The sequence below is a fragment of the Lissotriton helveticus genome, chromosome 1_2 (assembly GCF_964261635.1).
Source record: "Lissotriton helveticus chromosome 1_2, aLisHel1.1, whole genome shotgun sequence".
Classification (NCBI taxonomy): Eukaryota; Metazoa; Chordata; class Amphibia; order Caudata; family Salamandridae; genus Lissotriton; species Lissotriton helveticus.
In genome coordinates, this window is record NC_136058.1 from 405,693,769 (window position 1) to 405,837,947 (window position 144,179).

The 144,179-nt window shown below is 45.6% G+C and overlaps 1 protein-coding gene across 1 annotated transcript; it reads left to right on the forward strand.

Moving 5' to 3' along the window:
- Window positions 1-28,316: 28,316 nt before the first annotated feature.
- On the forward strand, window positions 28,317-93,224 carry LOC144804601 (uncharacterized). The gene is given in 5 exon segments (XM_078671919.1): window positions 28,317-28,365; window positions 38,094-39,857; window positions 92,197-92,286; window positions 92,288-92,894; window positions 92,998-93,224. Coding segments are annotated over 4 exon segments (2,073 nt in total). The 5' UTR covers window positions 28,317-28,365; window positions 38,094-38,708.
- The last annotated feature ends 50,955 nt before the right edge of the window (window positions 93,225-144,179 follow it).

Sequence of the window (144,179 nt, forward strand, 5' to 3'; positions counted from 1 at the left end):
GAGGACGAAATGGCAGAAAAGAAAAAGGCTCTCAAGGAGAAAGTTATCTGGGCTCAGGTGAAGCTCGCAGAACAGCAGGAAAAGCAGTTGAGTAACCTGGTCAAAAATACTAAGAACGAAGGTCCTGGGGGAGGGGGAGGAGGCAAGCCCCGGCCCAAAATGAGCAGGGAAGAGGCTATGAAGAAATTTCCTTGTCATCAGTGCGGCGAAATTGGACACTGGCGTAACGAGTGTCCTTACTTGCCGGATGATAACCCCAAAACACCTGATTTAACTCCACAGACGCAGAAAGAAAGACCAAGAAAGACTCAACCACAGGTAAAAACAGTTCAGGTGCCCCGAGCACCAAAGCAAGTATACAGGGGAAAACAGGCAGAGGGAGATGAGATAGAAGTCTGGGAAAGCAATGAGAACAGGAATGCAGCAACTTCGCAGTATCTTTTAAATTATACCTTCCTTTGTGATGACCAGTACTGACGGGGCCTGAGAGGGGAGGACGAGGAGTGCGTGCTTGGCGCCTCCTTGCCGGTAGACCAGTCCGGACCATACATTGAAGGAAAGGTTGACGGAAATGATGTCACCTTCCTGTTGGACACTGGCGCTACCCGTTCTACTGTGAGAACAGTGGACGTTCCAAACCTACCCCTCTCGGGAGAAGCAATCCAAGTAGTGGGTGTATCTAATCAATTGATTAGTACTCCTGTTACCAAGCCCATGGAAATATCAATTGGAAACTTTAAGGAAATGCATAGATTTGTCGTTTGCGACACCAGTCCAGTGAACTTGCTGGGACGTGATTTGCTGTGCAAAATGAACTGTACCATCTTTTGCACACCAAAGGGTGTTGAAATTCAGACCCCAGATGAAGACGGCATTTATAAATTAATGTTAGTCCGCCCTGACTCGGAAATTAAACGAATGACCATGCAGGATTTACCCAAAGAACTCCAAGAAGCAGTGAAGCCAGAGGTGTGGGACTTTACTGGGAAAGATGTAGGGTTAATGAAAAATGTGGACCCCATACAGATAGCAATAAAGGACAATGCAGTATACCCCAATACTAAACCCTACAGAATGAATGCAGAAGTGAAAGCTGGTGTTACTCTGGAAATACAGAAATTGCTAGAAGGAAACATCATACAGGAGGTAATGAGTAGCCCATGTAACTCCCCGATTATGGGCATCAAGAAGCCTAGTGGCAAGTACAGAGTAGTGCAGGACCTACGAAAAGTCAACAAGATAGTAGTTCCCTGTTGCCCGATTGTCCCGAACCCAGCAGTGATTCTGTATCAGATTCCCTGGGATGCGGAGTGGTTCACTGTGATAGACCTGTGTCATGCATTCTTTTCCATTCCCTTGCATCCAGATAGCAAATTTCTTTTCTCATTTGCCTTCAATGGTCACGTGTATTGCTGGAACCGGGTCCCTCGAGGGTATACAGAGAGCCCCTCTATCTTTAATCAGATCTTGAAAAAATGTTTGGAAACTTTGGTCTTACCTGGGAACTCTGTCCTAGTGCAATACATAGACGACCTCTTGGTGGCGTCTAAAAGTCATAAGGATTGTGTGATTGACACCATTGCCCTACTGAATCACCTGTGTGAAAAGGGACATAAAGTGGCCCCTGACAAGTTACAGTTCTGTGCAAAATCGGTGAAATATCTGGGGCACCAGATAGAGAAAGGTGTCAGAAAAGTGACATCGGAAAGAGTGAGAATAATTCAAAAGATGCAGTTGCCCCGTACTCAGAAAGAGATCAGAATGTTCCTGGGTGTGATAGGATACTGCAGGCAGTGGATTCTGGGATTTGCAGTCCTAGCTAGGCCCTTGATAAAAATGACCACGAGAGGAACACCCGATGTTGTAGAATGGAATGATGAAAGCTTAACAGCCTTCACCAAACTGCGAGATTGTCTGTGTACAGCCCCTGCATTGGGAATGCCAGACTATTCTAAAGAATTTTCCCTATTCTGTGACACTCGCGATAATTGCGCATTGTCTGTCCTAACTCAAGAACATGGCACAACCAGAAGGCCTGTGGCATATTTCTCTGCCACCCTGGATCCAGTGGCTGCTGGATTACCAGGTTGTCTGAAAGCAGTAGCTGCTACCTGTGCCAGTTTAGAGCAGAGTGAGTCAATTGTCATGGGACATCCGGTAACTGTGTATGTTCCACATGGAGTGGTAATTTTGTTGACCAGAACAAAAACTCAGTATCTCACCCCTAGTCGGCTGACTAAATACGAGAGGATTCTTGTGGGTGCTGCAAATGTAAACATTGTTCGGTGCAGTATTCTGAACCCAGCCACCTTACTGCCCGACCCAAAGGACATGGAAGGGGGGGTGGATGATGAGCATGATTGTATTGATCTAACAGAATTCAACACCAAGCCACGTCCAGACATTAAAGAAACACCATTGCCCGAGCATGACAAGGAATTATTCGTGGATGGTTCATGCTTAAGACATGAACTAGGAGGCCTGAGTGCTGCCTATGCGGTAGTTTCCTTAGAGAAAATTGAAGAAGCAGGTTACCTGTATCACATAAAGTCTGCACAAGTAGCCGAATTGATTGCTATGATAAAAGCTTGCCAAATTGGGAAGAACTTACGCATAACAGTGTATACTGACAGTCAGTACTGTTATGGGGTTGTGCATGACTTTGGCCAATTGTGGCTACAAAGGGAGTTCCTGACTTCATCAGGTACCCCTATTCGAAATGGAAACGTTGTTCAAGACCTTTTAGAGGCAATCCAGTTACCAAAGGAACTGGCAGTGGTAAAATGTGTTGCCCATAAAAAGGGCATTGACCTTGTATCACTGGGAAATGATTTTGCTGATCGAGTGGCCCAATGGTGCACCAGAGATCGGTATATTGTAAATCCAAAACGAGGGGGGCCAGGAACCAGCTGCCAACTTCAGGTGTTTGAAGAAGTGCCTACATGGGATGAAGTGAAAGAGTGGCAGCAGGCGGCACCTTGGCAAGAAAGAGAGAAGTGGAAGGACGATGGGTGTAGACCAAGACGTGTGGATGGTGTCATTTTGGGCCCAACTGGTATGCCTGTGTTACCTAGACACTTACTCAGCACAATGGCGAGGTTGATACATGAAGGATCACCCATTGGTAGGGACGCCATGATTCTAGTGTTCCAACAGACATGGTACAGTAAAAAGTTCAGGAAAGTAGCAGAATCCCTCTGCCAGAGGTGCCTGTCATGTCAAAAGATGAACCCAGGAAAGAAAACTGTGGTCGAACTGGGAAAAATTGGGAGGTCAGGGGGTCCCTTTGTGAGAATACAGGTTGATTTCATCACCATGCCCCGTTGTGAAGGGAAGCGATACGTCCTTGTCATGGTCTGCTTATTTTCCAAGTGGGTGGAAGCTTTCCCTACTCCCCAAAATGACGCAAAAACAGTAGCTAAGTGTTTGTTAAAAGAACTGATACCTAGGTTCGGGGTTCCAGTCACTATTGAATCAGATCAAGGCTCACATTTTCAGAATGCAGTGATCGACGAACTCTGTAAGGCCTTTGGAATTTCCCAAAAGCTTCACTGTGCCTACCGTCCAGAGGCTTCTGGAGTAGTGGAACAAATAAATGGAACTATCAAAAACAGACTAGCAAAACTGTGTGACGCATCTAAATTGACCTGGGTGAAGGCCCTGCCCCTGGTCCTGATGGGACTGAGAAGTGTTCCTGATCGTAAGACAGGCCTAAGTCCCCATGAAATCATAATGGGAAGAGTGATGAGACAAGCATGGGTACCAGGAAGCAAACTGTTGAGTATTACTGATGATTTGGTGCTTGAATACTGCAAGAGATTGGGTGACCAAGTGCGTTCTATCTCTCGCCAGATCGGAGAAGACGCCATCCTCAATCCAACGACTCCTCTCCACAAACTGGTCCCAGGGGACTGGGTGAAGATAAAGAAGCATACTCGGAAGAGCTGCCTGGAGCCAAGGTGGGGAGAAAAACGTCAGGTGATCCTGGTAACTACCACAGCAGTAAAGTGTGCAGGAGTTCCACGCTGGGTACACGCCAGCCACACCCAGAAGGTATTACCAGACGAGGTGCCTGAAGCAGAAGGACGTCCAGCAGAGGACTCTGCAGGAGCCAGACCGGAAGTAGTTGACAACGTACAGCCCAGTACCAGTCGAGCTGCAGAATCAGCAGACGTTGGCCCAAGAATAGTTGATGACGAACTACCAAGAGTCCAGCCTGCTAAAGGGGTCCAAGAAGCTGAGCCAGAAGTAGCTGAAGACGAGCTGCCAAGCATATGGCCAGAAGAGTGGATTCCATTGATTGACCTCACTGAAGACCCTATTCGAACAAGTGAGAGACTTTGGGAAGGTAGAGAGTGGACTAGTCAGGAAAAGCAAGGCACAGGCGAAGAACCTCAGAATCTTGAGATTCACATCAAAACTGAGGAAGGAGAAGGTCAGACAGGGACAGAGCACGTGATTAATACAGAACAAGTGAATAATACTGAACAAGTGCCCGATACTGAACAAGTGAAGGATACAGAGCCAGCGTTTGATACTCCTCCGCTGACTCCTGATATCGGGAAGGGTCAGACTAGACATAGTGTAATAGTTCGAGCAGAAGAAAGTCCAGAGATCGAAGTGCTTGAACAGGATCAGATAGAACTAGAAGAACGTGTTCAGGAACAAGAAACAGAGACATTTGAAAAGCAAACACCAAATTTACCTGAACAAGGCCAGAGTAGTACCCAGGCAGAAGAAATAGATACGAGTCCTGGAATTAGTAAGATAGAAGAAGAAGAAACTGAAACAGAATTGCCAATAGCGAATGAAAACAAAAGGGCAAGAGAAGGTAACGAAGTCCAAGTACCAACCAAAAGACTTAAGAAAAGAAAACATCTTGAGCCCAGGTTCGTAAAGAAATTGAGACTGAGGATAAAAACGGTGGAAGAGAAACGTGCAGAAGAAAGGAGAAGTGCAAGCATAGCTAAGCAACAAGAAGATACCTCCAACCGAAGGAGTGATCGAATAAAGAAACAAAACAAAAAGTACAAGTCACCTGAATGGACACTTGTGTTGGAAGAACTTGAAGATCTTGATATAACTGACGTAAGCGACGGAGAGCCCGTCCCTGAGTACTCTAACGAAGAGGAAGAAGAGCCACCGTGAATTTGCACAAAGTAAGATACTGGTGTAAAGACACAAAGAGGGGTCGAGAAACTTCTTTTGAAGCCGAAATGTCTGATTCAAACGTGAATGGTAGCCCTAGTTGCAGTCGTTTCAAAACATGCTGCAAGGTATGTGTCTGTAGTGTAGTTGTCCTGATATTACTTTGGATAGGACTAACAATTTTCATTCCCTTTGCTGTGAGTAAAGATACTAACATTGTCCCTACTGAAATTGTAAATACTGACAGTGAGGAGCTGACAACACAGAGTGTAGCAAGACATGAGAGAGCACTGAGACAAACAAAACAAGACTTAGAAGCATCAGATGAGGGAGGACTACATTATCATGGAGTTAAGAACAAGACACACTTAAATGTTTTCGCAAATTTGTTAATACACTATGTAGAGACTATGGAAATTGAAGATTGCTATGTCTGCATGAGCTACCTACCTCTGTAGCTGAAGGCGTGACATACCATCACTTGCCGCTGACATATGGAATCTCCTGTAGCATTTTAGCTAGTTTATTTTACAAAAGAGGACCGTTACAGTACTATTACTCTAACAATGACGTGATCTTTTCTGAACTTCCTATACGTGGGAACTTGAATCCTGTACATACCAAAAGTGACACCATAAGATATATGGGAGACTACTTTCTGACTATAGGTAACATTGACATAGCGGACGCACACAGAGATAACTTGACTTGTTCTTTGCGTGAGCAGGAAAAGATGTTCCTGAACATGGCAGAGAAAAGGAGAATTAAAATACAAAAGAAGGCTAATGACGAAAGTCAGAAAAGACCAAGGTGGGCAGAGAACATGGAAGGCACCTCAACTGGTGGGGCGGGTCCTGCTCTGTTGCTGGATTTTGAAAAGAAAGGCAAGCTATGTCTTCACCGCGAGAAGACTAGCTATTATAATAACATTTTCATTGGTTCCAGTGAATGCGAACATAATTACAAGGTAATTGGAGGTTGGGGTTTCAAAAATGGGTCAGAGCCTGTGTTTCCTGGAATTTATTATATTTGTGGGGACAAGGCTTATTTCAAATTGCCGGATCACTGGTATGGAAGCTGCTATTTTGGCATTGTCTTCCCGAAAATATACCATGTGAATGGAAATGCTGGAAGCAGTGAAAATACTAATGGCTTAGTGCGTAGTAAAAGAGAAAGTATAGGTGAAATTATGGGTAGTATTTTCAGTGCACTGATACCTGGAGTGCGAGTGGTTCTGAACACTCACAGAATTTGTAAACTATCCACTATAGTGGATGTATTGTCTACTGAGACAGCTCATGGATTTCTGCTGGTCAATACCGAAATGGTTGCGATTAGATCAATGGTTTTGCAGAACAGACTTGCTCTTGACACCTTATTAGCGAAAGAGGGCGGAGTCTGCCGGATGTTGAGGGCGCAACATTGTTGCACTTATATTCCGGATAAAAGTGTACAGATCAAAAGATATGTGAAAAACATTACTAATTTGGCAAAGGAACTCAAACCACTCGAGGTTGATAGTGCCTGGAAGAGACTGGTAGATGGTCTCTCAAATGTAGGTCATTGGTTTGCTAGCTTAGGTAAAGGCTTATTGTTCAAGGTACTGATGCCAATTGGAATTATAGGTCTCATCCTATTTTTCAAATTTGTCTGCTGCAAGTGTCGTAAGCACACAAAGAAGTATGAAGTAAATGCAAGAGAAATGAATGCAAGAGGAGTGAAACGGAGTGTGGATGAGCTCGAATTAGAAGAGGTCAATAATCAAATCTATAAAAAGGTGAAGAATTCTCACCTTACCAAAACTGAAAGAGAAAAACTGGAGCAATTGCTGGAAGAGATAGAGCTGTATAAAGTGTGAAAGAAAGTTGGCATCTGGTTCCATTATATTTTGTGATGATAGTAAATATCATCAAAGAGGGGATTGATGAAGCAAAGCTTCGCATATTTTGCGACTTGCTGTATTCATGAACCTCGTTTATGTGTAACAAGGTAATAAGTGTACGTCTTACTAACGTTTATATTAAGTTTGAATAAGGATTAAGAAGCTTGCCTATGTGTATTACTAATGCATTTAATTAGTGTCTGTAAAATATGGCCGTCGCTTGTATTTAGTTACTGCGCATGCGTCAGCCACACTCACGTGTCCTGACGGGTCTGCAGAAGTGGAGGGAAATTTATGCGCATGCGTAATACATAGCTTTGCCAATCATGTGGTACTGCTCGTGCCACTGCTCTTGTGACTGTTGCTATGTAGCTAACATTTAAACTGCATAAGTATATTTCCTAGTGATAAGTTGAAAGTGTGAACCCTGTGATGTGTTTTCATACTGTTATTTCCCTGTATTAATTTGTTTTCGCTTACTTTTCATGTACCGCGGGGAATGGGGGTCTGTCGGTACCGAAAGCCATCTTGGAGGTCCCTTCTGCGCATATGCGACTTTCCGGGGACCTGACAACCTTGGCTGATGGAACTTAGCCAGCTGGCAGTGATGGGCAAGATGCTCCTGAGAACTGACCTGCAAACTCGGCTGAACGGAGTCACATGTCCCTGCTATGCTACATTGTTAAATTGCCATTGTATTTCCTTGCAGTTTCTCATGGGAACCCCAATCTTGCTAGGCGGTACCCAGATATGTAAATGAAGCATCCAAATAGTGTGTTATGATTGGTGTGTTACCCAAATCCTATCTTAGGACCAATCCAAATTGAGGGATTCTGACACTTTGCAACATTAGGGGGTGGTACACTGTCCCAAAACAGTATATCTACCCTAGGTTCACCTAGGGAATTGTCCGACTTGTCTGGTTTAGCTGACCTGTCACTGACCCATCGTACTCAATAGGTGACTGAAGACACAGAGAGCTGCGGAGCACTCTGTCCGAAATTGACCATAGACTAAGGTTCTACTGAACCTTAAAGTGCTGGCGAAGCACTTTGCTGGGAGTTCGCTGATCCAATCGGGGTCTTGATCGATAGCTGCAGAGAGGGTGGAGCGCAGGCGTTGCTTCCAAACTGCGGGTGCGGTCCTGTCCTGAGCGGTCCTGTCCTGAGGGTTTGCTGTCCTGTCCTGAGGGTCCTGTCCTGATTCCTAATCTGAGGGTATCCTGTCCTGTCTGGGTGTCCATTCTGCACCTGCTGTCATTTGAGGGGTATCCTTCCTTGAGGGTTTCCTGTCCTTAACTGACCCGTGGCCAGGGTTTGGTTTCCACACCAGTCTAGGTAAATACTGCTCTAAGTTCTTTAAACTTGCACCTTTCTATTTTTTCTGTCTTTTGCTTTAATAAAGAGACACCTTTGCATATGTTGATTTTTCCATACTTTTGCCGCAACTATTGAAACGAAAAGTCATTTGCATATTTCTTAATATGTTCTCATGTTACCCTATCTTTTAGAACTCATATTTTGCATTGCATTTTGTCATTTCCTGATATGGTCTAGAACGGCCTTACTTAAACTATCTAAAGAATCTTTGCCCTGAATGCATAGCGTTACCTGTTACCTCTCATATTAGCATTTTCATGATTACCCTGACTTTATTTCTCTATAGTTATGTACTTTTCATTATCTTAGTTATTGATTGCCTTATTCTTGTAAGTTTAATGCTTGATGAAAACGAACTTTAGATAAAGCTTTTAAAACTTCCAGTTGTCCGTGGTCATTTACAACAGTATTAAATGTCATTTGAATTTGCATTAGCTGCCTTTCCTTTTACAGCTAGGCCCCTGATCCATTGAGGTCATAGGTACCCGTATCGGTGGATGGTAAGTCGGGTACTCTGAGTAATAACGGTAGGGACACACACAATTGGTAGCAGCCCCTGAAGTCGCCCGGTCAATGAGTAGTGTGAATTGAAAGTATATGGGCCCTGAAGCCGGAAACGGCGAAATCATTGGCTGGGTGACCTCGCGCGCTCTATCACTAGTGATTCAAGAGTCCACCAATACAGGTAAAATGGAGGAGTACATGGAACGCTTGCTCACCACTCCTTTTGAAACTGACGCTTTCTCTCCACTGTTGGTGGCGGAAAGGGCTCATCGCTTGCTGATGGCCCGTCCTCCTTCAGGCACCACCCCATGGCCCATTGTGGCTAGATTTTTAAATGATCCTGACTCAGCCTTCCGTCTAGCCAAGGAGTGGCGCACACTCACTTTTGAAGGCAACACAATAACCATAAACCCTGACTTTACTATGGCAGTCCAGGAAGCCCGAAAAAAGTTCTTCCCGGTCAAAAAAAAACTTCAACAAGCCAACATCACTTATGCAATGCCATACCCTGCTTGCCTTGAAATTACCCACCAGGGGAAGCAGCATTTTGTCACCAACTCACAGCATGTCACAGATTTCTTACGACCTATTCCTTGCAATTCGCCTCCAACCACATTGGAGTTGCCTTGGATCAGATCCGCATCCCCTATGTCAGAACCAGGTCAAGCTGCTTCCCCTTTGAAGATAAACTATGGCCTGGCAGGGGGGGGGGGGGCGAATTGGCAGACCACACACCAGATTAAACGCTTAAGACATCATCTACTTAATTAGCCCTGAATCATTGCTTCTGCATGGACATATCGTTAGATAACTTTATTTCGGCCTCAAAGGACCATAAAAGCGCATAGAAATGTGTACAATACAAATATTAAGACAATAAATATGAAATGCTTCTAAAATACATTAAGTATACAATAGAATCAACACATAGTAAAATAAGATTAAACTATATTTCACTATCGAACTTACATTTGATTGTGGCAGGAGTACATACTGGGCGCTAATCAATTTCCTACGCCGATGCCACATTGCATTCAGAAAACGCGACACAGCAAAGACAATAGGGGGGTGGGTGTCGTATTTTAGGACTCTCATTGCGCGTGAGCACTGGCGAAATCCCAAGTTTCTACAAATAGGGATTAGCCAGTACTTGCGTGCGCCCTGATACCCTGGCCAAAAGAAAAAGACATGTATGTCATTTTCAAAGGAATATCCACAAACGGGGCATTCTTTCTGGTTGCTTTTGTCCTATTTACTGGAGAAAAATCTAAGAGGCAAAGTGCCCAATCTGAATTGCATATAGAATTTTCTTGCTGGTGCAGGGAATACCACGTCCAAGAATTCTCTTTTATATTCTGCCTTGACCTCAAGGAACTCTGTGGGCAGTCTTCCCACTCCAGAGCGCGCCTAAAGGGTGGCTAGATTGCAGTTCTTATAATGGCAACATCCGGGGTCTCCCAAAGCTCAGGTAAGCCTATCCTACTACTAATGTACTTTATATAAGACAGCTACCTAATGTTCTTGTGACTCAAGGCATCCCATATATCCCTGAATTCATTTCTATAGGACACAAGTTCCAGGACAGACCATATTCTTTTCCAAAATGTTAGAGGCGTGATGACATAACCTCTTCAATGGGGGCAACCCTAGGTCCGGACGCAGTGGGACAAGTGGAGTGCTCACAGGGAGGCCCAATATTTCCTTAGAAAGGTGTGTTCAACCTTCGTTAAACTGGGGGAGTTTTGATGCCCCCAGAGTTCGGCCCCATAAAGGGCTGCTGCTCTGACCTGCACACTATAAATTTATATGACTGGGCCCGCCGGTTTGAACTCAGACTCTCTGTGGAGCTTCTGCATCCCCCCCACCACTCTTGTTAGTTTAAGTGTAGCTTTGGCCAACTGCGGATCCCACTGGAAGTGTTCACCCAGGGTAATGCCTAAATATTCAAAGATTTTAACTCTCTCTAGAGGAGTTCCTCCCAACAGCGGGTTCGGGCGTGTCTGCCTCGGTGGATTGAAGATCATAAACTTGGTTTTGTCCAGGTTTATCTCCAATCCCCGCGAGACACAAAAGTTCGCGAAGCCATCCAAGATGTGCTGGATGGCCGTCGATGTCTTGGACAACAGCAAAGTGTCGTCCGCGAACATCAAAGCGGGCACCCTGCCTGTGACTAGCCTCGGGGCATCTATGTTTCCGATCCCAAGCAGGTTATTGACCAGGCCGTTGATGTACAGGCAAAAAAGGGTGGGCGCCAGTACACAGCCCTGGCGGACCCCTTGCCTGACTGGGAAACGTGGAGACAGTTCACCCTGCCTTCCGCACCTCACCTGGGCGAAGTTATCAGTGTGGAGCCTAGCTAGAACATTGAGGAGGTAACCTGGTAAACCCAACTCATGTAACACCTTCCAAAGTTTAGCTCTGGGCACCAGGTCAAACGCTGACCGTAAGTCTACAAAGATCATGTAGACGCTGCCACCCTCTACAGTCACTGTTCTCCAGTATAGAACCTGGAGTCTAAATAACTGGTCCACAGTTGATGTTCCCTGCCTGAAACCAGCCTGATAGGTAGACAAGACCTCATGTTCCTCCATCCAAGTCTGTATTCTGCCCAGGATGATGCGTCCCATCAGTTTTTGGGTGACGTCTATAAGGCTGATTGGCAGCACTCAAATTGACCCAACACTCGGGGGGCATTATGAAACTCTTGGCAAACAACAAATCCTCAATAAGGCCCATTGGCCCTCCAGTACAGATATACAAATCTCAGGCCAAGGGGGCCGTTATCTATGGATCTGAACTTTGGGGTCACACTAATACATCAATGCTCTTGAAGGTGGAAAATAAATTCATCGTAACCTAGTTGGGCTACCACCGAGCACTCCCCTTGTCCCCCTCAGGATGGACCTAGGCCTATGTCCGCTTGATGAGGATTTGGCCCTACGCCCACTGGCCTTCTGGCGTAGACTATGGACAACTCCGGAACTGGCCAGCTACAGAGAAGGACTTCAGGAGGTCCTTGCAATCCCAGGCGCTGGAAAAATTAAATGGCTTAACTCCATCAAACTTGAATTGGAGGCCTTGGGCCTTTCAACAATGTGGTCTGATCCTTTGAATACGTGCCATCTCCTCTCCAAAAAGGAACTAGCCAAGTCTTACCGTGATAGCAAGCTGTCCTTGCTACTTAAACAGCAAAATCTCGGGACTCTGACAGTTTCCTTTTTGTCCTATAAGGCCAACTATAACATGGAACCAACCTTGGATAAAATGTATCCCTCTATATTGAGGAAACTATACCTGCAGTGGAGACATGGGTCTCTCCCCATTAGAACTCTTACTTCCAAATGGAGTGATGATGCAAGCAGCACTTGTCCAGCATGCAGAACTATGGATGAAACTGAACTCCACATCCTTTTTGTCTGCCCTGCTTACCGAGAGATCCGAAGGTACTGGATTGCTCCCCTATGCAGGAATCTGGGACTCGCGAAGTGTCTGGTCGCCTTCAGAGTCTTAAAAACTGATCTCTCGGACCATATTGTGTTTGCCATGGCCAAGTACTTGGGCGCTCTCTGGTCCACTAGAAGGAAATGTCTCAAGGCCCTGACTTGACTTTCAGTATATTGGGATCTTCCTAAGAAATCTTTTTATAAATTTTACACTTTGCTGTATAAATCATTTTATATGAACTACTTTTTAATGTGTATGACAAACGTCTTTTATGGTAAAGTTTTACCGAAATAAAGATATTTTGAATTGAATTGATTGGCCTATAGTTGGACGGTTTCGAAGGGCAACCTTTTTTATAAATAGGGACGATTTCGGCACCCCGCCATGAGTCCGGAGGATCCATGCCTTTTAGAATGGCATTATATAAAATACAGAGATAGGGGGCCCATATGTTCGGCTCCGAGCGGTACAGGTCACCCGGTAGCTTGTCAAAGCCAGGGGCTTTATTTGGGGAGAGGTTCAGAATGGCAGACTCAACCTCCGCAGGTGTGATCTCCCAGACCCCATCCAGTCGATACTCGTGGGGGGGGCATGGGAGAGGGGTCTCTAGTTCGTCATTGCTCGGGAGGGAGTACAACCCCCTAAAATGTATTTCCCAAGCCGAAGCAGCTATGTTTTCGCCAGTTTTCCTTCCTTGCTCCCAATGTGGAAAAGTAAATTTTGTCATGTTCTGTGTCCCTACGTGTCATCCATCATATGTTATGTGTGCATGACCAATATGCATATGTTATTCCCCATGTCCGATTAATGACGCAATTACAGTTGTGTCCACCTCTAGTATGCTAGTTTCCAGTCCTCGTGAATACTACGGATATCAGGCCTATGTAAAATAATGTTGCCACGTTTCTCAGTGTGCACGTTATTCTATTATAAAGTCCCCGTTTCCAGGCCTCAAAAGGGCCTGGACATCAGATTCAGCTCCTGTCTCCTGAAGCCTCGCTGAGGAGCGATACAGCCCCCACCTGTATCCTCGACCTTTCACTTACTTCCTGCCTCGCAGTGCCCGGTGCAGCTTGGCTCTGCCTCTGAGTCTGCCAAGACTATGTTATAGTTCCAGTTATCAGTTCAGTCCTCCTTCTCTGCATTCCTAAGCTACTGAACTGCATCAATAGTTTCCGTCATTGTCTAGCCTATGCGGCTCCATGTTAAGAGAAATACTGTATTTAATGGTCATTTAATATTCTTCATCACGCACTACATGTAGAATAATGCATGGTCTAGTCTTAGAGTCAATTAGCTTTTCCCCTCATGACTTCTAGTTTATATCAACATGTTCCCTAAACATTAGATACCAGATAGGGTTTAGGTACATGTCGCTCCGACCCTCCAGACTTTAGTCTCTGCTCCTAGCACAGAGTTCATAGCCCCCAGCTTCTCCTCGTAACACGTCATTGCCAGTTTGCGCGCACCACCAGGTTAGAGGTCCCGGCTCCTTAGGTAGCCCCCTCCAATGTTTCCGCCCATTTCATGACATATTCTGTTACGTTTGCATCACATGTCTGAGTTACACCTTCTTTATCCCTTATCTTTCGCGACTGCTACGCGTCACGCCTTCTGCTCCACCCACTGCTACGCCTACTGCAATGTAATGTTATGTGTTTGCGCTATGTATATATGCTCGTGTATTGTTATCAAAAGTTAGCGCGCTCATCCCAGACCCAGCCCCAGCAGCTGCTGGGCCCCTGTCGCCCTGCTGGGCCCTGTCATCCTATTCCTATGCAGGTTGTCCTGTTCCTGTCCTTATGCTGTATTAAACCTGCAAAACTCCTACTACCTCGAATCTTGACTCTTATTTATTGAGCTATCTGTTATGATATATGTCTAGTCAAAAATAGGGTATTATTTATTTATTTACCACATAATGGCGCCCGAACAGGGACTTGCCCTTTCCCCACGCGTCGGTGAAGCCACGCCGACCCCCTGACCCTCTGCAGCCGTGACGGAACCATACCGGCCACGTGCAGATATTTCTGCTTCAAGTATCCCTCAGGCCCACGGAGGAGACGGAGGAGGCGGTCCAGCATCCAAACGAGACGGTGGAGGAACGCGGCGAGTCCCGACCAGAGCCCAAGCCAAGAGTCCAAGGTCCGAGGTATCCGGAGGCCCACCCGTAACCGAAGTCCGAAGTTCGTCGTCCGTCGTCGTAGCAGTCCAGTCCAGTCCGAAGCTTTCCGTTCTTGCTGCCCGGTGAGTACCATTACTGGGGTAGTATCTAGACAGGGTCAATCTAAATTGACTCTGGTCCGTGGGTTGGTGGTACCCAGGCCCACAAACGAAGTGTTCACCTAGGTGGATACGGGTCTTGATGCGTCCCTTTATGGGACCGGTATGTTCCGTACTGTTTCAGCAGTGCATCCAGTAACTCTAGTCTGTTCCGTTCTCGAGAAATTCTTGTGCTTCTGTTCTCAGTATTCCAGGTAATATTTCTGTCCGAACTGTAATGTTATGATGTTGTTCAATGTATTTCCAATGTCGTGGTATGCCTGAATTGTTTTCCCAATTGTTATTGTTCCTCGTCTATTGTATTGTGTTCCGATTCAAGTTTACAATGTCTCTCTTTTCGAGATTACGTCAGTTAAAAACTAGAAAGGGTTTGTTAGAAGAAGCAGTTCCTGTTCCGCCTAGGGACAGTCCAGGTCACTTTATGTATCAGAAACATGGCATAAGCGCCATATTGTATCTAGATTTATGGGTAGAGTATACCAGACAGTTAGAAGAAAAGTATAGATGGCCCGTATCGGGTACATGGGATGCCGAATGCATCATGCGAGTAGAAGAAGCATTATGGAAAAAGAAAGCCAGACAGTCACAGAAAGATGCCATCGAGTTATGGCGCAAAGAAGCTCATAAAAGAACCGAAAAAGAAATCAGAAAGTCAGAACTAAGTAGAGAATCCCAAGAACGAGCCCAAGAAAGAGAATTAATCGAGATAGGTGAACGAGTTAGAACTGAGCAATCAGACAGACAGAGGCATGCCCTTAATAAGGGTATGTATCCTCTTCTTGCTGAGGGCTTGCCAAAAGCGACCCCAGAGGCATCCAGTAATTTCCCGCCACCATTAGTTCCGACCAAGCTACGTCACAAACCGACCGCAGCTGATATTTTTATTTCGTCCTATCTGGACGACATAGTCCCCGAATATGCAAATCCTGTTCACGCTCCGCCAGTCCCTGTAAATCAGGTAATTCCTGCTCCTCCAGACACCGGGGTGCCCTTAACAGCCCCCCCGGGTCAGCCCGCCATACAAGTCCAGCCCACGTTACAATTACCGACCCTGCCAGGACGAAAAGCATCAGTTGATGATTCTAGTTTAGGGGCCGCAGGGGGAGGTCTTCCTCAAACCCCGCCGCCATACAAGCGTTTATCAGCACTCGAATTACATGCTCAAGCATCACAGCGTACTCCCAAGAGTAATAAGTCTGTTGCAGAAATCAGGCAAACCCTTGGCGAATGTGTCTATGACCCAGTTCCAGGCGAATTTAATATGGTTTTATATTCCGTACGCATAAGGAGGGTGACCGAGTATCTAGTCACCTTGCCGAATATGAAAGAAGATCTAGACAGAATATATCGTTTCATCCGTACAGGGGATGATCCAGAAAGTATTAGTAATGCCATGTCTCAAAGGAAAGCCGAGATTCAGCGCATGATATTAAAGTTCCTAATTAACTGTCTAATAAGAGAACAAGATTACCCGTCTAAAGATCCGGAAGAAATGAAAACTCTAACAAAGTGGAGTGATAATATAGCCGAAGGAAAGCACAATACCATTGGTGCCATGGAAAGTATGTACAAGAAAATCCGTAGAGAGATAATAAAGATACACGAACAGCGTAAAGCAGCACAAGTAAGCGAGAAAGAAAGTATCTCTGATCCTGAAGAGGAAGACGATGAGAATACTGCCAGAATAGCGTATGTAGGAAAACCCAGATTTCCAGATCGCCATTTACGTCTAGAACACAAGTCTATTTTCCATCATCCAGCACCAGAACAAGGTTCCCTAGAACAAGTATTTCAAGCTACCGATCACATTCTGAAATCACGAATCGGTTATAGTGAGTTAAGTACTATGCATGAACAGGAATTAGTGCGATCAGCAGTCCGATGGATTACTGATTCTACCACTTTTCCAGACGAAATAGTGGCACAAATGTTTCTGAAATTGCCCCCAGCCGAGCAGCGACTGGTGGGTATGTATATGATTCAGTACCTCATTACTCTGTATGAGGGTCAACATTCTGATCCAGGCCCGTTACATGATATCCTGAACGAGTTACTCCAGTATAGATGGAGAGGTCTAGGTACCGATTTAATTAGTGTCATTTTAGAACAGCGTCACAAATATAGAACATTCTTGAACCCGCATTTTGTTCATGTCTCACCCCCAGAAAGTAAACCATTCTACATAGACAGACAGAATCCGTTACGAGAAGTCCACCCAGTTAAAGGAACGGGTGGCGAAATGCAACGAGTGTTTGTATACACTCCAATCACAAAGATGGAACTCCTTGAAATGAAGAAATTAATTCCCTGTCATGACAAAGATCCAGCAGGGTTCCATCGAGAATTAAAAGACATGCTCCGTATGGGAGAATACACATACCCAGATATCATTAAAATGTTAAAAGTTCTGCTACCCGCAGGGGTGTATGAAAAGCTAAAGGAAAAAGAATGGGAGGTGGGAGAGAAAAAGATAGATTGGGCAGTCCTAGAAGCAGAAGATAAGATACGTGTACCAGGTACTGGTCTTGGAGAGAAATGTAAAGAATTACCAGAATTATTAATTCAAGTTTTACCCAGATTATTAACAACGAGAAAAGAAGACTGGGATGCAATCTCAGCCTGTAAACAGAAACAAGATGAAGATATTAGTGATTTTTATTCTAGATTTGAAAAATGTTTCAGTATCAACAGTGGTCTCAAGACAAGTAGTGAGTCATACCCTCACCTTTTTGTTACTAAATTAGTCGAGAATTCAAGTCCACCAATTAAAAAACGAGTTTTGAAAGTCGAAAGCACCTGGCAAGCTAATACCCCGTCCCAGATGCTCCAGATGCTTCAGTATCACCAGAATAGAATCAGAGAAGAACAAGAACACGAAAGAAAACGTATGAAAGACACGAAAATGAAAGTACTAGTTGCACAATCTGTTCCTCAAGACAGTCAGAAGAGGGGTCCGAATCAAGCCAGTCATCCTGCAGCTCCCGTTAAAGGGAACTGCAATTATTGTAAACAGCCAGGTCATTTTATAAATGAGTGTGCAGTTCTGAAACACAACATAGCTACCGGTAAGACTAAAGAAAGACCACGTCCGCCTAGACAAGAACAAGTTTCACAGATTCCTCAGCCACAGAATGCACCACCGACAGTTACAGCACCGCAGCCCATCGCTGCAACACAGCACGTTACATCGCAGATGTACCAGTATGCACAGTCTGAGTATCCAGAGTACCAGCCATATTCATGAAACAGCCTAGAGAGGGAGGTAGGCTTGCCTCTCATCGAGATACCTGTAGATCAAGAAGGTCCCTATGTTCACAGTCAAGTATTAGGGAAAGACAGAAAGTTTTTGATTGATACAGGGGCAAGTAGGACCACAATTAGTCATGCCGAGGTTCCAGGGGCTCCGCTCTCAGGCTCAAGAAATGTTTCCCTTGGATTTTCAGGAAAGCCGATCGTTAATGAGATTTCAAAGCCAGTCACTCTAGAAGTAGGTCCATTGTCCCGTACTACTGATCTGTTACTTACTAAGTCATGTCCAGAAAACCTATTAGGCATTAAAACACTGAAAGAATTAGGTGCAGTTATATGTTGTTCCCCAGAGGGAATACGTCTGTTCCTACGTGACTTTAAGGGTCACTATGTATTACGAGATTTTGATTCCAGACTGTCCAATGTTCCGCAGCATTTATGGGCGCAAGGTCCAACTGATGTAGGTTATATGCAAATCACACCCTATCGTGTGACTCTCAAACCAGGTGTAGTGTTACCACGAATCAGACAGTACAGATTGCCACCTGAGGCTGTAGCAGCCTTATCCAAAATTATAGAAGAGCTCATGGCTCAAGGAGTAGTTGTAGAAACTGACTCCAATGTATGTAACTCTCCGATCATTCCAGTCATGAAACGTACTGATCCAAATGCACCCCCAGTATATCGATTAGTGATTGACCTACGAGAACTTAACAAATGTATTATTCCGCAGTACCCAGTTGTCCCAGACATCTCTTCCCTATTGACAGCCATTGATTCCGAAGCCACGTTCTTCACAGTAATAGACCTCAAGAATGCATTTTTTAGTGTTCCTATTCATCCAGACAGCCAGTTTCTTTTCGGATTTTGTTTAAATGGAAGGAGCTATATGTTCACACGAGCTCCTCAAGGTTTCACAGAAAGTCCTAGTATTTACAGTCAAGCACTCAAGAGACAACTAGTCAACATTACGACAAAGCCAAGACAGGACCTGACAGACATTCCGTTACCAGATCCTGACCTGACACTTTATGTGGATGGTTCATGTATGAGAACTAGTACAGGAGAACTAGTCGCCGCGTATGCAGTAACTACTGACACCGAAGTTATTGAAACACACCGTATTGACACTCTGTCCGCTCAAGCAGCAGAGCTAGTTGCTCTGACACAAGCCTGCATACACGCCAAGAACCTGAAAGTTAATGTTTACACAGATTCACGTTACGCATTTGGAGTTGTACACGACTTCGGAGTGCTCTGGCAGGAGAGAGGTTTCATGACTTCTCATGGAACCAAGATTCAGCATGGTCTCCTTATTCAAGCCCTGTTAGATGCCATACATTTACCGACATCCATTGCTATCATGAAATGCAAAGCACATACGAAAGTCACTGACATTATTTCTCAAGGTAACGATCTAGCAGATCGCACAGCCAAGCTTACAGCACAGACTCTAGACATTCCAGTTAACCTGACACACACTCCAGATCCGATTACATGTATGACAGTTAAGGACCCTACTGAAGATGTCATAGATATCCAGTTACATGCTACTCCTGAAGAAATCAAGAAATGGTCCGAACAAGGAGGGGTCCAGACAGATCAAGGATGGTTAACTAAGGGTAGAGCCACATGGTTTCTCCCCGACTCTATGGTTCAAGTCATCATTAATACCGCACATAGTCCAGCACATTTAGGAGAAAAAGCTATGTTAGACAGTATCCAGAACATTTGGTTCAACAAACATTTACGAGCTGCAGCCAAGCAGAAAGTCCGTACCTGTATGATATGTTGTCAGTTTAATCCAGGTAAAAGTGTCCCGGTGGAACAAGGTGGTTTCCAGCCTCCTGACCACCCCTTTGAAGTCCTCCAGATGGATTATATTCAGATGGAGCGATGTCGAGGTTTCAAGTATGTCCTTGTAGTTGTATGCGCTTTGTCCAGATGGACAGAAGCATATCCAGTCCCAGATTACACAGCCGCGACCACTGCCAAGCAGTTGGTTCGTGAGTTCTTCCCTCGATATGGACTCCCTAGAGTCGTATATTCTGATAACGGTCAGCCATTCTCATCTGAGTTGATGAAGCACGTTTCCCTGTTGTTAGGGTACCAGTGGAAGTTCCATTGTGTACGCCATCCCGAAGCAGCCGGTCTAGTCGAGAGACATAATCAGACTCTGAAAATTCGAATTGCAAAAATATGTAAAGATAAGGGTGTGGACTGGCTAGTAGCTCTGCCAGTCGCTTTGTTTTATATGCGCATGGTCGCACATTCCAGATCAGGTCTGTCCCCGTATGAGGTCGTTTTCGGCCGCCCCCCTAACATGTGGGGTACTCCTAGACCCCGAAGTATTACTGATGTTTCATGTAATATGCTGACAGATTACCTAGCTTCCTTGATGTCTGCCCTCAACTCATGTCGTTCACAGGTTGCTGCCGCATTTCCAGACAATACCGAGGTGGCACCGCATGAAATCGTTCCAGGTTCCATGGTGATGGTCCGAAACTTTGACAGATCAAGTCCGCTGGAGCCACGTTGGAAAGAGCCCCGTCAGGTCCTCCTCACCACCCGTACAGCCGTGAAATTGGAAGGACGCCGCGGCTGGGTACACCTTTCGCACGTCAAGAAATTCTACGGATTGAAACCGGTCTCTAAAAACATTTTCCAGGATATCAAGACTTGTCAAAACATTGTTCCTAAGGACTGTCCCGCAAATAACATTGATACAACCCCTCCCTTGGTAGAGAAAACTCCGCAGCAGGAGTATAAGCAAAAACTCCGGTCTAGTAAAATAAGTCAGTCAGTTTGATTGTCTAAGTCCTCCCCTAGGTGAAACGGTTAGACTGTTTCTGACATGTATAAAATAGACCCCCATAGTGAGAGAGTTAGTCAAAACTCAAACCGATGTATCGTTTTTCTGAGTTTCATATTATTCATCAGCATAATGATTTCCTGCACTAGTTACGCATTTTTCCTGTGTTTCCCAGTCCCTCATGTAAATAAGCATTCTAATGTTACAGTAGAACACACGTTTAGTGATCTGCCTCCTCACGAATATTCATACCGCCTCGCTATGCGTAACAATACCTTCATCCGTATGTTGCATTATTCACACCAGACCAGCAATGCCACTAATTGTTGGGTGTGTGGTCGACTCCCCCCTTTCCAGACGTCGAAGGGAGTTCTGCCACTTTTTCCTTATCCTTTTTCACATAATGGTTCGTGTGGAGCATGGTCCACGTTAACGTCATCCTCAACAGATATGTCTTTTCTTAACAGCACATGTTTCCCAGACAAGCAAGGTTTCCCCCACAGAACAGGTTTAGATCTAGAAAATGAAGTGTATAATTTAGGTAATTATTCGTCGAATTTTATGGTCCTGAATGTTCAGTCTGATACTACTCCAGACTCACCTGCTATTTCAGTACTACCAGTCAAAGGCGAATTATGCGTCCGAAATAAGGGTTCCGTACACGTAGGACATAGTGATTGTACTACTATTGTCAAGTATAGTGACAGCGGGAAATCTATTTTTAAAGCTTCACGTCATTCTTATTTTGTTTGTGGTCAAACTGCATATGTTCGTCTGCCCCTCGATTGGGAGGGAACCTGTTACATTGCCTTCCTACTGCCACCTGTTTTCCTAGCCCCACCTGACTACCATAGGAATTCCTTCCTAGTACATACTAGACACAAGAGAAACCTCCCGATTGTCGACTATACTGAAACTGCTGCAGAGCAATTCATTGATATTGATAAAGGTGTGTTCCCTTATTTAGGTACAGTTGTAAACAGTAAGCTAATCCGTAGGTTAACAAGAACCCTTGAAGCAGTAGTAGATGAGACTGCCTCCGCTCTAGGTAACTTAACCGAAGAGCAATCCTTTATGAGAATCGTTGTGCTCCAGAATCGTCTCGTCCTTGACGTCATACTGGCCGATAGGGGCGGGGCCTGTAGAGTCCTCGGATCTAGTTGCTGCATTTTCATTCCAAATAACGCGCCGTCTGTTTATTCAGCTATAACCAGACTTCATAAAATTGCCCATCTGTTACACCAAGATCCAGGCACCTGGACATGGTCCGGTTGGTTCTGGAATATAATTTCCGCCTGGGGATGGAAAGTCCTGTCCTTTCTAGGTATTGCAGTAGCGATCATATTCAGCTGCTGCCTCTGTATACAATGTGGCCCTGCGATTTGCGGCATGTGTGCTACCTCTTGTATTCCTAGTCCCAAGCCTCGTTCTAAATCCCGTTCCAAGACAATTCGAGATGAACAAATGGTACTGTATGAAATAATAGATGGTATCATGAATATTGATGTTTCCTGATGGAAACGTAGTGACAAGGAAGGAATGTGTAAAAGTAAATTTTGTCATGTTCTGTGTCCCTACGTGTCATCCATCATATGTTATGTGTGCATGACCAATATGCATATGTTATTCCCCATGTCCGATTAATGACGCAATTACAGTTGTGTCCACCTCTAGTATGCTAGTTTCCAGTCCTCGTGAATACTACAGATATCAGGCCTATGTAAAATAATGTTGCCACGTTTCTCAGTGTGCACGTTATTCTATTATAAAGTCCCCGTTTCCAGGCCTCAAAAGGGCCTGGACATCAGATTCAGCTCCTGTCTCCTGAAGCCTCGCTGAGGAGCGATACAGCCCCCACCTGTATCCTCGACCTTTCACTTACTTCCTGCCTCGCAGTGCCCGGTGCAGCTTGGCTCTGCCTCTGAGTCTGCCAAGACTATGTTATAGTTCCAGTTATCAGTTCAGTCCTCCTTCTCTGCATTCCTAAGCTACTGAACTGCATCAATAGTTTCCGTCATTGTCTAGCCTATGCGGCTCCATGTTAAGAGAAATACTGTATTTAATGGTCATTTAATATTCTTCATCACGCACTACATGTAGAATAATGCATGGTCTAGTCTTAGAGTCAATTAGCTTTTCCCCTCATGACTTCTAGTTTATATCAACATGTTCCCTAAACATTAGATACCAGATAGGGTTTAGGTACATGTCGCTCCGACCCTCCAGACTTTAGTCTCTGCTCCTAGCACAGAGTTCATAGCCCCCAGCTTCTCCTCGTAACACGTCATTGCCAGTTTGCGCGCACCACCAGGTTAGAGGTCCCGGCTCCTTAGGTAGCCCCCTCCAATGTTTCCGCCCATTTCATGACATATTCTGTTACGTTTGCATCACATGTCTGAGTTACACCTTCTTTATCCCTTATCTTTCGCGACTGCTACGCGTCACGCCTTCTGCTCCACCCACTGCTACGCCTACTGCAATGTAATGTTATGTGTTTGCGCTATGTATATATGCTCGTGTATTGTTATCAAAAGTTAGCGCGCTCATCCCAGACCCAGCCCCAGCAGCTGCTGGGCCCCTGTCGCCCTGCTGGGCCCTGTCATCCTATTCCTATGCAGGTTGTCCTGTTCCTGTCCTTATGCTGTATTAAACCTGCAAAACTCCTACTACCTCGAATCTTGACTCTTATTTATTGAGCTATCTGTTATGATATATGTCTAGTCAAAAATAGGGTATTATTTATTTATTTACCACACCACAACTAACAATTGACCAAAAGGATTTAGAGTCTTTGGCCTTGAGTGCAGTTCTTAAGTCTTCCCAATTGTCCGCCTCCCACTCCTTCCTGGCCCTCATCGTAGCCAACTTGTACAAACGCCGGTAAAGCTTGATCTTGTCTTTATCCTGGAGCCTGACCGCACAGACCAGTTCATTTTTAGCTTTCCTACAGTTGGCGTTGCACCATGGTTGGACTGTGGCTGTTTTTGCCTTAGATCTCCCCTCTGGGTAGAACACATCACCAAGTTCCCGCACGAGCCCCTGGTGCATAATTAGGGGCTCCATGCCGACTACTGGAATTTCCTCCACCTCCGCCATACCGGAAAGGTGGGGCAGGGCCCTTTGATAGACATCAGCCAGTTTGTTAGGAGAACCCAATATATATGGCCACTTAACTCTCCGCCTGTTATTAGTTAAGGATAGCGGAGGGGTGATTAAATTTTGATCGGAACCTGGGTTAGACAGGCCCAGGCTCCCAGGTTTCAGATACATGACCAGAGGATTGTGGTCACTGTCTTTCCTAGGAAAGATTTTGAAGTCTGAGACCATACCCCAGGTTCTAGCTTCCACCAGGATATAATCCAGGAGGGAATTTTGGCCCTCCCTATTAAATGTCATTTGGGCTGGTCTATCTGAGTTGGTCCTCCCATTACAGGCTCTGAGAGTGGTTGAAAGAGTGAGGGAATTAATTTGTAAGACCAAAGGGGTCCATGCTCTCACCACCTGAATCTGCGGTTCCGTGATGAGCTAGAGCTGGTCCTCTTCGTCTGGGCCGTCGTGGGATGAGTCAGTGAGTGGCTCGAACTTGCAATTAAAATCACCACCCACAATTAGCGTTACTGCTGGGTCCAGAGTTGGAATGAACTGCACAAGTTGATCTATAGTTGGAGACTCCTTCCCACTTACAGTGGGTCTCGAGTAGCAATTAATTAGCGCACCTTGCCTGTTTCAAGAGAGTGTAAGTAACACACATTGCACATCTCGGGACTCAGTGGGAACCTGGACAGCCTGTGCCCCCAGGTGTGTGCCGACCCAAATGCTGAGGCCCCCAGAAGGTCTACCCCTCCCCTTCTTAACTGCTGGTTCGCTAAAGGTTGAGTATCCGCAACTTTGTTCGCCTACCGGTGCCCAAGTTTCCTGGAATAGGCAGACATCATTACTTTCCACAAAAGCTCCCCAGTCTGGGCACAACAGTTTGTTTTTAATTCCAGCCACATTCCAGGAGAGAATTTTAATAGAATCTTTTCCCAACCCCTCCCTGTTTTCGGAGACCACTAGGTTCAAGGTGTCCCCCCAAACAGGTCCCTCCTCTGGTGTGTTTGTAGGGAGTGATTGCCCTGCCTTAGGTGGCTCACTGTCTATGGGCACCTCCTCAGCCTCCGAGGCGGCAATAGACTGGCCCTCCACTCCGCCCGAAGGGGGGCACCCTGAGCCCCTAGAGGGGCGTCAATCAAGTTGGTCTAACACACTAAATCTATTGGTGAGGGCGAGCAGATCACTCCTAGGGCCGTTGTTATTATTCCTCATCCAGGGGATCCGGGTATCATGCGGACTAGGGTCCAGAATACCCTGGTCACCCCTGTTCTGTGACCCTCTCACCCTGTTTGACGTGGGATAGAAATAAGTCAGGTGAAGAGATTGAACTTGTGATTCGGGACACCCTGAGGCCCAGTTAGAGATATAGTCCACCACCCTACTATCCCTGAAATTTATGACTATACAGTCTCCCTCTATGTTTTTCACCCATGGCCCTACCCAACTTACACGTTGTGCAAAAAGAATTTCACTCGATACGTGCAGTGGCAATGGCCTATTATAGTTGAGCCAATGTATACATTTATTCTTAAGGATGGCATAATCCTCCCTGCTCTCTTGGCCCAGGGCTGGCACTCCAGAAAGGACAACCACATGCGGAGCGGACTCAGGTGGAAGAGCCAGACAATTAGTTTCTAAAATAAAGGATGGGGGATTCAGAGTTACACTCCTGGAAGGACTAGTATGGGGATTGGCGAGCCCACCAGCCTTCGCCTGCTCAAGGGGTCTATGCCCCTCTGTATGCCCAATGGTGCCCTCCCCAGCTAGATCCCCCTGACTCCGCGCCTGGAGTCTCTGGGGTAGCAGGTCTATGGGCTTGTCTTTTGGCAGTACCGGGGGGTTACAGTACACATTATTCAACCCAGATGGCCTCAATGGAATGTCCTTAGTTGCTAATGAATCAGAAACCACCCCCTCCCCTAGGACGACAGAGTGCAATTGTTCCAAGCATGTGAGTCTATTTTCATTGGCATTCAGTCTATCGTGCAAAGGGCCACAAGTCTTGACAGATATTTTCCATTTTGGCCCAGAAATCTACACCCAAGTCCGTGTGGCAGGCATCATTAAAGTCTGAGGATGCCCTAGATGCATGATCTGGACGCTGGTCCGCTGATGGACTCACAACGACCGTTGGCAATTGGTCCTTTCCCCCGCCATTACATTGGGTGCGCCCCCCGCTTCCTTTTGGCTGATGCTACCGCAGCCTGCTGCACCTCTCTTCTGACTGGTTGCGGAGCGAGTTTGGAGGGTTCTGGAGGTAGGGCATATAAGACCAGGCTTCAATCCTGGTCGCCAATGTATCCTGTACAGAAGATAGAGCGTCCTCCCCAACTAAAGATACCTGAGGTCTTATTTCTATTTGCACCTGGTGAGGAGGACCCTCTCCACCGCCCCCCCTGTTAGATGTTTCAGGTGATGCCAACCTAATAGGCGATGGGACCTGTGCCAACCGACCCAGAGAAGACCGCTTGTCGAAATTGGGATCCAGAGATAGCCTTTTTTCAGTAATGTCTATCTGTTGGGCCAGCATAGACGATGCCCTAGTGAGAAATTGGTCAAGAGTTCCAATAAAGGACCCACCAGGGATCGATTTTCTACCCTTTCCCACTTTTGTGCCCGCCATAACTAATTGGAAGCCACAGTACTTTTAATCAAGGGCAATGAAATAAAGCGGGCACTACAAAACTCTGCCGAGGGTTGAGGGCTGAAACAATCAAAATTAAATCACACCAACCTTGGCTTGGACTTTTGCGGTGAAGATGAAAGAGGGTGGGCCCATCCCGTCCTCACCCGGCCTCGAACGGGCTCAAACGGGCCCGCCCTTGGCCGGGGCTACGCCCGGCACGCGCCCGCGCACCTTCCGTGGGACGTAAATAGGATTCTGGTTAAATACACCTATGCGTGGGCGTGGCGGTGTAGCTGGTCGTGGCCCCGCTGTCTTCTGGGGAGTGTGGTTCTCCCGGATTCGTGTGCCCCTCTGCTGTTTCAAAACACTGCTACTGCCTCCAGGTCTGCGAGCGTTTGCCGCGAAGCGGGAAACGCAAGAAGTATTTAGGCACCTGCGCGTGGGTTTGGCGGTGTAGCTGGTCGTGGCCCCGCTGTCTTCTGGGGAGCGCGGTTCTCCCGGATTCGTGTACCCCTCTGCTGCTTCAAAACACTGCTACTGCCTCCAGGTCTGCAAGCGTTTCCCATGCACATATCACTTAAGGAACTCTGAATCGTGCTCCACATATGGCCAGACATGGATGCTCTACTGCTAATGCTGCAGAAGCAGAACTGCTGCATTCCAGGCCGTCCGGCTGGGGCCTCAAACAACTGTCCTGGACGCCCTTATGAACTGAAGGAGGACCAACCCTGCCCTTTTGCGATACCACGGAAGGATACCCATTTTAGAGACTACTTTATTACTCTTCCTTCTCCTCTACCGCCTTCTTCTTGTGCTTACTGTTCCCTACTTGCTCTCCTCATGTATCCGAGGCCTCACTAAGGTGCAATGTCTCGACTACTTCGCAACCTCTACCTCTGCTGATCCTCTGCCTTCTGTCTTTCTTCGTATTATCTTCTCATCTCTTCCGCCTACTCTGTAACTATACTTGTGGTTTGAGTCATAGGGTTCAATGCCGACGTTGGGGTGTTTTGGGGGAAGTGTGAGGGTAGAGTGATTGTCTGTAGTGGGTTTGGGCTCATGTTGTGGGAGGGGGTGGGATTGGGTTGGGGTTACTATTTTGCGTGATGCATTTCACAACGTATTGGTCGCCTGTGTCTGCTCACCGTAGGCCCATGGAGACATTTGGACTTCCCACAGCAGCTTCTCATCAAACTCCACATGTGCTAGGGGAACCGCCTTCATTATCTGAAAAAACACTCCAAGTGCACACTTGACATACGTGTTGTATGCATGTTCAGAATTGAGATTATCCTAAGTGTAAAGAGTCAGAAAGTCTAGACTATTATGCATTTCATTCTTAGCTTTATCAGCATCCACGTTAAACACAGTTACAAAAAGTCTGCACTTCCCAGAGACCATTGGAATGCATGAGTACAGAAACCTGCATCTGGTGCACCGTCATGGCACACGAGGTCTTGTTAATCCTCCCGTGCAATGAGTACCATTGAGTTGGGTAACAACAAACATCTGTTATTCAACACCAGGAAACCTTCGGGTAATCGTGCGCTTTACAAATACACCTGTTATGTTATGTTATGTTATGTTGTGTTATGTTATGAAGCAAGTCCTCTTCTCTGATAATGAACATTAAAAACAAGATGCACAGGCTTTTCTGTTTTCAGTATCTCTGGGTTCTAAATTGTTTTTTTCCAGTGTTTTACTAAATTAAAATAAATACATCTTATTTTTGATCTTTAAACATTCACTGGGCTGATGTTTATCCTAAAAAAAAGTTGTTTCTTTCTTTCTCTTGTTTGTTCCTATTGCCGTTTCTAATATCCATCTATCTTCTAACTCTTTGCTCTTTCAGGTAATGTTTAATTTTTTCCTCACCTCCACACCTGTCTCGTTTACCATCGATCTCTTTCCAACAGTCTGGTCCCTCCACACAAGCAGAACAGAGGTATGTTTGCACCTCATTAATTTTTGACGGTAGCAGTGTAAAAACCTGGGTCGGGTCGGGGACAATCGATATTTGCCCGGCGGTATGGCCTCTGTGACCCTCTAGTTAATTAATCAATGAAGAGGCAGGCGCTGGAGACTGGAAGGCAGGAAACAAGGTTTTTATTCTCTCCGGAGGAGAACACAACGAAACGGACAGAAGGTATCGTTCTGAGGTGCTCTAACTTACGTTTGAGGCCTGGCCCCCTTATATACAGTGTTTGTGGTTTTTATTATAGTTTACATACATGTGACAAAGCTTTGATATACGGAAAGACATTCCCGGAATCCCCCTTTGGGGCCCGTTCCCACACACATTTACAGTTGAAATCCCCACCCTAGTCATAACAGGTGATGAGTATCACGCAGCTGGATATTCCGCTGATTCACGGAATGTGGGGGGTTTGATCGGGTCTCATGGAGTGGGGGCTTTGATCAACCCGGGGATCCTTTGATGGGGGACGCTTTCTATTGTACGGGGAGGGGCAAGGAATGGTATCGGCAGAGCGGGGTGTCGGCCTGGGAACGGGGAAGACAAAACGGGCACACGGGGAAAAGGGGGTTTGCATCTAAGGGCCGGAGATCATGAAAGGGAAGCAGGGAGGTGTCGCGCTGGGAACAGGATGGGGGCCTGGGGCAGAGCAGCGCCGAAGAGGGGTTTATGACTCAAGGCAGGTGCAAGCAGGGGGGTGGTCAGCGTGCAGGCTTAGGGAAGGCGAAGGGCTATGTCAGGGGCCAGCGGCATGCAAAAGGGTTCGTTCTGATCGGGGCATCTTAAAAAATGGCGGGCGCGCACGACAAAAGTGTGGCATCAGGGGAAGAGGCAAGATGGCGCAGATAATGTTCACCAGAACGTACTAATTTTCAACAGTCCTCCCTTTAACATATTCAAGACATCTTGCTGGTTCATTTTCTACTCGGTTCTATTGTGGTGGGCATGAGAAAGAAAACGGTAGGAACCCTAGATGAAAAGAGTCGTAAACAATACATTTTAACATTTCTAGTTTTTAGGAGGTGGGCCTATTTGATAAACTTTGATCAATTTGTCTAGCAGGAAAGTCATAGAAATGCAATACAAAAACGATTCTGTAGCGAGAGCAAGTATTTCATACAGGCAGGTGATTACATATATATCAGGTTCGGATTGGAGCATGATCAATACAATGGCGGCTGGGAGAGAAATGAGGTCTAGTAGAAACGGCGATTGGGGATGTCAAATGTTCTTTGCTGCCTTTCGTTGGCGCTGTTGAGCACCGGCGGTGGAGCTACGAGTCCAGCTCGGTTCTAAGTTCTGCGTTGCAGGGCACGACCCTTTCCTCGCGTTCCTGGTCGGAAAGGTCCCTTTCGCCCTGTGTCCTTTGAGGTGTTTGTCAGAAAGTTCAGATGGAAGAAGAGCGTACAAAAACAGTCCATAGGGTAGGTCAGAGGAAAAGGGGGATGGAGCAAGGCCAAATTAGGAACAAACTAGGGGAACGAGAGACTTCAAATAGGCGGGCGTGTGACTGAATTCAGAGAGCGGGGACTTGTCGACAGACACTGGACATCGAGCAGGGGCATCAGGTCGACCCTTTCTTCTCATGTTGTCGAAAACAGTGCCTCGTCCTGCAGCTCTTTTCTGTCGTGGTCTCGCCTTGGCTAATGTCGCAGGTGTTCCCTAGTCTGCAGTCAGGCCTCGTGCTCCCACATCCGGTCCTTCTCTCCTCCAACAGCAGTACCCTTAAACAAGTTTGAAAAGACAGTCTTTAGAGAATTTGCAGATGAAGATAATCAAAAAGTCTATTTCTCTCCCAGCTCCAGGCAAAGAATGAAAAATGCCTGTCATATTAGTGTTCACAACTGGCATATGAATGACCGGTGACGGGCTTGTTGGATTTACTATGACTTTCCTTTACAATTATTTACTACGCAGGTATTTTGCCGGGAGACGAACATGGCTAAACATTTCCTTTCTATTGATGCATCCTGCTTTTCAACTACTACGGGGTTCATTTTGATGATTTCTTTACCTTGGACTAGTCTGTTAACCTTGTAAAACATCATTCTGGATCCTACGTAACCTTTTACAGCCCGATTACTTAATTAGGAAGGACAGGGGTTTTATGGGAAACAACCAGGGACATAGGAAACTTGTGGTAAGGGCATAAATCGACCCATCTCTCACAACCGGAAATGAGGGGTAGTTTCATAATTCCAGTTTTTGGGCGGCTGATACAGGGGGGTAACAGGGGTGATCTTTTTTCCTGGTTTGGGTATTGCGACAATTCGGGGAGGGGAGGGTCGCGTATTCTGAGGTCCTTGCTTTATACCATAGGAGCCGTCGACATGTAGTTCCCTTATTTCGGGCCAGATTAGGGAACCTCTGTCGCCTTACCTGTCCTTTCCCTTACGGCCCAACCTCGGTTCATTGGCTTCTAGCGGAAAAGGAGAGGTAACGACGCGGCCTCAGGGTGATTGTATTAAAGACAAGTTTTTGTGCAAATACTGACGGTATTTGAAGCCAATTAGGTGGTGTGCTAGGGGTGGCAGTCTGCCAATTTCGGGGCTAATCACTCGGAAGAGTGGGAGTGCAAAAATAGAGGGAGAGAGAGAGAGAGAGAGAGAGAGAGAGAGAGAGAGAGAGAGGAGAGAGAGAGAGAGAGAGAGAGAGAGAGAGAGAGAGAGAGAGAGAGAGAGAGAGAGAGAGAGTGCAACGGCAGACTAAATAGTACACGTGCAACAGAGAGGGTGGCAGTGTATTCAAGAAAGGCTATTTAGTGCATTACACAGTAAAAGGCATTCACGGGTCTGCGTTAGAATCTTGTAATCATGCAGTTTGAGCATTAGACAGGGTAGAGGGGACGTGCTTTGAGAAAAAAGGGAAAGAAGAAAGGAGGTACCATTTTGTCGCACTTCTCGCATTCTCGGTCCTTCGACCAGTTGGGTCAACGCCTCAGTCACACACACACATTCCCTCATAGTTTCGCATCATACGTGACATGGGTTCATTCGTCCGGTCTGGTTTAAGGGTGATCACTTTTTATCAGGTTGTGCTAATTTCTTTCGGGTTTGTTCGATACGTGAGTAGTTTGCAGGCGTGCTTAGACACCACCTTGCGGCGCCAGTCCGCTTCGTGTATTAGACATGGCGAGGCTTCAGATCTTCGCCACACCTCGGCTGTAATCTCTGATGTAACCTGCAGAGGGAGGAAAAAAGGGGGGTGGGGGAGACAGCATTCGCGCGCATTCAAATACATGGATTCATAAGTCCTTTACTTACCTCTTACTCGTCTTTCCTCCTTGGGGCAGGGTCCCCGGGGATATGGTTTCTGGAGTCGAGGGGGGGGTAGTGTGTCCATATAGGTCGTGTGCGGGGAAACGTAAAAAGGAAACCAGAGGTGCCTAGTGCGAGGTATCTAGTCAAAGGATGTATCTCACTATCGGGGTCCTTAAACCTCTTTCAACGCTGTGGCGTTCTAAGGTTCTTCGGTTCTTGGGTCCCTGATACTTTGGAACGTGGTACTTTATTACATTTACATTATTTCATTTCACCCTCCTTTTACATTCCCTCATTTACACCGTTCGTTTTACCCATCCTTGGAAGTCAAGGTCTTCCTCTACGCGAGAGTTCATGAGTCAGTCGCGTACTTTGAAGGCGGAGTGTCGTGTTGTCGATCCGATCCGTCCTCCGGGGCTGGGCAACCATCTTCTTTTAACCTTAAAGAGAGAGCAGAGTAGGGTGCACAGAAAAGAACTTTCCCACCGATCCCACATTTTTAAAATAAAGCATGTAATACCCGTCCAAAGTTTCAAAAACTTTATTTTGCAAAATCATTTCAGCATGTGGATTATGAGGGTGCGGTCGTATTTGGCCGGTCGTGGCAATGGCTAAAGTGCGTACAGTGGGGGGGGTGTCGTTTGCAGCAATAAAAACATCGGAAAGTTTTACTCATTCATTTGTAAGAAACTAAAACGTCTATTAATTGGCTGGGGGTTCGGGGGCATTTATTTTCATAATTTAGAAGCATAATCATAATAGTGGTAATCGGATTTCCTATATGCATACCGTACGTGTGCGTCGTAAATGAGGTTTACATCAATTATAAAAATATAATACATTGTACATTTGTAATCAACATTTGTAACGGGGATCCTTTCATACTGTTCGTCGAGTGAGTTCTCCTTGTCTTTTCTAGCCAAGTGTACAAAGGATCATATAAAATCTCAGAACATCAAGTTTATATTAGTGCGAAGGAACACCACGAGGTGTTTGTAAGTTCCGATTGATACCAGCGCCATTTTGGGCGGGGCCGGCTCAGTCCGGAAGCAGCATCAGGGGAAATGTTTCCCATTACTGGCAGTTTGGACCAGAGTCCTTTTCGGCAGTTCTAGAATTCATGCTAACAGAAGGAGTGGCAATGTCATGTTTGTTTCGTTGGCGATCAAGGCAGCCGTCCCTTACCGGAAACCTGCAAAGGCCGAAGGTTCCGTCGGGGACCTTTGTAGGATCTTCAAGGCTGCGGAGATGCTGTCGGAGATGGGGGTTCGTGCTCCAGGGGGCAAATGTCCGAGTTATATGGCTGGTCAAAGTTACTCTAGTGGCCGGGGCCCGTCTTCCAGCGGACCCAGACGCCATTTTGAGGCCCTACCGGGGCCACTCTCGTCGAGTTTGCAAGAGTGGAAGAGACCCTTCGGAGTGAAAGGAAGAGGTCCCTGTTTTGTGAAAGCGGGACGTTCGGCTGGGGTGCAGCTGTGATGCCCCCACCTGGGGGGCGAGGGAGACTGGTTCGCATCGTCTCCTTCTCCCGGTGCACTCCATGCCGCTCCTTTTCATCGCCCCGCATGAAGGTTTCTCCACATCCGGTGTTCCCCAAGTCCTGTGCTCGGTGCTGTGGGAGTATGGCCACCATTGCACGTTCGGTGCTGCGCAAGTACTGGGGTGCCACCATGGTGTGTTCGGTGCTGTGGAAGTATGGGCACCATCGCCTGACTGGGGGTGTTCGGCGTCGGGCCGGGGGCTGGGAAACCTCCTACCGGTGGAGGTGGGAGAGGCTCGTCCGCGTCGCCTCTCCCTCCCAGCCCAACTTGGACAAATTGTTGTGGAGGTACGTGTAGGACATCCCGCCGTCCAGAGCTGCTGCGGCTGTTACGGAAGAGAAAAGGAAAAAAGGTGCCTCGTTCTCCTCTGGACATGTGGCGGGACTACCTACAACAGCCCGGGCTGCTGGCTCCTGCCTCTCCTCCGGCTCCCCCATACGTTAAGATTTCCTGTCCAAGAGTTGGCGGCCGGGCCCGCCTTATATGGGTTGCCGTTGGTTGGGCGTAGCCGTAACCCTGCCCAACTTTGGAAGGTTCCAGAATGGGGGGGGGGCGAATGTTCTGTTTGACTTTCATTTTTCTACAGTTTTACCGTTATTATTCCTTGTTTGTTGTGCTAAATTAAAAGTTCAAGTTCATTAATGGTCTACGGTTTTTGTTTTACCATTTCTTTCTTTCAAGGTTGCTTTTATGCTAAGTTTCTGCTAACAGAGGTTGAGTAACACGGAAACACGTGTAGAGGGATGACGCAGATTTGTACATTACATACACACAAACTCAGACGGGGGACAGTACAAGTACGACATACAAAGACCCAAGACGAATATAAAACAGTTATTGGTCATAATTATCTCTTTCCGTCTGTGAATTTGAAACGAGGCTGGGTTCCTGTCTTGACATTGCCCGACCTAGGAGAACTTGAGCATGCCGCTGAGATTTTCCTGGCGAAATCTGTGCCATCGGGCATAATCAAACGTGGTGGTTCTGTCTGGTCTGTCTATGTAAGTCGGGTTCTTCTTTGTCTCGCGCTTTTTCCCGTACTGCCGGTCTGTCGTTCCTGTCGGCCCTTTGCCTTTACTCACGCTCAGTAGAGTCGGGCATTGGGCTTTCCAGTGTCCGACATACCTACAGAAAGCGCATTGGTCTGGCCCTAAGTCTAGTCGTCTTTTGCACAGTGTCGGGGGATAAGTTGTGGGTAGCGGTGTCCTGGGGTTGTCCTGTCGGTATATTTCTCTACTTGGTTTGTCCTCGTCTTTTCTCTGTCGTTTCGTAGCTTCTCTGCGCCACATACCGAGACTGTCGAGCATAATTGGCGTTGTCTTATTATTTCGAAGGGCTATTTCTAACGTTTCTATTTTATCAAGGTCAAAGGATCCTGTCAGTGGCCACTGTTTGTCTTGACTCTCTTCGGTATACCTGTGCCACAATTTATTATAGGCTATGGTGACTAATCCATAGTTTATGAACATGTCCTTATTAGGGGTGCCTTCTAGTGGAGCTATATGGTCCACCTCTAATACGCGGTCCGGGCTAAACAGGCTATTTATCAGTGGGGAGAAGACAGACATGACGGCTCGTAACGAGGGACTAAAAAGTCAGCACTGCCTATCTTATCACTAGGTGCAAAGACCGTACAGAATATTTCTATTCGACGTTGTTTGCAGGCAGTGAATACCTCATGGATCAAAAAAAATGATAATAACCAAACGACCAATAAATAACAATGGGGAGAATGAGTAGGTCCGCAAAGATCTGCGTTACCTACCCTTTTCACTATCTGCAAAAAGGGTGGTCTCTTCCCTGTTTGCAGACAGGGAATCTCCAGGAAACAATAGTTTTGCGAACAACAGTTCAGTTTCAAGTAATTATTGCGTGGGGGAGAAAAAATAAGCACGGTTGCTGCCCTACCTATCCTCCACTGCTTGCAAAGAGAGAGCCCGTTGTTTCTCCGTTTGCAGACAGTGAATCTCCAAACAAATAAAAAAGAGCAATACTAGTATTTTTAAACAAACAAGCAATCAAGCAATTTTTCGCAACTTGTCGTGGTAACACGACCTTACCCGGACCGTATGGACAGTTTCTTGTCTTCCGAATCCAGCGCCCGATCGTCCTCTTTTTCTCGTATTTCTCACGGCACTCCTGATGGTTCCCAGTCAGGACCGTAGATCACTCGAGAGAGGTCTGTTCGGAACTAGTGAAGTTCGGATGATCGGCTGCCAGACGAGGGTCTATTGGGCAAGAGCTCTCCCGATCGTTGCAGTCGTTCACTCTGTCGTCGGGACCTCTCCCACTGGATCCACGAGTCGCTGATGGGCCCCACGCTTGGGACGCCAATTGTAAAAACCTGGGTCGGGTCGGGGACAATCGATATTTGCCCGGCGGTATGGCCTCTGTGACCCTCTAGTTAATTAATCAATGAAGAGGCAGGCGCTGGAGACTGGAAGGCAGGAAACAAGGTTTTTATTCTCTCCGGAGGAGAACACAACGAAACGGACAGAAGGTATCGTTCTGAGGTGCTCTAACTTACGTTTGAGGCCTGGCCCCCTTATATACAGTGTTTGTGGTTTTTATTATAGTTTACATACATGTGACAAAGCTTTGATATACGGAAAGACATTCCCGGAATCCCCCTTTGGGGCCCGTTCCCACACACATTTACAGTTGAAATCCCCACCCTAGTCATAACAGGTGATGAGTATCACGCAGCTGGATATTCCGCTGATTCACGGAATGTGGGGGGTTTGATCGGGTCTCATGGAGTGGGGGCTTTGATCAACCCGGGGATCCTTTGATGGGGGACGCTTTCTATTGTACGGGGAGGGGCAAGGAATGGTATCGGCAGAGCGGGGTGTCGGCCTGGGAACGGGGAAGACAAAACGGGCACACGGGGAAAAGGGGGTTTGCATCTAAGGGCCGGAGATCATGAAAGGGAAGCAGGGAGGTGTCGCGCTGGGAACAGGATGGGGGCCTGGGGCAGAGCAGCGCCGAAGAGGGGTTTATGACTCAAGGCAGGTGCAAGCAGGGGGGTGGTCAGCGTGCAGGCTTAGTGAAGGCGAAGGGCTATGTCAGGGGCCAGCGGCATGCAAAAGGGTTCGTTCTGATCGGGGCATCTTAAAAAATGGCGGGCGCGCACGACAAAAGTGTGGCATCAGGGGAAGAGGCAAGATGGCGCAGATAATGTTCACCAGAACGTACTAATTTTCAACAGCAGGCGAAAGGTTAATGTTTGGCATTTAACACCCCTTCCTGTTCCTCTATTCTTCAGACAGAGGTAGAGTGGCTGTAATGGGTTGCTCAGTACTGTGCTTTTGTAAGTCATCTTCATTGTACCCGGTTCTTTATCTCAAAATGGTACTAGGCTATAAACGTATTTGGGTCTGTGCCTGCTTTACCTGATAGCAGAGGAGAAATGTGCAAAGGAATAGGCGCACATGCTGTTAGTTACAGGCTCTTCGGTTACAATGCAGCCATTAACCCATCACCCAGCTAACCTCAAATATCACTCGTAGACTCTGTCCCTGCCTTGGACCCGATAGGAAGCACCACTGCTTTTTGGCTAGGTGTGTGCTGTACAAATACCACATGCATAACACCTTTTTAAGAAAGAACACTTTGGGGCCAGCAAGCTGTGCTGCTGTAGGAAGGACCAGCTGAAATAGTAAAGAAATGTGGTGGCCGCTCCACACTTTGGATCATTTGTCAGTGCGTTTCGCTCCATTAATTTATTTTATTTTACAATGTTGAGCTGTGCCTATGGGATTTTGTGTGTATTGGAAAAGCAGTGCTAAGCATGTGGGCCTTAGCAAAAGCTGTGTAGGGACTGTGTACTTGCTGGGCATGTGCGAGAGTCGCAGAAGGCACTTTATCTTTCTGTGATGTGGAGCGTGCGTTGTTCTGGTGCATTCTTCGTCCTGTGTAAAGAATGAGCGCACCTCAGTATTGTTCCATTAAATGTGGCCACGGTGGTTTGTACAGGTGATGTTGAAAAGAATGAGTGGGAGGAAAGACCCATGAAAAGTCATAAGAATTACGTGGTTCGAAGATCTTGTTCAAAGGCTTTTGGGGTAGAAAGGGAATGTTGACAGCAAGGATATGCCAGCGAGGTGCAGGTGAATAAGGGCAAGAACAGGTCCTACTTTATGGCTGAAAGCGTGGAGGCCAGCCGAGGTATAGGAGGTCTGGACAGAGCCATTTGACTTGAGTGCTTCGGCTGCTGGTCCAGGAGTGAAAGGATGCTAACAGGCTTTGGTTTTGGCTCACCATTCATGCCCTCGCTACACAGATGCACCACAGCTATCTCAAGCTCTAAAGTTCAAGGTGGGACAACTAAACAACAGACCAGCCCAGTCTCAAAGCTGGCAAACTAAAAATGGCAAAAAAAAATTGAAAAAAGTAAAACCACAGAGTAAATAAAATCAATAAACTGCTGCTCTACAACATAATGTGGGAGTAGTGAATGAAATCCAGGCCCCTCTGCAAACAGTCAGATTTGACGTATGGTGCAGCATTCCAATGTTCACGCCGCTGTCTTGGGTCTTCAATGTATATCTATTACTCCAAGAGCTGTTCTTGTTTTAACAAAATCTTGACCATATGCCTCTGCGTAGAGCTGTAACTAGTGTAAGAGTGCTAGGCGACTGCGCGCTTTAAACATTTTTTTTTTACTAAGTTGCTCCATTAACACTGGTAAATAACCACCTTTGCTGAAATAAATAAGATGTGGCATGTTCAACAGAATTTGTATTTAAATATCTGTGTACGGTATACGTATGAAGGTACTGTGTGCCTTCATATGTTTCAGAGATGGCAATGAAGAGATGTTTTTACAATTAAAATGTCTATGCACGTTCCAATATGTTTCCATTTAAGTAATGTTAACTCTCTTTACATCCAACAGAAAACAATCCTTGAATTTACAAAATGTTTAAGACCAATGAAGATAATACTGTAAAGCTGCAAAAACGCAGTCCAAAATATTGAGTTCCATTGTTCAGGAAAACATAAGTGCCACCGGAGACAGCCGATTCTGAACATAAACTGACAGATCCTGGATGAAGCAGACAAGGGCAATTCCGTGATTCTACGAGTCTCAGCTGTGCACCTCCATGCCTCAAGACGAAGAAATGACCTCTAGAAAATTAAGACAACCCTGATAAACCACCTCCTTTGGAAACATGCCCAATGCCAGCTCTGATTGTGCGAATGCAGGATGTGATTACAGCACTGCTTTAATTTCTAAATTATATCAAACCACTATTCAGTGCTAGAGGTGTATTATAAATTATTTCAGGCCGTTCCTCAGCAACCAGAGAAAAGCACAATAGAATGGAGCCAGACAACTAAAAGTTAAAGTAAAGAGGAGTTATGCTGTCTAAAATACAGAGTACTGTCCCAATTTTCACCGACCAAAAGGAGAACAGATCTAAAGACACAATTGCCCACAAAGAAGCCTTACACACATTATAAGTGTGGCAAGTAGTTGGTGACCATTAAACATTTTTGTCAAATCAAAATGCAAATGTGCAAAATATCACACACATACAGGGAATGCGAGAATAATACACATGCTTTATCAGCCATGTTGGCCCATCAGGAAGTACAGTCATGGTATGTAAACAAATATATACCCAACTCAGAGACACTAACCAAGAGCAAAGTATCAGACACATGCTGTGCGTGCTTTAGTTGGTCATCAGAACTAATGCACCTTCAGCAAATGCACACAGGAGAAAAACAATTCAAATGCACTGAATGTGTAAAGAGCTTTAAGAAATTATCAGTCCTACAAAGACATCAGCGAACACACACAGGGGAAAAACCATACCATTGCTCTGAATGTGTAAAGAGTTTTAGTCAGTTATCATCTTGCCAAAAACATCAGCAAACACACACAGGGGAAAAACCGTATGATTGCAGTGAATGTGAAAGTAGTTTTATGTGTTCGTCAACATTAAGGAAGCATCTACGAACACACACAGGGGAAAAGCCATACAAATGCAGTGAATGTGTGAAGAGCTTTAGTCAATCGGCACACCTAAAACGGCATCAGGCAACACACACTGGGGAAAAACCCTTTCATTGCAGTGAATGTGGAAATAGTTTTAGGGATTCTTCAACATTAAGGAAGCATCAGCGAACACACACAGGGGAAAAACCATTCAAGTGCAGTGAATGTCTGAGGAGCTTTAGTCAATCATCAGACCTAAAACACCATCAGAGAACACACACAGGGGAAAAACCATATCATTGCAGTGAATGTGTTAAGAGGTTTAGTCGCTTATCACACCTAAAAGAGCATCAGAGAACACACACTGGAGAAAAACCATATAATTGCAGTGAATGTGGGAAGAGATTTATGTACTTATCAAGACTAAAACAGCATCAGAGAACACACAAAGGGGAAAAATCATTCAACTGCAGCGAATGTGAAAGTAGTTTTAGTGCATCTTCAACATTAAGGATTCATCATCGAACACACACAGGGGAAAAACCATTCAAGTGCACTGAATGTGAAAGTAGTTTTAGTCGATCTTCAACATTAAGGATTCATCAGCGAACACACACCGGGGAAAAACCATTCCAGTGCAGTGAATGTAAGAAGAGGTTTGTTCGATCATCAGACACAAAACGGCATCAGAGAACGCACACAGGGGAAAATCATTGAAGTTCAGTGAATCTGGAAGTCGTTTTAGTGAATCTTCAACATTAAGGATTCATCAGCAAACGCACACCGGGGAAAAAACATTCAAGTGCAATGAATGTCTGAAGAGCTTTAGTCGATTATCACACCTAAAACAGCATCAGAGAACACGCAAAGGGGAAAAATCATTCAAGTGCAGCGAATGTGGAAGTAGTTTTAGTGAATCTTCAACATTAAGGATTAATCAGCGAACACACACAGGGGAAGACACATACAATTGCAGTGAATGTGAAAATTGTTTTAGTTACTCTTCAGCATTAAGTTATCAGTGAACACACACTGGGGAAAACTATTCAAGTGCAGTGAACGTGGGAAGCGCTTTAGTCAATTATCACACCTAAAACCGCATCAGAGAACACACACTGGAGGAAAAATCATTCTAATGCACTGAAAGTCAAAGTAGTTTTAGTTACTATTCAGCATTGAGGTATCCAGGTGAAAATCTTTTCAAGAGCTGTGAATTTGTGAAGAGCTTTTATTTCTTATCAAACCTACATAGACATCAGTGAACAGCCACAGAGGAAAAGCCATAGCATAGCAATGAATGTGTGAAGAGCTTTTGCCAATTTTTAACCCTACAAAGGCATCAGCAGATACTCACCATCACTCAACACGCATGGAAAAAAACATAGAGATGCAGTGAATTTGGTAAGGAATTTAAGTACTTCAACAATAATACTGACCCTTCTGTGGACGGACACTGAAGCAAACAAAATTCAGTCACTGTGGTATGAAGGCTGTAGGACTTGGCCTTTTTGGTTCCCAAAACTTTTTGCTTTCCCCCTAGACTATTTTCCTGACATAGAGTTGCCAATTTAGATGCTTTGGGTACTTTGCCACTGCTGATCAGTGTCAAAGTACCAGGGTTCCCTATGTAAACTGTAATGGTGATTGGTTGGCCATGATTGGTATGTTGCCTTACTAGTAAAAGTCCCTAGAGGTGTGCACTGTGTGTGCAAGGGCTAGTAATGCAAGGGCGCGCAGAGAGGGGAACTTAGGCCTTTAGTGTAGGGCCTGCGCGCAGAATGCTAAGTTAGCATGTAGTCCTGACAAATGTAACCACTTGTCAGGCCTGCCTTTGCCTTTTACATACACATGGGGCACCCCTGGGTAGGGTGCAGTGTAGGTAAAAGGCAGAACATAAACTGTGTGTGTGTTATGTTCTGAAACTGAAAATCTCACCATTTCGATTTTCACTGCTGAAAGGCCATGCTGCCCATAGGACAGAATGGGGGAGGCTGGGTGTTGTGTTTGTCAGCCTAGTTTTCAGTCAGTTTATAATGGAGAGGTGAAGTTTGGTATGTATGGACTCACAGTGTCATAATGCATCTTTCTGTGTAGGTGGTTTTGTCACTGTGTGTTTAAAGCCACTCTTTTAGAAAGTGTCTGAGTTTGTAGTCTGAGCATTTCTGTGTGTCTCTGAAATGTGGATTGTCTGTCTGGAATTGAAAGGTGAGAGGAGCTGGGAGAGGTCTTGACCCAGGGAGGGGTTTAGCTGGCACCAGGCTGCCCTGCATCTGGAGAGTAGGGGGAGGAGAAGCCCTGGAGGTGAAAAGGCCTGGGCTGGTGTTGTAAACCAATTGACCCATCTCCTGCCGAAGGATTAAGGCTCCAGCCCCCCAGTATCAATGGGAGAGAGGTGACACTGGGAGGGAGACACCCAGAACTGATTTAGGGAAGGGGTCAGGGACCCCTGAGCACATACAAACTTCAAAGACAGTTAGGGGTATAACTATCAGAGCTAAAACCCCTGAACATTGGAATGAAACAGATATGGATTGAGACTGAAAAGGCTTGGACCCATTTTGTTGTCCAGAGGACCCTCTGCTAAAGAAGGAGCAACTGAAGAGACTGCAGGGGAAAGTCTAATCCTTGCTTCGTGATCTGGGGCTGGTCTGCAGTTTGCTTTTCTAACTAAGGAAGATGCTGTTGGGACAGTGTATGGAGGTGCTGGGTCCCCCTGCTTGAAAAAAGACTATGGTTTGTGCTGTGTCTTGAAATCCCAAGGGCCCGAGGTGAGCGGGCACCCTGTTTTGGAAACTCAGGAATATAAAAGTTTCCAGAGAAGACTCTCAGATACACCGTGGGTGTGTGTGCTCTGTCTAGCCTGAGACCTTCGCAAGTTGTACCCTGTGATCTTGGGCACCTGGAGTTCCAAGGGAAAAACGGACGCGCTGGTTGCGTGTTGTGGTGCAGCCCGGGTGTTGGTGAGGAGCGCCTGGGTCTCAGAGGCACCAAAAGAAGAAGTGAATCTCTGACGTGCAGGAGTGCGTGTCGTGGTGCAGCCAGGGCATTGGTGAAGAGTGCCTGGACATTGTGTGCACCGGGAGAAGAGGAGAGGCTCGAACGCACAGGGTGCGTGTTGATGTGCAAGCGGAGCCTTGGTGAAGAGTGCTGGATCGTTGTAAGCACCAAAGAAGAGGCGAGTCTCGAATGTACGGTGTGCGTGTTGAGGTGCTAGCGAGGAGTGCCGGGTTCGAGTGTGCACCGAATTGAAGTAAAGTCTACACAGTGCTGAGGGTGGGTCTTGGTGTGAACTGAGACCGCCGGAGTGAGGGCCAAGTCATTGGGGCCCTCAGAGTCAATCAGCAGCAGCCCGAACCGGCAGCCACAAAAGAACTGAGCCACTGGCCCGAGTCCGCCACAACCTGTGAAGGAGTTCTGGATCAAGGCCTAAGTCGCTGACGTTGGGGAGGAGAATGGGATTGCGCCCCCTCAGGTAACGTGGATTAACACCTGGGGTGGGGTGTGGGCCCAGAGGGACACTCTCCTGGCCTCCCACTTCAGTCAGCTGCGCGAGCCATTGCTTCGGCTCTGATCCTGGCCCGGGCTGACCCAGGACGGGGCAGTACTGGGACCGGAGTGGAAAGCAGAACTTTTTGTGTCAACATTTGATCCATAGCGGGGGCTCTGTTAACGGAGCACGTAAAACTGCTGTATTACACTTTGCCTAATTGCTGCTAACGAACTATCGAACCGTCGTATGACGCCTGACCACATTTGTGCATGACAAACTTTATGCTTGGTGCACTACGCACTACGTTATTTCTCTCTTGCATATTACCTGATTGTAATGTTGCGAATTGCATTATTTCTTCAGTGCACAGTATCTGAGTATAACGTGGCACAGTGTATTATTTCTATATTGCACTGTACAGGATTGTAGCATGACGCATTGCTTTGTTTCTTCCTGGTACAGGGCATGCTGATGGTGATACACATTGCATTATTCCTTAATTTGCAAGTACATGACTGTGGTGCTACGTATGGCATTGTTTCTCTGTTGCACTGTATAAGAGAATATCGTCACGTATTGTTTCCTTTTGCAACGTGTGTGATTCTAGCAATACGACTTGCATAACCTTTTGGGAAATGGTTAGAAGTGAGCTTAACTGTTGGTTAAGAAGCGGTGGTTGGGATTAGAACCTACCCACCCACCGGAAAGAATACTACCCATTCTTATATGTTGATTTTGTATCATGTGGTTGGAGCGTATAATTGCTTATATAAAGATTATACTCCTTTTTATCAATACTCGTGTGGAATCTATTTGTGATGACATCATGGGGTTACTGTGAGCCTGGTTGCGCATACTGAACACTCGTGCCATGGAGAGAATCCTGGCTGCTTGTGCCAAGCTTCTAAGGGGGTGAGCAGGGCTATCTCAGATGGTGTCCTTACTTAGCCTAGTGTTGAAGCGAGGGCCCGGACACGCACGGCTCCAGAATTTGGTGGTGGCTCTAGGTGATAGGGACCTCCTCTTCCAATAAAGGCATTATAGAAAATTATAACATTACAATTATCTGGGACATTCACATACTAGCTGAAAAAAGCAGATGTTAGAAGACTGAACTAGTAAGAAAGAAGAACAACAAATATTTAAAAAAATTATAAAAGAGTATTTTCCCTGCTGTTGATCATTTCCCTACTTTTGGGGGTAAAACATGGAATACCAGAAAACATTTGGGAGCCTATATGGAAAGAAACATTGTTGGTTTTTATTCTGTGAGAGAGTTATGACAAAATAAAAATCCAAGCACACCTGATTGTGTTACTTGTAAAAGCAATACTATGAACAATGCTTGGATTTAAAAGGGTATTTTCAGCTAATTTTAGAGATTAGTGATAAAACACAAACACCCAACACACTCAAGCCAATTTAACAAGCTCCCAATGGAGAATATTCAGATCTGGTTGTGGTGTTGATGATTCTGTGACAGTGGCCGGAGAACAGTGTAGAAAGCAGGAGAAGTAAAAGCAGAAAAAGGTGAGCTGCAGCTCTCTGGGTTAACCCTCGCAGTGCTGACATTTACCTCTAAAGCCCTGATGTAGAACACTTCCACCATCATTCAATCCAATCCGAGGAGACGGAGACGTTGAAACATTTTAGTTATTAACAGGTTTCTGAAACCTTGACGGCTAGGTAAAAATTAATCTTGAACAGTAAAGAATTCCAGTGCTTAGAGGCTAGTATGCAGAACTACTGACTCCCTGCTTTACAGTTCCGGTCCCTTGGCCTAGAACAGAAATCTGGATTCAGAAGAGAAGGAGCATGAATGATATTTATTTCTGACACAAATAATATTCTGGGTTTTGTTTATGAGCAAAACGGAACCCTCATTGTACATAACCCTGCTGTTGTACGCTGTTCCCGACCAACTGCGGACGAAAAGATATGACTCGTAAATAACCTCTGTGAATACCAAAAGTCGTAAAGTTAGAATTTTGTCTCAGATTACTTTTGTGAATCGAGCCTCAGAGTATTTGACTCAGTAGACACACTACAGTAACTATAACTCGTGCCTTCTCCATGCACTACTTCTACTGTTTTATATTATCTCGCTTGTACTGTCTAAAATAATAGTGTTTACAAGAAGAGTAATGATATCGCAGATCAAATCTTTTATGAGAACAGAGTGCATGGTAGAGTTGCAAGTTATAGTTAGTGTAATTTGGCTACTGAATACACTCTGTATGGAGGTGCATGAGTTATAATATTTTGTTATGTGTTGTTTATAATAAAGTTCTTCAATTAGGGTTTGTTTTACCCAGACATACATCTACTGGGAATTTTAAAAAATCATTCTAATTGGCTGAGATGGCTTTTTTTTCTTGTTGGTCAACTTGAGACTGGTCCCGTGGGGGTGAGCGTTGTGACTGTCTGGACTCAACATTAAGAGAAATGCTGCGGCCGCACTTACAGGACATAGAAACTCGGTTCCTGTGTCCTGTGTGTCTCAAAAAATAGTACATAAGGGGGCAGGGTAGGAATACCCTAATTTAATTCCCCCGCCTGGCACAAAATTCATAAAAAACAAATGTGGGTTCATTATTTTAGATGTCATCAATGATGTCATTTAACATGTCATAAGTGATGTAATATGTGAGATCTTAAGCAGTGATTAGTGGGGGCGAGAGTTATAGTGAGCTCAGTAAACTACACCTGGTGAATTTCAGTGATTTCTAAGTTTCAAATGTAACATTATAACTGACATTATCATCTATTAATTTAACCTATGGTTTTTGCACAGTGAATTTCCTAGAAGCAACTACAAGGTGTACCAATGTGTTCACCAGTCGGGTAACAGAAACATAAGGAAATGAAAAACCCCAAAATGTGCCACAACAAACAGGTTCGTTCTCATCAAGAACAAAAAGACACCTCCAAAAGTGTACAACACCTCGAGCCCCAGTGCATGGAGAGCACCACAAGACGTCCAGTGTACCTGTGGAAAAGTCCTCACTTATGAAACGTCCAAGGGGTTGAATCCTGGTCAGTTCCATCCAAAATCCATCCTCACAATCTGTATTTCATACAGAAATATTCAATCCTTTAAAGAAAATGTTTTACGCCATGAAATATACAATCACACTTAAAACTCCAATCCTGAATTAATGCAAGCATTCTCATAATCACGCTGTACATACATAATACATAAATACCATCTTGGACACTCTCCCAAATCAAATATTCTGTAACTCTGTGTTTAAATATTAGCTTGTGCAGGAGTCAGGCTACCACACAAACCCGCTTTAAAACAGACCAGCCAACACAATTAGAAAAATACATTAACACAAACGAGATTCCCTAAAATGAATAATTCCTGAAATTAAAACAAATTGCATATCCATCGCACTGACAGCCTAGTAATGCCGCATCTGTGTGGCGTACTGGATTGTAAATGCCATATTTGTATTGTGTGTCTTAAGACCATCCATGTCTGTGACTAGTGTTGTCATCTCAGCTGCTTTTAGGTGTTGTTGGAACCGGAGGTCTCTGGTTGGCACAGGTAGGTACTTGTGACAAGCAGGGACCCTCAGCTCCACGTCAGGGCAAGGGAACTACTCCTTTGAACAACCCCTGTTCACCCTCTAGGTAGTGTGGCATGAGCAGACAAGGCTAATCTTCAGGGCGATAGTAAGTTAAGCATTTATGATCACACACAGTAAACCCACTGACCCACCACAAATGGACACCAGTCGTATGTTATATCAAAAATACGTATACTTTATATAAAAGATAGATTCAAGGATTATCACAAGACCATATAACGTTTAGCGATTTGAGGCCACCAGATTACAATAGGCGACTTTAGTCTTTAAATGTTCGTTGTTCAGCAAGGTTCGATGACAGGGAAATAAGAAAGTTGCGGACCCTGGATCCGATGTGAACTCGAGACGGAGTTCAAGTGTACCTTGCTAGGGGAAGTCCGAGGTGTTTCTGGCACGGCTACTGGTGAGGGCGGACCCTGGACGAGGCCGACGGTTCTACAGAGAATCTCTCCAGCTCGGTCCCCCTCGAGGAGCGAGGCGGGGGAGCAGGACTGTGGAGGGTTGCGGCGATCCAGGATCGATGCAGCTCACGGGGCGAGGCGCCGTTCAGGCCTGCGGGACGTACTACTTCTTAGCACGCCGGGTCGTACTCGTGGATCTTTGAGGGGCGTCGCATTCTTGGGCAGACGGGTGCAACATCAGGCTTCCACTACCACTGTATGGGGAGGCCTTTCTTGAGGTGCGGCACGAGTCTTGGTATGCAGGAGGGCAAAGCGAGACAGTCGGGTACGTTACGACGTACGGACCGTCCGAGGCTATGGAATGCTGTCCGTGCAGATTCCGGCTGGAGAAGATGAGAGGCGCACAACGCGCTCTGTTAACGGCGAGGTGACCTGAGAGCGGGCGGCCCGGCACTGAAGCGGAGAGCGACTCAGAGATGAGCGGGGCTCTCTATGGCGGGGCGACCAGGCTCCGAGCTGTCACGACCTGGGAGGGGGCGAAGGCACCCGAGTCACAACTCTGGCAAGGGAATAAGAACTAAGGCCCAACAGCAGACGGGCACAAGCAGATAGAACCCAATGGTCCTGGGGTTCCGTTCAGGGGGCAAGCTCTCGATCAAGCCCTTGGAGATTGTTTCAGGCACAAGTCTACAAAGTCCTTTCTGGTCCTTTCCTCTCCGTTCTCAGCAAGGCACCACTGCAGGTCAGTCTTACAGGATAGAGACTGGTTTCCGTCCTTCAGCTTCTTTTGGTCCTTCTAGTCAGGCAGAGGTTCGTCGTGGTCAAAACTGGATCTGATCTGTAAGGAGCGGAGCTCCTATATTTATACTGCTATTCTTTTGTCTTTGCAGGCCAGGGGACCTGAGCCTAGTTCAACCCGGTTTTGGAGTACTCTGTTGACAGGAAACTGCCGTCTTCTTTCAGGGTGCAGGGCAGAGACATCAGACGCTCTGCAGGAGGTGAAGCCAGCATTGTGGTGGTGGAGCACAACCCTATTCAGAGTCAAGGACTACTCCACCCACCCATCCTGGAGTAAGCACCCTATTCACCACCTGGAGCCCCCGAAGGCCCCCGGGAATCTCCCAGCCCTGTCACTCACACAAACCCAGACAGCAGATACACATCCTGGCAGAGGCGGGCTGAAATAGTTAGGCCAGCAAAGGCTAACTTTCTAAAAGTAGCATTTGCAAACACAGGATATTAAAATAAACCTCACTAAAGGAAGTATTTTATTATTCTGAGTTCAGGCATACCAAACTCGACGTGCTACCGTGTTCCCTGAGCCTGCCGGGACTATAGCCTGTAATAGATCCGGCAGCTCATCCTGGCCTAAGAGAACAGGTAGCCCTTCAATAGTGAAGAACGAAAAGGGCGGTAATTCACTACTAGGACATGCCACACTCTAGGCTTGTCCTACCTTACGCTTACAATGCACCCTGCCCGTAGGCCTACCATAGGGGTGACTGATATGAAGGTTAGGGAAGGTTCGAGGACTGGCAAGTGTGGGCACTTGCGCAGTCAGCGTGACAGTACGAGACCGTACGCGGGGTCTGCAATGGCAGACCCGAGACATATCTTACGAGGCTGCTTCTGTGGGTGGCGCAACCGTCGCTGCAGGCCCACTAGCAGCATTTGTATTTACAAGCCCCGGCACTCCTCGTGCACTTTACTGGGGACTGACAGTAAACCAAATAAGCCAATTGTGGAAATCAATTACATATACACTTTTACATTGGGAGCACTTGCACTGCGGCACGGATTGGCCGTGGCACAGTGCCCTGAGCATCGAGCACCAGCAAAACATCTGAGGCACATCAGCAAAAAGTGGAAGGGAGACTCACGCCAAGTTGCCAGGTCTAACACGTGTCCCCTCCAGCTGAAACGTGAGGAGAACTACCCTACCCCAGGGAGTTCCTCATCACTAAGGCGGAAAAACCTTGACAGACCGTCAGCATTGGCGTGGTCTATGCCAGGGCGGTGTTCCACCGTGAAGTCCATACTCTGTAGAGAAATGGACCACCTCAACCGCTTCGGGTTCTCACCCCTCATTTGCATCAACCATCTGAGGGGCCTGTGGTCTGTCTGAACTCGGAAGTGAGACCCAAACAAGTAGGGTCTTAGCTTCTTCAGGGCCCAGACCACAGCAAAAGCTTCTCGCTCAATCGCACTTCACTTCTGTTCCCGTGGAAATAACCTTCGACTGATGAAGGCCACAGGTTGATCCCAGCCCTCCTCAGTCGTCTATGAAAGGACAGCCCCTATCCCATGCTCTGAAGCGTCTGTCTGCACTATGAACTCTTTGGAGAAATCAGGAGCCAGGAGCACGGGCACCGTGCACATGGCAGTCTTCAGGGTGTCGAACGCTTTCTTTTTTTTAAAATAAAATCTTTATTGAAGCATTTTCATAATTTTATCCCCTCCATAATTTTACAACAAAAAAGAATTATTATTAATACCCGCAACCCCCCCCCAAGCTTGAGTTTATACATAAACAAAACAAAAATAGGAACACGGTACTGAAAACCTGACTGTTTTGGTGTCCAAATTATAGTAACCATAATATGCATTTTCTGGATATATAGTTTAAAACAAACTAAATTATATAAAAAAAAAAAAAAAAAGTTTATCAACCCAGATTCTGTATCCAACATGTTAGTGGGTCCCAGATTTTCAAACCCGTCTTTTGTTTCTTTCTACCTTTCTTTCGGTATATAGCCGTTTCTAAATTATATGTGGCCAGGAGTCTAGCCCGCCATTGTTCAAAAGCCGGAGGGTTATCGTCTAGCCATGCCGAAGCCAAACATAATCTAAGTACAGCCGCAGAAATAAAGATAAGCCCTTGAATTTCCTTTGGCCTGGTATCTCCATGTAGACCTAGTATTAATTCTGCCGTCGTTATTTCAAATTGTAATTTAAAGATTTTAGATAGAAAGGAGGATATTTCCCTGCGTATTGTACCCAGTGCGACACATGTCGCAAATATATGTACGATATCTGCCTCGTGCTGTTTACATCGAGGACATTCTGTACCTTTGCCTGATCCCCATTCGGCGATCTTGTTCGGGGTATAATATAACTGGAAAAAAAGTTTTGTAATATTGGGCTTGAAGGTTTGCTGACATTAGCCATAATTGAGATGCCTTATATGATTTATCACAGGTTTCTTGCATCACGTCTAGTTTTTCTTGCCATTTTAATGTATATTTTGAAACATCGTCTGGTAAAACGGATATAAGGTTATTATATATACCCCCTATTCTTGTTGTGTTGCTACCAATTATTGTATATATTGTATGATTTTTTCCGAATTTGGCCAGGCCTACCCCTTTCTTCATTAAGAAATCTCTAATTTGTGGAAATTTAAAAAAATCTGATTGGCTTAGTCCAAATTCTGATTTTAATTCATCAAATGATTTGAATCCAGTATCAGAATAAAAGTCACCACACTGGATAATCCCAACCCTTTGCCACCTTTTCATGCACACATCATTAAATATATCTGGTAGATTGGTATTTCCCACTAGCGCTGTATAGTATGAGAATCTCCCAATCCCCCATATCTTTCGAACATTGTTCCAGGCTGAGTATAAACCCCTTAGGGTTTTAAATCGTACTTTTTTATAGTGGCAATTGTAGGTTAGTCGCCAGAGATGTGCTCTTGTTTCTTTACCTAATATTAAACCCTGTGGTGTCGGGATCGTTTCTTCACATTCTATGTAGTTATACAAGGTCAGAAGTCTTTTGCTATACTGTATGATAGTGGCCCACCAATATATTTTGAAGTTCGGTAGTGAGAGACCACCCCTGTCTTTCGGGAGTGTAATATATTTGAGTGCCCTACGTGGTTTTTTATAATTCCATATGAACTGTGAGAATAAATTATCTATGTCCTGGAATATTTGTGTAGTGAAGTCTAGACAGATGGTCCGGAAGAAATACAGAAATTTTGGGAGATATAGCATTTTGATGGCATTGCATCTTCCCACTATGGTCAGATGAAGATTGTGAATTCTACGGACTAGATTGTCTAGGTCAGATGTTATATTTACTCCTAGATAAATGGCGTTGGTGACTACCCGATCATCAAGAAATATGATTTTATTATTAACGACTATCTGGGTTTTTCCCTGATTAAGTTTGTATCCTGAGACCTCCCCGAATTGTTTGGCATCTTCTTCTATTGATTTAATTGCTGTGTTAGGGTCTCCGGTGACTATTGCTATGTCATCCGCATAGGCTAGCGTCTTAGTATTGCCATTGATGCTTTTGATTGGTGATATGGCCGGATTGGATTCTAGTTTCAAGATGAAAGGACTAATGAAGATGGCAAACAATAAGGGAGAGGACGGGCAACCCTGTCTGGTCCCTCTGGTAGCTTTAATACTCTCGGTCATCGCTTTCTGACAGGCGTCAGTCCATATCACTTTCCGGGGTTGCTTCTTCGAAGTCAACTCGGTCAAGGGGGCGAAGATGGTGCCGTATCCCTTGACGAACCTCCTGTAGTACCCTGTGAGTCCGAGGAAGGCCCTCACCTCCGTCTGGGTCTTGGGGGCTTCCCAAGCCAGGATGGTCTGAATTTTGGGTTTGGCGGGGCGCCACCTGGCCGCTCCCAACTTGGTGTCCCAAATACACCACCGAACCCTGCCCGATCTGGCACTTGCTTGCCTTGATCGTGAGGCCTGCCTTGCGCAATCAATCAATCAATCAATCAATCAATCAATCAATCAATCAATCAATCAATCAATCATAGCATTTGTATAGCGCACTACTCAGTTCAGTTCAATAACTTTTATTCGATTATCAGTTGTATAATCATAAAAAGTACATAAAAGAGAGTTTTCCTCACAAACATAAGTTTAAGAAAAAAAAAAAAAAAAAAGACAAGGTTAAAAAAGATACTTGACAGAAGCTTACGATTTAAATGTTTCTGATTAGTTTAAAAGTTTTTGACGTAATGTGATGGTGGCTTTAAGAAAAGTCACTATAGATTTAGCTTCATGTGATGTGTTCATGCACTGTAGAAAAAGGAATGCAGAGTAGCACTGTCTATGACCACTGGATCGAAGGAGTGGGATAATCCAAGATTTATGTGGAGATTTGTAATATTTGCAGAACAAAGTGACATGAATCGTTGTCTGTGGAGAAATTCTGTCGCATGGACAGTTCGTCAACTCGCGAGACCAGTTTTGGATTTCCGGGAAAGAGACTAAACGATAAAACGTATTAAAACGGAATCTTGTTAGTAAGAATTTCTCGTGGTTTGTCAAAAAGTAGGACAGGTAGGGTTGCATGCCTTTGAGAGGTTGTATTGCACAAATTTGTTCATTTGAAGATTTTGTGATCTCAGCTTGGTTTCGGAGCTCCCTCAGGTGTGCCAAGCACATTGATTTTAAGTGTTTCCTGGAGATATCTTCGGTAGTAGCAGGATCTTCAAAGTAAGACTTGCAGCCGAGGTCATTAAAAAAGTTCCGTACGTAAATCAGCCATGGGATCTTGTGCCAGTTGGATAGAGCTAAACAGTCTGTGATGAGGGAACGGGTTAAGTGACACGCAGGTTTGGTCCATATACGTTGCCACAGTAAAATGGGTTGAGAGCGAATAGTGTCAGTAATATATTCCATGCCGAGCTCACTGTGCAAAGCAAAGTTCGGGGAACTTTGCGGGAGGGCTAGGACATATTTGATAAAACCGTTCTCCGTTACTTGTAGGTGGTCTATATGGCCATACCCCCATACGCCTGCTCCGTAAGTAGCCACGCTGTGGCACTTAGCGTAGTAAATTTTCAAAAGTTCAAGTGGAGCGGGTTTCCCCAATTTTCTCGAAAAAGAAATCAGGGCCGATGTTGCACGTCGAAAAAGAAGGTTTCTGGTGGCAGTGGCTTGGCGCCAATTTAAAGCATCGTCCACCAGAATTCCTAGGTAGGGGTAGACTGAGGGATTTTCCAGCTTCGTGTTATCCACCAATATCGATCTATGGTTTTTAACCCTGGGGCCAATGTGCATAGTAAAGGTTTTCTTTATATTAATTTTGAGGCCAAGTGAGTCCATGAAACTGCTATATTTGTTTATTTGGTTCTGAAGTTGATTCAAAGTACGGGCTAGGATGACTGAGTCATCGGCATATAGCAGTGTAGGAATCGGGCGGTGGTTTATCTGGGGTAGATCCTGGCTCCCTTCCAGCATAGCCTGCTCTAGTCCATTGGTGTAAAGATTGAACAGGAAGGGAGCCAGTACACAACCCTGTCTTACTCCCTTTGTTATTGGAAATGAGCGGGACAGCTCACCGTTGGTACCGAATCTAACTCGCCCTGAGGCATTAGAGTAGAGTTCACGTAGAAAGACTATTAATGGGGGGTCCACTCCAAGGTCAGTGAGTATTTCCCAGAGTTTTCCATGTTGGACGCAGTCAAATGCCACGCTGAGATCGACATAGACGAGGAAGATGTTACCTCCTTTGGCGCCAACATATTTCCCAGTCAGGAGAGCAAGGTTGAGGGCCTGTTCCACGGTCCCAAGCCCCTTCTGGAAACCGTATTGCAGGTCGGTTATGATGTTGTTTTCCTGGGCCCAAGATTGTAAACGGTCCAGGAGCACTCGACCTGCAATTTTACCCATGGAATCCAGAAGGGAGAATGGCCTGTAACAGGCTGGGTCGTTACGGTCGCCTTTTTTAAAGATGGGTAACAGGGTTGATGTCGACCATGACTGAAAGAGCCCAACCGAAGTTACTGCTGCCATAACCCGAGTGATTATCGGTGACCAAAATTATATATTATGGAGGAAGATGTCCATTGGAACTCCATCGGGGCCCGGAGCCTTGCCTGATTTCGATGCCTTGATTGCTTTGATAATTTCGCTATGTTGGAAATGAATATTTATCGGATAGATGTTATTCTTCGATATATGGGTTTCACTTGGTTCTTGTCCAATGTCTGCTGCAATTTGGGGAGATGGATCAAAAATTTTGGAAAAATGCATGACCCAGTCTTCTTCAGTTACTGCCACATCTAGGTGTTGGCCTTCAGTTCTATCGGCCAAAAAAGGAGATCTTATAACTTGCCAGAATAGGGCGCTATCCTTCCTTTGGCTGCTGTCGTGGAGTTGTGACCAAAGATCTTGTTTGATTTCTTTTTTGCGTTCCCGTCTGGCTAAGTTGTATGATTTTCTTAGGTTAGAAATTTCCACGTGATCTCTTATAGGTCTATGTAAGGCTTCTTTTAGGTTTGTAAGGGCCTTCGACAAGCTGCGTCGAACCATCTCATAGTAGAGGGCTTAGTGTTCTTTAGCTTGACAAAGAGTTCATTTCTGATTGTTTCTTGGATGTTGTGAAAGCTGTTTACAATTGTTCGAGGTGTAGTCTCTGAGGATATGCATTCCAGTATCCAAGGCTTAGATTTTACAAGGATCCTCTCTGTCATCTCCACCGGGTCAATCTTTGCCCATTTGACCGTATAGCCATTCAGTTTATTCATAGTTAGTGAGTGCTGGTTTAAAAGACTCGATTTTACAAAGTGTGCATTGGCCGTTTTTGGGGTGATTCTTACACTGAGTGGGTAGTGGTCACTCATTACATTTGTCCCAGTTACAAAGTTTGTTAATTGCCCCTTGAGTGAATGGGAGGACATTATATAATCTATGGTTGTTCGGAAGCCTCTTCCATGGAAAGTTGGCAAAAAGTCTTGCTGTGGGTCTACTAATTCATTTGCGAAGTCCAGGTCTAGAGAGAATATAATCTCATTTAATTTGTTTCCACAGGTCGAATGGGCGAAGTGGGGCATGGGACTACCGTGTTCATTTTGCAACCCACCGTTTCCACTTTTGTGGTTGAGACACAGTGGGAGATTAAAATCACCGCCCCATATTAGGTGTGCTGTATTTTGATTAGAATCATTTTGCAGGGCTGTTAGGAAAGTGGCAATCTCTATTAGGATTGTCAAGCAATCCAATATGCCTGAATTATTGTAGTAGTTGATAAGAATGTAAGTACAATCGTTTGTAAAATTTGTTTGCATGATTTGGTAGGTCGAGGATTCTTTTAGCATTTTTATGGATATACAGGGGAGAGTATTGGCAACGTAGATCATGAGACCCCCCTTAGGCCTGCCCATGGCTCCCTGCACTGCTGAGGTGAAGAAGGTTTTATATCCCGTTAGATGTTTTGGAGTTGTACACCATGTTTCTTGAAGACAGAGTACCTGATGTTCCCTTACTGTTTCAAACCATAACTCTGACGTTATTTTGGAGGACAGTCCTGCAACGTTCCAGTATATGATGGAATGGTTCAGTTTATTAGAATCAAGGGATACATGTGGAGCGGGGGGTTCCCTCGAAGAACTCTCTATCGAAATCTCTGTTAGAATCAGAGGAGGGTTAATGGTATCTCTCGGATCGTTTAATTGATGGAAATTTGGATCTATCCTATCCCTAGGGAAAACGGAAACTCTGGTCGTCGCTCCGTTAGTAGAGGTGTGGGAGGTGTCTACCACAGTCGCAAGCTTAGAGTTTATGTTGATAAGCGGAGTTTGTTTTGCTTGGCTTCCGGATTTAGGTGGGGATAGCTGGTGTCTAGGGTTTACTAGAGAGGACATGGTGTGGATGTTCTTACTCTTTAGTTGGGACCTAAACGGTCAATCCACCATCTCTAGACAGTCAAAACGGTTTCTTGTTGGAAAACCCTGCCAGCCCTCCAGTGGATGATAGGGTCTGCCTTGCCAGGGCTGCCTTTGCCAATCTCTAGATCTATTTCTGTTTCCATGGCCATAGGTATAACCCACCTGTTTCCATTGATCTTCTTGAGGGTGGTGCCAGTTCCAGGTTGGGATATATTGATGTGTGTTCAATGGCGGATAGAAGAAAGAAAGGTGTTGGGCATCTATTCCACCTTTTTTCTCCAATGAGGGCCAAGAGCAAATGTATTCCACGGTAGATGGATCTCTGCATGTTACTATAATGCAGTCTCCGTGGATCGACTCAGGTTCTTCACCTACCCACATTACTCTGCGGACTGTAGAAATCCCTCCAGAGTGGTAAGGTTCTAGTGGTCTATTAATACTTAGCCACTGCATGACCTTATTCTTGAGAGACCAGGCAGTTTCTGTCATACCTTCCATTAGTTCAGGTACTCCAGTAAGAATAGTTGTATATGGGGTAGCCTCTGGCGGCAGGTGGACTGGACGCCTAACTCCTGGTGTCTTTTTTGGGGTCTTTTTGGATATCAGCTGGGGTAAGACCGTTGATTTGGAGGGTATCGGTGTCGATTTGTTCGTAATATGATTTGTGGTTACGTTTCCTGTTGTTTTCCCCGCTAATCCTGTTGTTTTCCCCGCTAACCCTGTTTTTACCGGACCTGTACTGGGCTTGTGTTGGGGCAATTCTAAGATGGTTTTGGGGTTTTGTACACTAGACATTGAATCTTGCGGGTTTTGTGTTGGACCACTATATTTTGGTTTTTGATGGGTAGGATGGTCGGGACAGGTTGTTTTGTTACTATGGCTGATTGGGGATGATGAGGTGCTTTTGGGGGGTGAGTGACATTTCCTGTCCCTTGCTTAGCTGGGTAAGAATTTGTACTGGGATGTGTACATGATAGAATTTCTAATTGGGCTTCCAGGTTCCTTATGCTAATTTGTATTGGTTTCAACTGTTGAGAGAGAAGATCTTTAATAGAGGTTAATATTTGGGACGTTGTTTTACATAGTTTACAATGGTTAGGAATGACCTCAATGAGTGTAGGGGGAAATGAGAAATTGTTTTCCGTTGACGCAATTGTCGTGGATTGTCCGAATTGCGTTAACTGTTTAGGTCGATCCCCCCCACATTCCCTCTCGATTCCCATAGTGTTGACAGGAGCACATGCATTATCAAAGCAGTTCGTGCTACCTTGTTTGGGGATAGCTCCTTCCCTTATTCCTCGAAGTTGGTTATCTATGATTGAATCTGGTCTTTCATGTGTTTGACAGGCTAGTAGGTCCGGGGTGGCCTCTAGGTCCTCTGATGGTATTGATTCGGACTCTGATTGAGTCACTGATAAATCAACTATACATGGGACTGTGTTGATATCAGATGCAGTCCCAGGTAAAGGAAGGGATGAGATATGTAGAGCTTGCTGGATGGGGGATACTGCAGTTGCTAGAAGACCCAGGGACGAGCGTTTAGCTTGCATTAGGTCGAGAGAGACTCTATGTTCGAGAAGAGAGATACTATGGTCAATTACCTCGGTAGTCCGCGAGATAAATTGATCTATCGGGCCGGTGATTTGATCTACAGCCAGGGCAGTTTTAGATTTGGTTTTACTTCTAGTTCTACCCGGCATGGTTGACATGTAGGAAACACCCTGAGTGCTGTGAAATGGAACAGTTAGTAAGGGAACCTAGTGGGGTGGCCCGGTCCGGTCGCTATCGGGCACTAACGGGCAACAACGGGCCCGCCCTTGGCCCGGGCTTCGCCCCGGGCTACGTCCCGCGCGCGTCCCGTGATGCGCGCTACTGGACTTGCTTAAGATCGATTTGGGAGCGAGGAGGCGTGGCACTGGGAGGGGGCGCGGCTCACGCGGGAAGAGGACCCAGCTGTAGATGGTGAATGCTGGTCCTCGCAGTCCCGGGTGCCGCGCCTCTCGCCTCCACTGCGGCCACGAAGCTGGTCTTTACCTCGCTGGAGACAGAAGGGCTGGAGACAGTCTTTGGAGCTACTCCTGTAGCTAAGGGCAATGACTCACAAGCAGGAAAACCTCTATGCGAGCGGCACTACTCACCCGGAGGGTCTCAAGGCGCTTGGGGGAAGGGGGTTCTGCTATTGCTCGAAGAGCCAGGTCTTGAGTTGTCTCCTGAAGGCGAGATGGTCCTGGGTTAGCCGGAGGTGGGTGGGAAGGGAGTTCCATGTCTTGGCCGCCAGGTAGGAGAAGGATCTTCCTCCGGCGGTGGCTCTTCGGATGCGTGGTACGGTGGCGAGGGCGAGGCTTGTCGAACGTAGCTGGCGGGTGGGCGTGTAGAAGGTCAAGCGGTCGTTGAGGTACTTGTGGCCCAGGTCGTGGAGGGACTTGTGTGCGTGGGTGAGGAGTCTGAATGTGATTCTCTTGCTGACGGGGAGCCAGTGCAGGTCCCTCAGGTGTCCGGAGATGTGGCTGCGTCGGGGGATGTCCAGGATGAGTCGGGCGGAGGCGTTCTGGATGCGTTGGAGTCTTTTCGGGCCGAAGACGGCTGTAATGCCAGAAACCGGTCCCCGGAAGCTTGTTTCCTTTCCAGTGAAGAATTGGCTTGGTAGTTTGGTCTGCCCTGTTCCCATGATGCACTGGGCCAGGGACAGACTAATTTGCATATAGCCAGGTTCTGAACTGGGATGGTGCAGTGAGCTAAAAAACGGTGATGGATCAAGCCCTGATCTGGTGACTGGGTAGGAGTGTTCTGAATAACTCAGATACTCTGTCCATCACCACCCCCTTTTTGTAATTATTTTGGCCACCATGAGTGTGGAAGGGTATGCTCAGACATGAGTCCCTTGCTCATTGCACCATCAGGATTCAAGCAAGCCGGGCCGAAGACGGCTGTAATGCCAGAAACCGGTCCCCGGAAGCTTGATTCCTTTCCAGTGAAGAATTGGCTTGGTAGTTTGGTCTGCCCTGTTCCCATGATGCACTGGGCCAGGGACAGACTAATTTGCATATAGCCAGGTTCTGAACTGGGATGGTGCAGTGAGCTAAAAAACGGTGATGGATCAAGCCCTGCTCTGTTGACTGGGTAGGAGTGTTCTGATTAACTCAGATACTCTGTCCATCACCACCCCCTTTTTGTAATTATTTTGGCCACCATGAGTGTGGAAGGGTATGCTCAGACATGAGTCCCTTGCTCATTGCACCATCAGGATTCAAGCAAGCCGGGCCGAAGACGGCTGTAATGCCAGAAACCGGTCCCCGGAAGCTTGTTTCCTTTCCAGTGAAGAATTGGCTTGGTAGTTTGGTCTGCCCTGTTCCCATGATGCACTGGGCCAGGGACAGACTAATTTGCATATAGCCAGGTTCTGAACTGGGATGGTGCAGTGAGCTAAAAAACGGTGATGGATCAAGCCCTGATCTGTTGACTGGGTAGGAGTGTTCTGATTAACTCAGATACTCTGTCCATCACCACCCCCTTTTTGTAATTATTTTGGCCACCATGAGTGTGGAAGGGTATGCTCAGACATGAGTCCCTTGCTCATTGCACCATCAGGATTCAAACAAGCCGGGCCGAAGACGGCTGTAATGCCAGAAACCGGTCCCCGGAAGCTTGTTTCCTTTCCAGTGAAGAATTGGCTTGGTAGTTTGGTCTGCCCTGTTCCCATGATGCACTGGGCCAGGGACAGACTAATTTGCATATAGCCAGGTTCTGAACTGGGATGGTGCAGTGAGCTAAAAAACGGTGATGGATCAAGCCCTGATCTGTTGACTGGGTAGGAGTGTTCTGATTAACTCAGATACTCTGTCCATCACCACCCCCTTTTTGTAATTATTTTGGCCACCATGAGTGTGGAAGGGTATGCTCAGACATGAGTCCCTTGCTCATTGCACCATCAGGATTCAAGCAAGCCGGGCCGAAGACGGCTGTAATGCCAGAAACCGGTCCCCGGAAGCTTGTTTCCTTTCCAGTGAAGAATTGGCTTGGTAGTTTGGTCTGCCCTGTTCCCATGATGCACTGGGCCAGGGACAGACTAATTTGCATATAGCCAGGTTCTGAACTGGGATGGTGCAGTGAGCTAAAAAACGGTGATGGATCAAGCCCTGATCTGTTGACTGGGTAGGAGTGTTCTGATTAACTCAGATACTCTGTCCATCACCACCCCCTTTTTGTAATTATTTTGGCCACCATGAGTGTGGAAGGGTATGCTCAGACATGAGTCCCTTGCTCATTGCACCATCAGGATTCAAGCAAGCCGGGCCGAAGACGGCTGTAATGCCAGAAACCGGTCCCTGGAAGCTTGTTTCCTTTCCAGTGAAGAATTGGCTTGGTAGTTTGGTCTGCCCTGTTCCCATGATGCACTGGGCCAGGGACAGACTAATTTGCATATAGCCAAGTTCTGAACTGGGATGGTGCAGTGAGCTGAAAAACGGTGATGGATCAAGCCCTGATCTGTTGACTGGGTAGGAGTGTTCTGATTAACTCAGATACTCTGTCCATCACCACCCCCTTTTTGTAATTATTTTGGCCACCATGAGTGTGGAAGGGTATGCTCAGACATGAGTCCCTTGCTCATTGCACCATCAGGATTCAAGCAAGCCGGGCCGAAGACGGCTCTAATGCCAGAAACCGGTCCCCGGAAGCTTGTTTCCTTTCCAGTGAAGAATTGGCTTGGTAGTTTGGTCTGCCCTGTTCCCATGATGCACTGGGCCAGGGACAGACTAATTTGCATATAGCCAGGTTCTGAACTGGGATGGTGCAGTGAGCTAAAAAACGGTGATGGATCAAGCCCTGATCTGTTGACTGGGTAGGAGTGTTCTGATTAACTCAGATACTCTGTCCATCACCACCCCCTTTTTGTAATTATTTTGGCCACCATGAGTGTGGAAGGGTATGCTCAGACATGAGTCCCTTGCTCATTGCACCATCAGGATTCAAGCAAGCCGGGCCGAAGACGGCTGTAATGCCAGAAACCGGTCCCCGGAAGCTTGTTTCCTTTCCAGTGAAGAATTGGCTTGGTAGTTTGGTCTGCCCTGTTCCCATGATGCACTGGGCCAGGGACAGACTAATTTGCATATAGCCAGGTTCTGAACTGGGATGGTGCAGTGAGCTAAAAAACGGTGATGGATCAAGCCCTGATCTGTTGACTGGGTAGGAGTGTTCTGATTAACTCAGATACTCTGTCCATCACCACCCCCTTTTTGTAATTATTTTGGCCATCATGAGTGTGGAAGGGTATGCTCAGACATGAGTCCCTTGCTCATTGCACCATCAGGATTCAAGCAAGCCGGGCCGAAGACGGCTGTAATGCCAGAAACCGGTCCCCGGAAGCTTGTTTCCTTTCCAGTGAAGAATTGGCTTGGTAGTTTGGTCTGCCCTGTTCCCATGATGCACTGGGCCAGGGACAGACTAATTTGCATATAGCCAGGTTCTGAACTGGGATGGTGCAGTGAGCTAAAAAACGGTGATGGACCAAGCCCTGATCTGTTGACTGGGTAGGAGTGTTCTGATTAACTCAGATACTCTGTCCATCACCACCCCCTTTTTGTAATTATTTTGGCCACCATGAGTGTGGAAGGGTATGCTCAGACATGAGTCCCTTGCTCATTGCACCATCAGGATTCAAGCAAGCCGGGCCGAAGACGGCTGTAATGCCAGAAACCGGTCCCCGGAAGCTTGTTTCCTTTCCAGTGAAGAATTGGCTTGGTAGTTTGGTCTGCCATGTTCCCATGATGCACTGGGCCAGGGACAGACTAATTTGCATATAGCCAGGTTCTGAACTGGGATGGTGCAGTGAGCTAAAAAACGGTGATGGATCAAGCCCTGATCTGTTGACTGGGTAGGAGTGTTCTGATTAACTCAGATACTCTGTCCATCACCACCCCCTTTTTGTAATTATTTTGGCCACCATGAGTGTGGAAGGGTATGCTCAGACATGAGTCCCTTGCTCATTGCACCATCAGGATTCAAGCAAGCCGGGCCGAAGACGGCTGTAATGCCAGAAACCGGTCCCCGGAAGCTTGTTTCCTTTCCAGTGAAGAATTGGCTTGGTAGTTTGGTCTGCCCTGTTCCCATGATGCACTGGGCCAGGGACAGACTAATTTGCATATAGCCAGGTTCTGAACTGGGATGGTGCAGTGAGCTAAAAAACGGTGATGGATCAAGCCCTGATCTGTTGACTGGGTAGGAGTGTTCTGATTAACTCAGATACTCTGTCCATCACCACCCCCTTTTTGTAATTATTTTGGCCACCATGAGTGTGGAAGGGTATGCTCAGACATGAGTCCCTTGCTCATTGCACCATCAGGATTCAAGCAAGCCGGGCCGAAGACGGCTGTAATGCCAGAAACCGGTCCCCGGAAGCTTGTTTCCTTTCCAGTGAAGAATTGGCTTGGTAGTTTGGTCTGCCCTGTTCCCATGATGCACTGGGCCAGGGACAGACTAATTTGCATATAGCCAGGTTCTGAACTGGGATGGTGCAGTGAGCTAAAAAACGGTGATGGATCAAGCCCTGATCTGTTGACTGGGTAGGAGTGTTCTGATTAACTCAGATACTCTGTCCATCACCACCCCCTTTTTGTAATTATTTTGGCCACCATGAGTGTGGAAGGGTATGCTCAGACATGAGTCCCTTGCTCATTGCACCATCAGGATTCAAGCAAGCCGGGCCGAAGACGGCTGTAATGCGAGAAACCGGTCCCCGGAAGCTTGTTTCCTTTCCAGTGAAGAATTGGCTTGGTAGTTTGGTCTGCCCTGTTCCCATGATGCACTGGGCCAGGGACAGACTAATTTGCATATAGCCAGGTTCTGAACTGGGATGGTGCAGTGAGCTAAAAAACGGTGATGGATCAAGCCCTGATCTGTTGAATGGGTAGGAGTGTTCTGATTAACTCAGATACTCTGTCCATCACCACCCCCTTTTTGTAATTAGGAGTCTTTTCTGTAGCTTGGCTGTGGTTCCGGCGTAGAGGGTGTTTCCGTAGTCCAGTCGGCTCGTGACGAGTGCCTGAGTGACCGTCTTCCTGGTTTCGGTTGGGATCCATCTGAAGATCTTACGGAGCGTGCGTAGGGTGTTGAAGCATGATGAGGAGACGGCGTTGACTTGTCTGGTCATTGAGAGGGAGGAGTCCAGGATGAAGCCCAGGTTGCGTGCGTGGTCTGTTGGCTTGGGTGCGCTGCCTAGGGCCGGGTGCCACCAGGTGTCGTCCCAGGCGGAGGGCGTTGGTCCCAGGATGAGGACTTCCGTCTTGTCTGAGTTCAGTTTGAGGCGGCTGTCCTTCATCCACTCGGCGACGTCTTTCATCCCTTCATGTAGGCTAGTTTTGGCGTTGGCGGGGTCACTGGTGAGGGAGAGGATCAGTTGGGTGTTGTCGGCGTAGGAGATGATGTTGAGGTTGTGTTGGCGTGCGATGGCTGCAAGGGGTCTCATGTAGACGTTGAAGAGGGTGGGGCTGAGTGATGATCCTTGCGGTACGCCGCAGATGACTTCGGTGGCCTCGGATCCGAACGGGGGGAGGCGGACTCTCTGTGTTCTTCCGGCGAGGAACGAGATGATCCATTCCAGCGCCTTCTCTTGGACACTAGTGTTGCTGAGGCGTTGGACTAGGGTGCGGTGGCAGACGATGTCGAACGCTGCGGAGAGATCGAGGAGGATGAGGGCCGCTGTTTCCCCGTTGTCGAGCAGGGTTCTGATGTCGTCGGTGGCTGCGATGAGGGCGGTCTCGGTGCTGTGGTTGGCTCGGAAACCGGACTGCGAGGGGTCAAGGGATCCGTTCGTCTCGAGGAAGGCGGCAAGCTGTCTGTTGACGGTTTTCTCGATGACTTTGGCCGGAAAAGGTAGGAGCGAGATGGGGCAAAAGTTCTTGAGGTCGGTGGGGTCCGCTGTTGGTTTCTTCAGTAGGGTGCTGAGCTCGGCGTGCTTCCAGCTCTCCGGGAAGGTGGCGGTGTTGAAGGAGATGTTGATGATGTCCCGCAGTTGGGGTACGATGATGGAGTCGGCCTTGTTGAAGACGTGGTGGGGGCAGGGGTCAGATGGAGATCCGGAGTGGATGGTGTTCATCGTGCGGGCTGTGTCTTCGGTGGTCACCGTGGTCCAGGTGCGGAGGGTGGCGGTGGGGGGCGTTGGTTTGACGGTGGGGTGCGTGGATGGTGCGCCGAAGCTGTTGTGGATGTCGGCAATCTTGCGGAGCCGCTAACACTTCCCACAGGTGTCGCAAGTGTTCCTCCCACGTACCGCTGAACACTGCGATGTCGTCCAGGTAGGCGGCACTGAACGCGTCCAGTCCAACCAACACCTGGTTGACCAACCTGTGGAAGGTGGCATGGGCGTTTTTCATCCCGAAGGGCATGACCCGGAATTGGTAGTGCCCATCTGGGGTTGAAAACGCTGACCTCTCCTTGGTCCCGTCAGTTAAGGTGATCTGCCAGTACCCAGATGTTAAGTCAAACGTACTGAGGTACCGGGCAGCCCCCAACCAATCGATGAGCTCATCAGCTCTGGGGATGGGGTGCGCGTCAGTCTTCGTGACCGAATTGAGTCCTCGATAGTCCACACAGAACCGGAGTTCGGGTGTGGCTCCCGGCGTCGCAGCCTTCAGGACCAAGACCACTGGGCTGGACCAAGGACTGCTGGAGGACTCAATCGCACCAAGAGCAAACATCTTCGAGACTTCCTCCTTGATGCAGGCTCGTACCCTGTCAGTCACACGGTAAGCCTTGTGCTTGACCGGCAAACTGTCTCCTGTGTCTACGTCATGGACGCACCAATCTGTGACACCCGGAACCAGGGAGAACAAGTCAGAGAATTGCCCCAGCAGCTGGCGGCAATCACTCTGCTGCTCAGGGGTCAGGGAGGGTGAGAGGTTAACTCCGTCCACTGACCCGTCTCGTTCGGAGGCCACCAAGAGGTCAGAAAGAGGCTCGGTCTCCTTCTCCATTCCGTCATCGGTTGCCAACAACATGCCCACTTCGGACCTCTCCAAGTGGGGCTTAAGGCGGTTAACATGTAGGACCCTCAAAGGGTTCCTGGGAGTTTGCAAGTTCACCAGGTAGGTGACAGGACTCTTGCACTCCACAACCTCAAATTGACCCGTCCACTTATCCTGAAGTGCACAGGGCTCCACTGGGGCCAAGACCCACACCTTTTGTCCAGGTTGAAGCTCCACCAGAGTGGCATTCTGGTCGTACCACCGCTTCATCTCTTTCTGGCTGGCTTCCAGATTTGCTTCAGCAAGTTGCCTGAATCGCCTGGTCTGGTTTCGGAAGGCCAGCATGTAGCTGTATACAGACTGGTGAGGTTTCCTGGCAGATTGCTCCCAGCCTTCCCGAACCAGATTCAGAGGTCCTCGGACCGGGTGACCGTACAGAAGCTCGAAGGGACTAAACCCGAGCGACTTCTGTGGCACCTCTCGGTATGCAAACAGTAGGCATGGTAAGAGGACGTCCCACTTACGCCTCATCGGTCCTTCTAGGCCCATGATCATGCCTTTCAAGGTTCGGTTGAATCTTTCAACCAACCCGTTTCCTTGGGGGTGGTAAGGGGTGGTGAACTTGTACGTTACACCCCACTCTTGCCAAAGGGACTTCATATATTTCGATATGAAATTGGTGCCCCTGTCAGACACCACCTCTAGAGGGAATCCTACTCGTGAGAAAATTCCCATCAGTGCTCGTCCCACCACGGGGGCCGTCACTGTCCTCAGAGGGATGGCTTCGGGGTACCGGGTGGTATGGTCCACCAAGACCAGGATGAACCTGTTGCCCATGGCTGTCTTGGGGTCCAGAGGCCCCACAATGTCAATTCCCACTCGCTGGAATGGCGTACTGATGACGGGGAATGGTTGGAGGGGAGCCTTGTTCTTCCCTCCGCACTTACCACTTGTCTGGCAAGTTTGGCAGGTCCTACACTGCGTGTCTGAGTTCCTGTGCATTTGGGGCCAATAAAAGTGGGTGACAAGCCTGTCATAGGTCTTGTCCATCCCCAAATGTCCTGCTAATGGCACATCATGAGCCAACCCAAGTAGGAAGGCCCTGAACTTCTGGGGTACCACCAGCACACGGGCTGACCCAGGTTCAGCAGCCTTAGGCTCTGAATACAGGAGATCGTTCTCCCAGTAGACCAATTGTCTTCCGAACTGAGCACCATTGGCCTGGTCTGCAGCCTGCTGCCGCAGACCCGCGAGAGAAGGGCACTCTTTCTGCTCCTTGCAGAATTCCTCCCTGGAAGGGCCTCCTTCTTGCTGCCAATGGGTCAGCTCAGGCAGGTCTCCCAGATCAGCAATCTGTTCCCCGGTAGGCTCCAGGGCATCCCCCTCGATGTCTGCTTCCTCCTGGGCCGTGGGAACTTCAGGGGCCGGCTGTCCGCGCCCCCGCACCTTCTCTCTAAGGCCGGTTCCTGGGCCTCCCCCTCAGGCTCCAGAACTTATTCAACACCCCTACTGGCTGCCAAGGACCGCGTGGTCACGCACGCCCAGTCGGGTAGACCCACCATCCGCAGATGAGTCGCTTTCTCCACCTTTTCCCAAGGGGAGTTCTCCAAATCGTTCCCTAGCAGACAATCTACAGGCATGGAGGTCCTCACAGCGACTTGCAGAGTACCAGAGACCCCCCCACTCAAAGGGAACTTGAGCCATCGGACATTGGCTTTCAGAATTGTCAGCATTGACAACCCTACAGTAGGGGTGCGGTACTACCTGCTCTTGAGACACCAGGTGCTGCCTCACTGCAGTCACACTGGCTCCTGTATCTCGAAGAGCCTCCGCCTTCTTACCGTTGATGGTCACTACCTGCCCATATTTCTTAGTGTTATTGGGTAGTTCCTTTTCGGGGACCATCACACTGTCTCCTAGCGAGACTAGGGTCATCTGAACGGGATCCCCACCCATTTGGATGGCTACTTCCTCCCCAAAATTAACACTAGAGATTTGCCGGGGGGAGCACCAGTGGCTGCGGGTTTTACAAACAGGCGACACTTAGGGTCAGAGGCAATGTGACCCAGGTCGCCACACCTAAAGCAGGTGATGGGCCCTCGTTGAACAGGTTTACCTGTCGGGCCCCGGGCTGTTTCGGGGGTGGAGGAGGCTGAGAACCTTTCCCTTGGTTCCCTTGGGGATTACTTTGGGGGCCTTTGTGGAACCCTTTCTGTTTTCCCCTGTCCCCCCCACTCTTCTGCTGGGGACCCTGTCCACCTTTGGCTGAGTCTCCCACTGGACCTTTGTGGACCCTGGTGCTGAGCCAGTGGTCCGCTTCCTCTGCAAGCTTCCTCGGGTTGGACAGCTTGCTATCGATCAGGTACTGGCGTAACTCAGGAAAACAATTATCAGACAAGTGCTCCCATGCCATTAAATCAAGCAGCCCTTGAAAATCATTTACCTTACTGCCCTTCAACCAACCATCCAGCGCTCTGCAGAAAAAGGTCACATACTCCACATACGTACCCCCTTGAATCTTCACACATTTCCTAAACCGCTGTCGGTACATTTCAGGAGTTAACCCAAATCGATTCATCAGGGCTTCTTTCATGTGCGGGTAGGAGTTGGACTCTTCAGAAGGAAGATCTAGCAGGGTATCCCGCCCCTCGGTCAGGAACCGTCCCCACAACCCTGCTCCCCAGTCTCGCTCAGGGACCCGGTGGGAGGACATGGCTACCTCGTAGGCCCGGAACCACTGCCATATGTCATCCCCCTTAAAATACTCCTTCACCACATCCTTCGGTACGTAGACCCTTGACTCTACCTGGGCTGGCGTTGTGCTGCCACCAGGAGCTGCGTCCAAGCTCTTTGCTTTCAGCTCCAATTCTTTCAGGCGTATCTCATGCTCCAGCTGGAGCCTCTTTTCCTCCATTGCCATCTGTCCTTTCAATCTGGCCATCTCCACTTCATGCGCTCTGGTTGCGGCCCTGTCCGCCAGCTCTTCTGACGACGGACCCTCCCGCACTTCGATAAGGCTATCTGGTGGATCCACTACCACCTGTTTTTCTGGCTCTCTTGACTCTTTCCAGGCTCTCAGTGCCTTGATGTGCTGGGCTTTGGTTTTGCACCCAGAGTGGGCGACTCGGAACTTTACGCAGAGGGCTCTCGCTTGCTCAAGTTTGCATTTGTCAAGCCCTTCCCAGTCAACATCGTCGATTCCAGAGATAACAGAGAGTGCTCTTTCTTGGAGTGAACCAGGCATGGTTTGGAGATTGGAGGTCTCTTGGCAAGAACGTGAATCTGTGGCTTCGTTATAGGTCTGCTCTCACTACGTGGTGATCAATAATTCACTGTACATGAATCATAAATGCAAATCTGAAATTCCCACCGCTGCCACCAATGTTGGAACCGGAGGTCTCTGGTTGGCACAGGTAGGTACTTGTGACAAGCAGGGACCCTCAGCTCCACGTCAGGGCAAGGGAACTACTCCTTTGAATAACCCCTGCTCACCCTCTAGGTAGTGTGCCGCGAACAGACAAGGCTAATCTTCAGGGCGATAGTAAGTTAAGCATTTATGATCACACACAGTAAACCCACTGACCCATCACAAATGGACACCAGTCGTATGCTGTATCAAAAATACGTATACTTTATATAAAAGATAGATTTAAGGATTATCACAAGACCATATAACATTTAGCGATTTGAGGCCACCAGATTACAATAGGCGAGTTTAGTCTTTAAATGTTCGTTGTTCAGCAAGGTACGATGACAGGGAAATAAGAACGCTGCGGACCCTGGATCCGATGTGAACTCGAGACGGAGTTCAAGTGTACCTTGCTAGGGGAAGTCCGAGGCGTTTCAGGCGCGGCTACTGGTGAGGGCGGACCCTGGACGAGGCCGACGGTTCTCCAGAGGATCTCTCTGGCTCGGTCCCCCTCGAGGAGCGAGGCGGGGGAGCAGGACTGTGGAGGGTTGCGGCAATCCGGGATCGATGCAGCTCACAGGGTGAGGCACCGTTCAGGCCTGTGGGACGTACTACTTCTTAGCACGCAGGGTCATACTCGTGGATCTGTGAGGGGCGTCGAGTTCTCGGGCAGACGGGTGCAACACCAGGCTTCCGGTACCACTGTACGGGGAGGCCTTTCTTGAGGTGCGGCACGAGTCTTGGTATGCAGGAGGGCAAAGCGAGACAGTCAGGTACGTTACGACGTACGGACCGTCCGAGGCTATGGAATGCTCTCCGTGCAGATTCCGGCTGGAGAAGATGAGAGGCGCACAACGCGCTCGGTTAATGGTGAGGTGACAGGAGAGCGGGCGGCCTGGCACTGAAGCGGAGAGCGACTCAGGGATGAGCGGGGCTCTCTACGGCGGGGCGACCAGGCTCCGAGCTGTCATGACCTGGGAGGGGGCGAAGGCACCCGAGTCACAACTCTGGTGAGGGAATAAGAACTAAGGCCCAACAGCAGACGGGCACAAGCATATAGAACCCAATGGTCCTGGGGTTCCGTTCGGGGGGCAAGCTCTCGATCAAGCCCATGGAGATCGTTTCAGGCACAAGTCTACAAAGTCCTTTCTGGTCCTTTCCTCTCCGTTCTCCGCAAGGCACCACTGTTGTAAATAAAACAGCGATAAGTGTTAAGCATTAGCTAAAGACATGATATTGAGATTTACTTGTTGCGTTTTACCGCTAAATCTCTATTACGGCCAGACTCCATCTTGTTTTCTGTCCTCCATTTTGTTTGCTACATATTGCCATGTGCCCGCCAGGAGGCGAGTCCTACCTCTGTGCCAGTCACCCTTGGAGTTTGCGCAGCAACAGGCTATAAATAGTCCTTTGTGCATCTAGCGCATGCTCAGTGAAAACCACATCTGTGTTTGATCAGCTCAGATAGGAATGCGCATTTCCGTGGGCTGCAAGAACCGTTAACTCCGCCTATGTATCGATCATGTTCAGAAATGTCCTTATATGGTCGTAAATCATGTCCTGAGTTTAACCCTCCTACTCATGAGCCCCTTTCTTTTGTGTATAAAAGGGGACTATGTACTCGTGTTCTTTGTGCTACCTTGTACAATGCTGTAGAGTGTTGTGTGGGCTGTAGTACCACCTTTAAAGGTTTATTAAACTATGTTTTTGTATTTTCAGTTTCCGTGCCAATTTCTTTGTGTAGTCTGAGGACTTCGTGTACAGAAGGGCGAACCCTTCGCACTCGCAGGCCTTGCTGAGGCCTGTACACATCACCACTGCAGGTCAGTCTTATAGGATACAGACTGGTTTCCGTCCTTCAGCTTCTCTTGGCCCTTCTAGTCAGGCAGAGGTTCGTCATGGTCAAAACTGGATCTGATCTGTAAGGAGCGGAGCTCCTGTAAATATACTGCGATTCTTTTGTCTTTGCAGGCCAGGGGGCCTGAGCCTAGTTCAACCCGGTTTTGGAGTACTCTGTTGACAGGAAACTGCCGTCTTCTTTCAGGGTGCAGGGCAGAGACATCAGACGCTCCGCAGGAGGTGGAGCCAGCATTGTGGTGGTGGAGCACAACCCTATTCAGAGTCAAGGACTACTCTGCCCACCCATCCTGGAGTAAGCACCCGATTCACCACCTGGAGCCCCCGACGACCCCCGGGAATCTCCCAGCCCTGTCACTCACACAAACCCAGACAGCAGATACACATCCTGGCAGAGGCGGGCTGAAACAGTTAGGCCAGCAAAGGCTACTTTTCTAAAAGTAGCATTTGCAAACACAGGATATTAAAATAAACCTTACTAAAGGAAGTATTTTATTATTCTGAGTTCAGGCATACCAAACTCAACGTGCTACCGTGTTCCCTGAGCCTGCCGGGACTATAGCGTGTAATAGATCCGGCAGCTCATCTTGGCCTAAGAGAACAGGTAGCCCTTCAATAGTGAAGAACGAAAAGGGAGGTAATTCACTACTAGGAAATGCTACACTCTAGGCTTGTCCTACCGTACACTTACAATGCACCCTGCCCGTAGGCTTACCATAGGGGTGACTGATATGAAGGTTAGGGAAGGTTCGGGGACTGGCAAGTGTGGGCACTTGCGCAGTCAGCGTGACAGTACGAGACCGTACGCGGGGTCTGCAATGGCGGACCCGAGACATATCGTACGAGGCTGCTTCTGTGGGTGGCGCAACCGGCGCTGCAGGCCCACTAGCAGCATTTGTATTTACAAGCCCTGGCACTCCTTGTGCACTTTACTGGGGACTGACAGTAAACCAAATAAGCCAATTGTGGAAATCAATTACATATACACTTTTACATTGGGAGCACTTGCACTGCGGCACGAATTGGCCGTTGCGCAGTGCCCTGAGCATCGAGCACCAGCAAAACATCTGAGGCACATCAGCAAAAAGTGGAAGGGAGACTCACGCCAAGGTGCCAGGTCTAACACGTGTCAACTCTGTCTGTCACATCTAAAAATCTAAAACACTCAGGCCTTAAATGCCACAAAACTCTAGATTTGAACTGTCTGACCCTTAAAAACATCCATGTCTGTGACATCTGAAATCCCAGGTCTTTACAGGTATAAATGCTTGTTTGTGTGAAATGTATTCAATGCTGGAGCCTGGAGGTGGCGGTTCCGTCAGCGGCCACCAGAGGACGCTCCTCGCCTGCTGATGAAACCCACTGAGCTGCACATTGTACGAAAGGGAGAAGGGTTTCCTCTTCCGGGTCAGGGGTGGCAGAGACAGCACCAGCAGCGGATGCTGACATCACTTTCGGCCTCTCCTCATGAGTGCAGCCTGCAGCAGAGGATGAAGGAGCCCTGTCTGGTGGGCAGTTACCTCCATCTTCAGACCCTCTCAGACCCCAGATCTGCCCCCCTCAGACCCCAGATCCGTGCCCTTGTCCCCCCTCAGACCTCAGATCTGTGCCCTCGCCCCCCTCAGACCCCATATCTGCCCCCCCAGCCCCATCCCCAGGAGGAGTAGAGAGCCTGGACACGTCTGCACAGGTCTCTGCTCAGGTAGGAGATTGTCAGCATCTTCTGCTGTGTTTGTAGAAATAGACTGAATAATCCTGGAGGGAATCTCTGCAGGAGCCGGGCTGAGCTGGGCTCTTTCTATCCAGGGGCCCTGGGGCTGAGCTGGGCTCTTCTATCCGAGGCCCCTGGGGCTGAGCTGGGCTCTTCTATCCGGGGCCCCTGGGGCTGAGCTGGGCTCTTCTATGCGGGGCCCCTGGGGCTGAGCTGGGCTCTTCTATCCGGGGCCCCTGGGACTGAGCTGGGCTCTTCTATCCGGAGGCCTCTGGGCGGCTTTCGCTGAGCCCTGGGGGTGTTCGTGGACATCATTAGTGTTAAAGAGGGGATCTGTGTGCTGCATCTTACTGCGCTATGAGAGATCTGTGCATGCTGCACTGAATTTCACTGCACTTTAAGAAATCTATGTGCAGTGCCTCTTAGTGCACTCTGAGGAATCTCGGCATACTGGACTGTATATTACTGCACTATGACAAATATGTTCCACTGCATCTTCCTGCACTGTGAGGGATCCGAGCATGCTGCTATACATACTGACGCACTGTGAGGAATCACTTCCCGCTGCACTGATCTGTAATGCACTATCCATGCATTTTACACCGCATCCTACTGCACTGTGAGACACCTGTGCTTTTTACTGCATTGAGGAATCTGTGCACACTGCTTTTACTACACTTTCTGAAATCTGAGCACGCTGCGGTGCATCATACTACAATATGAGGGATCTGTGCACACTGTACTGCGTCTTACTACACTTTAAGAAATCTGTGCACGCTGCACTGCATCATACTGCAATATGAAGGATCTGTGCACACCTTACTGCATCTTACTACACTGAGTAATCTATTCCCACCACACTGTTTTTTCTGCGTGACGGCAAAATATGGGCCGCCCTGCTTTTTGTTGCACTGACTAATCTGTGCACACTGCACTGCTTTTTACTATGCTCTGTGCAAACACGTCATTACTTGTAATTGACTATGATAAAGCATTGCATGCTGCTGTTTACTGCACTATGTGTCTCAGACACATTTAGCAATGCCCAATCGGGTCGCAAATGACCTTCCTCATCAATATTCATGAGTTGGGCCATACTTTGCATCCAATTGGGAATATAATAATAATAATAATAATCCACATTTGTATAGCGCACAATCACCCGTTAGGGTATCTAGGCGCTGGGGGCTGTCGGGAAGATTAAGCAAGCTATTGCCCAGAGTCGCATGGTGCTGGGCTAACCTGCCGCCGGAGCCGGGGATCGAACCTTGATCCCCAGATTCCAGCGTCAGTCGCCCTGGCCGCGGCGCCACACCTCTCGGAGTTTACCTGACCTGTAAACTCCGGGATGGTGGCCTGCTGGGGTCAGCAGACCACTATGTCTGTGTCTTTTTAAATGAAGCATTATTTTTTCCTGAAATGGAGCCCTTTTTCCTAAAAGAAAAGCCGGATGCATCTCAAAAACAAAATGAAAAGTTTACTTTTCAATTATGGAGAGTCGGACATGGTCCGTGGGGCCACTGGTTGCTCTTAAGAACATTTTGGCACCCACATTCACAAAGGGGAGGGGGTCCCTTCGGGACCTCTTCCTATTTGTGACATATGTTACCATCTCTTTCACGGACTCGGTAAAATATGAATGTTTTGCAACCACATTCCAGTCACAAAACATTCATACACGCCCCTGCGACTCGTTATTAGGAATGGATGCCCTTGAAGCACCCCTTCCTGATAGCGACTCTCAAACCCTATTTTGCAGATCAGTAATTGGTCACTGACTTCCAAAATAGGGTCAGTACAATGGAAAAGTCATTTTAGTGGTCGCAAATGGACCGATTCTCCATTAGACGACAGTTAAAAACGGTCATACATCTGGCCCTATGAGGGGATTTATAGATTAAAACAGGAAATCTGTACATACTGCAGTGCTTTTTACCAACTAGGAAATCTGTGCACTCTCTATTTCTTTTGACTGCACTACAAGGGACGTACATTTGTTGACTGCACTGCTTATTACCATAATATCATAAATCTGTGCACATTGCACGCTTTTTACTACACTATGAACAATTTGAGTACGCTGACTGATTTTACTTGTACCATGAGGGGAATTTACAGTACACTGGATTTTATATCACAAGAAGCAAGGACTTTCAGAAGAAGAAAAGTGTGCATGCTGCATTCATTTTTACTACACTATGAGCGATGTTTACAGAAAAGGGAATCTGTACTCAGTGCACTGCTTTTTACTCACTTCATATGTGTTGGTTACAAAAGAGGAAGTATGTGCTGTAGGTCAGTCCAAACGGGCCTTAGAGCAGCGCGTCATCAGGTGCCTTCGACACTCCAGTTTGAGCTGGCCTCAGCGGCCTCTGTTTTTCAAAAGGTCATGAGGAAAATGTTTGACAACATCTCAAAGGTAGTAATATTTCAGGAATAATCTTGATATTTGGTGATACGAAATAATTGCATGACAAATATGTTAAGAGCGTTGTCCACCTTGCAATCCAGTGGGGCTACTATCAAAGAAGACACATGTTTCTTTGGAGTAAATTAAGTTGAGCACCTAGGCCATGTGTTGACATCTGATGAAATTAAACCCAAACCGTGCATTGATTTTTTTACTTTTTTAAATTTTTTTATTGAAACAACAACACGCCATCTGAATTTACAGGCTACACATAGCAAAGTAGACAGACAATTCACCAACAAATCAGATATGTCATAATCATCAGCTAATGATAGTTGTTAAATTTTCAGTTCTCTTTCCCCCCATTATGGCTTCCTCCCCCCTCTCCACAATTAGAGTGATTTATCCTCCTGATCATGCACAGTCAACAGGCCACATAACATTCCCCAATAACTATTCAGTTTCTCCCAGATCTTTGTCCATTTTTGGGGCATCCCCATCTCTCATAAATCATTCTTTCCCCTTGCATACACCAGTCTCAGTCTGTCTTCCATTCCCTCGCCGTCGGGTCCTCTACCGCCCTCCATTTCTTTTCTATATTGCATTTGGCGATCATGAATCCCAGTGTTACCCACAGACGCTCCACGTTCGTGAGATCTGAGTCCCCCCAGATAATCAACAGACACCATTTCGGCAATTTATTCTCAACCACATTATAAACTTCCCTAATGATCCTTGATATCACTTCCCAATATAGCTGAAGTGGGGGGCACTACCACAGCAGGTGAAAGAAGGAACCCTTCAATCCACGTCCCCTCAGGCACAGCGGTGAGTCAAGTATCCCAAACCGTGCATTGTTGATCGTATTGTAAATGCACCACATCCGACTGATAATAAGCAACTTGTTTTTTTTAGGACCTGACTGAATGCTTTAGGTAATTGTTTAAAACAAAAAAAGAGTAGAATTTGAATGGCCTGCAATATGTCAACAAAGTTTTGATTGTTCCAAACAAGTATTATCTCTGCACCCGCGCTACGGTCTTATGTGGAAGAATGCAACATTTTTGTGACTGTGGATGCTACTGCATATGGCATTGAGTTTTTTTGCGACAAGTGATGGATGGGACGGAAGTCTCTGTAGGGTTTGCTTCCAGAAGCATGAAAGATTTGGAAACACAATATTCTGTAATAGAAAAAGAAATGTTGGAAAGCGTTTGGGGTGTCGGCAAGTTTAAGCCATATGTCTTGGGAAGAAAATGTAGCTTGAGGACCGATCACAGACCACTCGTTGATATTTTGTCTAAAATCCAAATTAAGATCCTCAGCCAGATTATCTGCCACAATATTGGAGTTTTAGTGTGATTCAAATTACAGGAGGAGAGAAGATTAGAACAGACTTTCTGTCTTGGTTACCATTAGATTTGTGTTATGTGGATGTACAGGAAGAAATTGAGGCATGTATCATTGCCTAAGTTGAAGATTTGGACATTTGTTCCAATATAATGGTATAGTGTTTTCGGTTGAGGGAGGATACTGTATTGATCAAGGTCATGAGTTTTGGGAAATTTGGGGGGCCGAGGGAAAAAACTTTGGAGACTTCTTTGCAATCTTATTGCAAGGTGGCGGATGAGTTATCTTTGGAAGGAGGATTGTTGGTAAGAGGTGATAAGTTAATTCCAACAGGATGTTTCCACCAAAAGATTTTGGAGACCGCTCATGTAGGCCATCTGGGTATGAGTGCCACTAAGCGTAGGCTAAGAAATTATTTCTGGTGGCCTGGAGTGGATGTGGAGGTAGAAGGATTAGTGACAAATCATGCACCATGCTGTTTGAGTGATACACATTTGGTGATCTCTGTGCCTACTGCTGTGCCTGTATCATGTCCTGGTAAGGTCTGGCAGAGAATTGTGGTTGATTTCTTTGTGGACCCTTTTCATGTATTACCTTCAAATATGAGACACTTTATTGTCATGATGGATCATCTTTCCAGGCGGGTGGAAGTACGTGGTATAGCCGAACCCAACACGAACTCCGTGATTCCTTTTGTTTGTGAAGTGTTTGCTAAAGAACGGACTCCCGAGGAGCTGCTCACTGACAATGGAGTTCAATTTACTTCTTCCACCATGACAGAGTTTTTAGGCAAGTGTTGAGTGAAACATTTATGCACACCATTGTACCACCCTCAGGCCAACTAAAAGTGGAGAGATTCAACAGGTTTCTAGTGGAGTGTATTCAGAGCGCGGTGACATCCAGAGTTGACTGTGAGGTAACTACCAGAGATTTAGATTGGGCTTATAGATCTCTGGTAAAGCACCTTTTAAACTCATAATGGGTTAGAAAAGTGGTGTCCTCGTTGTGTCCCTCATTCAATCTCTGGTAAAGCACATTTTACACTCATGACGAGGAGAAAAGAGGTGTCTTCGTTGTGTCCCTCATTCGATCTCTGGTAAAGCACCTTTTAAACTCTTGACGGGGAGAAAAGAAGTGTCCTCGTTGGGTCCCTCATTTGATCTTTGGTAAAGCACCTTTTAAACTCATGAGAGCCAGAAAAGAGGTGGCCTTGTTGTGTCCCTCATTCGATCTCTGGTAAATCAACTTTTAAACTCATGATGGGGAGAAAACAGTTGTGTCCTCGTTGTGTCCCTCATTCGATCTCTGGTAAAGCACCTTTTACACTCATAATGGGGAGAAAAGTGGTGTCCTTGTTGTGTCCCTCTTTCGATCTTTAGTAAAGCACCTTTTAAACTCAAGAGAGGGAGAAAAGAGTGTGCTTGTTGTGTCCCTCATTCGATCTCTGGTAAAACACCTTTTAAACTCATGAGGGGGAGAATAGAGGTGTCCTCGTTGTGTCCCTCATTCGATCTATGGTAAAGCACCTTTTACACTCATGAGGGGGAGGAAAGAGGTGTCCTCATTGTGTCCTTTTTGAAGATGGAGGTGAAGGGTCAAGGCTGTGATAAATGTCTACAGCAAGTGATGATGCCGGGAAATTGAGTGACAAACAGTGCTGCTCGGTGTCAGAGGGACATGAGGTGTAAGGAAAAATATGTACAGGAGGTCAAATTCGTAATGGGTGATTTTTCACGTGTCAGGAAGACCCCATTTTGTTAAGAACGGCATCTTCGAAATTATCGAGGCAACGCTATTCATGTTTCGAATGGGAAATGGTGAAATATGGCAGGAGTTGTAGAAATGGAAAATGTGATAATGAAAATGAAAAAAATGTAAGTGACAAACAAGTGTCTGTTGCAAGGAATAGTGCAGAGTTATTGGTTAGGAAGGAGTTCTTGTGTTACCAAAGTGCCTAAAAGATACGCTCCTCTTACAGGTTGAGTGGCGTCTGGTTAGTTTTTCATATTTACTTTGGGTATTGCTTTCGTCTGGTTCTCTGGGTTGATTTCTTGTCCTGTTTTGTGTGTGGTAGTGTCTCTGTGGTTCTGTCTGTGTTTGTGTGTGGTGTGGTGTGAAAAAAGGGTGAAGATGGGTAGCCTCTGCAGATAGGATGCCTTTACTGTTTATTGTTTTATGATGTAATACAGCAGTGTACAGACATTGGTCATGTTGTGTTCTGGTATGAATTTCTTATGTGAGGGTTTGAATAGTGTTACAAATGTAAGAATCCGCTGGGCTTTCTACACCTGTGAAACTGGCTCCTTTCTCACAGAAGAGCGTCTGTTTTCGGAGGGTGTATCAGGAATGCATTTGACTTATCCCAATTCACCCGGACTCTCGACGTCTGGCTAAAATCATCCAAAGAGCTAAATGTGTGATCCACATTTGCGTGTTCCCCACACTGGTACACTTATAGATCATCCCCCGTATAGGGAGAGATAGATGGGGTGGTCGTCAATCACTATTCCTTGATAATGATGGGTGGTGCAGAGCATCAGGACCAGGGGCTCAACAGCCAAGGCAAATGGCACTGGCGACAGCGGGCAACCCTGTGTGGCATCAGCCTCTACCCTACAGGGTGCTGATATCACACCCCATTTCAGACCGGAGACATCAGGGGCAAATATAGCAGACGTGTCCAGGTGAGGAAGCTATTCCGCAGTCCCATGCTGGCCAGAGTAGCATCAAGAAAGTCTCAGCGCCGATAGTCACATGCTGTCTCTGTGTCAGTGTTGATCACTAGTGCTTTAGGATAGTCCACTAATGGGGTATGGAGCATTAGGCGAATGTTAGGGATCATACTGGGTTTAGGTATGAAACCCATTTGATCAGTGTGAATAAGATCACCTAGATGGGGGCCCAGTCACCAACATTTTATCTAAGCAGTTTATTATCTACATTTAATATGGAGAGCAGTCTTTAGGATGTTACCTTGTCACTCTACACTTTTTGTGGAGTGGAACAAACAGGAACTCGCCCATGGTTGGTGGGAGACCCCCGCTGCTCTTGCTGCATTATACAATGTAGTCAAGATTGGGGCAAGCGAGTTTGCACAAGATGCATAAAATTCCAGGGTCAAGCAATCTGAGCCTGGTACCTTGCCCAGGGCTTTACTCGCCCCTTCACCTTCTGGATTGTGATGCCACCTCCTAGGGATGCAGCCACTACCTGTGTCATTTGCTTCGTACTTGCCAATGGAACATAATCCTGCATGGGCTGGGTGGGGCCACATCAGAGCACCCATAGATGTTAGAATAATAGACAGCAAAGACCGTATTAATCGCGGCATACCGGTAAACAAGGTCACCTTCCCCTTGTTTTGCATCTGCAATATTTGGGAACCCTGTCTATCAGGATTGGCCAGCCACACTAGTAATCTGCTGGATTTATAACATTCTATGTGTGCCCTAGTTTTTTATATGCTCGATAATCGTATGCCGGGAGTCACTCCACTAGTTTGAGGAGTTTTTCCCTTTCTGCTCTCAGTGTATCATGCAGCACCTGTGCTCCCTCCGTCGGTAGATCCGGTTTTATTAAGAGGTGCTCCAAGTGATTGATCTCAGTATGAAGTTGGGACCGAGTCCCTACTACTGCTGAGATGCCTTGACCACGTACCACTAGTTTGAATGCCTCCCACTTCGCTAGTGGGGAGGAAGTCGTACCCGTATTGTCCATAAAGTAATTACTGATCACGTTCCCTAGGGTAGGTCTGAAGACTGGGTCATCAGCTTTGCAGTATTGAGCTTCCATGTCGCAGTGCGGGGTCTGGACAGCGCCCAGGCCGAAATCTGTATTGACAGGTGGTTGTTGCAGTATTTTTCACCCGATATTCGACCCTTCTAGCTCCCGCATGTACGCTGGCCGAGCATAAGAAAGTATTTAAGTGCACCGATAGCTTGTGCGTACCCTGAGTTGAGGTTCTCCAGATATCAACAAATCCTCAATCGTTAATCCATCATCGAAATGCGTGGGCAGTTTTATGTAGTGGGGATGTGGGCAGTGGGGATGTGATCTATCTAAAGTGACATCAGCCATGCAATTGCAATCTCCTCCGAGTAACATAGGGTAATGATGTATTCGGGTGACGAGAAAATTAGGGAGAATAGGCTGATAGTTTGTCCCACATTGGGGGCATGAGTTGTTCACACAGGCTATATCTTTGCCATCTAGTTTGCCTGCTAATATCACATTGCGACCTTCTGGGTCTATGATCTCGATCTGTGAGAGAAACAGGGAAGGAAGAGGATACAAACCAGCACACCTCACCAATGGCGGAGTAGATGGAGGTGAAGATTTCCCCCTTCATCGCTTCTGCAGCGCGAGGCCCACAAAGCTGTTCTATTTGAGGTATCTGTGAGGGATGATGCAGCTATATCACCTGCGGTCCCTGTACCCACCCACAGTTGTTGTTTCAGGAGTACCCAACTGGTGCGTTCCAGATCTGTGGCAGAATGAGATGCTTCCTGTGAGAGCTGATGGGCCATATGGTATATTTCCATCTTTGGAAGTCTCAGTCCGCCTGTAGTAGCGGCTCGGAGTTTCAACATGGCCAGTCTGCGTGTCTCACTTTGCCACAAGTATGTTTTAATGGCTTTGTCTATTAGGCATAGTTCTGATGCGAGGACCAGTGTAGGCAGCATGCTGCAAATGTAGTTAAACCTCGGGCTGCCACCATGTTCACAGTTTGGACTCGTCCCCACAGCGACAATTGCGGTTTGATCCATTTACTGAAACCCCTGTGCATTTGATCAGTCAGTGCAGTCATATTGACTTTGATCATCATTGGAAAATCGGTAGGAATCAATACTCAATAATCAATACTCGTAATATTTCATCTTGGTGGCGATTTACCGAAATGGATGTGCACGGAGGGCTTCCCTCGTGGTATAGACCATCAAGGGTGAGACTTCACTTTTGGTCCATTTCCTTCTGTACCTGGAAAATGCTGTAAAGTCTGATATGGTGAACGTCGGTGCTGACAGCGAACGTTCTGGAGAGGGTAAAGTGAGGAGTATGTTGTCCGTATACAGCTTAATTTCCAGGTTGCCGGCTTTGGTTTCAGTTCCCCAAATGTCTTCTGAGCAGTATAGAGTGAATGTGAGGGGCTCTGGGGCTATCAGGAAGAGTATGGGTGAAAGGGGATGACTAATGTGATTCTTTCTCTCACTTTTTTTCTTGTCTGCCATCTGTGTGTTCTAATCCAAATGCACACTTCACATTATGTGTTGTATGCATGCTCAAAACCTAGATTTTCCTGAGTGTACAGATTCAGAAAGTCTCGACAATTATGCATTTCATCCTTAGCTTTATCAGCTTCCAAGTTAAACACAGTTACAAAAAGACTGCACTTCCCAGAGCCCATTGGATTGCATGACGACAGAAAACCACACCTTTTGTACCGTCATGACACACTAGGTCTCGTTGTTAATACTCCCATACATGCAACAAGTCCTCTTCTCTGATCATAGGCATTGAAAACAAGATTCATAGGCGCTTCTCTTTTCAATTTCTATGGGTTCTAAATTGTGGTTTTTTTTCAGTGTTTTGCAAACTTTTAAAATATTTTTTTACTTTTTTTTGCTCTGTAAAAAATCCCAGGGCTAGTGAGTTTATTTCCTTCTCTTGCTTGTCCCTATTGTAATTTCAAATATCCCTCTATCTTCTCCTTTCAATTTTTATTTTTTTATTTGTTCTTTCAGGTAATGTTTCACTGTTCTGCTCACCTCCAAACCTTTCTCATTTCCCATCGATCTCTTTCCAGCAGTCTTGTCCCAGGATGTGCAGGCTGGAGGTATCTTTGCATCTCATTGTTTCATCAATATTTGATTGCATTTTTTATTCTTGTAAAACATCAACAAGTGGAAACTCTTTGAGCAATATAGGTTGCAGGGAACATCAATAACATAATATGTTGCAGGGATTCTGTTTATACACAGAACTATGCACAGAAAACCAGGCCCTTAGTGAATTGTGGTGACTAGAAACTCACCTCAAAACCCAGAACCCCTATCCGACTAGCATCAGTGTCTCATTAGCTCTCCGTCCTAGAGCGAAGCTACCAATGATTAGACAACCCAGAACATGCAACTTAGGGTACTCTCAGGAATGGTGGGAATCAAGAACACTCTTTTGTTTTATTCTCATACCAGTCTACAACGTGAGTAATTAGAGACACAGAAAAGTTTAAAATGTTTATTTTGAACTACGTGCTCTAAGATGCAGTACTTTGGCTAACGTAAGCAGGCATATGATCTGAAATTAAACAGTCAGCATTGTTACAATTCCATAAAACAGAAAGGGAGAAATCATATTACAATGATAGTGGAAACAGGTCCTATAGCGGCTTGTGTACCACCCACCCCTGCTAAGAACTAGGTTTTATAATAATAGAAGGTCTCTTAGGCTTAAATGAGGAACCCCATACCTCCAAGATCAGCAGAGGTGAATCACATCAGGATCAGCAAAGCTATCAGACTCTGGAAACGATATTCTTCCAAGTGCTTGAATTGTGCATGCATTGCAATATTAAAGCACTAGGATTTCAGTTGAGTGCACCTGTGTGCGTGTTATGTCTAGAACTGTGGGCTGATTAACCTGAATCCCAGCATACATTGTTTTTTTTTTTTTTTTTTTTTTTTTTTTTAAGACCTTTATTGACAAAAAACCGCACTTACAACACAGCAATGAGCCCGAGGGCTAGCAAGTATAGTACATTGCAACAGAAAAGGTGCTAAGGACACGTAACAGGAATAATGAGGTCTAATTTTAAAGATTTTTCCCGTAGGATAGACAAGAGCAGAATATCAAGGACAACGAGTTGGACCTGGCGTCATAGAAACAGGATTGACAAATAGGAGCCGTAATAAAATGCCAGAGTCGCTGCCCACCACACATGTGAAACGTCTAAACCCAGAAAAAGGAAAAAAGAAAAAGAATAGAGGGCCCATAGAACCTAAAAGAAAAAACGGAAAACCCCCCCAATCCACCCCCCACCCTGCACCCCTGCAGCTGGCTACGGCCCAACCCCCCCTAGCAGTGTGCCTGTCGCCCAGTAAAAGGAGTCCCGAAAGATAGAGAGTAAGAAAAGAATCCTAATCTATAACTCTCAAAAATAAAGAAAGGAGGGGAGGAGCCCACCGCCCGTCCCCCGGCCCCACCGTCCCGCAAGTACATCAACAACACAGAGTAAAAGCCCGGTGATCGTAAGCAGTATAATCAGGATAAATTAGAGATGCAGAATCGACACATAGCGCAGTCAATGGCAGCGACACACCACCCACATGCCCAGGTCAGCAACAGGAGATCCCCAGACCATAAAAATAAATGTTCACCCCTGGCCAGTTCTCTCTCCGCCACCACTGCCAACCACGGAAACCCCGAGAATCCAAGGAGATGCGTACGATAGTCCAAACGGGGAACATCGACTAGAGCACTCAACCACGTCCCGTACATACAGGGCCAATGAAAATAAGCTGGGCCAGGAGTACGCCACACCCGTGGCACCGAGCGTAATCGAACCAAGGATGAAAGTCTCAGTGTCAGGCCCCTTCTGGAGCGATCTCCGGGTAGAGGGAGATACAGTGCTGGGATAGAACACTCGTCGTGATTGCAGTTCGTACTTTCCACTTCGGCCAGGGCAATAATCAGCAGTAGCAAAAGGCACCTCGTGGTCTGGGGTCGTAGGGCAGGCACCGCTATGCGACGCCGCCATCTTGTCATGGTCAGATGTAGAACAAAGAGCCCCGCTACAGTCTGACGAGGCGGCCATCTTAGAGCATCCACGATCACTTATTAGAACGTCCACCTTGTTGATCAGGGATTTTGCAGAGTGTAACACTTCGGAGTGAAGGGAGACAATAGCAGCCAATAAGGCTCCATAGCCCCGAGCAGTTCCATGTGTCCTCCCGGTCAAGACGTCTCGCACCACACATCCACCATCACTCCATGATACAGTCTCTCCGAAGCTGCCCTCCATTGTGCACTTCGTGATCACCACTGGAAACACCTCGAGTAGTGCAAAGCCGCTAATTTTGGCGAAAGGCGTACAGCTCGAGGAAAGGCGTTAAGCAGGTCCAAAAAGAGGCCGTAAACAGCGCCCCAAAAGCAAGCCGCTCCGCCCGACATTGAGGGTGTAGAAGGATCGGGAGCCTCCCGCCGCTAGCAGGGTAGTGATCAAGCATTTGTCTGTAGTCGCGATATGGACATCTGCACTCATGCAATCTCTGCGGATAGTCTGCCAGGCACAACCAGCGCAGTACCTGTAGTCCAAAGGGGCGCACGTTCCAAATTCGGCCGCTTCTGTTGGGAATGTTCCGACCGGGTCAAAGCCGCTTCTGACGCCCGGTGTGGAGCACACGGCAGCCGGTCCCAGCGTCCACTCGAGACCCTGGACTCGGGTCCGTCGCGGGCCGCAAACTTCAGTCGGACATTGCACCCACTCGCAAAGAGTCGCAAGCCTCAGGATTGCACCGCAGGACGCCTGGGCACATCGGCTTCCACGGCGTGCCTTCTAAAAACAGGATCACCGGCAGGATAGGCACAAAGAAGGAGACGGTCTCCGGAGCCGAGGGACTACACGTCCGATCAGGTCGCCATCTTGACTCCTCCCCCCAGCATACATTGTTGTTCTGACCTTATAGACCTCTGCACGCAGTGTGCAGACTAAGGTCACAGAGTAAGTCTAGGGATGTGGAAAACAGACCGTTCTCATGTGAAGAAAAATAAAGCATTCTAATTTGCAACAACAGCAACCTACAGTGTCGTGTGCAAAAAGCGGCAAAGTGACAAAATGACGTTTAACTTCTAAAACGCTTATGCTAACATAGCAATGTGTGCAAGTAGAACCCCACTCTCACTACAAATATATGTGGCATATGTAGAGCACCTCATGGTTGGGAAGCATTACCAGTTACATCAGTGTCAGAGCAAGATCTACTAACCCCTTCCATGCCTTGGACATAACGGTTACGTCCAAGGTTGTGGCGCTCCGGTGCCAAGGATTGAACCATTACGTCCAAGGCCCACTATTTTGAACTCCAGCTGCCCGAGGCACTTTTTTTCCAGTGTGCAGACAATCGGCGCGCATGGCGTGCTGACTTCACTATAGTGAAAGTGAAATAAGCCGATCGGCTCATTTCACTTTCACTGCCAACATGCTCCTCGGGCTATCTCACCCTCAAGCACGTAGGCAGGCAGGAGAGGTATCATTGGAAAGGGGAGAATCCAGTGGATCTCAGCTTGTGGATCGCCATAAGAGGGCAATCCCAAAGCAGGGATCCACCACTAGACACCAGGGAGGGGGGAGCGGCCCCTTGGGCAAGGGTCTTTACTCCCCCATAATAATTTAATAATTTGGCCTAATTTAGTCTTTCGCCCCTCCCCCCCCATCTTCCCGGGGAGGTGGGGTGAAAGGCACTCTATAGACCAAGGATTTTTTTTTTCTTTTTACTTAGGGATGGGGGTTGCCCTAATTGGGCACTATAATGCCCCCCAACCGTCACAAAAAGCCCACTAGGCACCAGGGATTATTGTTTTTTTTATAAAAGAAGGGTGGAGGCTGCCCACAATGGGCATGTTTATGCCCACACCCTAAACACAGCAGGGACAGTCTGTCTGCCCCTCTGGGAGGTAGATGGGGGTTATTACACCCGATCAGTCTCCCTGGGGGCAGAAAGCCTACTAGACGCCAGGGATTTTTTTTCCTCCCTGAAAGAGGAGTGGGTGATTTCCAGAATGGGCATGCTAATGTCTCTAATCCCCAAAACAAAAGGGACAATCTATCTGTCCCTGCCAGGGGCAGATAGGGTTATTACCCCTACCCCTATTAACCATGAAAGCAGATCCTACTTTCCCACCCCCCTACCCCTTCTCCCCACTCCTCTAGTGAGTAGCATGTGTACTGCGTTGGTCTCTGCTCGTGCACAGTGCAGGGGAGTATGCAGCCACCTCTTAGTGTCCGGCACAGAGGTCGCTTTCCAAGAAATTGCTATTCGTCACTTGAAAAGTACGTATGCAAGGTCTTTGAACCGGTGTAAGTGTTTGCCCCCTCTTTGCATTAGGGTGAAGGCCTAGCCGGCAGGATTCAGGAGTAGGTGACTGTGTATGGTCTGCGAGTTCCGCTATGGTGGCTGTAACCTCGAGCCATGACACCTGTAGTGATGGGCACTCCCACACCATATGTTAGAAACCAGCATCAGCCAGTTTACAGCACGGACATTCTAGTGTCCAATCAGGAAACACGCACTTGATACGGTAGGGGGAGAGTTAACTGTAATGTGTGTAGTAAAATTGGGTAAATTGGAATCGAGGGTTCCAGGACACTTGGCTAACATGTTGTAGCACCTGTATGCATGACTTGAGCGGTTGCGGGAGCACAGAGTTCATCTAGCCAATGCCGTCCCCTGTGTGCAGCTGGTGAAAGGTTGATTGTCGGCATTTAAAACACCTTCCTGTTGCTCTGTTCTTCAAACAATCGTTAAAGATTGGCTGAGGTGGAGTGCTCAGTGCTGTGTTATTGGAAGCCAGCATCCTACTTTCCGCTTCTATATCTCAGAATATTACTGAGCTATAAATGTTTTATATCTGTATGATCTGGGCCTGCACCTGTTTTACCTGTCATAGAGGAAAAGCTTCTGAGGGATTAGCACACACGCTGCTAGTTTCAGGCTCTTCGGTCACAATGCAGTAACAATCCACTATCCCGCCGCCTCACCTATCACTCGTTGACTCTGTCCCTGCCTTGGACCGGTAGGGAGCTCAGCTGCTTTTTGGTGCGGTTTGTGCTGTACAAATACCACATGCATAGCACCTTTTTCAAAGGAAGAACACTTTGGTGACAGCAAACTTTACTGCTGCATAACGCAGTTGAGATAGTAAAGAACCTTGGTGGCATGCAGCACGCTTTGGATCATTTGGCGGTGCATTTCACACTGTGCAATACTTTTATTTTACATTGTTGAGCTGTGCCTATGGCATTTTGTGTGTATTTGAAAAGCAATGCTAAGCATCTGGCCCTTTGTAAAAGCTGTGTAGGGGCTGTGTACTTGCCGGGCATGTGTGAGTGTCGCAGAGGGCACTTTATCTTTATCTTATGTGCAGGCTGAACAGGAGGGGAGGTGGGGGTTGGGGTACTTTATAAAGATACCTTGAAGATGGGGACTATTGATATTGATGTGTTTACTGGACTGGAACTATTCGGCATGACCATTAAAAATGATTCTGGTCTTCTTTCGACGGGGATTATCTGTTACAGCCCCCCCGCGGCTTTTAGTGTTCAGCGGCAGCAATCACTATTGGATACCCTCACTAATATGGCAGCCACGCATCATAGATTAGTAATTTTGGGTGATTTTAATTTGTGGTTAAATGGCTCTCTTATAATGTACTTCACTCCTGTGAAGGTCTTGGCCTCTTTCAGCAGGTCTCCAAGGCCACTCATAAAGCTGGGCATCTTCTTGATTTCATTTTCTCAGAAACCCATCTTCTGCATATTGGCAAAATTCTGCCTATGGAATGGACGGATCACTTTCTGATTAAATTCTTTGCTAACTTTAATACCCTTAATACTCAGGTATCTCACTCCACAACAGAATATATCAGTAGAGATTGGAAGGCTCTCACACGGATGAGGGGTTCTGATATTGTGTTCAAGGTCACGGATTGTTTCTCATTAGACAAGCCAGTTGAGGAGAATTATGCCTCTCTGTGTCTGAGATCACCTCGGCCTTGGACTCTTGTGCCCCCTGAAAAAACATAGATGTAGGGGCAGGGCCTTGGCCCCGTGGTTTAACGATACTTTGAAAGACCTGAAATTAGCGTGGAAACAGGCTGAGAGGAGATGGAGGCGAGGCTACAAGGAGATGGACAAGCTCCTGTGGAAACTCAAAATTATGGATTATAAGAAGGAGATCAGAAGGTCTAAGGCTGACTATTTCTCTTCCTTAATCTGCAATGCCTCTAACAGCTCTAGAAACATTTTTCACATCCTGAGCAGTCTTACTAGCCCTGACTATTCTAAGAATGTGATACCCCCCTCTCAAGAACTCTGTGAGAACCTGGCCAGGTTCTTCCAGGAGAAAATCCAACTGATCATTGATGATCTGGAGGGTGGCCATCAGGCAGCAGGGAGTGTAGTCTCAGGCTATGAGCGTTGACGCCCCTGTGGTGAGTGACTCTGAAGGTGTGGATATTAGCACCGCTTGTCAGGCCGCTAAATATCTATCTGAGTTTGTGCTTCTGGCGGCGGAGGATTTCAGTAGGGTGGCACGGGGTATTTCCTCCGGTTCTCCCTTGGACCCAGTATCACACAAGATTTGGAAGGAGTTTGAGGAAGAACTGTTTCCAACTCTCCGCTTGATCTGTAATCAGTCTTTAGCCAGTGGTGTGGTCCCTCCCCAATGGAAGCAAGCTCTGGTGACACCTCTGCTGAAGAAGTCTTCTCTTGATCCAAAGTGTTGTAAGAACTATAGGCCTATTTCCTTGTTGCCGTTCCCGGCCAAGATTGTGGAACGTGTGGTCAGTAACACTCTTTCTAGGCACCTGGAGCAACATAACTTGCTGGAGGAGGTGCAGTTCGGATTTCGGCCAGTCCACGGTACCGAGACGGCCTTGGTGACCGTTATGGATGACCTTCAGAGGTGGGCAGACAGGGGTCAGGCAGCAGTGCTGATCCTGCTCAACCTGTCTGACGCCTTTGATACGGTCAACCATGAGATCCTGCTAAGAAGATTGAGCGAGGTTGGGGTGAGGGGCTGTGCCTTACGATGGTTTCGGTCTTTTCTACAGGACAGACAGCAGGTGGTGTCACTCCCTCCTTTTCAATCTGCCTTCTCCAACGTGTCGCATGGTGTGCCACAGGGTTCAGCAATTAGCCCTTTTTTATTTAATATTTATTTGAAACCCCTGATTGCAGTCATCAAAGCATACAATATTGACATCGTAAACTATGCTGACGACACACAGTTGATTCTCTCCTTTGAGGGAGAGGACTCGACGTCAGTGGATGTGTTTCACAACTGTCTGCGAGACACAGCCCGTTGGCTTAAGGACAACTCATTACAATTTAATGCAGGGAAGACTGAGGTGATTTCCTGCTCAGTGAGCAGGATTCCTCATGTCCTTCCTTGAAATTTTTGGCCCTCTGGTAATTCAACCGCAGTTCGGCCTGTAAAAACGGTCCGTAACCTGGGCATTATGTTTGACAACAAACTTACTATGGAAGCTCAGGTTACAAAAATGACAGCTTGCTGTTTTGTGATCATTAGATCCCTGCAGAAAATCTTCCCTTTGCTACCTCCTCAGGCGCGTGCGCTAGTGGTAAGGTGTCCGATTCTCAGTAGGTTAGACTACTGTAATGCCCTATTGCTTGACTCCCCGAAGTTCCTTTTGGACAGACTACAGAGGATCCAGTCAGCAGCAGCCAAGATAGTCCTAGGGCTGCCTAGAAAGTCCTCTACATCTACGGCCTTGGAAGAACTGCAACGGCTTCCTCTGAGACAGAGAGTTCAATTTAAATCTCTCTGCCTTGTCTTTAAAGCCCTTCATGGGATGGGTCCTGCGCTCACGCGGAAAAAAATTGATTGGTATATCCCTACAAGAAGGGTCTGCTCCTCATCAGCGAGACTGATGAAGGCACCGAGGTTTAGGAAAGTCAGGTCAGGGGGTAGATCCTTTGGTGTGGCAGCGGCCAAACTGTGGAACGAGCTCCCGTGGGAGATCAGACAAATTTGGGAGCTCCTCCCTTTTAGAAGAAGTTTAAAAACCTGGCTGTTCCCCAAGACTAAGGGCCAGATGTAGGAGCCCTAATACCGGTCGGTAACGGCCGAATTCGGCCGTTACGACCGGTATTTGGGTTTTGCAATGGAGGGGGCTTAAAATTACAGAATCGGTATATTTACCGATTCGGTAAAATTACCGATTCGGTAAATTACCGAATCGGTAAATATACCGATTCTGTAATTCTAGATGTAGCTAGCACTTCAAAGAGTGCCACAGGCCCTTAAGAGTCGGTATTTTACCACACAATACTATTGTGTGGTAAAATACCGAATTCAGGTGTGCATGCACATCTGTGCATGCACACCTGTGCCATGTGACATACAGACATGCCCTTAGGGCCTGCATGTGTGCCACATGTCACACAAGCCTGTACTTGGGGTGCTAGAGGGTGTCAAAGTGACACCCCCTGCACCCTTGCAGGATTCGGTATTTACCGATTCGGTAAATACCGATTCGGTATTTCCAATTGATTCCTATGGGCTTCAAGGCCCATAGGAATCAATGGGCAATACCTACATCTGCCTCCTTCTAATTTACCGATTCATAAATACCGAATCAGTAAAATTGGGTATTTATGAATCGGTAAATTAGAATTACCTACATCTAGCCCTAAGTCGCCTGGCCATGTATCCGACACACCTGTACTCTGAGTTGCTTAGCACCAGGATGCCTGCAAGGTGACAGTGCTCTTTATAAGCTGTATAAATAAAAATAAATAATAAACAGTGTGTGCTGTTCTGGTGCATTCTCCATCTTGTGGAAAGAATGAGCGCACCTCAGTATTGTTCCATTAAATGTGGCCACGGTGGTTTGTACAGGTGATGTTGAAAAGCTTGAGTAGGAGGGGAGACCCATGAAAGGTCATGGGAATTGCATGGTTGTAAAATCTTGTTCGCAGGTTTTGTGCTGGAAAAGGAATGTTGAAAGCAGGTCTATTCATGTGAGATGCAGGTGAATACATTTAAGAACAGGCCCTACCTTGTATGGAGGGCAGGAGAGGTGCAGGGTATATGAACAGAGCAGTTTGACGTAAGAGATGTTTTTAAGAGAGAGTTTGGGGTGCTTGGCATGGTCCAGGGGTGAAAGGGTGATAACAGGCTTGGCTTTGGCGCACCATCTCTGCTCTTGCTACGCTGATGCACAACAGCTGTCTACTAGTAGGCCGCCAGGCTAGTGTGCTATCTCGAGCTCTAAAGTTAGAGGTGAGACAACTAAACAACAGAGCAGCCCAGCTCAATCTGCTAGTCCATCCGTGGAACTCCCTCCCCTGTAGATAATACTGACAAATATTTGAGAGAAGTAAAACCACAAAGTAAGTTACAATCATTAAACTGCTGCTCTACTGCATATTGTGGGTGTAGTGGATGAAGCCAGGCACCTCTGCGAGCAGCAATATTTGATTTATGGCACAACATCCTGATGTCCACCCTGCTGTCTCAAGTCTTCCTGATCCATCTCACATCTCTTACTCAAAGAGCTGTTCTTGTTTTAACAAAACCTTGACCATATGCATCTACCTAAAGCTGTAACTAGTGTATGAGTGCTATGCGTGCGCCCTTTTTTTTTTACTAACTTACTCATGAACACCTTTGCTGAAATAAGTAAGATGTGAAAGTCAAAGCACCTTTTATGTACATTTCTGTGTATGGTTAAATATGCCTTCATAAGTTTCAGAAATGGTAATCAAGAGATATTTATACAATCAATTAAAAATTATGTGTGCACATTCCGTTATGTTTCCCTTTAAGTAATTTTACATCTTTTTACATCCGACAGAAAACAATCTTTGATTGTACGAAATGTTTCAAAATGAGGAAGATAACACTGTAAATCTGCAAAGACGAAGTCCGAAATATTGAGTTCCAGTATTCAGGAAAACATAAGTGCCGTCAGAGCCAGCCAAACCCGAACATAAACTGAGACATCCTGAAAGAAGGGACACGAGAAATTTAGTGATTCCACGAGTCTCAGCTTTGCACCTCCATGCCTCAAAACGAGGAAATAACCTCCAGAAAATTAAGACAACACTGATAAACCTCCTCTTGTGTAAACATGTTCAATACCAGCTTTGATCATGAGGTCGGTATGAGGTGGTTACAGCAGTGCTCTGCTTCCTTAAATAATACCAAGTCACCATTCTGTGCTAGAGGTGCATTGCAAACTGTTTCAGACCAATCCACAGCAACCATTGAAAAGCGCATCGGAGTGGAGTCAGACAACTGAAGGTTAAAAGAAATAGGGGTTCTGCTGTCTAAAATACAGAGCACTGTCCCAGTGTGCACCGACCAGAAGGACAAGGAATCTTTACCCGCAAGCATGCAGAACCATTATCCAGTCTAAAGACACAATCGCCCACGAAGAAGCCTTACACACGTTATGAGATTGAAAAGTAGTTGGTGACCATTGCACTTTATTCTTTAATCGGAAAACAAACGTGCAAAATACGACTCATACAGGGAATGCAAGAATAGCACAAGTGCTTTATCAGTCATGTTGGCCCTTCAGGAAGTACAGTCAAGGGATGTAAACAAGTATATACCAGACCCAGAGACGCTTACCAAGAGAGAAGTCTCAGACACATGCAGTGAGAGCTTTAGTTTGTCATCAATATTAAAACCCCATCAGCAAACACACACAGGGAAAAAACTATTCAAATGCACTGTATGTGTAAAGAGCTTTATTCAGTTATCAGGCCTACAAAGACATCAACGAACACACACAGGGGAAAAACCATATCATTGCACTGAATGTGTGAAGAGGTTTAATCAATTATCACACCTAAAACAGCATCAGCGAATACACACTGGGGAAAAACCATTCCAGTGCAGTGAATGTGAACGTAGTTTTAGTGAATCTTCAACATTAAGGATTCATCAGCGAATACACACAGGGGAAAAACCATTCAAGTGCAGTGAATGTTTGAAGAGCTTTAGTCGATTATCAGACCTAAAATACCATCTGAGAACACACACAGGAGAAAACCATATAATTGCACTGAATGTGTGAAGAGGTTTAATCAATTATCACACCTAAAACAGCATCAGCGAACACACACTGGGGAAAAACCATTCCAGTTCAATGAATGTGGGAAGAGCTTTATATATTTATCAGTACTAAAACGGCATCAGAGAACACACACAGGGGGAAAACCATTCCAGTGCAGTGAATGTGAAAGTAGTTTTAGTGAATCTTCAACATTAAGGATTCATCAGCGAATACACACAGGGGAAAAACCATTTAAGTGCAGTGAATGTTTGAAGCGCTGTAGTCGATTATCCGACCTAAAATGCCATCTGAGAACACACACAGGAGAAAAACCATATAATTGTACTGAATGTGTGAAGAGGTTTAATCAATTATCACACCTAAAACTGCATCAGCAAACACACACTGGGGAAAAACCATTCCAGTGCAGTGAATGTGGAAGAAGTTTTAGTGCTTCATCAACATTAAGAAAACATCTGCGAACACACACAGGGGAAAAACCATTTAAAGTGCAGTGAATGTGGAAGAAGTTTTAGTAATTCATCAACATTAAGAATTCATCAGAGAACACACACAGGGGGAAAACCATTCAAGTGCAGTGAATGTGAAAGTAGTTTTAGTCAATCTTCAACATTAAGAAATCATCAGCGAACACACACAGGGGAAAAACCATTTAAGTGCAGTGAATGTGTGAAGAGCTTTTGTCAATCATCACACCTAAAACAGCATCAGAAAACACACACCGGGGAAAATCCATACCAGTGCAGTGAATGTGAGAAGAGGTTTATTCGATTGTCAGACCTAAAACAGCATCAGAGAACACACACTGGGGAAAAACCATTCAAGTGCAATGGATGTGAGAAGAGCTTTATATATTTATCAAGCCTAAAATGTCACCAGAGAACTCACACTGGGGAAAAACCATTCCAGTGCAGTGAATGTGGAAGAAGGTTTAGTGATTCATCAAAAGTAAGGAAACATCTGCGAACACACACAGGGGAAAAACCATTCAATTGCAATGAATTTGGGAAGAGCTTTATATATTTATCAAGCCTAAAACGGCACCAGAGCACTCACACAGGGAAAAAATCATTCAAGTTCAGTGAATCTGGAAGTAGTTTTAGTGAATTTTCAACATTAACTATTCATCAGCAAACACACACGGGAAAAAACATTCAAGTGCAGGGAATGTCTGAAGAGCTTTAGTCGATTATCAGACCGAAAGCACCATCAAAGAACACACACAGGAGAAAAACCATATAATTGTAGAGAATGTTTGCAGAGGCTTAGTCGATTATCACAACTAAAACAGCATCAGAGAACACACACTAGGGAAAAAACATATAATTGCCATGAATGTAGAAGTAGTTTTAGTAAATCATCAACATTAAGAAAATATCAGCGAATACACACTGTAAAAACCATTCAAGTGCAAGGTGTGTGACAATGGATATATACATATCAGGTACAAAACGGCATTAGAAAACACGCACAGGAATCATTCAAGTGCAGTGGATGTTGAAGTAGGTTTTATGAATATTCAATATTAAGTACTGATCAGCGAACACACATGTGAAAAGCCATGTCATTGCAGTAAATGTGTGAAGATCTTTTGTCAACTTTCAGAGCTACAAAGACGTCAGCCTCTCTTCAGAAGAGTGCAGGATCAATAATGAAAGTCACAGAGCTACAACTGTGTGATGGCTAGGCTGAGTACTTCACTTCAGAAGAGTGCAGGATCAATAATGACGGTCGCAGAGCTCCAGCTGTGTGATAGCCAGGCCGACCACACTTCAGAAGAGTGCAGGATCAGTAACGAAGGTCACAGAGCTGCAGCTGTGTGACAGCCAGGCCGAGCACACTTCAGAAGAGTGCAGGATCAATAATGAAGGTCACGGAGCTGCAGCTGCGTGATAGCCAGGCCGAGCACACTTCAGAAGAGTGCAGGATCAATAATGAAGGTCACGGAGCTGCAGCTGTGAGATAGCCATGCTGAGCACACACTGTCTGTTCACCAGATACGGATTATTAATGAAAGTCTCCAACCTGCATGCTGAATGATGGACAGGGTGAGCACGCGGCTTCTCTTCAGGAGAGTGAGGAATCATTCATAAAAGTCACTGAGCCGCATGTTGTGTGATAGTTAAGCAAAATCACCATTTTACATTCTTGGACGACGATTTTTTGATGGCTAATGGAGCCGAATTTTGAAATGATTGTTCCACAAAAGAAATGAAAAAAAAGATGATTGCACAAAAATAATATAATGGTAGAACCAATCACGATGCTATAAAATGTACACAATAATGACTACGTTTTACATATTAAAAAGAAAGGCATGTTTTTAGATATGTAATAGAATAACTGTTGATTGTAAAGAAAAGATATTGCGCCCCTAAACTCAAGATAATTTGTGCTGTCAGCAGGTAGTCTAGCAGAGGTGGCAATAGAAGGGGGTTCTGTCTCGACAGTGTGACTGCTGTTAGAAGGAGTCTGGCACAGGTGGCATTAGGAGGTGGTCCTGTCTCGACAGCGTGAATGCTGTCAGCGGGGAGTCTGGCAGAGGTGGCATTAGAAAGGGGTCCTGTCTCAACAGTGTAACTGCTCTCAGAATGGCTCAGCTTTCGGCGTTCACATGAGTGACAAGGTTTCTTTGAGATGGGACTAGCTCTCTTGTATTGATGGAGAGAGAAGTGCTACTTGTGATACAAAGACCTGGGCTTCACTTCTTTTAATTCAGTCATTTTTGTCCAACCAATGTATCATTTCTTTGGAAAGTTAAAAATATGTCTGTGGCTTGGCACTCCCCTTGTTCATAATTCATAAAAATGCCATAAAATGTTCAGTACTTGTAAGTATTCTGCTACAAGAGGGATGTAGACATAGATTTGTCATATTCCGAAGATACTTTTTTTAAGGTTCTTATTTAGTGTAACTTTATATACTGGGTGTTAGATTGTGTTATATCTAGACTACCGTATCTGTGATGGACGTGGAATAAGGGAGCTGAGTACAAAGAGTTTCTCAGAAAGCTGTGAGCACCTTGGAAGTGTGAACAGTTATAAAGCTAAGCTTTTTTAAGTGTTGGCTTTTTGTTGAAATGTTTATGCCACAATCATATCCAGAATGTCGGTCTTCCTATGTCCAGGACTAACCGAGTGTTTTAAGCTTTTTCTTAGTATGGAAGGAAGGCTGTTCCTCAAAGTCCCTGTAAGAACATACAGTGCTAAAGTTTGAGCAAAAGCAATCTATGCAGCCCTCCGCTGGTGTTACTGAGCAGCACCTGCTTGAGCTGTTGTCGTATGTAACTTGTAAAAGATAATTCTGTGGGTTCCTCAAGGAATAATCATTCCATAGTCTTATGGAAGCTTAACTTTAAATGTATAATTGACTATAATGGAACTGAAAGCCCTCCTGGACTGAGCCAAGATAGGGATAAGTAAGTAGTCTCTACTGATGATTGTCTTTGTTACCTGATGAGCTCGAGTGTAGATGATTGGCACAAGGATCGCTGTCATCACACAGTTTATCCAGCTCAAATCTGTGTATGGAATTGTGTTAAAATGTCCTCATTTTCTGCACATATTCACTCCAGTACTTCTAAAGCCAGGACACCATATCTAATTGATATGAAAATGATTGAATTTGGTTCTTTTGATTATTTAAACCTTTTTCTGCCTCTGGTTCTCTTTAAAACAGGTGCTTGCCGATGTACCTATAAAGCTGACACACTGGTTGTAAGTCTGGTAGACTACGACGAGGTCACTGTCAGAATTTGGAAATGAAACCTTTAGTTGCCGTTAAATGCTAGAAAGAGCATTGCACATCTAAAGCGCCAGAGTTCCGTCCACCATGGCACTTTTGGTATGGAAGGCTTTGTGAACCAATGATATTCAAGTAAAGAAAGATGACTCCCTAACCACTTGGCTACCTGTCCTGTAGGACATGGTGGGTGTTCACCGAGAATTGGCTTCTCAATCTAGGTGGAGAACACTGGGGATGCTCAAACCAATTTAAAAGGTAGTTTGGTTGATGAACAAGACAGCTGTCCCTAGCTTTTACTGCAGTGTACAGAATAAAAAGGTCATACATTTCTGAAACACCTAGTTGCTGAGTCCGAGGGGATGGATAATATGATAACAAAGTGGCAATTTGCCAACAGTTATGTATTGAGATACATTTTCACTAAAGCCCTTTAAATGAAAATTATTTTTTTAAGAACACTAGTGTGAGAATCTAGCATTCCTCCTAACCTTAGATGATTTGAACGTTCTAAAGTAATTGGCCAACAGTATAACACAAACAAACTATAGAGTTTAAGGTCAAAAAGTAACTTCATTATCTTAAGAATTTCTACTACCCATAAGTTGGAGGATGCTGCTGGTAACATATTTCCGCAGGTTTGATTTAACTAGCGGCGTGATTAACCATATAATTATTGTAATCAGTTTGTGTATCTTCGAATGTTTAGTCAAACGTGAAATCTGTTTTAGAAGTTGGATGTATCTTATTCTTTTGATCCACCAGTTTCTTGTTTCCTACCAGTGTTTATGGATTGATTAGTTGATGTTAAAATGCATTTAAGTTGTTTACTTGTTCTTCTATGCTATTGCTGTATCAATTTCGTAAAATATTAATAAATTCCTAAATAAATCTTGATTGATTCATTCACTCACATTCTGTCAGCTCTTATGTGATTTTTTTTGAGGAACTGAGAATGCCTGAAATGTATGTCTAGGGCAGGGGGCCTCAGACTGGGGGAGGGCCCTCCTAGAGGGGCCTGAGATGATTCCAGGTGGGACACTAGGCTCTGATCAAAAGAAGCATTATGCTGATAACGGTGCTTTGTTTTAAGCTGAAAATAATGAGCGGCAGTAAGCTGCTCTCTAATGGGCCATCACGAACATGGTTTGTCCGTTATATCCTAGCTACGAGTATATGTCAAAAGGGACGGAACTCCAAATGTTCTTCAAAACCCCCACCCCCACTTCAAATAAACACACTGTGGGTACTTGTACCTGTTATTGTTGTAATCGAATCTAGGACCCTAGTGTAATTGTCCCGATTCATGTCCTTATATAGGTATACTTTATCAGACCCTTATATAGTCATAGAAATCATTACCATATTTAGGCCTGAACCATACAGCCCAAATACGGCACGGCTACTTCCACTAAGTTCAGAGAATCAACAACGATTTCTTGTAAAAACCAGCCTTGAGCAGCTAGCGACTTCCCCCTGCTTGAATATTAAGTTATCCAAGAAATCCTGGAGATTTCGAGGAATTGGGTCTTCGAATGACGTTATTAAGTCCAATGTTACGTCAAACTCATCACCTTCAAGATATAAATATGCCTACATTTGCCCAGACAAACACACGGTGGTTTTGGAGCAGATTGACTAACTACTTGCCCGACGCCCTGCAGCCGCAAGTGCCGAAGGAAGCCGACCCTCCAGCAGACGCACTGAGAGACGCTGTCTTTTCTCTGGCCGAGAAATCCAGCTCCAGTGTTTCCGGACTACCCTTGCGTGTATCTGGGAAATCGAGTCCTGAGAGAGAGATACAAGACCTCCTTCATTCTAAACCAAGGTACGGAGCTGATGAAACCCTAAGAGAATTCTTGCTTAGATTCTTGGCAAAGAAATACTAAACTTAAACTACTCCTCACTTACTTCTTCCCTAGTGCTAGGCTTAGGTCAGGTATACAGAGGTAGGCGTATTTTAGAAACACCAGTTGAGTACTTTTAGCCATTCTTTTATCACTGTATGTATTTTATATATTTTAGTCAATTTATGGCATAGATACCATACCATGCTTTTACAGTACTACTTTATAATACTGTTCGCATTATATGCCCTGTACTTTATAACCAGTATTGCTATTGGAGCAGTTCATTTCCTATGCTTTAGAAAGAAGACTGTTCAATAAATACTTTTTATTGAAAACGCCTGTCTCTCCATTTTCTCAGCACCTCTGGTGAAACGAAGCATGCACGATTGACTGAGTGAAATAGTTATCTATTGTTTCCGCGACTCTAGAGATTGTTTTCTTATTTCATGGGAAACAAAGTTGTCATGTTTATGCGGTTACAACTAATATACAATTAAGGGAGGGTTCAAGGGGCAGTTTAACGACCTGTGCACAGTTAATGTCCCCCTGGTAAGCTTATAAGAAAACGACGGATAACTGTGGGTCTGTCAACAAGAAACCAAACTATGTGTGTGTACAGCTGGCTATTTGTCTGCTTCAGAATTTAATTTGAAGACAAACTATTGGACATATACCTATTATGAAAAAATGTCCATCAGTTACTCGTTCTGTACCACCCAGTACATCATTTGGTCTACTTCATAGTAGGTAGTCCATCGTTTATCTCCATAGGTAGAGGAGATGGTCATTAAAAATGGATGTCTGGTAGGTGTTATTTTACTAGTAACTGAAAGCAGTGCATTAGTGATTAGTGAAAAAGGTGAATGTGTTCATAATAAGATTGGATGGTGCATACAATATAACTTTATTCTGGAGTCATGCACCTCCAAAACTAAAAACAATAGAGTGCAAAAAAGTCAGATGGTTCAAACAAATAACTTCTGACTGGGTAATCTGGTCGACATGTTTCTGCGGACTTTTAAAGGTCAAAGCTTGTACCTGCCGCTTCCTCAGGACCCATTAACTTGATTGCTACTGCTTGTGTTTGAAAAAAATATAATTACAAAAAGGTTAATTACAAAAAAGACATTTGTGAACAAAAATGCTAAATGTCACCTGTTCACATTCAGTTTTCCTCCTTCTTGGGTCAGGAAATCCAATTGTAAATTCGCCAGCGTGTCCACACATAGATAGAAGGTTTAAAATATGATAACGCCATCATTAGTAAGGGTTATAGTTAGACATTATTAAATTGTTACTCTTAGCATATATGGTCCATTGACCTTAGTATGCAATCCATTGTTCAAAATAACAAGGGCTCACCTTAGTTTGTAAGGGGAAATTGCCTCGCCTCACCTGGCAAACAGCTCAGGAATCTGAAGCACCGCTCTGTGGTACAGAAAATATTAAAAAGTTGTGACGAAACACATGACCACTAAACAGTGTAAGACTCACTCCCTAAGAACACTCGCTTGCTCGGTACGTGTGTTTAGAGGGACCTTCTACTGTCAGTTTATTCAAATATAAACCTACTCATCAGCCAACTTGTCTCTTATTCATTTGGATTTATATTATTAACGTTTCTAACTTCGCACACTAGGCACTGATGGAGTGCCTCTCGGTAGGTTGAACACGGTTTAGCTCATGCCCAATCATTATTGTACGACGATCTCAGTGGGAACATGGAGCCTTAACTGGGACCTAGAATATCCAATAGCGAGATCCAATCCATTGTATGTCAGTATCACTTCGTGTCATTATAGCTCTTACTATTCTCACCAAGTGAACGAAGAACGGGCGCTTCGCGCATTCATCATGTTCAGAACTGGATTCGTCACTTGGTCAGACAGACACGCCGCCTATAGTTGTACAAACAGCGCGCATACAATATTGGGTTAATCTTGGTACGTCCCCTCAACCATGCACCCTTACCTCTCCATCGGTACTCCTGTCAGCCTGCCGGGCTGTTTGGGGAGGTACCGCGGATCGAGCAGATTACTTCCTTATTGTTTCTTACGCGTCCGTGATTGGACTGCCAACTTCTAATTGAACTACCATGACTCATGGGAAATGTAGTTTGTGATGTGTCGTGCATGATTAAATGCCGATTCTTCTATTCTTCAACGATTAACCACACCAATGTAATTAATGTTGACATTTTCATACAATAGCATTAATCACTGGTTTGGTTCAAAGCGAGTAAAATACTTGCTTGTTTTGTTTATTGTGAATTTACTGTGTGGTCGTGATGGAGTTATTCTCGATCTCCCCCGATATGTCTGTAAGGCGGTTACAATGTGAATTCTGGACTCTTAAATCAGCGGTATTTAATTAGGGACAACCTGGTGCATTTTGGGATATGCAGTCCACAAATAAGTTTGATTGACGTTATTATTATATCCCCATATCCTTATAGGTATGTGGTAAATAAATAAATAATACCCTATTTTTGACTAGACTTATAGCATAACAGATAGCTCAATAAATAAGAGTCAAGATTCGAGGTAGTAGGAGTTTCTGCAGGTTTATTACAGCATAAGGACAGGATCAGGACAACCTGCATGGGAATAGGACAATAAGGCCCGGCAGCTGCCGGGGCTGGGTCTGGGATGAGCGCGCTAACATTTAATAACAAAACATTGACTTATATACATAGCGCAAACACATAGCATTACATTGCAGTAGGCGTAACAGTAGGTGGAGTAGAAGGCGTGACGTGTAGCAGTCGCGAGAGATAACAGTAAAAAGAGGTGTAACTGGGAGTTTACTTAGACATGTGATGCAAAACGTAACAGAATATGTCATGAATGGGCGGAAACATTGGAGGGGGCTACCTAAGGAGCCGGGACCTCTAACCTAATGGTGCGCGAAAACTAGCAATGACGTGTTACTAGGAGAAGCTGGGGGCTACGAACTCTGTGCTAGGAGCAGAGACTAGAGTCTGGAGGGTCGGAGCGACATGTACCTAAACCCTATCTGGTATCTAATGTTTAGGGAACATGTTGATATAAACTAGAAGTCATGAGGGGAAAAGCTAACTTGATTCTAAGACTGGACCATGCATTATTCTACATGTAGTACGTGAAGAATATTAAATGACCATTAAATACAGTATTTCTCTAACGTGGAGACGAGGAAGCTAGACAATGACGGAAACTATTGATGCAGTTCAGTAGCTTAGGAATGCAGAGGAGGAGGACTGAACTGATAGCAGGAACTATAACATACTTTTGGCAGACTCAGAGGCAGAGCCGGGGTGCACCGGGCACTGCAAGGCAGGAAGTGAGTGAAGGGTCGAGGATACAGGTGGGGGCTGTATCGCTCCTCAGCGAGGCTTTCAGGAGACAGGAGCTGAATCTGTGGTCCGGGCCCTTTTGAGGCCTGGAAACGGAGACTTTATAATTGAATAACGTGCACACTGAGAAACGTGGCAACATTACTTACATAGGCCTGATATTCGTAGTATTCACGAGGACTGGAAACTAACATACTAGAGGTGGACACAACTGTAATTGCGTCTTTAATCAGAAATGGGGAATAACATATGCATATTGATCATGCACACATAACATATGATGGATGAGGCGTAGGGACACAGAACATGGCAAAATTTACTTTTCCACATTCCCTCCTTGTCACTACGTTTCATCAGGAAACATCAATATTCATGATACCGTCTATCATTTCATACAGTACCATTTGCTCGTCTCGAATTGTCTTGGAACGGGATTTAGAACAGGGCTTGGGACGGGGAATACAAGAGGTAGCACACATGCTGCAAATCGCAGGGCCACATTGTATACAGAGGCAGCAGCTAAATATGATCGCTACTGCAATACCTAAAAAGGACAGGACTTTCCAACCCCATGCGGAAATTATATTCCAGAACCAACCGGACCATGTCCAGATGCCTGGATCTTGGTGTAACAGATGGGCAATTTTATGGAGTCTGGTTATAGCTGAATAAACAGACGGCGCGTTATTTGGAATGAAAATACAACAACTGGATCCGATGACTCTACAGGCCCCGCCCCTATCGGCCAGTATGACGTCAAGGACGAGACGATTCTGTAAAACGACAATTCTCATAAAGGATTGCTCTTCAGTTAAGTTACCTAGAGCGGAGGCAGTCTCATCTACTACTGCTTCAAGGGTTCTTGTTAACCTACGAATGAGCTTACTATTTACAACTGTACCTAAATAAGGGAAAACACCTTTATCTATATCAATGAATTGCTCTGCGGCGGTTTCAGTATAATCGACAATCGGGAGATTTCTCTTGTGTCTAGTGTGTACTAAGAAAGAATTCCTATGATAGTCAGGTGGGGCTAGAAAAACAGGTGGCAGTAGGAAAGCAATGTAACAGGTTCCCTCCCAATCGAGGGGCAGACGGACATATGCAGTTTGACCACAAATAAAATAAGAATGACGTGAAGCTTTGAAAATAGATTTCCTACCGTCACTATACTGGATAACAGTAGTACATTCACTATGACCTATATGTACAGAACCATAACTACGGACACATAATTCGCCTTTGACTGGTAGTACTGAAATAGCGGGTGAGTCTGGAGTAGTATCAGACTGAACATTCAGAACCATGAAATTCGACGAATAATTTCCTAAATTATATACTTCATTTTCTAAATCTAAACCTGTTCTGTGGGGGAGACCTTGCTTGTCTGGGAAACATGTACTGTTAAGAAAAGACATATCTGTTGAGGATGACGTTAACGTGGACCATGCTCCACACGAACCATTGTGTGAGAATGGATAAGGAAAGAGTGGCAGAACTCCCTTCGGTGTCTGGAAAGGGGGGAGTCGACCACACACCCAACAATTAGTGGCATTGTTGGTCTGGTGTGAATAATGTAACATACGGATAAATGTGTTATTACGCATAGCGAGGCGGTATGAATATTCGTGAGGAGGCAGATCACTAAACGTGTGCTCTACTGTAGCATGAGCAGACATATTTACATGAGGAACTGGAAAACACAGATAGAAAGCATAGCTGGTGCAGGAAGCCATTATGCTGATGAATAATACGAAACTCAGAAAAACGATACATTTGATTGAGCTTTGACTGACTCTCTCACTATGGGGGTCTATTTTATACATGTCAGAAACAGTCTAACCGTTTCACCTAGGGGAGGACTTATACAATCAAACTGGCTGACTTATTAGACCTGAGCTTTAACTTATACTCCTGTTGCGGAGTTTTCTCTAACAAGGGAGGGGTTGTAATAATGTCTTGTGCGGGACAGTCCTTTAAAACAATGTTCTGGCAATCCTTCGAATCCTGGGAAATGTTCTTGGAAATGTTTTTGAAGACTGGTTTCGATCCTTTGAAAAGTTTTACATGAGAAAGGTGGACCCACCCCTTCCTGCCTTCCAACTTGACGGCAGTTCGGGTGGTCAAGAGGACCTGACGTGGCTCCTTCCAACGTGGTTCCAGCGGACTTGATCTGTCGAAATTTCTGATCATCACAAGGGAGCCTGGAACGATCTCGTGCGGTGCCACCTCGGTATTGTCTGGAAATGCGGCGGCAACCTGTGAACGACATGAGTTGAGGGCAGACATCAAGGAAGCTAGGTAATCTGTCAGCATATTACATGAAACATCGGTAATACTTCGGGGTCTAGGAGTACCCCACATGTTAGGGGGGCGGCCGAATACGACCTCATACGGGGACAGACCTGATCTGGAATGTGCGACCATGCGCATGTAAAATAAAGCGACTGGCAGAGCTACTAGCCAGTCCACACCCTTGTCTTTACATATTTTAGCAATTCGAATTTTCAGAGTCTGATTGTGTCTTTCGACTAGTCCAGCTGCTTCTGGATGGCGTACACAATGGAACTTCCACTGGTACCCTAACAAAAGGGAAACGTGCTTCATTAACTCTGAGGAGAATGGCTGACCGTTATCAGAATATACGACTCTAGGGAGTCCATATCTAGGGAAGAATTCACGAACCAACTGCTTGGCAGTGGTCGCGGCTGTGTAATCTGGGACTGGATATGCTTCTGTCCATCTGGACAAGGCGCATACAACTACAAGGACATACTTGAAACCTCGACATCGCTCCATTTGAATATAATCCATCTGGAGGACCTCAAAAGGGTGGTCAGGGGGCTGGAAACCACCTTGTTCCACCGGGACACTTTTACCTGGATTAAACTGACAACATATCATACAGGTACGGACTTTCTGCTTGGCTGCAGCTCGTAAATGCTTATTGAACCAAATGTTCTGGATACTGTCTAACATAGCTTTTTCTCCTAAATGTGCTGGACTATGTGCGGTATTGATAATGACTTGAACCATAGAATCGGGGAGAAACCATGTGGCTCTACCCTTCGTTAACCATCCTTGATCTGTCTGGACCCCTCCTTGTACAGACCATTTCTTGATTTCATCGGGGGTAGCATGTGACTGGATATCTATGACATCTTGAGTAGGGTCCTTAACTGTCATGCATGTAGTCAGATCTGGAATATGTGTCTGATTAACTGGAATGTCTGGAGTCTGTGCTGTAAGCTTGGCTGTGCGGTCTGCTAAATCATTACCTTGGGAAATAATGTCAGTGACTTTCGTATGTGCTTTGCACTTCATGATAGCAATAGATGTCGGTAAATGTATGGCATCTAACAGGGCTTGAATAAGGAGACCATGCTGAATCTTGGTTCCATGAGAAGTCATAAAACCTCTCTCCTGCCAGAGCACTCCGAAGTCGTGTACAACTCCGAATGCGTAACGTGAATCTGTGTAAACATTAACCTTCAGGTTCTTGGCATGTATACAGGCTTGTGTCAGAGCGACTAGCTCTGCTGCTTGAGCGGACAGGGTGTCAATACGGTGTGTTTCAATAACTTCAGTGTCAGTAGTCACTGCATACGCGGCGACTAGTTCTCCTGTACTAGTTCTCATACATGAACCATCCACATAAAGTGTCAGGTCAGGATCTGGTAACGGAATGTCTGTCAGGTCTTGTCTTGGCTTTGTCGTAATGTTAACTACTTCCACACAATCATGTGTGTCTGGATTTGAACTAACTGATGGTAACAGTGTAGCAGGATTCAGGACGTTGCAGCGTCTAATTTCTATGTGTGGCTGGAACAGTGTCAATTCATAACCTGTTAAACGTGCAATTGTCAAGTGCTGAGTTTGTGTTCGGTTTAAAAGAACTTCTACTGAATGTGGGACCTGTACTGTCAGGGAATGTCCTAAAACTATAGAATCACTTTGTCTGATAGCTAGTGCTGTGGCTGCAACTGACTTGAGGCACGCAGGCAACGCCTGGGCGACTGGATCTAATGTGCTCGAAAAATAAGCACAGGGCTTGTATTGACCTGCTTGATCTTGTGTGAGAACAGACAATGCTGTACCTTCGCGTTCTGTAACGAAAAGTGTAAAAGGCTTACTGTAGTTCGGTGTGGCTAGAACTGGAGCTTGACATAGGGCTTTCTTTAACTCGTTAAAACTAAGTGTATGGTCAGATGTCCAAGGGAGGACAGTCGATACGGCTGCCTCCTGTGTCGTTAACTGTATCAGTGGCTTGGCTAGGAATGCATACTGGGGAATCCATTGTCTACAATAAGAAGTAAGGCCGATAAAGGCACGTACCTCCTTCTGGGTTCTGGGCTGGGGAAGACTCGCTATTAACTGGATACGGTCGGGTGTCAACTGCCTACCCCTCTTGGACAGCAAGTGTCCTAAGTATACCACTTGCTGGACACAGAATTGAAGCTTCGAAGGTGACACTTTGTGCCCCATCTCGGCTAGAAAATACAGAACTGTAAGTGATGCACGCTCGCAGTCACGTTCAGAACGGGCTGTGATCAGTAGATCATCGACATACTGGAGCAGGGCAGTGTCAGTTGGCATGTGAATGTTGTCTAGTTGTCTCTTGAGTGCTTGACTGTAAATACTAGGGCTTTCTTTGAAACCTTGAGGAGCGCGTGTAAACATATAGCTCCTTCCATTTAAACAAAATCCGAAAAGAAACTGGCTGTCTGGATGAATTGGAACACTAAAAAATGCATTCTTGAGGTCAATAACAGTGAAAAACATGGCTTCGGAATCAATGGCTGTTAACAGGGAAGAAATGTCTGGGACAACTGGGTACTGAGGAATAATACATTTATTAAGCTCTCGTAAATCAATCACTAATCGATATACTGGGGGTGCATTTGGATCAGTACGTTTCATGACTGGAATGATCGGAGAATTGCATACATTGGAGTCAGTTTCTACAACTACTCCTTGAGCCATGAGCTCGTCAATAATTTTGGATAAGGCTGCTACAGCCTCAGGTGGCAATCTGTACTGCCTGATTCGTGGTAACACTACACCTGGTTTGAGAGTCACACGATAGGGTGTGATTTGCATGTAACCTACATCAGTTGGACCTTGCGCCCATAAATGCTGTGGAACATTAGACAATCTTGAATCAAAATCTCGTAATACATAGTGACCCTTAAAGTCACGTAGGAACAGACGTATTCCCTCTGGGGAACAGCAAATAACTGCACCTAATTCTTTCAATGTCTTAATGCCTAATAGATTTTCTGGACATGACTTAGTAAGTAACAGATCAGTAGTACGGGACAATGGACCTACTTCTAGAGTAACTGGCTTTGATATCTCATTAACTATGGGTTTTCCTGAAAATCCAAGGGAAACATTTCTTGAGCCTGAGAGCGGAGCCCCTGGAACTTCGGCGTGGCTAATTGTGGTCCTACTTGCCCCTGTATCGATCAAAAACTTTCTGTCTTTCCCTAATACTTGACTATGAACATAGGGACCTTCTTGGTCTACAGGTATCTCGATGAGAGGCAAGCCTACCTCCCTCTCTAGGCTGTTTCATGAATATGGCTGGTACTCTGGATACTCGGACTGTGCATACTGGTACATCTGCGATGTAACGTGCTGTGTTGCAGCAATAGGCTGCGGTACTGTAACTGTCTGTGGTGCATTCTGTGACTGAGGAGTCTGTGAAACTTGTTCTTGTCTTGGCGGACGTGGTCTTTCTTTAGTCTTACCAGTAGCTATGTTGTGTTTCAGAACTGCACACTCGTTTATAAAATGACCTGGCTGTTTACAATAATTGCAGTTCCCTTTAACGGGAGCCGCAGGATGACTGGCTTGATTCGGACCTCTCTTCTGACTGTCTTGAGGAATAGATTGTGCAACTAGCACTTTCATTTTCGTGTCTTTCATACGTTTTCTTTCGTGTTCTTGCTCTTCTCTGATTCTATTCTGGTGATACTGGAGCATCTGGAGCATCTGGGACGGACTATTTGCTTGCCAGGTGCTTTCGACTTTCAAAACTCGGTTTTTAATTTGTGGACTTGAATTCTCGACTAATTTGGTAACGAAAAGATGAGGGTATGACTCACTACTTGTCTTGAGACCACTGTTAATACTGAAACATTTCTCAAATCTAGAATAAAAATCACTAATATCCTCATCTTGTTTCTGTTTACAGGCTGAGATTGCATCCCAGTCTTCTTTCCTAGTTGTCAGTAATCTGGGTAAAACTTGAATCAATAATTCTGGTAATTCTTTACATTTATCTCCAAGACCGGTACCTGGTACTCGTGCCTTGTCTTCAGCTTCTAGAGCTGTCCAATCGATCTTTTTCTCTCCCACCTCCCATTCTTTTTCCTTTAACTTTTCATACACCCCTGCGGGTAGCAGGACCTTTAACATTTTAATGATATCTGGGTAAGTGTATTCTCCCATACGGAGCATGTCTTTTAATTCTCTATGGAACCCCGCTGGATCTTTGTCATGACAGGGAATTAATTTCTTCATTTCAAGAAGTTCCATCTTTGATATCGGAGTGTATACAAACACTCGTTGCATTACGCCACCCGCCCCTTGGACTGGGTGGACTTCTCGTAGCGGATTCTGTCTGTCTATGTAGAATGGTTTACTTTCTGGGGGTGAGACATGAACAAAATGCGGGTTCAGGAACGTTCTATACTTGTGGCGCTGTTCTAGAATGACACTAATTAAATCGGTACCTAGACCTCTCCATCTGTACTGGAGTAACTCGTTCAGGATATCATGTAACGGGCCTGGATCAGAATGTTGACCCTCATACAGGGTAATGAGGTGCTGGATCATATACATACCCACCAGTCGTTGCTCGGCTGGGGGCAGTTTCAGAAACATTTGTGCCACTATTTCGTCTGGAAAAGTGGTAGAATCAGTAATCCATCGGACTGCTGATCGGGCTAGTTCTTGTTCGTGCATGGTACTTAATTCGCTATAACCGACTCGTGATTTCAGAATGTGATCAGTAGCTTGAAATACTTGTTCTAGAGAGCCTCGTTCTGGTGCTGGATGATGAAAAATAGACTTAGGTTCTGGACGTAAATGGCGATCTGGAAATCTGGATTTTCCTACATACGCTATTCTGGCGGGATTCTCGTCTTCCTCTTCAGGATCAGAGATACTTTCTTTCTCGCTTACTTGTGCTGCTTTACGCTGTTCGTGTAACCTTATTATTTCTTTACGAATTTTCTTGTACATACTTTCCATGGTACTAATGGTCTTGTGCTTACCCTCGGCTATATTATCACTCCACCTTGTTAGGATTCTCATTTCGGCGGGATCTTTAGACGGGTAATCTTGTTCTCTTATTAGACAATTGATCAGGAACTTTAATATCATGAGCTGAATCTCGGCTTTCCTTTGAGACATAATCTCGCCAATACTTTCTGGATCATCCCCTGTACGGATGAAACGATATATTCTGTCTAGATCTTCTTTCATATTTGGTAAGGTGACTAGATACTCGGTCACCCTTCTTACGCGTACGGAATATAAAACCATATTATACTCGCCTGGGACTGTGTCATAGACACATTCGGCAAGGGCTTGTCTGATTTCTGTAACAGACTTATTACTTTTAGGAGTACGCTGTGATGCTTGAGCATGTAATTCGAGTGCTGATAGACGCTTGTGTGGCGGCGGGGTTTGAGGAGGACCTCCTCCTGCGGCCCCTATACTAGAATCGTCGACTGACATTCTTCGTGCTTGCAGGGTCGGTAATTGTAACGTGGGCTGAACTTGTATGGCAGGCTGACCCGGGGGTACCGTAACAGGTGCTCCGGTGTCTGGAGGAACGGGAAGTGCCTGATTTACAGGGACAGGTGGAGCGCGAACTGGATTTGCATATTCTGGAACTGTGTCGTCCAAATAGGACGAAATAAAAATATCAGCTGCGGTCGGTTTGTGACGTAGCTTGGTCGGAACTAATGGTGGCGGGAAATTACTGGGTGCCTCTGGGGTCGCTTTTGGCAAGCCTTCGGCAAGGAGAGGATACATACCCTTAATAAGGGCATGCCTCTGTCTGTCTGACTGTTCGGCTTTGACTTGTTCACCTATCTCGATTAATTCTCTTTCTTGGGCTCGTTCTTGGGATTCTCTACTTAACTCTGACTTTCTGACTTCCTTTTCCGTTCTCCTATGCGCTTCCTTACGCCATAACTCGATGGCATCTTTCTGTGACTGTCTGGCTTTCTTTTTCCATAATGCTTCTTCTACTCGCATGATACATTCGGCATCCCATGTACCCGATACGGGCCATCTATACTTTTCTTCTAACTGTTTGGTATACTCTACCCATAAATCTAGATACAATATGGCGCTTATGCCATGTTTCTGATACATAAAGTGACCTGGACTGTCCCTAGGCGGGACAGGAACTGCTTCCTCTAACAGACCCTTTCTAGTTTTTAACTGACGTAACTTGGAAAAGAACGGCATTCTAAACTTGAATCGGAACACAATACAATACACGAAAACAATAACAATTGGGAAAACAATTCAGGCATACCACGACATTGGAAATACATTAAACAATATCATAACATAACAGTTCGAACAGAATACTACCTGAAAATACTGAAAACAGAAACAGAACAGAATTCTCGAGAACGGAACAGACTAGAGTTACTGGATGCACTGCTGTAACAGTACGGAACATACCGGTCCCATAAAGGAACGCATCAAGACCCGTATCCACCTAGGTGAACACTTCGTTTGTGGGCTTGGGTACCACCAACCCACGGACCAGGAGTCAATTTAGACTGACCCTGTCTAGACACTACCCCAGCAATGGTACTCACCGGGCAGCACGGAACGGAAGGCCTCGGACGGGACTGGACTATGACGACGAACTTCGGACTTCGGACTTCAGTTACGGGTGGGCCTCCGGATACCTCGGACCTTGGACTCTCGGCTTGGGCTCTGGTCGGGACTCGCCGCGTTCCTCCACCGTCTCGTTCGGATGCTGGACCGCCTCCTCCGTCTCCTCCGTGGGCCTGAGGGATACTTGGAGCAGAAATATCTGCCAGTGCACGGTATGGTTCCGTCACGACTGCAGAGGGTCAGGGGGTCGGCGTGGCTTCACCGACGCGTGGGGAAAGGGCAAGTCCCTATTCGGGCGCCATTATGTGGTAAATAAATAAATAATACCCTATTTTTGACTAGACTTATAGCATAACAGATAGCTCAATAAATAAGAGTCAAGATTCGAGGTAGTAGGAGTTTCTGCAGGTTTATTACAGCATAAGGACAGGATCAGGACAACCTGCATGGGAATAGGACAATAAGGCCCGGCAGCTGCCGGGGCTGGGTCTGGGATGAGCGCGCTAACATTTAATAACAAAACATTGACTTATATACATAGCGCAAACACATAGCATTACATTGCAGTAGGCGTAACAGTAGGTGGAGTAGAAGGCGTGACGTGTAGCAGTCGCGAGAGATAACAGTAAAAAGAGGTGTAACTGGGAGTTTACTTAGACATGTGATGCAAAACGTAACAGAATATGTCATGAATGGGCGGAAACATTGGAGGGGGCTACCTAAGGAGCCGGGACCTCTAACCTAATGGTGCGCGAAAACTAGCAATGACGTGTTACTAGGAGAAGCTGGGGGCTACGAACTCTGTGCTAGGAGCAGAGACTAGAGTCTGGAGGGTCGGAGCGACATGTACCTAAACCCTATCTGGTATCTAATGTTTAGGGAACATGTTGATATAAACTAGAAGTCATGAGGGGAAAAGCTAACTTGATTCTAAGACTGGACCATGCATTATTCTACATGTAGTACGTGAAGAATATTAAATGACCATTAAATACAGTATTTCTCTAACGTGGAGACGAGGAAGCTAGACAATGACGGAAACTATTGATGCAGTTCAGTAGCTTAGGAATGCAGAGGAGGAGGACTGAACTGATAGCAGGAACTATAACATACTTTTGGCAGACTCAGAGGCAGAGCCGGGGTGCACCGGGCACTGCAAGGCAGGAAGTGAGTGAAGGGTCGAGGATACAGGTGGGGGCTGTATCGCTCCTCAGCGAGGCTTTCAGGAGACAGGAGCTGAATCTGTGGTCCGGGCCCTTTTGAGGCCTGGAAACGGAGACTTTATAATTGAATAACGTGCACACTGAGAAACGTGGCAACATTACTTACATAGGCCTGATATTCGTAGTATTCACGAGGACTGGAAACTAACATACTAGAGGTGGACACAACTGTAATTGCGTCTTTAATCAGAAATGGGGAATAACATATGCATATTGATCATGCACACATAACATATGATGGATGAGGCGTAGGGACACAGAACATGGCAAAATTTACTTTTCCACAGGTGTACAACTAAATACACTCTATTTGGTAAACACTAACCCTATATTTTATTAATTTCCATCATTACCTCATCAGGATACTAGTAGATGGTCAAAGTTTTCATCGCCACATCAGTGCACCCTGCACAGTAAAAGGTATTTATTGAGGAATTGTTCATACACTGTTTGTTCATAAGATATTAGGACAACCTGCCTCATTATTCCTTCATAAGGCACATTGTGTTTGCGGGCAAATCTATAGTGCCATCCAAGGAATGTCTTCGTTAAGCCCGGCTTTGTCACAGTTAAGTTTATATACCCATTTTTATTCTATTTTAAAAAGGTATTTGGACACATCGGTAATGTGTGCTGGAATGTTGGGTTGTTCTAGTACTGTCCACTCGAAATCCGTAGGTTTGTGGCCCACTTGGATGTAATGGTTTGTTAGACGGGTCGCTTGTTTTTTGCACTTTATTGTGCTCTTGTGTTCGGAAATCCTTGTTCTGATTTTTTGAGTAGTCATTCCGACGTACTTAAGTGTGCACGGACAAGTGATGAGATAAATCAAATTGCTACTATTGCAATTTGAAAAGCACAGTGACCCGCACAAGGGAAATTATACACAAATTATAATTTTTGCCAAATAATGCAACAGTATTTTTCAAACATATAACATAAACACTTTCCAGAAAAAGGTGAAGTCCAAGTCTTGAAAGTTATATTGGGAAACTTTTTATTCATGAAAATTGGAAATTCAGAAAATTGCTAGCTGCCAACGCGTTTCGTCACAAACGTGACTTCTTCAGGGCTAGAAGCAATTGTACATAAAACAATGAATTACACATAGAAAGTATTTACAGGATAAAAGCAAATACAAACAAATATTATATATACACAACATATACAATTTAAAAGACGGAAGTTGTACTAGGTCTAGTGCAACTAACCATTAAGTGTTATACTCCATGAGTTCCATATTTTCTGTTGTGGTCTACACTTATTATAAATTAATCTAACAAATCCAGATTTGCATTATTATACTTCACACATTTGGAAAGCGATAAACAAAAATGACATGTGCTCATATTTCGTATGCAGTCTTTCACAAGATTTAGGTAAGAAGCTAACACAGGGAGGAAAGTTAGCCTCAAAATGCCTTCTTGCTTTGCTACTAGAGAGTGAATACTATCTATTATAGTTTGATCAGATATTTTGAAATATCATGTATGGCTAAATAATTACTATGTATTCTAGATATATCATAAATCCACATTCCTGGCTAAATCAGTTTCATGTCAAATAATATGAAATAGATCTACACACACCACACGTTTTTGGCACTTTAAAACATTGGGTCATACCTCTAAAATCGGTAGAACTGTAATGGATAGAGCTTGCATCGCTTGAACAGAGATACACCAAAAAAGAGGACCTATGAAATATCGAAGTCACATATTAGGTTGCCACATATTCTTGCAGATGGTATATACTGAATAAATACATTCAGATGACACTTACACTTAAAAACGTGTTTCCTAGTCCCCCTCGTATTCAATATGGCTTTCAGGTTTGTTCTATATTATACAGCAGTTTTCAATATTTATCATCCGCATCGCAAGGATCTAAAAATACATAAGACACCTAAGTGACAATTCGCTCTATATGATGTACCATGCTAGAGTATTGGACAATATCCAGAAAGTTCTACTTACATTGTCAAGGGTAATATGGTATATCCCCAATGGCGTCTCTCTCTTTTACATGTGCAATTTTTGGAGTATTGTAGGGCCCATCAAGGTTTCTTCAGTAAATGGCGGGCATCTATAATAATGTATATGGATCTTTATTAGAAATACATTCTATTTGGTACATATTGTTAGGCCTCCTATTTCTTGGGGCTGTCCCATATACTGGTATAACAGTCTGACAGCACCGTTACCTATCAGTTCTATTTTATGATGATATGTTATGCGATTCCGGCATAAAAAAGTAGACGGTAACTTATTACTGCATGTACATTTTAGCTGCATGACGCCCAGTCGTCCCCTACATTATATGTAAGTTAAAAAATGTAGCAGCCTCGAGCTAATGGCACAAAGCCTAGGTACCAGCAAGAGTAAACTATAGTGGCTCTATTTGTCACACTAACATAGCAAATTTTAGTGTGCTATTGTTTATCTGATAGAGTCTCTTTTTAGTTACTCTAGTCTACTCCAATATTTACAGAGACCAGAAATATTACAAGAAGCCACGTTAAGGTTTGAACTACACCTCATTGACAGACCGAATAAATCCCCTTTTCAAATTTCTTCACCATTATTTAGTAGAGAAGCAGTACTGGTGAAATGTATAACCACTCTCCTATGGTGACGTAATGTAAGACAGAAGTTTACACTAAAAACCGCAGACTTTTATTAAATACTTCAGGCAAAATGGTGCTGTAACCCATTGCTTAAGGTATATTGGAAAGCAGAACCTACAGCTGTTAACCGACTGTCCCATGCAAGCATGGGATCGAGCCAGAAATTTATCAGTCGGGTTAGGTGGAAACCCACATCGTCCCGAAAGAGTGACAAGTGCTACAGAGGGATTCCCGCAGTACTTACTTTTAGCGTGCCACCGGCGTTTTGTGCAGGGTCCTTTCCAAGTGAGTCAAGGAATCCTTGTGCGAGCGTCTTTAAATACCCGCATTTCCACCCAAAGTTAGGCGTTTCAAAACAGCTGTGCATAATTGTATTTGCCGCGCATAGCTGTCATTTGAACTCTCGTAGTTCATAGCGCTAGCATGGTCATGGGAAACGAAGTCCCATTGCAACTAAATGTCTAATTGTTTATCGTTTCTAGGCAACAAAACGTCTGGCGTCATTCCCGATGTACCAATAGTAATGGGAAATGTAGTTGTTACACCCCCGATCTCTGTTTTAACCTATCACCTCCCTTGTAATGTTGTAGGCGGAAACGGTAGCGACTACTGGGGAATGTAGTCCAAACATTTAACTAATATTCACAAATACACTTTCCAGCTATGTTGTTCGTCGGGGAAAGCCGGCACCATTACCCAATGTCCAACACACAGTATATAGGCCATTTCTACTGATTGATGGCAGTTTTAAGTCTTGAATTACAGAGTAAACGCTCTATAGTCATCAATGTCCCCGTGTTACAGTTCAAAGCGAGTAACGGATTGATGTTTATTTTTATTCTTTAAATGAACCAAGTACTAAGGTTTGTGTATCCATCTATCCCCATATAATAGTGACAATACTTTTCCCTATATCACAGCATTTAAATTAATTCAATGGTGTGTTAAGTGTCACTGATTCGGTAGTGATGGAAAAATATGTATAACCCCCTTACATGTGACTATAAGAAATGCTGGAATCCAGTATCAGCATTATCTGTAAACACATAGTTCATACATATTTAGCGATTACAATTAAAGATTTCAATTGGGGACATTAGTTCTTCAGGTTGTTGCACAGAAAAGAGGAGCTAAGTTATGTTTTAGTGCATTTTTTGAAGTTATGCTTGATTAGATCCCAGTGTGACAGTTTATATGATTGCAGTTTAACATAGTTGCACTAACAGATACGATTGTTGAAGCATTGACGCATGCAATGAAACATGCAGTTATTTGTGTCCATGTTGGATATTGGACAAATAGCCAGTGTCAGACAAATTAACAGTCTCAAACAGGTTTATAAAAAATTATGAAATTCATTATTAAAATTTAACCCTTCAGAGACAGCCCTCAAAAGACATATCCATTTCGCCTCTGTTTGCCTCAGTCTGACCATTCTATCTCCTCCTCTGTTCCCTGCACATACGTGATCTATAGCATGGAACTGGATCTCGGTCTGGGTGGGATGTGTCTCTGCTATATGTTGGGCTACCGGAGAACGGTCATCTCTCTTTTTGATGTCCCTAACGTGTTCTTGTATTCTTATTTTGAGCAGTCTACTACTGCTTCCCACATATATTTTCCCACAAGAACATTGCAGCACGTATATGCAGAAAGTAGTGTTGCAGTTCATGAAGGAGAGTATGCGATAATCTTTTTATCAATTGTATTGAAATTTGGTATACCTATTAATTCCAAATTGACAGACATTACATTTTCCGCATGTATGGAAACCCACCGAGCCGGTCGGCATCCATGTACGTGGATTAGATTTTCGTTCTTCAACGTGACTGGGACATAGCATATTTCTAATTGTTTTACCTTTACGGTAAACAACTTTAGGTCGCACGGAAATGGCATTGGCTGGCACTGTGTTGCATTGTAGAAGGCCCCAATGTCGTCTCAGAATGTTGTAAATATGGCCACTAAACATGCCATATTCTGTTATAAATGCAACCTGCTCATTAAATTCATCTTTCTTTTTATTTTGCTTAGATACTAAGGTTTCCGATCTAACGAGTTTTTTGGCTCTCTTTTCAGCTTTGTTTAAACATGTTTCTGAATATCGTCTTGTCTTAAAGTTGCTTTGTATATCTTTTATGGTTCTGTTGAAGTTGTCCTCCTGACTACAATTTCTTCGTGCACAAACCATTTCTCCATATGGAATGGCTGAAATGGTCGTGCTGGAGTGACAACTATCGGCATGCAACGCACTATTGCAAGCTGTGGTCTTTTTGTGCATGTCGCTCTGGATTTTATTGCCAACCACGTACAACTTCAGATCTAAATATACAATCTCAGCTTTGAAACTATTGGTGGTTAGTTTGACGTTGAAATTGTTTTCATTTAAATAATTGAAATATTCTGCAAACGCTGTTTCACTGCCCTTCCATATTAACAAAATATCGTCAATATATCTGACGTAGAATAAAATGTTGTCAAGCCAAGGGCCTGCACCTCGTCCCCAAGCATGTTCCCGTTCGTATAGCCCCATAAAGAGGTTCGCGTACGACGGTGCCAGTCTTGAACCCATGGCCGTACCTTGTAACTGTAAGAACCATTTGTTTCCATGCAAGAATGCGTTCTGTGTCAAGACCAGATTGGCCATTTGCAGAAGCATTTCAGAATGTTGTAAATGGCTTGCGTTTATCTTGTGTAGATAATGGGTTAATGCCCGAGTCCCCTGTTCGATTTCTATACAGGTATATAAACTCTCTACATCCATAGTTATGAATGTGAGAGTACCCGGTTCCCATTGAAAATCCTCCAGCTTGCACAGTAATTCCCTACTATCTTTGATAAAGGAAGGTAAATTCTTCACAAATGTTTGTAAATAGGTATCTACATATTCGGCCAGGTGTTCCGTGGGCCCTCCATTCCCAGATATAATTGGGCGGCCGGGCGGGAATATCCCACCTTTATGGACTTTAGGGAGTATGTAGATACAGGGATGTCGCGACTTGTATGGTTGTAAATATCTGTATTCAGTCTCAGATATTAGTCCTGATTCTTTCCACTCTACCAGGTGGGCATTGATGTTGTTTTCAATTTGAGTCGTGGGATTAGATGTCAAACGCCTATAACAATGTTGTTGGCCAAGTTGTCTGTCTATTTCACCAACGTAGTCACCATAGTCCATTAGGACTATGTTACCCGCCTTATCTGCCTCACGGATCACCAGATTGGGATCCTCTTTTAGTTGTTTCAGAAGGGATTTCTCGTGCTTAGTAAGATTGTATTGGTGCTTACACTTCGATTGAGGGCCATGAGTTTCTTCTAGCTTGTACAGGTCTTGAGTGACTCTGAATGTGAACTCATCTATTGCCGAAGAACCACTTGTGGGTGGTACAAATTTGGATGTGGGTCTTAATCCACTGTCCAATATTGTGTCTTCTACTATATCAAGATCACGTGCAAAATCCACCAAATTTTCCATTTCTGAATCATTGTCTAAAGTAGCAATAGTATGTGATAATTGAATATCAGCAATAGTTAGATCAGAATTTAATGCATGTCCACCAGATAGATTACAAACAGTCGGACGTTCTGCAAAGTACATTTTTAATTTTAATTTACGAGCAAACTTGTAAAGATCTACATGTACATTTTCCAATGCTGATGTTTCAGTCACACAATAATTCAAGCCTTTACATAGTATTAAAAAAATTTCTTGAGTCAGTATTCTGGAAGACAGATTGATCACATTTAGCTCATTAGCATTATTCATTTCAACATTGCTGCCCACCTGGTGGTTCACATTCTCATTTGTCATTAATTCTGGGCATTCGAGTTCCTTGCTTTTACGCCTGCCCTTGTGTTTTTTGCCACTATCCCTCAAAACGAAACGCTAGAAGCGATTGAAACTTTGCTGGGCGAACGCGAACTTGACTCAACGAAACCTGTCTCGATGATTATGAATCTGGCTACAATAGCCATGAAAGAGAACTTTTTCGAGTTTGAAGGCCAGTGCTACCTGCAAACGTCAGGGACAAGCATGGGCAGTGTTTTTGCGCCGAGCCTGGCTAATCCATACATGCACAAATTCGAACAGGATCACGTCCTCAACATTGACAATCCCTATATATCTTCAATACGTACATGGAGGAGATACATTGATGACATCCTGGTGATCTGGCGCGGGGATGAAATCTCTCTCCAGTCCTTCCATAGTTGGCTGAATAACCGCAACGAGTTCTTGCGTTTTACTCTGGAAAGTAACCAACACTCTTTGGCTTTTTTGGACCCACTAATTACAGCAACACCACAGGGTCTCAAATCACAATTGTACAGGAAGCCTATGGCCCGGAATTCACTGTTACATTACACCAGCTGTCACCCGAAGTCTTTACGTGACACTTTACCATATGGACAGTTTTTACGTGTACAACGTAACTGCTCGTCAAGAGAAGATTTCGAGAAACACTCTGAAGACCTAGCCCAACAACTTGCTGATAGGAGTTACCCAAAGAGACTCATCAAACGCTCAAAGAAAAGAGCTGCGAACAATAACCGGGAAGCCCTATTAGAACCATCGGTCCCCAAAGAGAAGAATGAAAGACTGACATGTGTTAACACTTTCAGCACGAGGTCAAATGCGATTCAACGCATAGTACGCAAGCATTGGAAGATTCTGAACACTGGGAAAGACTCTCTGGAACAACCACTGTTTGCTTTTAAACGAGCAACCAGCTTAAGAGATTGATTGATTCACACCAGACCTACAGCCAGAGAGATTTACCAAGTTGGCACACTATGGAATATGCCACCAGTAACAGGGCATCATCCGTGCGGAAACTGTGCTGCATGCCCTCAGACCAAACACACGACAACCATAGACATTGGGACCATCCCCCATTGGGAACAAAAACATTTTACAAATTGCAATAGTAGCAATTTGATTTATCTCATCACTTGTCCGTGCACAATTAGGTACGTCGGAATGACTACTCGAAAAATCAGAACAAGGATTTCCGAACACAAGAGCACAATAAGGTGCAAAAAACAAGCGACCCGTCTAACAAACCATTACATCCAAGTGGGCCACAAACCTACGGATTTCGAGTGGACAGTACTAGAACAACCCAACATTCCATAACACATTACCGATGTGTCCAAATACCTTTTTAAAATAGAACAAAAATGGGTATATAAACTTAACTGTGACAAAGACTTAACAAAGACATTCCTTGGATGGCACTATAGATTTGCCCGCAAACACAATGTGCCTTATGAATGAATAATGAGGCAGGTTGTCCTAATATCTTATGAACAAACAGTGTATGAACAATTCCTCAATAAATACCTTTTACTGTGCAGGGTGCACTGATGTGGCGATGAAATCTTTGACCATCTACTAGTATCCTGATGAGCTAATGATGGAAATTAATAAAATATGGGGTTAGTGTTTACCAAATAGAGTGTATTTAGTTGTACACCTATAAGGATATGGGGATATAATAATAACTTCAATCAAACTTATTTGTGGACTGCATATCCCAGAATGCACCAGGTTGTCCCTAATTAAATACCGCGGATTTAAGAGTCCAGAATTCACATTGTAACCGCCTTACAGACATATCGGGGGAGATCGAGAATAACTCCATCACGACCACACAGTAAATTCACAATAAACAAAACAAGCAAGTATTTTACTCGCTTTGAACCAAACCAGTGATTAATGCTATTGTATGAAAATATGTGTGAAATGGGTGAGCAACCCAATCAACCCTTGCGGGCATGGGCAGGATATATAATCAAAGTAATGTGCCAGCAAGGGATTTTGTTTGAACAATTTCCGTTAAAGAACAGAAAGTTGAAGTTAGAACCACAGTGAGAAGTGAATGAATCAATTACCCACACTGATGTCAATTAGTGGCTGAGTTTTTCAAATAATAATTAAAGCAAAGTCTAATTCTGCCTGATTTTCATTTATCATCATTGATTTCCACTTATATTGTTGATTTGAAATCATTGATTCTATATTGTTTAGCAGTTTTGACTTTCTTGGAGATTTACAGTAGGAGTATATAGGATGCTCCTCATTTATCCCAAATGCATTTTCAAGTACCCTTTTAATTGACTATAAAGAAAATAATAACCTTTTGACTTAAAACCCTGGTTTTTGTGTTTTTTCATGTTGTTAGTGTGGTAACAATATTCACTTTTGCTTCAATTGTTATTTGAAAAACTCAGCCACTAATTGACATCAGTGTGGGTAATTGATTCATTCACTTCTCACTGTGGTTCTAACTTCAACTTTCTGTTCTTTAACTGAAATTGTTCAAACAAAATCCCTTGCTGGCACATTACTTTGATTGTATGAAAATGTCAACATTAATTACATTGGTGTGGTTAATCGTTGAAGAATAGAAGAATCGGCATTTAATCATGCACGACACATCACAAACTACATTTCTCATGAGTCATGGTAGTTCAATTAGAAGTTGGCAGTCCAATCACGGACGCGTAAGAAACAATAAGGAAGTAATCTGCTCGATCCGCGGTACCTCCCCAAACAGCCCGGCAGGCTGACAGGAGTACCGACGGAGAGGTAAGGGTTCATGGTTGAGGGGACGTACCAAGATTAATCCAATATTGTATGCGCGCTGTTTGTACAACTATAGGCGGCGTGTCTGTCTGACCAAGTGACGAATCCAGTTCTGAACATGATGAATGCGCGTAGCGCCCGATCTTCGTTCACTTGGTGAGAATAGTAAGAGCTATAATGGCACGAAGTGATACTGACATACAATGGTTTGGATCTCGCTATTGGATATTCTAGGTCACAGTTAAGGCTCCATGTTCCCACTGAGATCGTCGTACAATAATGATGGGGCATGAGCTAAACCGTGTTCAACCTACCGAGAGGCACTCCATCAGTGCCTAGTGTGCGAAGTTAGAAACGTTAATAATATAAATCCAAATGAATAAGAGACAAGTTGGCTGATGAGTAGGTTTATATTTGAATACACTGACAGTAGAAGGTCCCTCTAAACACACGTACCGAGCAAGCTAGTGTTCTTAGGGAGTGAGTCTTACACTGTTTAGTGGTCATGTGTTTCGTCACAACTTTTTAATATTTTCTGTACCACAGAACGGTGCTTCAGATTCCTGAGCTGTTTGCCAGGTGAGGCGAGGCAATTTCCCCTTACAAACTAAGGTGAGCCCTTGTTATTTTGAACAATGGATTGCATACTAAGGTCAATGGACCATATATGCTAAGAGTAACAATTTAATAATGTCTAACTATAACCCTTACTAATGATGGCGTTATCATATTTTAAACCTTCTATCTATGTGTGGACACGCTGGCGAATTTACAATTGGATTTCCTGACCCAAGAAGGAGGAAAACTGAATGTGAACAGGTGACATTTAGCATTTTTGTTCACAAATGTCTTTTTTGTAATTAACCTATTTGTAATTATATTTTTTTCAAACACAAGCAGTAGCAATCAAGTTAATGGGTCCTGAGGAAGCGGCAGGTACAAGCTTTGACCTTTAAAAGTCCGCAGAAACATGTCGACCAGATTACCCAGTCAGAAGTTATTTGTTTGAACCATCTGACTTTTTTGCACTCTATTGTTTTTAGTTTTGGAGGTGCATGACTCCAGAATAAAGTTATATTGTATGCACCATCCAATCTTATTATGAACACATTCACCTTTTTCACTAATCATTCATTTCAAATCTTTATTTCGACCATTTGGTCATAAAAGATACACAATATTAAAAAAAAAACACATGTAACTTCCTCAAAACAAATAAAACATTTGATACATATATGAAAGACTCCTGTACAGGGTTAAACTTCTTTAGCAAAGATAACATTTCTAAACACTACCCAAAATCTTTAAAATGCGATTACGCGTGTACCAAACATTAATAAAAAACTTTGAGAGTGCAAAAACAGTTGGGCCAGTGACATCTGATTTTAAAATCCTGTACATTGGTGCATATTCCCTGCCACCCATATTCCTTATCAACGGAAGGAGCCAATACCTTCTTGCTGCCTTGTAGGCTGGGCAGAAGAAGACCACATGTAGATCATTTTCCTCCTTGTCCGCACATACAGGACAGTGCTTTATGGGGGACGCCGATGACCACAAGTTTGTAAAGGACCTAAAGGGCAATGTGCCGTACCTCCACTGGACCTCGAAACCGGGCCGGTCCTCGGATGCTTGTTTCCGTTCTGGGAAGGACATGGCTTTTGTAGTTCGGACTGGACTGTTCCCATGGGGCACAGGGTCAGCGCTGATTTGCATATCGCCATTGTCTAACCCAGGGTGGTGTGGAGTGGAAAAACGATGGATTTGGGCCCAGATCTTTTGACTGGGGTGAATGTGTGACATTGATCCACATTCTGTCCATCATTGTTGTGTTTGCAGTTACCGCTCTAAGTGTACTGGGGATGCTCAGACGTGAGTCCCAGGCACTCCACACCACTGGAATCAAGCTAGCCGGGCTGATGAGAGGTGTTACCTCGAAACCGGGCCGGTCCTCGGATGCTTGTTTCCGTTCTGGGAAGGACATGGCTTTTGTAGTTCGGACTGGACTGTTCCCATGGGGCACAGGGTCAGCGCTGATTTGCATATCGCCATTGTCTAACCCAGGGTGGTGTGGAGTGGAAAAACGATGGATTTGGGCCCAGATCTTTTGACTGGGGTGAATGTGTGACATTGATCCACATTCTGTCCATCATTGTTGTGTTTGCAGTTACCGCTCTAAGTGTACTGGGGATGCTCAGACGTGAGTCCCAGGCACTCCACACCACTGGAATCAAGCTAGCCGGGCTGATGAGAGGTGATACCTCGAAACCGGGCCGGTCCTCGGATGCTTGTTTCCGTTCTGGGAAGGACATGGCTTTTGTAGTTCGGACTGGACTGTTCCCATGGGGCACAGGGTCAGCGCTGATTTGCATATCGCCATTGTCTAACCCAGGGTGGTGTGGAGTGGAAAAACGATGGATTTGGGCCCAGATCTTTTGACTGGGTTGAATGTGTGACATTGATCCACATTCTGTCCATCATTGTTGTGTTTGCAGTTACCGCTCTAAGTGTACTGGGGATGCTCAGACGTGAGTCCCAGGCACTCCACACCACTGGAATCAAGCTAGCCGGGCTGATGAGAGGTGTTACCTCGAAACCGGGCCGGTCCTCGGATGCTTGTTTCCGTTCTGGGAAGGACATGGCTTTTGTAGTTCGGACTGGACTGTTCCCATGGGGCACAGGGTCAGCGCTGATTTGCATATCGCCATTGTCTAACCCAGGGTGGTGTGGAGTGGAAAAACGATGGATTTGGGCCCAGATCTTTTGACTGGGGTGAATGTGTGACATTGATCCACATTCTGTCCATCATTGTTGTGTTTGCAGTTACCGCTCTAAGTGTACTGGGGATGCTCAGACGTGAGTCCCAGGCACTCCACACCACTGGAATCAAGCTAGCCGGGCTGATGAGAGGTGTTACCTCGAAACCGGGCCGGTCCTCGGATGCTTGTTTCCGTTCTGGGAAGGACATGGCTTTTGTAGTTCGGACTGGACTGTTCCCATGGGGCACAGGGTCAGCGCTGATTTGCATATCGCCATTGTCTAACCCAGGGTGGTGTGGAGTGGAAAAACGATGGATTTGGGCCCAGATCTTTTGACTGGGGTGAATGTGTGACATTGATCCACATTCTGTCCATCATTGTTGTGTTTGCAGTTACCGCTCTAAGTGTACTGGGGATGCTCAGACGTGAGTCCCAGGCACTCCACACCACTGGAATCAAGCTAGCCGGGCTGATGAGAGGTGCTACCTCGAAACCGGGCCGGTCCTCGGATGCTTGTTTCCGTTCTGGGAAGGACATGGCTTTTGTAGTTCGGACTGGACTGTTCCCATGGGGCACAGGGTCAGCGCTGATTTGCATATCGCCATTGTCTAACCCAGGGTGGTGTGGAGTGGAAAAACGATGGATTTGGGCCCAGATCTTTTGACTGGGGTGAATGTGTGACATTGATCCACATTCTGTCCATCATTGTTGTGTTTGCAGTTACCGCTCTAAGTGTACTGGGGATGCTCAGACGTGAGTCCCAGGCACTCCACACCACTGGAATCAAGCTAGCCGGGCTGATGAGAGGTGTTACCTCGAAACCGGGCCGGTCCTCGGATGCTTGTTTCCGTTCTGGGAAGGACATGGCTTTTGTAGTTCGGACTGGACTGTTCCCATGGGGCACAGGGTCAGCGCTGATTTGCATATCGCCATTGTCTAACCCAGGGTGGTGTGGAGTGGAAAAACGATGGATTTGGGCCCAGATCTTTTGACTGGGGTGAATGTGTGACATTGATCCACATTCTGTCCATCATTGTTGTGTTTGCAGTTACCGCTCTAAGTGTACTGGGGATGCTCAGACGTGAGTCCCAGGCACTCCACACCACTGGAATCAAGCTAGCCGGGCTGATGAGAGGTGTTACCTCGAAACCGGGCCGGTCCTCGGATGCTTGTTTCCGTTCTGGGAAGGACATGGCTTTTGTAGTTCGGACTGGACTGTTCCCATGGGGCACAGGGTCAGCGCTGATTTGCATATCGCCATTGTCTAACCCAGGGTGGTGTGGAGTGGAAAAACGATGGATTTGGGCCCAGATCTTTTGACTGGGGTGAATGTGTGACATTGATCCACATTCTGTCCATCATTGTTGTGTTTGCAGTTACCGCTCTAAGTGTACTGGGGATGCTCAGACGTGAGTCCCGGGCACTCCACACCACTGGAATCAAGCTAGCCGGGCTGATGAGAGGTGTTACCTCGAAACCGGGCCGGTCCTCGGATGCTTGTTTCCGTTCTGGGAAGGACATGGCTTTTGTAGTTCGGACTGGACTGTTCCCATGGGGCACAGGGTCAGCGCTGATTTGCATATCGCCATTGTCTAACCCAGGGTGGTGTGGAGTGGAAAAACGATGGATTTGGGCCCAGATCTTTTGACTGGGGTGAATGTGTGACATTGATCCACATTCTGTCCATCATTGTTGTGTTTGCAGTTACCGCTCTAAGTGTACTGGGGATGCTCAGACGTGAGTCCCAGGCACTCCACACCACTGGAATCAAGCTAGCCGGGCTGATGAGAGGTGTTACCTCGAAACCGGGCCGGTCCTCGGATGCTTGTTTCCGTTCTGGGAAGGACATGGCTTTTGTAGTTCGGACTGGACTGTTCCCATGGGGCACAGGGTCAGCGCTGATTTGCATATCGCCATTGTCTAACCCAGGGTGGTGTGGAGTGGAAAAACGATGGATTTGGGCCCAGATCTTTTGACTGGGGTGAATGTGTGACATTGATCCACATTCTGTCCATCATTGTTGTGTTTGCAGTTACCGCTCTAAGTGTACTGGGGATGCTCAGACGTGAGTCCCAGGCACTCCACACCACTGGAATCAAGCTAGCCGGGCTGATGAGAGGTGTTACCTCGAAACCGGGCCGGTCCTCGGATGCTTGTTTCCGTTCTGGGAAGGACATGGCTTTTGTAGTTCGGACTGGACTGTTCCCATGGGGCACAGGGTCAGCGCTGATTTGCATATCGCCATTGTCTAACCCAGGGTGGTGTGGAGTGGAAAAACGATGGATTTGGGCCCAGATCTTTTGACTGGGGTGAATGTGTGACATTGATCCACATTCTGTCCATCATTGTTGTGTTTGCAGGTACCTCCACTGGAGGAACAGCTTTCTGGCAAGTATGGGATAGATTGGATCCAGTGCCTTCTCAAACCTATAACAATCCTTGCTTTGCAAGAACACGGATGATAGAGACCCATCTGGCTGGGTAGCTTTGGCCAATGCCAATTTGCGTTCGTGGTACAAATTCGACAGGGACCTCTTAGAGATGTTAGGTGCTGCCGTCGCCGGCTCAGTCCATAAATTAGGGAGGCCCAATTCCATACAAGTAGCTTGGATATTTTTAACCCAGGGAATACTAAGGACCTTGGGGTGGTTCAGGAGTTCGGCCAGTTCCGCCCTATAGTCTGCGAGATCATCACTACTCCATAGCCTGCACCAAAAGGCTATGGGTCTCAGGCTTATCTCGTCAGCTAATGGTCGTAACCCTAAGTCAAGCCTCAAGGGAAGAAGCGGGGTACTCGGGGGGAGTGCGGCTACCTGTCTTATGAACTTATTTTCTGTTACTGACAGGCTGCGGCAAGGCCTATAACCCCACAGTTCAGCCCTGTACATAATCGCTCCTCTAGCCTGGGCCTTGTATATCTGGATTAGAGCCCCCAATGGGCGGTACGTCGAGCCGGTCATTAACCGGGCAATGCCCCCAGTGGTTTGTATAAGCTTGAGGTTTGCCCTGCTCTGATGGGATCCCCAGGTCATAGTTTCATTGAGGGTCACACCAAGGTATTCAAAGGTGGCTACTCGCTCAAGCCGCACGGCTCCCAGTAATGGATTTGGTCGCAGTTTCGCGTTCGGGTTCAAAACCATAAATTTGGTTTTTGTGGCATTTATTTCTAGCCCTCTGTCAAGGCAGAAGGCCATGAAGGAGTCGAGTATCCTTTGTATGCCCATGGGGGTTTTAGATAGCAACAGGGTATCGTCCGCAAACATAATTGCGGGCACCGTGCTGCCATTTAGTTTGGGGGCGTCCGTATAATCGGTGGCATTGAGATGGGCGACTACCCCGTTGACAAAAAGGCAAACCAGGGTCGGCGCCAGCACACAGGCCTGTCTTACCCCTCGGTCAACGGGAATCTATCGGTCAGTTCCCCCGACCTCCCACACCTCACGCGGGCGTAGTTGCTGTGATGCAGCCTCTGTAAAATTGACAGGATGTCTGGGGGGACGCCCATCTCTGCCAAGACGCTCCAGAGTTTCCCCCTGGGGACCAGGTCGAAGGCGGCCCGTAGGTCCACAAAAATTGTGTACAAACTGCCGCCATCGAATTTTGCTGTCTTCCAATAGATTAAATTTAATCTAAAAACCTGGTCCACTGTGGATACCCCCTTCCTAAACCCCGCCTGATACGGACTGAGGGCTCCCACCTCCTCCATCCAATCCTGAAGCCTGTTCAGCAAAACCCTACCGAACAGCTTCTGCGGTACGTCTATTAGACTAATCGGTCTGTAGTTGGCGGGGAGGAGAGGGGAGCCCTTTTTAGATATGGGGACCACCTCTGCCCCCAGCCAAGTACTGGGGATTTCCATCCCACCGAGAACACTGTTAAAAAGGGCAGCGAGGTAGGGCGCCCAGACAGTGGGCTCCTGTTTGAACAAGTCCCCCGGTAAGCGATCCAGTCCCGGCGCCTTCCCGGAAGCCAGGCCAGAGATAGCAGCAGTGACCTCTCCCAACGTTATTGGCTCCCCCTGGTAGCCCGGCCCGACCACCTCAGTAGCAGCAGGAAGTTCTCCCGGCTCAGAGCTATATAGGGATTGGAAATGAGCCTGCCAGACCCCAGGTGCTATATTAGGCTCAAATGCCGATTGTAGATTCCCTGACCCCCCATTCACTATCCTCCAAAACAAACGTTGATTTTGGAGGGCTAAAGCCTTTGTGAGTTCTTCCCACTGGTTTTCCTCCCATTCTACTTTGGCCTGGGCAAGAAGCTTTTTATAGGCTCGCCTACTTTGTTTGAGGCGTTCCCCACCTGTCCCCTCCTTGATTACACCAAGAAGTTCTAGTTTAGCCTGCCTACACGTTCGATTATACCACAATGCTTTGCCTTGGGGCATCTCCCTTGGCTTTCGTGAGCTACTGGAAAAATGGAGTGCCGCGATTTTTATAAGGTCCTCATGGGCTTTATACAGTTTAGTCTGGGGGCCTATGTTGTTTACCTCAATGTCAAAGCTCCCCATGGTTTCTAGAATAGGAATAATCTCAGCATAGAGCAAGGGGAGTTTGTCCTTAGATGTAACCAGGTGCTCCCACCTGATTCTTCTCCTGCTGTTATCCAGGAGAAGCGCGGGTTTATTCCCTTCCACTATAGGCACTAGAGCTTGAGGACCTGGATGAACCAGGTCAAGCTCAAGGGCGTTGTGGTCGCTCTCGTTCCTTTCCATCACCCTGAAATCCCAAATTGTAGTCCACCTCACTAGTTGGGCCAAGACATAGTCCAGACAGGACTCTCTCCCCCTTCTATTGTAGGTAGTTTTGCTCGGTATATCGGATTTCATTCGCCCATTACAGGCTCTGATTCCGAACCTTAGGGTGAGAGCCATAATTTGTAATGCTAGTGGGGTCCAAGCTTTCGCGGGCGGTGCTTCCACCGCGGGAACTGCCCACCTAGCATCTTCTTCCAATGAGAGCCCTTCCAGAAGGCCGGGTAATGGCTCAAAATGAGAGTTAAAGTCCCCACCCACCACATAGTATGAATCATTCGGTAGTTCAGATAAAAAGTTCGAAAGTTCATCAATGGTTGGTGATTCCTTTGCCATTCCCATCGGCCTGGAGTAGATGTTAACCAGCACAAGTTTGGCTTTGTTTGGCCATAGTAGCGAGACCACAAGGATATCTTCGGAATTGAACGGCCACCTTGTGGCGACACAGCCCAAATGGGAAGCGACTAATCACTAATGCACTGCTTTCAGTTACTAGTAAAATAACACCTACCAGACATCCATTTCTAATGACCATCTCCTCTACCTATGGAGATAAACGATGGACTACCTACTATGAAGTAGACCAAATGATGTACTGGGTGGTACAGAACGAGTAACTGATGGACATTTTTTCATAATAGGTATATGTCCAATAGTTTGTCTTCAAATTAAATTCTGAAGCAGACACATAGCCAGCTGTACACACACATAGTTTGGTTTCTTGTTGACAGACCCACAGTTATCCGTCGTTTTCTTATGTTTATGCGGTTGTCAGACACTAATCCCTTCTTGTGAATTCGAGAAAGTTTCTAGTGACCTCTGAGCTAGCTGGCACTCACAATTAATTTTAATTTATTCGGTAGAGACCTAGTAGACCTCAGTCCTACGTCAAACCTACAGTATATATTATTCCAATGCGCAGAGCCTATGGGGAATATAGGAACTACACTACATTATTAGAACATTGGAATGTTGGGAGCTCCATAGAAGCAGCTCCGGGCTTGTAATGGCTGGTATAAGTCCGTAGCTCCAACATTCCAATGTTTGTCTTCATGTTTTTATCTTTTTAATTTAATACTTTCTACTCTCAGTGGGTGGAATGTTCCAATAGCCTTATAGCCCTTCTGCCTCGGGATATACCGCTTGTTAAAGGCCCTGAAACCGTTATAGTCCCGAGACGTAGGCCCTCGGCAGCGGGGCATAAGGCTATATTAAAGCCTGCCTGACCAGAATAGTATGTTTGCCAATCATGTATTTGATTGCATTCTTAAAACAGTACTTAACTGCAATGTTTAAATAAGTCTAGACATATTTAAACACTGCCAAATGAATAGAATAGTTGTAAAAAATGCTGAGGGGTGCCCGACGATCGCTGTGGGGTTGGGGGCGACGCATTAAAACATTTTAAGACCACTGGTCTAGGGTGTTCCTCATCGGAGAGGTGTGAGGGGCCTGATGTAACACTGTTGGTTGGTCAAATCTTAAAGGGGACGGCTCAGAGACTCAAAGCCGATGGATTTCAAAGTCGAACCTGTTTATCACCACTTAATCATCCTCACTGATCGCAATAAGACACTGGATCAGGCCTCCTCCTCCCACGTCCAGATGGGCTGCTGGCTGAGTATATTCAGCACAGGTTTGGAAATCAAGGTTTGAGATGTAAAACATGAAAGTAATAGAAACATGTAAACTTTACAAAGGATCGGTGATGGTGATGCCAAGCCCTCTGTGCCACTGTTAGTACTGCTAGCAAGAGTGTGTACAGCGCCGCTCCATGGCCAAGGTCAGCCGTCCCTCATCATACCTGCAAACCCACCCTATTCTAGACCCTCTCCAGCAGCACCTGTAGGAGACTGGCCAGTGAACAGTAAACTCTCTCTCATAAACCCACCTTTAGCAGACATGGGGGTGAGCACTTCAGGCAAAAACTACAAAACTAGGGCTGCTGATCGACCCCGATCACAGGCCCAGAGTGTTTAGTCCTAGAAATCCACGAAGACTAGTTTGGTCCTGTGTGGGTCTGAAACTTAACCGGTTCCTTACAGACATGCGGAGTGTTGACAGGGGACAGACAGCCCTTGTTCTGGAAGAGCATTGGCATTCAGTGCTTATGACCAGGGGTTGCTCAGCCCTTTAAAATAATTAGACAGTACATAAACCACTAGGACAAAAATACATTAAACCCCACCCTCATCCCCTTCTCAACCCCCCCTACCTCTCTTGATAAACTCGAACTTAGGAGCTGCGACGGCAGATCTGTCTGAGAGCAGCACAGAGGTTTTTCATTTAAACAAGTTATGTCAGGGGAAACTTGAGTGAAACTGTGACAGAAATATTAAAAAGAGGGTTGCTCTTGCGATTATAAGAATGAACATTTTGGCTATTCTGGCCTGGTCAGGTCTAAATAGGAACATCATTAAGTATTCTTAGTCCTCAATGCTCAAACCTTAAACCCCAAGCCTCTATACTTGCGCCCAGTAATTAGCGACAGCAAATACCTACATGACACAGAATAGAGATTTAGCAGAGAACCTTAATATTATATCTCTAAACGTTAAAGGCCTCAACCATCCAGTGATGCGCAGAAATATTTTTGAATACCTAGAGAAAACCAAAGGGGACACCATCTTCCTACAAGAAACCAAACTCTCAGAAGAAGACATAGGCTTCATAAAACATAACTGTATCTCTCATGTCTTATGCTCTCCAGCAGACCTTAAGAAACAAGCATTGGCATAGCCAGTAGGTCTCGCCTCTGGGACCTTATAAGTGTTTGGTTATCCAGCACAATATCCTTGGTGCAACAACATCAACTGTTGCATGGCTAAACATTATAAGGTCCCAAAGGCGAGACCTATTGGCTATTCCAATGCTTGTTGGGGATGGGAGGAACTCCGGTGTTGTACAGGAACAATGGTAAAAAGGCTGGCACCATAGTTGGGGACTTCAACAGCTGTGCCATGGGAGAGAGAACTTGAGGATGGAGCCAAGCTGTTACCAAAGGACAGCATGCAAGCACCACTGGGAAGGTGAGAGTTTGAAAGAATGCAATTAGCTTGATGATTTGGGGTCCAAGAGGCAGCTTTTTGCAGGAGGAACATGTGCATTACCGATGCCAGGTCCTACCCAGGCAGGTCATAAGGTAACGTTAGTCTAGACAAAGTAAGTGTGCAATTTCACAAGGCTAGGTGACTGCCTAAAATGTATGTTATAAGGTGGTGCGGGGAGTGGGGTTAGTGCTTTCTCATTTTCTGGTTCCTACCAAAATACAACTTACACTCTGATGCTTCTTGTGAGGGCTATGGATGACAATGCTTTCAGAAAATTAAGGCAGGAAGGCAGCTCACCTGTCTGGGACTGGTGCATGATATACTGGACTATTGTTGATTCACATATTGATCAATAATGCAGGCAAGACATACTCAGGCTTTATCAGTCATGAGAGGTATGGTGCACATGCTGTCCTGTTAACAAGAAGGAGAATCCTCTCTGAAAGTTCTAAACAACCCCTTAGACGACTCATATTGTTTAAATTTCAGGCTCTTAGGCTGCAAAATTTATAGAAATTTGGAGATTTAACTTTTGTCAAAGCTACAGTAACCTGCAATTATTATATTCATGAGCAGGAACAGCCCATATTTAAATATTGCACTGCAGAAAGGGCTACAAATCTTTGGCCATGTGTATTATGAATTATTCAATGGGCAGAATAATCTCAACCAGTTCCTCATTACATGGTACTGAGGGAAGGCAAATCCAGAGAGAGTGAAAAGTAACTCCTTTTAACCAGATTTTCAGAGGTGAAACTGTGCCTGTAGTAAAAAGAATGATGAGTTAGGGGCCCAATTTAACTATTGGCCAACGGAGCAATCACCATTGGCCAATAAAGGACTTTACTTCAGGCAAGACAAGACTACTCCACCCGCTAAATTTATAAAATACCACCCAGCAGGCAGTTGTTTTCAATGCATTTTACAGTTTGTTTCGATGGAGCCCTGTAACAAATAGTAATCAATTTTTATTTTCAAAAAGAAAATGCCCAAATTAGATGTTATTTATGAAAAAAAAAACGTAATGCTCCCCTCGCTATGAGTTTGATGTGGTAATGTGATTAAATAACATTTCCTTATGATATAATTGTTGCAGATTCATCTTTTCACTTATATGTTTCTAAATGTATAAACTTTCATTTGTCCTTAGCTATTGGGGCCACTATATAGCGTACCAATTCTCACCCCGGCCCCAGTACCATTGGGTCTACCCTTTTTTATGTAAAATGGCGGGGGGAGTCTTAAAAATATTTTTGCTGCAATGCGTGCACGTTTTTGGCAGCCAAACGAAATCGATGGCTAAAGGTCTTTTCCCAAAGCAGCACATGTGTGCTGCGTATGCGAGACCTAAAAAGGACATTTAGTGGGGCTCACACAATTTTCCATCGCCATCTTTTTACTGGTAGTTTCTCCCTTAACTTTCATCAGCCTCTGACAAACCAATAAAAAGTTACCCAGGAAACTTGGTATATCCACCAAAATAAGCACCTTTAAGGGTCTGATTGGGTAGTCAACAAATCGACGGAGGCCCGAGGCCCAAGGCCTGCTAACCATTGGCTTTTTTCCCCCTATTTGTGTGTGTGGGCCAAGTATCACAGCTTCCACGCAGTCCAACAGCCTGCCACCACCCTGAACATGCACACACTCTGGCTGGCTCAGTGTCATACTGAGAAGTATGATGGGCTGACATGGGATGGCAGAACATAAAGTGTGGCTTGTGTCTGCTCTCTTGCAGTACAGCTCTGAGCAGAGACACTTCCACAGAAGAGTATACGTTTGAGTGTGTGGTTAAGGAGGTTAATTTGCCCTAGCACAGAACTTTCCCTGTGTTTCTTGAGGTATGTTACGCTGCTAATGCTGGTCAACACACGAGGAGTGGTAGGTGCAGCTAAAACTACATTTAGGTAAAGTTTTGTCAGCAGGCTCATTTGTTTTTTAAAAGTGTTGAAGTTTGTCCATTAGCTTTGGGATGGGATTTGCCTTTGCAGGGTCATCTCTGCCCTTCCCCTACCGCCCTGATTAAGGATTCTGAAAAGAAGAGCATTCCAAGGTGAGAATGTAGTCCGAGAAGAGATGTAAGCCAAATCAGTGCAAATGATCCTGTTGAAAACTGCAAATGTGGAGATGATCAGTAGAGGGTTATTATCATGAACAAAATGTCATTTTTCAAACCACATAATAATACAAAACCTAAATTAAAAGTATGACTGGGTGGGGGAAAAATAGAAATTTAAAAAAGCATTTTAGCTTGCTTTTTAAACTAATGGGAGGTGGCTTCATGTCATGTAAAATAATCAATCTGTCTTGGCTTTTGAAACATTATGGATTCAAATTCCCTCACATGCAAAGTGAGGTTGGCTAAAACAACAGGAACGACTGAAGATGTCACATATGAAATGGAGTCACTCATTTTACAAAGCAGTCCAGTCAATTTCTAAAACAGTTTCATATGCAAAATCAAAGTAAACTCTGTTGACCTATTGTGTCAAAGTTCATTCTTTGGCATCAGGCATTGATTATTGGCAATCCCACTCATGTTGGCGTTTGTGGAACGAAAATATATATTTGAGCCTTCACCAATAGTGTAATTAGCTTCCCCACCACAAAGAATAGTTAGAAGTCAGGAGGCAAGAGCATCAGGGGCTTTGGTGTGGGCAAAAGGTACTGTCATGTGCATGGACGATGAAAAACCAGGTAGCAACAGGGCGAGCTTTTTCCCTCTCAGAACAAACACAAGAAGAGAATGACAGGGCAGGAAGGGGGTAGAGAAAAGGAAAGGAGAACAGACAACGTGAGAGGAAAGTGACACAAGCTGAATGGAGAATACAGGTGGGGTGAGACGATGCAAAAAGAGGGATGAAGAGCTAGAGGTGCAGGACAGAAGGTAGAAGAATGTGAGTTGCAAGAGGGTGGGTGAAGAACAGAGTTGCATGAGGGTAGGTGAAGAAATTAGTAGAGCCGAGCAGAGCTAAGGGAAGAACGCTTGTCATTTATCAAATATTTTGCCTCAAATTAGCCCTCAGCTCTAATAAAGCCACAGTTAGCGAAAAATTGCGATCTACAAATGTGGGGCACCTTTTTGGTGTCTCCGGGCCTACTTCTGGTCTCAGTTTATCCCTGGTTCCTTGCTACGTAACACTTTAAACATACACAGATGCCTTCAGTGAATTCATGTGATATTGAACACCCCTTCAGCGAGTATTTGTCAAAAAGCAACTGATCATCCACCAGGAAACAAGGAAGATAATTACTGCCTGGGTTAAACTCAACAACCTGAAAAACCTGTAAAAGAAAGTATGCCGGTGCCCGAAGCTCAGCGGCCGGTTTAATAAAACGGGGACGTTGAGGAAAATTGAATTTTGCCTTGTCATATGTGCCTACGTGTTCCCCATCCTATGTTATGTGTGCATGATCGATATGCATATATCCCCCTATGATCGATTAAAGACGCAATTATAGTTGTGTCCAACTCTAGTATGCCAGTTTCCAGTTCTCGTGAAAGCAACGAGTATTAGGCCTATGTTGCCACGTTTTACAGTATGCACGTTATATTCACCGCATTGTCCCCGTTTCTAGGCCTCAAAGGGCCCGGACACCAGATTCAAGCTCCAGTCTCCTGAACCCACTCCGAGGAGCGAAACAGCCCCCACCTGCATCCCTGACCCTTCACTTACTTCCTGCCGCACAGCGCGGTGCCCGGCCTGGCTCTGCCTGCCTGTCTGCCAAGAATATGTTATGCCTCTAGTTATCAGTTCAGCTCTCCTTCTTCACATTCCTAAGCTACTGAACCGCATAAACATCTCCAACTATAGTCTAGTCTTTCTGTCTCCATGTAAGAGAGTTACTGTATTAATATTCATAGAAGATTCATAGCACACGCAATACATGTAGAATATATGCATGCACCAGCCTTAGTGTCAAGTAGCCTTTGCCCTGATAACTTTTAGATTCTATCAACATGTACTCCAAACACTAGATACCAGATATGCTATAGGTACATGTCGTCCTGACACCGCAGACTTTAGTCTCCTCTTCTAGTGCAGAAGTCATAGCCCCCAGTTCTCCCCGGTAACACGTCATAGTCCGTTTGCGCGCACCACTAGGTTAAAGGTCCCAGCTGCTCAGGTAGCCCCCTCCATGTTTCCGCCCATTTATGACACTTCTGTGACGTTCTCATCACATGTCTACGTGCACGCCCTGTGCACGCCTTCTTTTCACGCCCATGTCTTCTTATCTTACGCTTGTCACTAGTTACGCCTACTGTATGTAATGTAATTGTGATATTTTACTATATATACCTTGTACTGTTGATGAAACGTTGCAGCTGCCTCTCTATTTTATTTCAGGCTGTCCCGATCCTGTCCCTTCCCTTTTGCCTGAATAAAGCCCGTTCGACTCAGATTCCTCGGATCCTGCCTCTTATTTATTGAGCTATCTGTTATTATTAATGTATTCAAAAATAGTACCGGTAATTAATTATTTATTTACCACATAAATGGCGCCCGAATAGGGACGAGCCCCTTCCCCACGCGCTGGCGATGTAACGCAGGCCCCTGACCCTCTGCAGCCGTGACGGAACTCTACCGTGCACGTGCAGATATTTCTGCTTCAAGTCTCCCTCAGGCCCACGGAGGAGACGGAAACTGCGGTCCGGCATCCAGACGAGGCGGTGTGGAATGCGGTTCGTCCCGACCAGAGCCCAAGCCGAGAGAGCAAGGTCCGAGGTGTCCGGAGGCCCACCTGTTTCTGAAGTCCGAAGTTCGTAGTCCGACGTCGTAGCAGTTCGGTCCAGTCCGAGGCCTTCAGTTTCTGCTTCCCGGTGAGTACCGTTGCGGGGGAAGTATCTAGACAGGTGCATTGGTTTGTTCCTGGTCCGATGGGTTTGGGTACACAGATCCAGTCCGAAGTATTCACCTAGGTTGATACGGTATGACGTGTCTCTTTAGGAGACCGGTATGTTCTGTACTGTTTTAGCAGTGCATCCAGTAATTCTAGTAAGTCCGTTCTCGAGAAATTCAAGTGTTATGTTTTCAGTGTATCAGGTAGTATTCTGTTCGAACTGTTATTACTGTATTTCTATGTCGTGGTATGAGTGATTTGTTTGCAATTTCATTACTGTGATTATTGTGTATTGTGTTCGCAAGTAGAATTCCGAAACGCCTCTGTTCTCGAAATTACGTCAGATAAAAACCAGAAAAGGGTTACTCGAAGAAGCAGTTCCTGTCCCCCCTAGGGACAGTCCTGGACATTTCATGTATCACAAACATGGCTTAGATGCCATATTATATCTAGACTTATGGGCGGATTATACTAAAGACCTTGAAGAGAAATATAGATGGCCTGTATCAGGTACATGGGATGCCGAGTGCATCATGCGAGTAGAAGAAGCATTATGGAAAAAGAAAGCCAGACAGTCCCAGAAAGATGCCATCGAGTTATGGCGCAAAGAATCTCATAAAAGAACCGAAAAAGAATTCAGAAAAACAGAATTAAGTAGGGAATCCTCAGAAAAAGCCCAAGAAAGGGAATTAGTCGAAGAAGGTGAACGAGTTAGAGCAGAACAGTCAGACAGACGGAGAAATGCCCTTATTAAAGGTATGTATCCTCTTCTTGCCGAGGGCTTGCCGAAGGCAACCCCGGAAGCACCCTGTAATCTACCACCACCATTGGTCCCGATTAAGCTACGTCATAAACCGACCGCTGCTGAAATTTTTCTCTCGTCCTACTTGGACGATACAGTCCCGGAATATGCAAATCCTATTCCGCCTGCTCACCCTCAGCCCCCTGTTAATAATGTAATTCCTGTTCCTCCAGCCACTGGTCCCGGGGGCCAAGTTAATGTGACAGTACCCCCGGACCAGCCCACAGTAAATGTACCCGCTTTGCCAGTCACTTTACCAGCATGTCCAGTATTAACCGACGAGTCTAGTTCAGGAGCAGTGGGGGGAAGTGCTCCTAACACCCCGCCTCAAGTAAGACGACTGACGCCGCACGACGCAGCGTTACAACATACGCCAAAACTGGCTACACACGCAGACCTCAAGCGACTTCTTACTGACTGTATATATGATCCAGTTCCAGGCGAAGATCACATGGTAATATATTCATTACGTTTAAGACGGGTTGCCACCTTTCTGGCCACCCTGCCCGATATGAGGGAACATCTAGACAGAATATATCGTTTTATCCGTACAGGAGAGAATCCAGGAAGTATTCACGAAGCTATGGCATACAGAAAAACCGAGACTCAACATATGATTTTACAGTTCTTGATTAACTGTTTAATAAGAGAACAAGATTATCCTGATAAAGATAAAGAAGAGATGAAAGGTCTGACAAAGTGGAGTGACAATATAGCCGAGGGAAAACACAAGACACAAGGTAGTGTAGACAGTATGTACAAGAAAATTCGTAAGGAAATTATAAGTATACACCAGAAAGAGAAAGCAAAAAGAGAAACCGAGAAAGAATATGACTCTTCTAATGAAGAGGTAGACAGCGAGAATCCCTCCAGAATAGCGTATGTAGGTAGAACTAGACTTTCCGACTGACATTCACGCCTAGATTACAAGAAAGCTTTTCCTCCTCCAGCACCAGAACAGTGTTCTCTTGAGCAAGTATTCCAGGCCACCGATCAGATTCTGAAATCACGAATAGGTTATAGCGAGCTTAGTACAATGCATGAACAAGAACTAGCCCGATCAGCAGTCCGATGGACTAGTGATTCTACCACATTTCCAGATGAAATAGTGGCCCAAACGTTTATGAAACTGCCCCGAGCCGAGCAACGTTTGGTGGGTACGTATATGATCCAGCACCTCATTACACTGTATGAGGATCAGCATTCTGATCCAGGTCCTCTACATGATGTATTAAACGAGTTACTCCTAAATAGATGGAAAGGTCTAGGTACCGATTTAATTAGTGTCATATTAGAACAGCGCCACAAATACAGAACGTTTCTGAATCCACATTTTGTTCCCGTCTCACCCCCAGAAAGAAAATCATTCTACATAGACAGACAGAATCCGTTACGAGAAGTACATCCAGTTAAGGTAGAGGGGGGTGGTCTAGAACGAGTATTTGTTTACACCCCTATCACAAAAATAGAACTCTTGGAAATGAAAAAGTTAATTCCCTGTCACGATAAAGATCCAGCAGGGTTCCACCGTGAATTAAAGGACATGCTCCGTATGGGAGAATACACGTATCCCGATATCATTAAAATGTTAAAGGTCCTGTTGCCTGCGGGCATATATGAAAAACTAAAAGAAAAAGAATGGGAGGTGGGAGAGAAAAAGATAGATTGGACCGCATTAGAAACTGAAGATAATACACGAGTACCAGGTACCGGTCTTGGGGATAAAGCTAAAGCATTGCCCGAGTTATTAATACAAGTTTTGCCAAGATTACTAGCCACGAAAAAGGAAGATTAGGATGCCATCTCAGCCTGTAAACAGAAACAAGACGAAGATACTAGTGATTTCTATTCTAGATTTGAGAAATGTTTCATTATTAATAGTGGTCTGAAAACAAGTAGTGAATCGTATCCCCATCTTTTCGTCACCAAACTAGTCGAGAATTCAAGTCCACAAGTTAAAAATCGAGTACTGAAAGTCGAAAGTACCTGGCAAGCTAATACTCCGTCACAGATGGTCCAGATGTTACAGTACCACCAGAACAGAATCAGGGAAGAGCAGGAACACGAAAGGAGACGTATGAAAGACACGAAAATGAAAGTACTAGTTGCACAGTCTGTTCCGCAAGACAGTCAGAAGAGGGGTCCGAATCAAGCCAGTCATCCTGCAGCTCCCGTTAAAGGGACATGCAATTACTGTAAACAGCCAGGTCATTATATAAACTAATGTGCAGTTCTGAAACACAACATAGCTACTGGTAAAACGAAAGAAAGACCACGTCCGCCTAGACAGGAACAAGTTTCACAGAATTCCCAGCCACCACAGAATGCACAACAGACAGTCACAGTACCGCAGCCTATAGCTGCAACACAACACGTTACACAGCAGATGTACCAGTATGCACAGTCAGAGTATCCAGATTACCAGCCATATTCATGAAACAGCCTAGAGAGGGAGGTTGGCTTGCCTCTCATCGAGATTCCTGTAGATCAAGAGGGTCCCTATGTACACAGTCAAGTATTAGGGAAAGACAGAAAGTTTCTGATTGATACAGGGGCAAGTAGGACTACCATCAGTCATGACGAGGTTCCAGGGGCTCCACTCTCAGGCTCTAGAAATGTTTCCCTTGGATTTTCAGGAAAACCTATTGTTAATGAAATATCGAAACCAGTTACTCTAGAAGTTGGTCCATTGTCCCGAACTACAGATTTGTTACTCACGAAATCTTGTCCAGAAAATTTACTAGGCATTAAGACCCTAAAAGAATTAGGAGCCGTCATATGTTGCTCCCCAGAAGGGGTACGACTGTTCTTGAGAGATTTTAAAGGTCATTATGTGTTACGTGATTTTCATCCAAGATTATTGAATGTACCACAGCATTTATGGGCGCAAGGTCCAACTGATGTAGGTTGTATGCACATCACACCCCATCGTGTCACTCTGAAGAAAGGTGTTGTATTACCACGAATCCGACAGTACAAATTGCCACCTGAGGCTGTAGCAGCCTTATCCAAAATTATTGACGAGCTTATTGTTCAAGGAGTAGTTGTAGAAACTGACTCCAATGTATGTAATTCTCCTATCATTCCGATTCTGAAACGTACTGATCCAAATGCACCTCCAGTTTATCGATTAGTGATTGACCTTCGAGAACTTAATAAATGTATCATACCCCAGTACCCAGTGGTCCCAGATATTTCTTCCCTATAGACAGCCATTGATTCCGAAGCTACGTTCTTTACTGTTATCGATCTCAAGAACGCATTCTTTAGTGTCCCCATTCATCCAGACAGCCAGTTCCTTTTCGGATTCTGTTTAAATGGAAGAAGCTATAAATTCACACGAGCACCTCAAGGTTTCACAGAAAGTCCTAGCATTTACAGTCAAGCACTGAAAAGACAACTAGACAATATTCACATGCCAACTGACACTGCTCTGCTCCAGTATGTCGATGATCTATTGATCACAGCCCGTTCTGAACGTGACTGCGAACATGCGTCACTTACAGTCTTGTATTTTCTGGCCGAGATGGGGCACAAGGTGTCCCCTTCCAAATTGCAATTCTGTGTCCAGCAAGTGGTCTACTTAGGACACTTACTGTCCAAGAGGGGTAGGCAGTTGACACCTGACCGTATCCAGTTAATAGCACATCTGCCACAGCCCAAGACTCAGAAGGAGGTACGAGCTTTTATCGGCCTCACTTCTTACTGCAGACAATGGATTCCTCAGTATGCATTTCTAGCCAAGCCACTGATACAGTTAACGACACAGGAGGCAGCCGTATCGACTGTCCTCCCTTGGACCCAAGAACACACACTTGTTTTCAATGAATTAAAGAAAGCTTTATGCCAAGCACCTGTTCTAGCAACACCGAACTACAGTAAGCCTTTTACACTTTTTGTCACTGAACGTGATGGTACTGCATTATCTGTTCTCACACAAGATCAAGCAGGACAATACAAGCCCTGTGCTTATTTTTCTAGCACATTAGATCCAGTGGCCCAGGCTTTGCCTGCGTGCCTCAAGTCAGTTGCAGCCACAGCTCTAGCTATCAGACAATGTGATTCCATAGTGTTAGGACACTCCCTGACAGTACAAGTTCCACACTCCGTGGAAGTTCTTTTAAACCGAACACAGACTCAGCACTTGACAATTGCACGTTTAACAGGTTATGAACTGACACTGTTTCAGCCACACATAGAAATCAGACGCTGCAACATTTTAAATCCCGCTACACTGTTACCGTCAGTTACTTCAAATCCTGCCACACATGACTGTGTGGAAGTTGTTAACACCATGACAAAGCCAAGACAGGACTTGACAGACATTGCATTACCTGATCCCGACCTGACACTTTATGTGGATGGTTCATGTATGAGAACAAGTACAGGAGAACTAGTAGCCGCGTATGCAGTGACTACTGAAACCGAAGTTATAGAAACACATCGTATTGATACCCTGTCTGCTCAAGCAGCAGAGCTTGTCGCTCTGACCCAAGCCTGCATACGTGCCAAGAACCTGAAAGTTAACATATACACAGATTCACGTTATGCATTCGGAGTCGTACACGACTTTGGAGTGCTCTGGCAAGAAAGAGGTTTTTTGACTTCTCATGGAACCAAGATTCAGCATGGCCCCCTCATTCAAGCTCTGTTAGATGCAATACATTTACCGACAGCTATCGCTATCATGAAGTGCAAGGCACATACGAAAGTCACTGACATCATTTCCCAGGGTAACGATCTAGCAGATCGAACAGCCAAGCTCACAGCTCAGACTCCAGACATTCCAGTTAACACGACACAGACACACATTCCAGATCAGACTACTTGTATGACAGTTAAGGACCCTACACAAGATGTAATAGATATACAGTTACATGCTACTCCCGATGAAATCAAGAAATGGTCTGAACAAGGAGGGGTCCAGACAGATCAAGGATGGTTGACGAAGGGAAAAGCCACATGGTTTCTCCCCGACTCTATGGTTCAAGTCATTATTAACACCGCACATAGTCCAGCACACTTAGGAGAAAAAGCCATGTTAGACAGCATCCAGAACCTCTGGTTCAACAAGCATTTATGAGCAGCAGCCAAGCAGAAAGTGCGTACCTGCATGATTTGTTGTCAGTTCAATCCAGGTAAAGGTGTCCCGGTGGAACAAGGTGGATTCCATCCTCCTGACCACCCTTTTGAAGTCCTCCAGATGGATTATATTCAGATGGAGCGATGTCGAGGTTTCAAGTATGTCCTCGTAGTTGTATGCGCTTTGTCCAGGTGGACAGAAGCATATCCAGTTCCAGATTACACAGCTGCGACCACTGCCAGGCAGTTGGTTCGTGAGTATTTTCCCCGCTATGGATTGCCTAGGGTCGTGTATTCAGATAACGGCCAGCCATTCTCATCCGAACTAATGAAACAAGTATCCCTTCTGTTAGGATACCAGTGGAAGTTCCACTGTGTACGACATCCTGAAGCAGCCGGTCTCGTAGAGAGACATAACCAGACCCTGAAAATCCGAATCGCCAAAGTATGTGCAGAGAAAGGTGTAGATTGGATGGTAGCACTGCCAGTCGCCCTTTTCTATATGAGAATGGTCGCTCATTCCCGTTCAGGTGTATCTCCGTATGAGGTAGTGTTCGGTCGTCCCCCAAATATGTGGGGTACACCTAGACCACGTACAATTACAGATGTTGACAGTAATATGCTGACAGATTACCTGGCCTCCTTGATGTCTGCACTACAATCTTGTCGTTCACAGGTTGCCGCTGCTTTTCCAGACAACACCGAAGTGAAACCGCATAAGGTCATACCAGGCGACCTTGTCCTTGTGAGGAATTTTGATCGTTCAAGTCTGCTGGAGCCCCGCTGGAAGGAGCCCCGACTTGTACTACTTACAACCAGGACTGCCGTGAAGATCGAAGGAAGGAAGGGGTGGTTACACTCCAGTCATGTAAAGAGATTTCATGGACTCACACCAAAGACTTTTTTCAAAGACTGCCCCGTTCTCAAGGACTGCCCAGACACTGAATCTAAACTTCCCCTGTTAGAGAAAACTCCGCAGCAGGAGTATAAAGATAAGCTTCGGTCTAGTAAGTCAGCCAGTTTAATTGTCTAAGTCCCTCTCGGGTGAAACGGTTAGACAGGTTCCTGACATGTATGAGATAGACCCACACAGGGAGAGAGTTAGTCAAAACTCTAAGAGAATACGTTATCAAAAGAATCTTCGAAGTAGATGTATTATTACTCTGTTTTTTCTGTTATTTCTGAGTCTTATGGTTACCTGCATAAGTTATGCCTTACATTTATGTTTTCCTATTTCACATGTACATATGTTTTCTAATGTTACAGTAGAGCACACTTTTAGTGACCTGCCTCCTCACGAGTTATCCTATCGTCTTGCTATGCGTAATAATACTTTTATCCGAATGCTACACTATTCACACCAGACCAGCAATGCCACTAATTGTTGGGTGTGTGGTCGACTCCCCCCTTTCCAGACACCGAAGGGAGTTCTGCCACTCTTTCCCTATCCGTTTTCACATAATGGTTCGTGTGGAGCATGGTCCACGTTAACGTCATCCTCAAATGATATGTCCCTTCTGAATAGAACATGTTTCCCAGACAAGGAAGGACTTTCCCATAGAACAGGGTTAGATCTAGAAAATGAAGTATATGATCTAGGAAATTATTCCTCGAATTTCATGGTTTTGAATGTTCAGTCCGAGACTACTCCAGATTTGCCTGCTATTTCAGTTCTACCAGTTAAAGGCGAATTATGTGTCAGAAAGAATGGTTCCGCACATGTAGGACATAGTGATTGTACTACTGTGGTCGAGTATAGTGACAGTGGGAAATCTATTTTCAAAGCCTCACGTCATTCTTATTTTGTTTGTGGTCAGACCGCATATGTTCGTCTGCCCCTAGATTGGGATGGAACATGTTACATTGCCTTCCTACTGCCACCAGTTTTCCTAGCCCCATCCGGAAGGGAGATCGAGTCCCCAATTGTCGATCAAACTGAAACTGCCTTAGAACAGTATCAAGATTTCAATAAAGGTTTCTTTTTCTTCATAGGTCCTGTCCAGAATAGTAAGTTAATACGTAGGTTAACCAGAACCCTTGAAGCAGTAGTGAATGAGACTACTTCCGCTCTAGGTAACTTAACTGAAGAGCAATCTGCTATGAGATTTGTCGTGCTCCAAAATCGTCTCGTCCTTGACGTCATACTGGCCGATAGGGGAGGAGCTTGTAGAGTCATCGGATCTAGTTGCTGCATTTTCATTCCTAATAACGCGCCGTCTGTTTATTCAGCTATAACCAGACTTCATAAAATTGCCCATCAGTTACACCAGAATCCAGGCACCTGGACATGGTCCGGTTGGCTCTGGAGTATCATATCTGCCTGGGGATGGAAAGTATTGTCATTCCTAGGTATAGCAGTAATGATCATATTCAGTTGCTGTCTCTGTTTACAATGTAGCCCTGCGATTTGCGGCTTGTGTGCTACCTCTTGTATTCCTAGTCCTAAGTCCCGTTCCAAGACAATTCGAGACGAGCAAATGATGCTATATGAACAGATAGATGGTATCATGAATATTGATGTTTCCTGATGGAAACGTAGGGCACAAGGAGGGAATGAGGAAAATTGAATTTTGCCTTGTCATATGTGCCTACGTGTTCCCCATCCTATGTTATGTGTGCATGATCGATATGCATATATCCCCCTATGATCGATTAAAGACGCAATTATAGTTGTGTCCAACTCTAGTATGCCAGTTTCCAGTTCTCGTGAAAGCAACGAGTATTAGGCCTATGTTGCCACGTTTTACAGTATGCACGTTATATTCACCGCATTGTCCCCGTTTCTAGGCCTCAAAGGGCCCGGACACCAGATTCAAGCTCCAGTCTCCTGAACCCACTCCGAGGAGCGAAACAGCCCCCACC